Source organism: Dasypus novemcinctus (genome assembly GCF_030445035.2).
Source record: "Dasypus novemcinctus isolate mDasNov1 chromosome 11 unlocalized genomic scaffold, mDasNov1.1.hap2 SUPER_11_unloc_1, whole genome shotgun sequence".
Lineage (NCBI taxonomy): Eukaryota > Metazoa > Chordata > Mammalia > Cingulata > Dasypodidae > Dasypus > Dasypus novemcinctus.
This window is the reverse complement of record NW_026688125.1, coordinates 2,257,925-2,402,103: the sequence shown is the minus strand read 5'-3', so window position 1 is coordinate 2,402,103 and position 144,179 is coordinate 2,257,925. Positions and strand designations below refer to the sequence as shown.

The following is a 144,179-nucleotide window of genomic DNA, read 5'->3' as shown; positions in this document are numbered from 1 at the left end:
AGAGCTGAACAACCCAGCAGGAAAAAGTGTTCAAGTTAAGAAAAGGAACTGTCTGAGATATTTAGGTACCACTATGCATAGAAAATATATTAAAACTGGTGAACAATCAAGCATGTTAAATAATAATTGAATATCTTTGTCATCTGAAATATACACAAAAATGAAATTTAATTCTTCTGTTGCCAATGGTGTGGTAGAATAAACTCTTTTTACACTGTCTCTTGGTACATTCCTGAAGAAAACAGTAGAGATATTTTTGAAAAGTATCATGCCATCATGCAACATTGTTCATATGAAAGTTTGTTGAAGTGCTATATGTAATTGTAAAAAAAGAAAAATTGTCATGTCCTACATTATAATATTTGTTTGACAAATCATTATATAGCATATTTTATAATAGAATACTTTCCAAGTATTAATAATACACATACATAAACATAGATGGATAGTTAGATAGTTGCAGATAGATGATAGGTGGTAGGTAGATACATTTTGCAATGGGCAAAGGTACACAGTATATTGTTTAATGGAGAAAATAGATTATAAAATAGTATGCATAGTTAGATACTATTTATTTATTTTTAAAGACTTATTTATTTTTATTTATTTATTTCCCCTCCCCCCCCAGTTGTCTTCTCTCTGTGTCCATTCACTGTGTGCTCTTCTGTGACCACTTCTATCCTTATTAGCGGCACTGGGAATCTGTGTTTCTTTTTGTTGTGTCATCTTGCTGTGTCAGCTCTCTGTGTGTGGTGCCATTCTTGGGCAGGCTGCACTTTCTTTAGCGCTGGGCAGCTCTCCTTACCAGGTGCACTCCATGCGCGTGGGCTCCCCTATGCCAGGGACACCCCTGTGTGACAGGGCACTCCTTGTGCACATCATTACTGCGCATGGGCCAGCTCCACGCGGGTCAAGGAGGCCTGGGGTTTGAACCATGCACCTCCCATGTGGTAGGCGGTTGCCCTATCCATTGGGCCAAGTCTGCTTCATGTTAGATACTATTTATACACTATTTTATACATGTATGTGTAATTACATTTAATGATGTCACCCCATGGAACCTGACATTTTATTGCAAAAGTTTTAAAATATTTTTTAATGTAAAATGAGTTCTTGGGCAAGCACATATGTGCAAGTTTAGTGACAATATTGATAATTTAGATTTTTAAAAATTGCTTACCTGCCTCTCCCTAAAATAAACATCAAATTAAAAAAATAAATTTTAAACCAGAGAAAAAAAATTTTAAAAAATAAGCAGAAACGCTTTTTTCTTAAGTCCTGTAAGGCCCATGACAATCATAGTTCATATCTGTAATTCACAATCTTTTCTTTTTTTTTCCTTCAGCTCCCACAATTTCCATTTTATCCTGATCTCTAAGGGAGGAGTACTTAAAGTTCCACCCAAGCAATATATCCATAGGCTCTCATTTCTGTAGTTTAGGACTTTGATTTTATCCTATTTAAAATATCCTAAGACCTCAAACCGAGAACTTAACTTAAAAAGTGAATCTGAGCGGCTTCACGAGTGTCCCCCGCGCCTCTGCGCCCGCGGGGCTGCCGTCTGGCCGCGCGCCGCTCCCGCCGCCGAGCCGCGGGGTGGGGGGCGAGGAGCTCCAGCAGCCCCCGCTGCCCCGGCCAGGGGCGGCGCCTCCGCCTGCGGCCTCGGGAGGGCGGCGGCAGGGCCGGGGCGGGCGGCGGGAAGAGCGCCTCCGCGGGGCCTGTGCGCCTGCCCGCCTCTGGGCGTGTCTGTCCCCGCGTGTATCTGTGACATCGCTGTGCGTCCTTCCCAGTCCCCCTCTGTGTCTGCCTCTGGGTTTGTGTCCGTCTGTGTTGATGTCCCTTGAGCCTGTGTCCCCTCTCGCCGCACCCCCCGGCACCGAGCGCCCGCCTCTAGGTCTTTTCTGTGCCCCTGAGTCGCCGTCTCTGGTTTTGGCCCCTGGAGCTGTGCCACATGCTTGCGTCCTGGCGGCGTTCCGTGTCTCCCTCCCTCTGTCTGGCTGTCTGTATTCTGTCCGGTCTTTCTTTCTTCTCCATGGCCTTCCTCTCCGTGGCCCGTTAGTCCCCGTCTTTCCCCTGGAAGCCGGCCCCAGGGCCTCAGGCCGTCGCAGGGAGTGTGGGCGCGGGGTGTGGGGAGACCCGGGCCGTCACTGCAGGCCCAGCCTTCGGGCTAGGGGGACCTTCCTGCCTGGGTCTTCCTGCACCTCCCCGCTCCACCCCAAGTCCTTCCACACCCGCGGGGAACCCGTTCAGTGGAGGCCCCTGAATCCACCTGCAGGGAAGAGGGAGGGGGGCTACTGCCTCTCCAGGGGCACCCCAGTTGGAGCGCTTTGGGCTGGGCGGGGTGGGGTGCCTGGAATTGTCTGAAGGGGCTTGGCTGAAGGTGTGGGTGGGGCCTCCCACCGCTGGGCGTGAGGTACTCCCTCACTGATGGGTCTTCCCAGATGGCAGCAGGCAAGAGCCCCCTCCTCTGCGGTATCAGGTTGTCATTTTCTCCTGCAAAGACCCCTCCCTTCTCCATGCGGTAATGACTTCAGTGGTCTCAGCAGTCAGCCCCTCCAGTAAGAGCTGGGGATTTAGGAGGGGAGCAACTGCCTTGCTGAGTGCAGAATGCCACCCTTCGCAATTCCACCAGTACCCCTTCCTATTTGGGGAAACTGAGTCCCAAAAAGTCAATGCACACAGCTCCCTCCCCAGGTCACAGGGCAGCCAGGGATTGGCAGCCCCAGGATTTCCAGGCCCTTGAACGGGGCCATTCCCTGGAGGCCTGAGTGAGGGGAGGAAATAAATTTGAATTCTTTTTGTAGGAGGCAGGATTAGCATAGGGCACTTCTGAGTGAGCAGCTCCCTGCCCCGCCTTCCCTGGAATGGAGCTTTCCTGAAGGGTGGGGATGGGCAGGCTTTCCACGTGTGGAGGGAAGAGGGCATTCTTCGGCTTCTTTTCTGAAAAGGTGTCAGGACACTTTGGGCAGCAATTGGAGGCTCCTCAGTAACACATTCAGCACACATTCATGGCAAATGCCAGCCCGGCATGCCTACCTGACACCTGGCTCCCAATGTCTGGAATGGGAGGGTCAGCATCTCCAGGCAGCCACCCCCTCTCCTCTGTCCCTCCTCCTGCCCTCTGACAGACCCTGCCCCCATGGCCAGAAGGCCTTCCCAGAAGAACAATGCTAATGGTGTAGGTGTTTACTGAGCAGTTACTATGTGCCGGGTACCTCAGTGTGCTGCTTCAGCTTAATCCTAGTAAGACCTTGCGAGGTGGGAAAATTATTTCCATTTCACTGAACAGGAAGGAGCCTGAGGTTCAGAGAAATAAGTGATTTACCCAGGGACAGCCAGTGGGGAAGTGGCAGAATAGGGATTGACCTCCACTTGCTCTGACCCAGAGCTTGCCCCTGAGTGTCCCAGCAAGGCCTGGCTGCTTCCGGGGAGGAGAGCCATCCACAGGAGGCTGAGATCAGAACTCCATGACCACACTCTTCCTCATTGTCTCCTCCCCTGGCCTCCAGCCCTCCCCTGGCAAACAAGACACCTCCACCCTACCCTGTACCTGCAAAGCCATCCCCTACTCACTTGTCCCCCAACACCCACAAGTCCTCCTTCAGGTCCCAGCTCAAGTGCTGCCTCCCTGGGCAGCTTCCTCTGACTCCTCCAGGCAGACTTCCCTACTCCGTGGCCTGTGCTCCTTGCTCCCCTTGTGCTCTCTCTGTTCTTATGGCGATTGTGGTGTCATCACAGTCAGTGAGGCTGTCTCCATCTCCCCATGAGGGACTGTGCAAGCTGAGTCCTCTCACTGTCTCACCTGAGAAGGTACACATCAGGTGCCCAGTCAGCATTGGATAAAAACATGAACTTATGGCTCTGAAAGGCCTTGGAGGCCAAGGATATTGGAATCCTAAATTCTCAGAAGGACTTGAAATTTGATGTTCAGAGAGGGCCCAGCTTAGAGCCTGAGTAGATTAGAGCCAGAAGTGTGGCAGAGCAGCCAGGACAGGCCACCAGCCCTGGGTACTTGTACCTCCAGGAGTGTTTTGTGGCAGCTGTGACCCCTGAGGCTTGAACACCTGTGGGTTAATGAGGTAATTTAACTCTCTCAGATGGTTGGTGGTGCCCTGTAGTTAAGCTTAGGTGTTTCAGAACCGTGCCCTCTCCTCGCAGGCAGTTCTAGAACTGTGGAGGGAGCCTCTGGTAGAGGAGCTTGGCTTTGGGCAGGCTCTTGTCACCTAAGTCAGCGTCTGTCAGTGGGATGGGACAGATGCTGGACTCTCCGGATGAGGGAAGAAAGGGACCTCACAGGCCCTCTGAGTAGCATCTGCTGCAGCCTCTGCTGTGGAAGCCTGTTATGAGTGCTTGCTGTTTGCCAGGTGTAGGCTCATCATCTGCCTTGTTAGGGCGTGAGTGGTGGGCACAGTTGAGCCTTGGACTGCTGGGGCTGTGGGACTGTGCCCACCCCAGGTGGGATTTGGGTGTTTTGCCCACAGGAAATGACTGGGATTCCAGGTGACCTATGAACCAAACCAAGCTTCTGTGGGTTCCAGAGTCCAGTGCCCAGCTGCTCTGGGGTGGAGACCTCTGGGGCAAAGGTGGACTGAGCTGTCTTGTGGGCCCTGGACATTTGTCCAAGTGTGTGTGTGTGTGGGGGGGGCTGGCCCCCTTCACAGAGACAGCACACATCTGGCAATGGGTCTGGCTGTTTGGCCGTGACCTGGCCCAGGATCAGGTGTGCTTGTCCTCTGGGCCTGCCTCCATGCATGTTGTCAAGAGCCACCCAGGCCTGGCTCCCTGACTGTTAGGAGGCCCGGAGAAGTTCCATCCTGTGGGGAAAAAGGAGTGTTTAAATCCCCTTGTTCCTTTTGTCCTTGAAATAAGCCCTGTGGTAGGTGTTGTTCTGCTCTTCTTTTGGGCCTCAATGAACCAAGAGAACTGGAGGTTCCAGGTAACTTGCCCCTGTTGCACACCTGGTAAGCAGCAGATGTTTTAGAACAAGCCTCACCTGCTTCCACAGCCTGCATTGCAGGTCACACACACACACGATTACAAGACAGGGGGCCTCGTGGAGTTGTGAGCGCTTGGGAGGGTGGGTGCTGAGAAGGATGCGACTGGAGCTGGGGGGGTGTGCTATGGGGGCGTGAACTCTGAGCAGGGCCATGAGGCTGGGCAGGATTGGCTGGAGGTGGAGGAGGCAGAGCTGTGGCCCCTAGACCCCTGTGCTTCCCTGGCCAGGCACCGGCAACTTGGCAGGGCTTGGGGCTGTTGAGGGGCCTGCCTTGGAGAGGGATTGACTGGCAGCCCCTGTACACACAACAGATCACCTAATTTCACCTTCCTGGAGGTAGGTTCTGTTGCTGCCCCATTTCACAGGGGAGGAAATGGAGCTTCAGAGAGGAGGGTGACTTGGCCAGAGACACAGCCAGGAGGTGGCAGGGCTGGGATTCCAGCTGAGGGCAGTCAGATGCAAATAGCCATCCCAGAGGGCGTCCTGGAATGGGCCAGAAGGAGTGGAGGGGAACTGTCCTCCTGTGAGCCTGTCCTCTGTCTGAACAGGGGTGCCTCTGGCCCAGCCCTTCACTGTTGGCCCAGTGCAGCTGGAGAAGAAGCAAGGTGGGCTAGAGGTGGTCATGGGGGGCTGTGCTGGCTGCTAGAAAGAGAAAGAGGGCCCTGGCTGAGCACTGCACCCTTCAGTGCCTCTGTGTCCTCATCTGTGAAATGGAGACAACAGGCTTCATGGGGTCATGGAAAGTGGTAGAAGGAGACAGTGGACAGCTTCATAGGGCTACTGCAGTGCCTGAGTGGGCATTGGGGGCTCAGCCTGGATTCCAGCCTGGGTGGGCTCTGCCCCCACAGTGCCACTGTTGACTTATTGTCACAAAGGGCTGGAAGAGCCTGGATCAGTGCCCAGCAGGTGGAATTATGGTTATATCCCTGTCAGGACATTGAGACTGCTATGCCATCTGGGGGATGGTTTCCCAGGTCTCCCTGGGGCTTCCTGGGGCCTTGCACACCAACCCCCTCTCAGACATCAGTGCTGGTCCTGGCCTAGTGCTGTGGGGAGGAAGTATGACCCTTTGAGCAGTGCAGTGGCTCTTTCGGTTCCTAGCCCTGTGTTTATGACCTGTGAGCTCTGGCCTCCTTCTGTTTGGGGTGCCTGGAGCAGGTGAGCCCATTTGGGCTGTGGGTGTGGCTCTCTCCTTTCACAGGACCCTGAGGAATCTGGGTTTCTGACTTTAAGACCAAGGGTCATCAGTTCGTTTGCACCTCCCCCTGCTCCCTGACCCTCAGCCTGCAGCAGAGGGGGTGGCAGACACTTGCCCTCCTTGTTTTTATTTGCCCCCTTCCCTGAGCTGGGTAGGGCTTGTGAATCTGAGCCAAGCAACAAGGCTGCTGAAGAGAAAAAAGAGCCACAAAATGGCCAAACATTTTTTTCAATTAAAAATTGTCACATGCAGATTAGAGAAAATGAGAAAATAAAAGAAGGAAGTGGATGTGAGTTAAGCAGTTCAGCACTTGCCTACCAGATGGGAGGCCTGGGGTTTCATTCTGGGTGCCTCCTTTAAAAAAAACAGACACAGAGAGTGGACAGTGAAGACAGTGAGTGCAAACAACAAGGGAGGGGAGAAATAGGTAAATAAAAATAAATCTTAAAAGAAAATACAAGGGATAGGAAGAAAATTTTTTTAAAAAGTGAATCTGAACTGGTGGTGCTCTTAGAGAAAATGGTATTGCAGTTATATTTTAAAATAATTCCTATAGATCAAGCTATGACTAAATTGAGCTCACAATATGAAATTAAGAAATGAATGGGCAAATAACTCTAGTAAGAATTAAGAGAAAAAACAAATAACAGGCTTAGATCCCTAAGAACCTCTCAGAATACAGCTAGCCAAGAGAGGCCATGAAAAAAAAAACCCACATTCTTTAAGGTGATTAGATGTATAAAATAAGGAATGGAAAATGTGAGGAAATATATGGTAATATCAAATTAGTCCAAATCAAAATCTAATGGAAATAGTCATAGAAGTTAAAAACTTTATGGATTAAATAGTAGACACCACTGAAGAGAGAATTCATGAAATGGAAGCTATATCTGAATGCAGCACAAAGAGGTAAAAGGAGAGAAAAAACGAAGGAGAGTTTGAGAGAGGAGGAGAAGAAAATGATCATGACTGATCCTAATGCATAGATTTTAACTAAAATGTATGAATAAATAGCTTTTTTCCATTGATGTGAGTGTGACATTTTGGAGCTGTTTCTGGATCTCAAAAAGGATCATTTTCTTGGAGCTCATCCATTACTGTGGGTTTGGGGCACTGTGGTCAGATTGCTCCAATGAGGTGTGTCCCAGGGTGGGTCCTGACCCTCTAACTGGAGTCCTTTATAAATGAGGGACTGACAGAGGAGACATGCAGGGAAAAGCAGCAGAAACAGAGAGACCCCAAGAGGCTGGAATCAGTGGAGCTTAGAGGCATGGAAAGAGACCCCTGAGAGGTTGAGAGAGATGAGGCCCAGAGGAGGGGGGAGAGACAAACCACATGCCTGAGCACCCACAGTGGAGCTCAGGGAAAAGTGAACTTGGAGGAAAAGGCAGATACCTCAGCAGAGACTGGCCATCATTGTGCCATGTCACATGGCAGGAGTCCAGGATCACCAGCAGCCAACCCTGAGTAAGATAGCATCTCTGAAGATGCCTTGATTGGGACATTTTCAAAGCCTTGGAACTGTAAGCTTTTAACCTAATGCATTCCCATTATATAAGCTACATTTTTCTGGTATTTTGTTCCTAGCAGCTTTTAGAAAATTAAAACAAGGTGGTTTCAAATGTTTTCTTATTTCCAACAATGCTGTGGTGATTAATGATGCATATTTCCTTGTACATATCTCTACATATTCCAACAAGGAGTGGGATTACTGAGTTGTGGGAAATGTGTTTGTCCAACTTATTTGCTATAGCCAAATGATTTTCAAATGAGATCAATTTATACTCCCATCAGCAGTGGCAGATAATTCCCATTCCTCCCCTTTTAAATTATCACCAATCAGATGTTTGTGAAAAAGCATCTCATTATTGCTTTAATTTGCATTTCACTAATTAGGTTATGTTGAGCACCTTTTCAAACAGCTAAAAGAAGTTCAGTTTTCCTGTTCTATGAATTGCTATTGCATATATTTCTATTGGTTGTTTTCATTTTCTTACTGATTTGAGTGTGATCTTCATATATTCTGCATACAAATGAGTATTAAATGTTTCAATGAGAATATAAATCACAGGACCATAGTTTGCCTTTTAATTTTGGTGTCTTTTGGGGACAGGTTTTACTTTAGTAAACTTTCTACTGTCATTATGATTTGCTCTTTTTGTTTTTTTTGTCTGAGATTTATTTCTCTACTCTGATGTTATAAAGGTAGTATTGGGGTTCTCTAGAAAAAGAGAACTGCTGAGAGTTGCTATTCTAAGTTAGCAACCCCTGCTGTGGGCTGCTATTCTAAGTTAGCAACCCACGAGGACCGGGCAGGCTTCCACGGCTCGGCGGTGAGCCCCTAGGCCAGCGCGTAGGCCTAGGTTCTCCAGGCGTGGGGGACGCGCGGTAAAAACCACGGAGACAGCCTATGAGAATGAGCTAGTCCAATTTATTGTGGAAATACACTGGATTATATAAGGTCGGGTCAAGGGAGGGGTAGGGATTGGGGCGGGTAAACTACAGGGCGGTAGTGGATAGGCGGAACTGTGCAGGCAGCTATGAGGTAGGCGGTGAAGGATAGCAACGGCTGGAAAAGGGAGATAACAAAGGCTAGGAGGAGGGGTGAAGGGAGGCAGCAACAATTGCTCCTTTTGTTTTATATATAAAAAAAAGGGGTGTGAGAGAGTAGAGGGATGGTCTGTGGAGGGTGAGAGAGAAAAGGGGTAGAATTGATTGGCGATGGGCAAATGACATATCATTTGGCCAGAATGTATGCATAGCCCTTAGGGATGGTGCGTGCTGGTGCTAGACGAAATATCTAACATGATGTTGCGCACGCTTTTTTGGGGTGGATAGCGCTGTGGCTGGCTTAACCGCGAAGGACTCTTAGACGTATAGCAATAAAGGGGGGCGGAGGGGGCACCCAAGCCCTTTACGCCGAGGGAAACCCGTGCCGGCGGCTAAAGTCAGAGAGCTTCACAGCAAACAGCTTCACAGGCGGGAAGTACGGTGGGAAAGGGGGTGAGGACGTGGTCGAGATTGAGGAGTGGAATTAGAGGTAGCAAGACGTTGGTAATGGATTTGCACGAAAGAGCTGAATACTGCATGGGATACAGTCTTGGCTTGATCTTTGGCAATGCTGAGCACTCTCTTGATGCCCCAGGGGCCTACAGTGAGAATCAAAATGACGACAATGAGCGGGCCTAGAAATGGAAGGAGGTAGGGGAGGAGGGCATGAAAAAGATTAGAAGAATAGTTTGCGTTTTCTCGTTCTTTGCGGCGCTTTTCTAGTCCCTCTTCGACCTTTTTCAGATTGTCTTCGACTAGGCCGGTGGAGTTGGCGTATATGCAGCATTCTTCTCCAAGAGCGGCGCAAAGACCTCCTTCTTTGAGAAGGAGGAGGTCGAGGCCACGACGGTTTTGCAGGACTACTTCGGAGAGAGAGTTAAGAGAGTTTTTTAGATATTTGACAGCTTCGCGAAGATAGGTTATGTCTTCATCTACGGCCTGTCTGAGAGAGGAGAGGGCAGAAGACTGTGTGGTGAGGGCAGTGATGCCGGTGCCTGCCCCTGCAAGACCCAGAAGGGAAGCAACAGTTAGGGCTGCTGTGATTGGTTCTCTTTTTAGTAGGTGGAGAGAGGTTTGTTTGCGCAGCAAACGGCGGAAAAAGTCAGTGTCAGAGTGGTAGAGGACTCGAGGGGCGAGAAAGATAAGCACACAAGTTTCATTATTAGCATCGAGGGTGGCGACATTGAGGCAGGGGGTTAGTCCAGTGGAGGTACAAAGCCATTGAGAGGTGTTATGAGGAATTAAGAATCTGGTAGTAGTGTCGGGAGAGGAGTAATTAGAGCAAACACTAAGGGAGGGGTGAGGACCCCGACGAGAGTGAACACAGTGTCCTGTGGAGGAAACAGACTGAAAGTTTAGGGGGACAGAAGAGGCGTTCCAGTTGCATCCGGCGGGATTATGTTCGGAGGATTTGCTGAAGGAGAGGTTGGTGGCGACAGGTTCATAGAGAGGAAGGGAGGGGGAGAGGCAGAGCCAACAGCTTCGAGTGAGGTTGGGGTAAGATGTGTTTAGGGAGGTGTATGAGGCATTGATTAGTTTGAAGAGGGGACTGGAGTACTGAGTAGGGGGCAAGTGAGGCTTAGGAGCATGGGAGCTGAGGGAGGCAGTGGTAAGGGGGGTACCAGGTGAGGGAGTGGATGAGGTGGAGCGGAGCGGAGGTAGAGAAGGAGGAGGAGGCAGTGCCTTAGGAAGGTTGAGAACTCGATTTGGGCCTATAGCAGAGGGACGTGTTGCAGTGGTTGCATGGCGCTTTTGTATGGTGAAGAGGCTGCCGTGGTGGTAGCCGTGTGCATATAGGCGAGCTCCCCATGTGCGGCCAGTCAACCACTGGTCATCATTGGGATTTTTGATCGAAAACGTGATGCTGGCGGCCAGGTTGGTTCGCAGGGGGGTGGTGCTTAAGAGAGAGAGATGAGAGTCTCGATTAGGAGGATTTCGCCAGCCGTAGGCTATAGTTTCACAGCCCCAGGAGGGGCAGAAGAAATTTGTTGGGTCTTGGCAGCCAATGGTGGAAGCTGGGCAGATATAGAAACCAGTGGCGGATAAGACTATAGTCTCTTCGCGAGTGGGGCCACGTTTTTCGCAGTTGACAAAGGAGTGCCAGTTTGCTTTTTGATACTTGGGCTGGAAGCCGGCGAGCTGACAAAAGGGCAGGGTAAAGGAGGGGGCACCTGCAGTTACGTTGAAGGAGATGAGTTTGTCAAACTGAGTGAGAGTCCAGTTGAAAGGTCGGTGATTCTGATTGGCAGCGGCCGAGAGGGCGAAGAAGGCCAGGGTGCAGGGAATAGCAAGTGGATTATAAAGGGGGAGGCTGGGGGAAAGACATAACCAGCAGGAGCTTTGGGCAGAAGAGGCTAGAGACAACATGAGAATGAGGAGATGAATGAGGTGGGGGAGGGTGGGGGGGCAGGAGGCAGGGGTATGAACAGAGCGGGCTTGTCGGAGGAGTTGGAGAACTTGGCGTTCGATGGGGTCATCTTCAAGAGAAAGACGGCTTAGGCGGCGGGCAAAGAAGCGTTGTCGACGTCGTTCGTGGCGAGAGAGAGCTGGTGTGGTCCCCATGGGCGACGGTGTTGGAGTAGCAGGCTCAGATGAATGTACTTGGGGGCGCATAGTAGTCATGGGAGGAGGACCACAAGGGAGGTGAAGATGCCAATTAGAAGCAGCCAGGCGACAGCGAGGAGAAGGCGTTGGCGAAGGTTCCAATCTGTCGGGGCTGTGGCTGCGAGACAGACAGCTGAAAAGATTGTTAGAAAGGTGAAAATAACAAGGAAGAAGTAGAGTAGGAGTGGGTGCGAGGGGAGTGCGAGGAGCATTAGCGCCGGGAGGTTTCTTGATGAGCTATAAGGCACGTTTGGCGGAGGTTAGACGCTCGTCAGCGACGGGTTGTTGGGACGTTAGGAGCGCTTCTTGTAGAGTGTGCAGAGTTGAGGTCTTTGGGAAATCTGCAATGACAAAAGAAGAAAAAGAGAGCCCTCACAGGGGGGAGCAATCAGCAAAGAGCACTTGCTTAGGTATAGGCACTTTAGGGAGAGGCTGGCTGGTGCTGAATTTGAGCGAATGGGGCGACATCTGGGCCTCCGCTGTCAATGTTGTCTCTCATGGAGGGTATAGGGTGCTTATCATTAGGGGGAACTTTAGGGTCAGTGGCAGGCCTAATATAGCGTCCAGGGACCCAGAGTGGTTGTGGCTCTGAGTCTGGGAAGATACAAGCAAAACCTCTCCCCTGTGCTAGCAAGGGAGCCGGGTCCTGCCAAAGATTTGTGGCAGGGTCTTTCCAGTGAACAAGAGGGACTTGCGAGGGTTGCCACATGGGTCCCCAATGTTTGTGGGTTGGGGAAAGTCCCTTGTCATCGAAGGTCAGGAGATTGTGATGAATAAGGCAGGCAGTGATGACGTCAGCAGGGGCTTTGTGGGGGGAGGAAGCCCTTTCTTTTTGAATGAGTAGCTTGAGCTGTTGGTGAGTGCGCTCAACAATTCCTTGCCCCTGTGGGTTATAGGGGATGCCGAAATGGTGTGTGATGCGGTACATTTGTACGAAGCTGGCAAAGGTGGCACTGCGATAGGCTGGTCCATTGTCGGTTTTGAGATCCCAGGGAATTCCCATGAATAGAATGGCTTGTCGGAGTGCTTTGATGCAATGTTTAGTGCTCTCTCCTGTGAGGGGCATGGCGTAGCACAGGTGCGAGAAAGTATCAACTGCAACATGAAGATACTTAAGGCGTCCAAAGGCGCTAACGTGTGTGACGTCAAGTTGCCAGCGGGAGTTAGGCCGTAGGCCGCGGGGATTAGCTCCGCGAGGCTGCAAGGGTCCAAGAGGCAGCAAAGGTGCACATGTTTGGCAGGAACGCACAAGATGTTTACATGTTTCAATGGGGAGGTCTGGGAAGAGCTTTTGAATGGATCGCGCTGAGAAGTGGAACTGAGAGTGTAGGAGCTTAGCTTGGTTGACAAAGTCTCCCAGTCTTGTTTTGTCAGTGAGGTTTTCTTGAATGGCAACTGGGCATACATGGCGGCCGGATGCTAAAGCGTCAGCGAGGGCATTTCCTTGAGCTAGCGGTCCTGGCAGGCCAGAGTGACTTCTGATATGAGCAATGAACCAGGGTTGTTGCCTTTCTTCAAGCAGTCACTGTACAAAAGCGAGTGCTTGGTCAATAGTTAAGTCACTGGGTAGGAAAGTAGCAAGCGGGAGGCTGCGACACACTTGTAAAGTGTACAAGCTGTCTGTGAAGATGTTAAGAGGCTGGTCTGGGTAGAGATTGAGGACTGCGGCGACAGCTAAAAGTTCACCTGTTTGGACAGAAAAGTCATTAGCAAACACTAACTGTCGTGGCTTAGGTTCTCTTGGCGTATATATGACAGCAGTGAATGCCTTTTTTGAAGCATCGGTGAAAGCAGTGATGGCAAAAGGAATTGGCTTTCTTGCGGGCAGCGGATGGAATGGGTTGGAAAATGCTAATTGAGAAACCCCTTGTAGTAGTGGATGATGCGGATAGTGATTGTCAAAGGAGCCACGAAAGAATTCTATTAGGCTTTGCATTTGGGCATTATTCATGATGAGAGAGGTAACTTCTTTTGCATCAAAAGGCCAAACAATGGTATGTGGTGGGACGCCGTACGTCTGTATGGAGAGAAGTACTAAGTCTGTGGCTAATGTGATCCAAGCCCTTGTGAAAGGGCAGATTTTTGGGAGTTTACTTTTTGACGTGTGCAGAAAAAGAAGAGGACCATCTTGCCATAGGAGACCCGTTGGGGTGACTGGTGTTGGCAAAACTAAGGCAAGGATTGGGAGATCGGGAGAGAATCGCTCTAGGTGGCATTGCTGGAGTGCAGCATTTACTTGTTGGATGGCTTCTTTGGCAGCTGGGGTGATGGTGATGGGACGAGCAACTGCAGCGGATGGGCTGCACTTGGTTTGCAGGAGCTCGAAGAGAGGCTGCATTTGCGCTGTTGTGATAGGGAGCGCTGATTGAAGCCAATTGATTTGTCCGCAAAGCCGTTGGAGCTCAGTCAGCATCATGTGATCAGAAACATGGATTTGCGGGCTGGTGGGCCGAATATATTGATGAAAATGAAAGCCTAAGAACTGGAAAGGTGGCTGGGGGTTGACTTTGTCAGGTTGCACTATTAATCCAAGACTTGAGAGGTTCGTCGTAACTGCAGAGAGTAGATCATTGAGAAGTGTGTTAGAACTTGCTGCTAAAAGAAGGTCATCCATATAGTGGATGATGTATGTGTGCTCTGGATGGAACTTAGAGCGTAGCGGCTCAATGGCATGATTGACATAGAGCTGACATATAGTTGGACTGTTCCGCATGCCTTGTGGTAGTACTCGCCATTGGAATCGAAGCGCTGCGCCCTGATTGTTGGTGCGTGGGACTGTAAACGCAAATCGTGGACAGTCTTGCGGGTGAAGAGGGATAGAGAAAAAGCAGTCTTTGATATCGATGGTGGCTGCATGAAAATGCTGAGGGACTGCAGTGGGATGCGGGCAACCAGGCTGAGGTGATCCCATTGGCTTAATATGTTTGTTAATTTCTCGAAGGTCATGAAGGAGGCGGAACTTGCTCGTGTTCTTTTTATTGATGACGAAGACTGGCGAATTGTAGGGACTGGTAGACGGCTCAATATGCCCTGCTTGTAGCTGTTCTTCGATGAGGGCAGAGAGAGCTTGCAGTTTATGAGTTGGCAAGGGCCACTGCTTGACCCAGATGGGCTCCTCTGTGTCCCATTCCAGAGGGATAGGGTCAGGTCTTGAGATGGGAGCAGTGGCCCCTATAAGGAGGGGGGCGGCGCAGCTATGAAGGCTTCTGTGGTGATTCGAGCTTTTAGCTGGCTGAGTACATCTCTTCCCCACAGGATGGTTTGGACTGAAGAAAGGACGAGTGGACGGATCTGGCCTTCGTGACCTTCTCGGTCGCTCCAATGCAGAGGCTGGGAGGTTTTCCAGGAGGTAGCAGCTCCCGTGGCGCCGATGACTTGAGGGCCGGTTTCGAGGGGCCAATGATTGAAGGCAGCGATTTCAAAGGGAATACAAGAGATTTCAGCACCAGAGTCTAAGAGCCCTTCAAGCCATTGTCCGTTTATTTTAAGCTCTAAGGAAGGTTTCTGGTGACGTTTGATAGGCATTGTCCACATTAAGGTTTTGGAGCTCTCTGGAGGGCCTCTTGGGGGAGGGGCTGAGGCCTGCCCCGCTGGAAGTTTAAAGGCTGGGAGATACGTTGCGATGAGCGGCAATCGCGGGCCCAGTGATACCCCTTGCCACAGCGCGGGCATGGTGTGGGGGGGCCTCTTGGTCTGTGCAGTGCTACGGCAGGGCGGGGAGCTGCCTGTTGAGGGCACTCGTGGACGAAATGACCGGGCTGACCGCATCGAAAACAGGCAGAAGTGGAGGCAGATGACACAGCCATGGCGGAAGCGAAGGCAGCAGTAAGTGCTTTAGTCTGTGGGTCAATATCTCGACAAGCCAATACCCATTCATGTATTGGCTTATCACGGATAGGAAGAATAATGGCCCAGAAGGGTGCAAGGCACCCATCGAGAATGAGTTCTTTTGCTAACACAAACTGAGCATCTTCGTTAGTAATTTTCTGCTGGCATGCTTCTAAAACACGTGCGACAAATGCTGGAAAGGTTTCTTGCGAGTCTTGAAGCATTTGCCTAAATTTGGTGGACTGCTTGGTAGAAACTAAAGAGAACGATCGCTGGACAAGAGCTTTTACTCGGTGCCAAAACCCTGGATCTATGTTTATATAAGAACGAGGGTCAGCATAGTTGTTAATTCCTGTGTAGGCGTCAGCTGGATCTTGGATACCCGCCTGGACATTTTCTACCACTTGCTTATCAACAGCTACTTGATAGTAAGCACGCCATTCAAGGAACTGGCCTGGCGGAAGGATGGAATGGGCTAGAGAAATCCAGTCATAAGGAAGAGCAAGTTGAACCCCTAACTCTTCTATTAATTGTTGGACATATGGGCTACCTATGCCGTCTTCTTTAACAGCTTTGCGAAGAGTTTTAACTTCTTTGGCTGTGAAGGGAAGCCAAGTCTGAGGGCGTTGCTGCGTGGGCAGCGGGTTGAGCGGGTATAGCTGGGGGGCGGGAGAATGTGCTTCGCTAGAGGCAGGTGGGGAGCTGCTGCCATACGGTGGTGGCGAGGGATGAACGGTAGCGGGAAACAGATGAGAGAATGATGGCTTAGCAGCGTCAAGGTGGCAACAAACTGGCGGCGGGATATTTTTGGGCGCTGGACAAGATGGTGGAGCGGCGACGTCACTTCTAGGCGCCTGCCAAGATGGCGGTGTAGTTACATCATTTTTGGGCGCCGGCCAAGATGGCGGCGAAGTCACGTCATTTCTGGGGGCCGGCCAAGATGGCGGCGAAGTCACGTCATTTCCGGGGGCCGGCCAAGATGGTGGCGAAGTCACGTCATTTCCAGGGGCAGGGCCGGAAGATGACGAGACAGGGAGGGGTGGGTAAAGGTGAGAGGAAGCGCCTTTGTTCCCACCGGCGGGCTCGGACATAGGTGAAGAAGAAGCCGGAAGTGCGCCATTTTGGGCAGAGGTGGAAGAAGAAGGAGAAAGTACGCTATTTTGAGGAGCTACTGAAGCGGCTTCTGCGGGCCGTGGGGAGTGCGGGCGGGGAGGTTCACGCTCGAGAGCAGCGGCGAGCTGGTCAGACAGAGAATTTGGGTCGCCAGGATCATCGGGCTCATAGTCATTGGGTTGCTTAACCGATTTGTCTCGGGTGGCTTCTGACGGTGCACCGAGGAGACAGGCGCGTATGGCTACTAGCGCAGGCAGCAGGCCATGCGGAAAAGACCGCTTTTCATGCTCTATGGCGGAGGTGACTCGATCTATGAGTCGAGAGTATGTGTCTGGGCTCCAGAGCTGGCAGGTGGTGAGCCACGGATTAAAAGGGAGTAGCAGGTCCCAATATTTTTGGAGCTGTTTTAGGGAAACGCGGACTCCATTGGTATCAAGCAGGGTGGCTAAAAGCCGAACCTGAGGGGTATGGTGTGAGGAGAGAGAGGTGCCCATAGTGGGAGAAGAAAAGACGGCGATGGGGTCCCTACCTGGAGAGCTGAAATGGTCGCCAGTAGACAGCAGCAGCAGCAGCAGAGAGGGGCCGGAGGGCGGTGGAAGGAAAGGATCCCGGGCGAGTCCCCTGCTGAGAGTTGCTATTCTAAGTTAGCAACCCCTGCTGTGGGCTGCTATTCTAAGTTAGCAACCCACGAGGACCGGGGGCGGGCTTCCACGGCTCAGCGGTGAGCCCCTAGGCCAGCGCGTAGGCCTAGGTTCTCCAGGCGTGAGGGACGCGCGGTAAAAACCACGGAGACAGCCTATGAGAATGAGCTAGTCCAATTTATTGCGGAAATACACTGGATTATATAAGGTCGGGTCAAGGGAGGGGTAGGGATTGGGGCGGGTAAACTACGGGGCGGTAGTGGATAGGCGGAACTGTGCAGGCAGCTATGAGGTAGGCGGTGAAGGATAGCAACGGCTGGAAAAGGGAGATAACAAAGGCTAGGAGGAGGGGTGAAGGGAGGCAGCAACAGAGAACCAATATGATATGTATGCATATATAAATATTAAAGGAATTGGCTCACGTGATCAGGGATTAACAAGTCCAAATTCCATAGGACAGGCCACAAGCTAGAAATTCCAGTGAAGTTGAAATTGTATTCTGAAGGAGAAATAGGCTGACTGATGCAGACATAGACAAACTTTTGATTGCTGAAATCCTAAGTTCTGCCTTACTAATCAGAAAACTGATTAGATGAGGAAAACTCTATCATTTCTATGGGCAATCTTTTTTGTTGTTTGTAGATGCAAACACCCATATGTGCAATCAAATGATATAGATACTAACCCATCTATGAGATACCGTCACAGTAACAATCAGATCAGTGCTTCCTTGACCAAAAAACTGTACACCATAAACTAGCCAAGGTGACACATGCAATTAGCCATCAGAAAAAGGTCTTATCCAAATTCACTGTTCTATTTGGAGTAGTACTCAAGAATAGAGAGGGGGCAGAAGTAGGGAGAGAGAGAAAAAAAAGATATAGAGATACAGAAATACATATAAAGCTATCTTCAAATTCAAAATATATAAATTTGCATGTAAATATACAAATTTAAAATACTCATTTACATATATACTTTTTTACTAGAGAAGTTGTAGGTTTACAGAAAACTCGTGTATAAAATACAGTGTTTCCATATACTACCCTATTATTAAAACCTTGTATTGGCATTGTACATTTGTTTCAATTGATAAAATCATATTTTTATAACTGTACTATTAACTATAGTCCATGGTTTACCTTATGGTTCACTGTTAATACATAAACTGACAAAATTTGTTGTGACATAAAGTTAACTAATCTCTATACATTTATTTAAGTTTATTTATTTATTGGTTAACTGAGACTTTAAAAAATTTGTGTATTCTGTTTTCTGTGTATGGATTGCACTGGAGGCAAAAATGGAAATAGGTAGAATTGTTACCAGGCAATTGTTCCATTAAAAAATTATGGTAGTTTAAACTATGTTGATAATGATGGGATCGGGCAAATTGGCAGTTCGGGGATGTATTAAAGAACTTGAGCTAACAGAATTTATCAGATTCTCAAATTAGGGTTTTGCAAATAGAGACTGTGACACCTAAGTTCTTGGTTTTGCTTGCTCTTACTCCTTTTAGCATTTTGGTGATTTCCCCCAAGTGGGTCAGAATGGGTGAATTTAACATCATTATTTAGGGTGCTCTGGTAATGGCTATTGCAGAGAACATTGTGGAGTCTTCAACTTTCTCCCTACCACCAGGATCTATGAAGCTGAATTATTAATGAGACTGAGATGAGGAGATAGCAAAGCAAGAGCAAAGGCTTAGTAGGGTCTCCAAAGAATAAAATATGGCATGGAATAGAAATGTGCAAGCAACTGCAATAAAAATCAGTTTTCCTTTTTTCCGAATATATATTTCTCAGCCTTTTTCTCTCTCTCTCTTTTTTAATGTTACATTAAAAAAATATGAGGTCCCCATATACCCCTCACCCCCTCACCCTACTCCTCCCACATCAACTTCCTTCATCATTGTGGGACATTCATTGCTTTTGGTGAATACATTTTGGAGCACTGCTGCACCACATGGATAATGATTTACATTATAGTTTACACTCTCCCCCAGTCCACCCAGTGGGCCATGGCAGGACATACGATGTCCAGCATCTGTCCCTGCAGTACCATCCAGGACAACTCCAAGTCCTGAGAATGCCCCCACATCATATCTCTTCTTCCCTCTCCCTCCCCTCAGCAGCTACCATGGCCACTTTCTCCACATCAGTGCTACATTTTCTTCCACTGCTAATCACAATAGTTCCATAGTAGAATATCAGTAAATGCACTCTAATCCATACTCTATTCCTCCATCCTGTGGATCCTGGGATGATTATGATAGTTAGGTCCATAATTAAGTGATAGTCAATTGAACATAAGTGGAATGATGAGTGAAGTTTCCAAGTGTATCTCATAGAAGATTCCCAAGATTTCACTTAATATTCAGATCTATTTCTGGGTGACATGTTTATTGCATATGCAGAACTTTGGTCAACCTGAGGACTGAATTTATGCATGAATTGAAGTCTGTCCCCACTCTTGCTGATCTGGAAACAAACTACACTGTTATTTGAATAAGACATAAACTTTTACTACATTTAATTCATTATAACTTTGGGTCAATTTGTTGCTGCAGCCTAGTTCACCAAAACTAAGAGAAACGTGAATTGGAAGTGGCCTGTGCCATAATATAAACCACAAATATATGACATTTTGAAATCATATTAATAGAGCTTTAGCCATTTTAACTGATTTTCTAGTTTTCATATCTCTTTTCCCCTTTTATTAATTTTATTTTACTTTGAATCATCCTGCTTATCTTTAGAAACATATTAAATACTTTTTCAGCTCTCATTATTTAAATTTTAGTAACTATTTTTCCTCTAAGATTGTTTCTCTTTTATAGAATCTTGGTCTTGTTTTATGAATGCAGTATCATTTGTTCTCCCTCTAAGGATATTAAATTTTTATTTTAGGTGGACTGTCTTCTGCACATGAATTGTCTCTTTCCTGTGAGTTCCTTTTTAAATACCTGTGTATTCGATTTTGCAGTCTATCTCCTATATTATAGAATTTCCTCAAATACTTGCTTGTCCACCGTGACAGTTTTATACTATTTATGAATTCCCAAAAGAGATATATGTTATGTTTGTAAACTGGTCTGTTTCTCTGGGAGTGACAATCCTTTTTATTAAATTCAGAGGTTTCACATTCACTTTATGAAATCAAAATTAGCACTTTGATTCAACCATGCCATTAGGGTGTGAAGGTTTGAGTCCCTGCCCCTTTGATGGCTATATAAATGGATGCTCAATCAAGAACAAAGAAGTAGAACACAGAGGAAGAGAGACAGGTCCATAGATATGGCAGAGGCCCTGGGAGGAGAGATGAATCCAATAGCTTGAAGCAGAATAGAATACAGCATCTAAGAAAGTCTGAGAGACAAGCCATATGCCAGCCCTTAGCTGAGATCAGAAGAAGTTGAGACCATGGAGCCTTAAGAAGAAGAAAGAAGACTGAGCCCTTGCAGACATCACCCACCATCTTTCTTCAGCATGTGGCAAATGACTTTGAGTGAGAAAGTACCACTTATGGTACCTTATGTTGGACTCTTTAGGGCCTTGTGACTGTAAGCTTCTACCCCAAATAAATACCCTGTATGAAAGAATAAATTTCTGGTACTTTGCATGGCACCCCTTTGGCAAATACAGAATTTGATACCAGGAGTGTGGTGGTGCTTTTGCAATTACCAAAATGCTGGAAAGGTTTTATAAATGGAGAAGGGGTATTTTTTTTTTTTTTTGAGGAATTGTGAGATGCTTGATGCAAAAAGCCTAGATTTCTTTGAAGAGACTTTTGGTAGGAATATGGATGCTAAAGAGACTTTTTATGAGGCCTTAGAAGTTAATGATGAAACTATTATTGGAAACTGGATGAAAGGTGATCCATGTTTTAAAGCCAAAGAGAACTTAACAAGATTAACTCCTGATAGTATATTGAAGACAGAATTTGAAATCTACACACTTGGACATTTAGAGAAGGATATTTCCAAATTAAATGTGGAAAATACAGCCTGGCTTATCCATGCAGCTTATAACAAAATGTTAGAGGAAAGAGATAAGATGATAGCTGACTTGGACACAAAGAAAATAGGAACTGATTCTAGAAATTTCAAGCCTATGGCAATCAAGCCCCCAGAAGATAGTTCCCTATTTGAAGAATTAACTAAACATGGAACTTTTAAGTCAGGATTGAAAATGCAGCTATCTAGGAAAGACTTGTGGAAAATTTTATTGTCTGATGGCTTGGTCCCCTGCTTCCAGCATGCTAAACCAACAAGCTTATTGAGAAAGCTGTATGAAGAAAAACACTGTCAGCCTGGACTAAAAGGGACATGGAGGGGAAAGATGAAAGGGAAAACAGTTTTAAGAGGAAAACCATGGAAGCTGAGGTCTGGAATTAAGACATCTCCTTGGGCCAAGAGAGGAAACCCACCTATGTGTACCGAAAGAGTGAGTTTTCCCCAGCAGCTGAAGAAGGTCGATGTTCCATCCTGTTTAGGGAGAGTTTTGCTGCCCCAGGCTACAGAGAGGGTGGAGAACATTCTGCAGTTCAACACTCCATAGGTCTGAGAAGTGTGGGCATGTCTCCCATAGATGAGGGAAGGTGAGGTTGCCAGCCTATTTCTCTGAAAGAGTTGGGCATGTTCTTCAGAGTTTAGGGAGACCGTTGCCACCCCCTCACTGTACTAAGGGGTTGAGAATACTCAAGAGATTGGGTAAAGTGTGGCCATCACCCTAACATTCTTGGATGGTGCGTTCTGGAGCCATCACCCAGATGCTCGATGAGTGTGGAACCAGGAAAATGGCCATTTGGCAAGCCTGTGGAAAGGATGGGATCCACGAGATCCCAGGGAAAAGAAAAAACATATTATTGTCCTGAATGATATTGCAATGACAGATACACACTTCTTGCCAAAACCTACAAAATTGTGTGGGACAGAGTGAAAACTACAATGTAAACTATAATCCATGCTTAGTGGTAATGCTCCAAAATGTGTCAATCAATTGAAGGATGTTGTTAATGTGGAAAAATGTGGGGGATATAGGGAGCAGGGTATATGGAAATCCCCCCTTGCTTTTTATATAACATTTATGTAATGTTTTTTAAAAATAAGAAATATATTAAAAAATACACACACACACACACAGAATGACTCTCAGACTTTGAAATATAATGAAGTATACCCTACAGGGTTTTGGAACTGTAGAGTACCAGTGATACATGTTTCCCTCCCAAATCCTCTGTATGGTAATGAAAATGTTTATCTTTTGCCTGTTCCTTTGTATATTGGAATCAGATAAATTGTTTTGTAAATTTCAGAGGCCAACAGCCAGGTAGAACTTTGCCCCAAGACAAACTGTATTTCTAGAAACTGATTATGATGTGATTTTGTACTTAGCATTATTACTGTTTTAAGGTTTTGGGTTTATTTTTAATATGGTGAAGTCTTTTTGAAATTCAGAGGGTGGAATGTGGCAGTTTGATATTATTTATGCATTCCAAAAAGAGATTCTGTTTGTTAACTGGTCTGTTTCCCTGGGTGTGAGTCCTTCAGAAGTTTCACTTTTGCTTTATTAAATCAAGATTAAAGTTTTGATTCAACCATGTCATTAGGGTGTGCAGGGCTGAGTCCCCACCCTCCTGGTGGGCTATATAGATGGATGCTCAACCAAGAACAGAGAAGTAGAGACAGAGAAGATGAAGAGGAAGAGAGACAGCAAATACATATGGAGGAAGCCCTGGGAAGAGACAAGCCTGATAATTTGCAGCTGAGGAAAGCAGAGCAGTGGAGAAACCCTGAGAGACAACCTTATGCCAGCCTACAGCTGAGGGACCACAGACTCTTAAAAGGAAAAAGGAAGGCTCAACCCCCATGGACATCACCTGCCATCTTGCTTCAACATGTGGCAAATAACTTTGGGTAAGAAAGTACCTTTTATTGTACCTTGATTTGGACTCTTTAAGGCATTGACTGTGAGCTTCTACCCCAAATAAATATCCTTTATAAAAGCCAACAGATTTCTGGTACTTTGCACCAGTACCCTTTTGAGTGACAAATATATCCATTCGTATTTAACAATGCTGAAAAATTTTGAAGGTCATTCTTATCAAAAGGTGGATTGTTATAGAACACTCATTTTTGGGAACCATTTTCCTATAGATGTTTCTCCAGAAGAGAATCCTCCAGTATCCACTGAAGGGTGGCTTTTTGGCAATTAGTCTCCTGGGTGTAGTATGAAGGAGAGGGAATAAGGACCTCTAACTTCATTAAGTAGACTCTTAATTAATGTCCCTGTGCCTAGCATTTGTTAAATCTTTGCATTCCCCTGTTACAAGTATTCTCAGGTCTTGAAATTTTCTCATTCAAATTCTCCATTTCTTTATTCCACAAATCCTTATTGGGACTTATGATGTGTTAAGTTTAAATAGAAACATAAATCCCTTACCATGTGGAGTTCATTTTCATTCTAGCAGGTAAAGGCATTAAATAAGCAACAAATATCATCATGTATGCTATAGTATTTTTCATTATGGTATTATATAAATTCATTAAATAACCATTACATAGTATGACTGTATTATCAAGGTTATGAAAAACAGGAATTAATTAAGAATTAGGAGAATAGGATGTTGGGAAGGTGTTGTCATTTTAAATGGGATTTCCAGGGAGGTACTCATTAAGAAGGGATTGTGGCAGTTTGAGATTATTTTATGTATGCTAAAAAGAGAAAGATTGTTTGTAAACTAATATATTCCTCTGGGTGTGATACCCTTTAACTGCATTAAATAATTATTAAATTATTTTGTAAGATTGCTTTAGAGCAGGGGTTCTTAACCTTTTTTGTTCCATGGACCTCTTTGCCAGTCAGGTGAAAACCACAGACCCCTTATGAAGTCCACACTATAAGGTGTATTATTTAATAAATATATCACACATATATTTTAATAAATATATCATAAATATACCAACCCATCCCCACAAGAATAATGTTTTTTAAATTTAAATTCAAGCTCATTGACCCCTTGTAAATAACACCTGCTTTAGGGCTTTTTTTTTTTTAAAGATTTATTTATTTAATTTCCCCCCCTCCCCTGGTTGTCTGTTCTTGGTGTCTATTTGCTGCGTCTTGTTTCTTTGTCCACTTCTGTTGTCGTCAGGGGCACGGGAAGTGTGGGCGGCACCATTCCTGGGCAGGCTGCTCCCTCTTTTCACGCTGGGGGCTCTCCTCACGGGCGCACTCTTTGCGCGTGGGGCTCCCCCACGCGGGGGACACCCCTGCGTGGCAGGGCACTCCTTGCACGCATCAGCACTGCGCATGGCCAGCTCCACATGGGTCAAGGAGGCCCGGGGTTTGAACCGTGGACCTCCCATATGGTAGACAGACACCCTAACCACTGGGCCAAAGTCCATTTCCCACTTTAGGGCTTTTGATTGGACTACATCAGTAGGTGTGACTCATCTGAGTCCTCACCCCTTTGCTAGTCTGATATAAATAGACATTTGTTAAGACACAGAAAGAGAGAGCTCTCATTTCTTTTCCTGCCATGTGACAGAAAGGAGAAGGTAACACAGCTGAGGCCCTGGGGAGAGAAGAGACATTTGCCTGAGAGCTTACAGCTGAATTTGTGAAGAGAGCAGAGCAGCTGGGCCTGAGATCCAGGTAGAGATCACTCACCACCTTGCTTCAAAAGCTGACTTTATTGGGAAAGTCAACAGATTTCTGTTACTTTGCATCTGTATCCCTTTGCCAAACCAAGACAGACATGATAGAGAAACACTTGAAGGATGTGAAGGAATTCATCCTGCAAATATATGAGAACAAATATTCCAATCATACAGGACTGAGGAGGGAACATGGAAAAGATATAAAACATTGTGGAGGGATCCCAATTAGCAAGTGAGAGCTTAGGATGAGATGAGGTGAAGAGGAAAAGTGAAGTCAGTTTGGGTAGAAACCTACTGGCCAATTTTTCTGTTGTTAGAGTTGTGGGATTATAGATAATGATGCATAAAATACAGAATATCCATTTACCATGTCACTATCAACACCCTGCACTGGTGTGGTACATTTGCCACAATTGGTGAAAGCACATATAAAAAATTGTACTATTAGCTATAGTCTGTGATTTAACTTAGGGTTCACTGTGTAGTATAGATTCATGAATTTAAAAAATACATATTCTATTGCCATATATACAAGCTAACATTTCCCCTTTTAACCACAATCAGATATATATTTAAGAGCTCTTAATTACATTCATCGTGTTGTCCTACCACCATCACCATCCATTGCCAAAACATTTCCACTGCTCCAAACTCTGTACAGTTTAAGTCTTAACTTCCCATTTAAGACTTTAATATACCCAAAATACCTACTGGCTTTTTAAAGGATTTTGGATTTTATTCTGAATGAGATGGAAAGCCAATGGAGAGTTTTGAAGTTATTGTATGACTTATCTTAAAAATGTCTTTGACTGCTGCATTGTGAATGAAATACATGGACTGATGTTGGAAGCAGGGGAACAGACTGAATCTCATGCAGGAATCCAGTAGAGATGATGGTGGTCAGGAAAAGCACCATACCATGGAGATGGTAAGAGACTTAAACTTGCTTCATATAATACCACAATGTCTCTTGAAAATTTCCATCAAGTTCTTTTTTATATAATGGCATTTTACTACCCTGAAACATATTAAATATATATGATAATTTGACATTAGAATTTTAGGCAAAGATACATTCATTATTTGCATGGCATAATAGCTGCTTCTTAGAAAATATGATATATGATGTAAAACACATAGAAACTGCTCTCTACATTTGAATGAACCCAAAATACTTTATGCACAAGTGAGAGGGTAAGGCAGCATCTAAATGACTCAGTCTGTGGTTTTCCTGGGATATTTCTCCATATTTTGAAGAGTTATATTGGAAACCCCAAGGAGGTTGAAAACTTGGTAAAGGAAATAGGGCAAAAAAAAAAAAAAAGGAAAAAGGAATGGATAAAATAAAAACTCTAAGTGTACAATTCAGAAGTATTAAATTCATAATGTTATGCTACCATCAATACCAACCATTGCCTAAATTTTTCCTCACATCAAGTACAAACTCTATACCCATTAAGCAATACCTCTCCATTCTCCCCAATACAGGCTCTGATAATCTCTAATCAACTTTCTGCCTGTATGTATTAGTTTATTCATGTAGTTGGAATCATAGAATATCTGTCCTTTGTATCTAGTTATTTCAGCATAATAGTTTCATTCATCCATGTTGTGGCATGCATCAGAGTTTCATTCTTTTTTTTTTTACTGAATATTATTCCATTATTATTATTCCATTAAATATGTTTATATATATATATACACACACACTATGTTCCATTTATCCTTTTATCTTTTGATGAACACTTAAGTTGTTTCCACCTTTGGGCTATTTTAAATAATACTGACATGAACATTCATGTTTAAGAATATATTAGGTATTCTGTTTTCATTTCTTTTAAGTATATACCTAGAAGAATGGCTGTTGATCATAGGTAATTCTACATTGAAATTTTTAAGAAATTACCAAAATGTTTTCCACTGAGCTTGCACCTTTTTACCCTTCCAGAGTCATATTATTCTTAACCATTTTTTTCTTTTGTAAACATAAAAATGCATAGAACACAATGGTCAATTTAAACATTAAGGCAAACACCCATATAATTGAAAATATAGCCAATAACTCAAATCCATCCCAATGGTCAATACTTTACTTTTCCCAGGAATTACCACACAACTGACATTATAGGAATTTGAATCCTTGTTTTTAATTTTTAACCACCTTTTATTTTTTTAAAGATTTATTTATTTATTTATTTCTCTCCCCTTCCCCTCACACCTTGGTTGTATGTTCTCTGTGTCTATTTGCTTCATCTTCTTTGTCTGCTTCTGTTGTTGTCAGCATCATGGGAATCTGTGTTTCTTTTTGTTGTGTCATCTTGTTGTATCAGCTCTCCGTGTGTGCGGCACCATTCTTGGGCAGGCTGCACTTTCTTTCACTCTGGGTGGCTCTCCTTATGGGGTGCACTCCTTGCACGTGGTGGCATGGCATTCCTTGCATGCATCAGCACTGCACATGGGCCAGCTCCACACGTAACCACCTTTTAAAGCACCTGTACAATATTGCAAAGTTTTTCCTGTTTTTGAACTTTCTATAAGATGTGCCTTATATATTTATTTGTGCCTTGCATTTTGCTCTTTTGTTCTATTACCATATATACAACCTAAAATTTTGACTTTTAACCATATTCAAATATATAACTCAGTGATGTTAATTGTGTTCACAATGTTGTGCTAAAATCATCACCATCCATTACCAAAACCTATCCACCATCCCAAAAAGAACCTCTGTACATTTTAATCATTGACTCCCTATTTCCTACCTCCACTCTATTAACCTACATTCTAAATTCTGATTCTATGAGTTTGCTTACTTTACTTATTTCAATGAGATCATACTATATTTGCCCTTTTGTGTTTGGATTATTTCACTCAATATAATGTCTTCAAGGTACAACCTGTTATTGCCTGTATCAGAATTTCACTCCCATTTGTTGCTGAATAATATTCAATTTTCTGTATCTACCACATATTGTTTATCCATTCATCAATTAATGTACACTTGGATTCCTGCCATCATTTGGCATCATGCCACTAAGAACATGGATGTGCAGATATCTGCTTTCAATTGTTTTGGCTATACACCCATGAGTGCGATTGCCAGACCAAATGTTAATTCTATGTTTTCCACAGTGGCACCATTTTACATTCCTACCAACAATGAATGAGTATTCCTATTTCTCCACATCCTCTCTAAGACTTGTAATTTTCAGTTTTTGAAATAGTAACCATTCTAGTGGGTGTGAAATGGTATCTCATTGTGTTTTTTATTTGCATTTCCCTAATGGCTAAGCATCTTTAATGGCTTGAATGTCTTTTCGTGTGCTTTCTGGTCACTTGTATGTTGTTTTTGGAGAAATGTCTATTCAAGTCTTTTACCCATTTTTGAAATGGTGTGGTGGTTTGGAGCTATATGTACCCCAGAAACACATGTTCTTAAACTTATTCCTTGTAAATACCAAGAAATTGCTCTCTTTACTCACTGGTTACTGACACCCATCCCCCACTCTCACATTAGGCAGCAGTGGGATCCAGTCACTGCCATAGATTGCTGGTGCCAGACAGAGACATGTAAAACCTGGTTCCCAAGATTGAAGGGAGTACAGCACAGGCCCAAAGCTTCCCACTGCTTCTTGATTAACTACTTTCTGTCTCTGGGGGCATGGCCTTAAGGGCAATTACTGTTCCATGCCTCCCCATCCTCAGCAAAAGTGACAGAGGAGACTTAAAGAAAGAATGCTTCCTCAGACCTGTGGAAGATAGTTGGACTACATTTTGTAGAAAGGTACCAAGTCAAGAAAGTATAACTTTGTGGAGCTATGAAAGAAGTTCCTGACATACTTACTGGCCTCTATCTGATCCTCTACCCTGAAAGCTACCCTGGCTGGTGCTGGTTTTGTGGTTCCTGGCCTTGATCCAGCAGGAAAAGACTTTCTTGGGAAACTCTATCCAGCTTTTCCCTCCTCCCAGAATTTGTCCTACAGGCAAAAGCAGCTTGAGACAACTAAAGCAGTGTAAAAAACAATTGAGGCAGACAGCCTGTGGCAAGGAATTGTCTGCTTTAAGTCCTACAGTGGGACACCTGGAGAAGGAAGGTCTGCCTCTGTGTAAGTCCAGAGGGGCATTCAAATGCTTGCAAACAGAGGAACTCATAAGAGAAAAAACAATTCTAGAAACAGCAATGAAGACCATACTTCTCTGGACATACCAGACAAATTCTTTAAAAAAAAAGTTATTCAATATGTTCAAGGAGATGAAGGAAAATACAGAGAAAAAGCTAAAGGATAAAAATATTTATAAAGAACCAAACAGAACTACTGGAGTTGAAGACCACAATAATTAAAATGAAAACTTCCCAGGAGGGTCTCAAAGCATATTGGAAGTGGAAGAAGAAAGAATTCATGAATTTGAAGACAAGAAAATTAATGAGCAAGGCTGATGAGTAGAGAGAAAGATGAATTATAAAAAGGGAAAATAGCATAGGAGTCCTGTGAAATATCAAGTGTACCAATATACACATTATGAAATTCCCAGGAATAGAAGAAAGACACAAAGAGGCAGAATGAATATTTAAAGATATAATGACAGAAAACTTCCCAAACTTGGCAAAAGACATGAATATGCATATCTAAGAAGCCAAGGGAAAAGCAAGCAATATAAACCTGAAGAGAAAAGTGTACTTTCACATTCTATTCAAACTACCGAGTACAACAGAGAGTGCTCAGAAGGCTGCAAGAGAAAAATAACACATTATGAAAAAGGGAGATTCAATTATTTTAAGTGCTGATTTTATTGTAGAATTTGAGAGAGGTTCAATTATTTGCATATAGAGAGACCAGGACTCAGGAATGATTTTGAGAAGGAAAAATGGTTTATTGACAGCCGGCCAGACTGGGGAGCTTTCTGTTTGAATCCCAAGCCCCAAACAAGATTTTTTAATCCCTTTTATACAGAGAGGAAAGGCCAAATGGTCCCTTTGTTTCAGTTCTCAATAGGCTTCAATTAGCATATATATCTTCCACATCTTAGGTAAGCTTTTAGCATGGACTTCAGACATTCTAGGTAAGCTTTTAGCATATTTAGTTGGCATTTCCCCTAAATACTTAAAGTTTATAGACCTTGCATTGTTAAACTGTTTCCTGGGAATGGAGTCCTTGCCATTGTTACCAAGGGCAAGACTGCAGCCTCTTACCATCACACTCACAAGTCAGAGAGTTTAGGTTATCTCTGAAGAGACAAAGAGCCTCCCACCCATAGCCCACACCATTTCCCCCCTTTGCCAAAGTTTAACTTGCTAAGCTTTGGCATAATTATAGTTGGAGCTATGAGGTGGATGGCTGTTTGTTGTTTTGATTGATTATTTATCAATCTTTAGTGTAGCATACAGGAGTGTTTTTAAAAGTTTAGAAGTTTTCATTCTGGACAGCAGAATCCTGGGGCGGGGGCCTCCTGCAGTCATCCTGCGGCCACTGGCACTCATGTGGATTTCCAGTCAGGTTCCAGATCCATCTATTAATTTTATTTTACCCTTGAAGAGTTTACACCTTTAATTTAAAAGGGGTGCTGAAGGGAGATGATCTCTTTTCTGTAACTGCTTCCTGCTGGCCATGGGCTGTAGTCATTTCCTAATAAGGTGTAAAACTCTTAATTTATTTTAACTGGAGGAAGATGGATCTGGCATTCTGTACGAAATTGGGTGAAGTTTTCATATGGTTAATAAGATGTTCACTCTGAAAGAAACAAACTTAATTAAAAATTTGGAATACCCATTTTTAAAAGAGGACATTGGATTACAGAGGTAGACAAGGTTAGGTGCCTATAAAGATGGCACTCCTTAAAAGCTGGTGGGAACAGCATATATATTCTTTTTTAAGTTATTCATCTTCAGAGAGGAATTGCAACAGACACTTAGCTTTGTCTGAAGACACATTCCAAGCTGTTCAATGATTGGCACTCATTCGCTCTGTCAGATGCTCCTGGTCAACTGGCACTCCTTGGGCAACTGGCTTCACTCAGGATTAGAACACTAAGTTGGAAATTCTCTTAGTTTTCACCTGTGGGAGTGATCAGAACTACAGAATAAAGGTTTTTTTACACCTTGGTTTTAATTGTACAATTTCTAGCAATTTTGACTTGTTCAATAGGTGACTCACCATCAGCAAGCAAGCCGCATTTTTGCTACACAGCAGAGTACAGTAGAATATAGAAGTTGACTGAGACTGGCTGAGACTGCCACCTTATTTTATAGACATGTTTATTAACTGTTTAGAAAATGATTTTACCAGGAATTTAACATGTCTAATATACTTCTGCACTTGATCCAAAATAGAAAAGATAATGTTATAATTATTAGGCATATATTTAGTACAGGATAAAAGTACAGCACTTAATATTAACTAATGTATTACTTAATGCATAAGGATTCAGAGTTGCAATTATTAGTTTTGAGTTTCAGGTTTGTAATACTTTACATGTTATCTCTCCATGAGAGCATGCCATAATGCCATTTGTGTTTAAGTTTCACTTACAGTATCCTGGTATCATGGCTCCACTTAGCATGTTCTTCATTGCAGTGAGCAAGTCACAGTATCCTTGATCTTAGAGAGATTTTCCAGTATTCTACTAGCCTGGTGCATAGTGCTCTCTGGCACTATGGAACACGGCCAGTCTGGAGGCGATATCCATTGTACACTTGGCTGTACTGAGTCATTATTGGCTGCTGCAGGAGCTTGAAACTGCAACGTAGTTTCCATTGACTTCAGGAGCAGAACCAGAGGCTGATATAGCAAATATTTTTAATTGAGGGGTCAGTGACCAGCCTCACCAATAACTCACATGGAGAGGCCACCTGTAATGTATTCAAGGCCTGGTTTGAATGCACAAGAGTTTGACAATGTTAAAGTTTATTCCTTGTTTTTATATATATTTTAAACAACTTAATGCAACACATATATCAAATGACTGTTTACTTACACAATTTTACTATGAAGATAACAGTAGGTACTTTACTTTAGTAATAAAGGAAAAATATTATTTTTCATTGTTAAAATGAAAACAGAAGATTTCCAATAGAATCAAGATAACTTTTTATTACCATTTACTTAAATATGTACTTTGTGGTGGCCTTCAGACAGGTTTTATTATCATTAAGTTATTTCTGCTACCAATACCAATCTAAGTTTTAGTTAACAATGACCTCTAGAAGTAGAACTATTTAAACATTTTCAGTTTGGCAGATGTTTTACAAACTCCTTATAATTGACTATAACCACATTGACTAGACACATCATGTTTAAATAAACTTATTAAATTACAATTACCAAAGAAATTTACTCTATTTATTTAAGAGAGCATATCTACAATCTTTTTCCTTTAGCCTAATTTCACCAATGTGAACTTACAATTTTCATTACTCTAAAGATTTCGTACATAATGTTAATTTAGTTTATAAATTAACTATGGGAGATTACACTCACGTTAAATAAAATTGAAACCATTATAGTTTATGCAAGGAATGTTCTCTTTTTCCCTTACAGGAAGCTAAAAACTTTTCTTTGTTTAATTATGAAAATGAATAATTTAAAAGCATACTGACTACCAGGTTTTAAAACACATTACACAATTATTTAATTTGTTTAATCATAACCCAGGAAAGATCTCTCCATAGTTTTTATGGACTTTTCTTTACTTACTGAAATTTGTTAATAGAGCCACTAATTACCTTTATTTTGTTGCAAAGAAATCTTCTGGAAGTAAATAAGGCTCACCAGATTGTGGAGAAGAAAAGAATTTATTCTCAATCTTGCAAGAAGGGGTACAGAGCCAGATATGGCTGGTGCCCCGAACAAAGAAAAATGACACAATTTATACCCCTAAGCCTAGCATACAAGCTCTTCCTCTGCTTTTCCATAGATTGGATACTCCAGAAGTTACAGCTTATCTGAGATCTAACTTTCCAGCACAAAAGTTTGTGATTTAACTGCTTCCTCTATGACAATCATTTTAGTTTTTACCTGTTCCCCTTTGTTAAATAAGGAATAGAATTTAGTGCTGAAATGGCACCGACCTAGCTCCTTCTTGGGCATCCTTCCACTGCCCATAGGACTGGCCTAAGATGGTCTCCTCCACTGCTGTCCAACCCGGGAGTGGGAGACTGAGGCAGCAGGCCACCAGGTTACAAAAATCAACATTTTTTTAATGTGAAAACTAACCTAATCCTTGTTTGTTTGTTTTTTTAATCTAGACCAATTTCCAGGATGTTAGGACTTGAACCTACAAACAGCCCTTTTTATTAAAATCAAGCCTCCACTCCTTTAGTGGATATAAGACTAGTACCAGATTCTAACATGCAGTTAGACAAACCCAAAACACCAGGGCTTTTTCCTGGTTTTTCTCCAGGACATTAGGACTCGAACCTATAAACAACCCTTCCTATTAAAATCAAGACTCCACTCCTTTAGTGGATATAAGACCAGTACCAGATTCTAACATGCAGTTAGACAAACCCAAAACACCAGGACTTTTCCCCAGTTTTTCTCCTTTTCCCAAGCCTAGAGAGAATGGCTTCCCCCCAACTTTCTGGGGCTACTAGGGTTCTCTCGGGAGGTGATCATCCTCCCCTTCCTAGCAATTAAAGCTAGGGCTTTCCAGACTGTGCTCACCTGGGGAGTCTTACCTTCTTCCATGTTCGGAGTTCTTTTTCATTCCCAGAATCTTTCTCTTCAGACCTTCCATTGCCCTCAATTTTTGTCGGGAAGATTCTGGTGGAACCCACATCTTTTCTGGATTAAATTTAATCCAGGGGCACCCAGATTTGGGGTTCACCTGAGTCCTCCCAGCTTCCTCAGGGATTTGGAAGGGGCAGCAAAATGCTACCATCTCTGGCCTTCGTTTGTTATCCCTTCGTGGTTGCCAAAAATGTTGTAGAATTTGAGAGAGTTTCAATTATTTGCGTATAGAGAGACCAGGACTCAGGAATGATTTTGAGAAGGAAAAATGGTTTATTGATGGCTGGCTGGACTTGGGAGCTTTCTGTTTGAATCCCAAGCCCCAAACAAGATTTTTGAATCCCTTTTATACAGAGAGGAAAGGCCAAATGGTCCCTTTGTTTCAGTTCTCAATAGGCTTCAATTAGCATATATATCTTCCACATCTTAGGTAAGCTTTTAGCATGGACTTCAGACATTCTAGGTAAGCTTTTAGCATATTTAGTTGGCATTTCCCCTAAATACTTAAAGTTTATAGACCTTGCATTGTTAAACTGTTTCCTGGGACTGGAGTCCTTGCCATTGTTACCAAGGGCAGGACTGCAGCCTCTTACCATCACACCCACAAGTCAGAGAGCTTAGGTTATCTCTGAAGAGACACAGAGCCTCCCACCCATAGCCCACATGAATTTCTCATAAGAAACAAGGAGGCAAGAAGGCAGTGGGGTGAAATAATTAAAATATTGAGAGGAAATAACTGCCAACAAAGAATTTTATATCTGGAAAAACATTCTTTTAAAAATGAGGGAAAGATTATGACATTCTCAGATTAACAAAAGTTGAGGAACTTTATCAACACTAGAACTGCTAAAGGTTATTATACAGTTTGAAAGGAAAGGAAACTAGAGAGCAATTCAAAGTGGCATAAAGCATTAAAGTCATCAGATAAAGCAAACCATAAGAATAATTATAAATAAGAGTATTATTGTATTGTATTTTTAAGTATGTAACTCCTCTTTTCATATACTAAAGGTGTTAAAATGCAAATGCAAAGAAAGTAATGATTTATCTATGGATTTTATTTTAAAAACAATATAAGTTGTAACAAGTACAAAAAAGGTAGGGGAATGGAGGGGTATAGGAACACTCTATCTGTAAGCTATAAAAGTCAAATTGGTATCAAATCAAATATGACTGCTACATATTTACAGTGGATTTTAGCCCTTGGTAACCATAGGAAAACATGAAAAATAAACTGAGAAAGAAATGAGAAGGTACTTAATATGGTATAATACAAAAAATAACCAGCCAAATGACTATGAAATTATAATATATATAAGTGGACATTAATGGAAGAAGTGAGGGACAAAATAGGCATAAGACTTACAAAGACTAAATAGCAAAATGGCAGACATAAGTCCTGAATTATCAATAGTTACTTTAAATGTAAATGGATTAAACTCTCCAATCAATAGGTACAGATTGGCAGAATGGATAAAATATGCTGTTTACCCAATAATTATAATTAAAAGGTGTAAATGGGTTGGAAGTGAAAGGATTGCAAAAACTTACTATACAAGTATAAAACAAAAGAGAGCTGGAGTAGCAATAATAATATGATAAAATAGATTTTAAGTCTAAAACTGTTAGAAGAGACAACTCAGCAGGAATATACATGATAATAAATATATATATACACCTAAGAGGAAGGTACCAAAATATATAGGAGAAATACAGATTTGAAGGGTGAAATGGTTCTACACTAAGAGTTGGAGACTTTAACACACCACTTTCAACAATGGATAGAATATTTTTACAAAGATCAATAAAAAAGTAGAAAACTTGAATGATACTCTAAATGAGCTAGATCTACTGGGCATATATAGAACACTTCACCCAACAGAATATATATTATTCTCAAGTGCACATGGATCATTTTCAAGGATAGACCATGTATTATGTCACAAAAAGTCCCAATGAATCCAAAACACTGAAAGTATAGCATTTACCTTCTCTAATCACAATGAAATGAACTAGAAATCACTGACAGAGATAGAAATGGAAAATTCATATATTTGTGGAAATTAAACAATGTATTATTCAACAGCCAGTGGGTGAAAGAGGAAATCACAAGGGAAATTAAGAAGTAATTTCAGGTAAAAGAAAATGAAAATATGTTGTACCAAGACTTAAGAGATTCAGCAAAGATAGTGCTGAGAGAGAAATTTATAGCTCTAAACAGTAACATTAAAAAAGAAAAAAGAGGGATTGTGGCTGAAAGGGGTAGTCTAGGGATGTAAATGTCAACTGAAATAAAGCTAGAGAATAATCTTGGGACAGAATGACATAGTGAACCTGGAGGTGGGCGGGGATTATGGTTAATAATACAAATGTAATGGAAAACGGACTTTGGCCCAGTGGTTAGGGCGTCCGTCTACCACATGGGAGGCCCGGGTTCAAGCCCCGGGCCTCCTTGACCCGTGTGGAGCTGGCCCATGCGCAGTGCTGATGCGCGCAAGGAGTGCCCTGCCACACAGGGGTGTCCCCCGCATAGGGGAGCCCCACGGGCAAGGAGTGTACCCATAAGGAGAGCCACCAGCGCGAAGGAGGGAGCAGCCTGCCGAGGAATGGCGCCGCCCACACTTCCCGTGCCGCGGACAAAGAAACAAGACGCAGCAAAAAGACACAGAAAACAGACAACTGGGGGAGGGGAGGGGAATTAAATAAATAAAAATAAATCTTTAAAAAAATAATAATAATAATACAAATGCAAGAATGTTCTATGAACTAGAACAAAGGTACATCACTATTATAAGGTAGTAAGAATATAGTGTAAGGTAAAAATACAATTAATATGAATTATGTACTATGGTTAACAGCAATATTGTGATATTCTTGCATCAATGTTAAAGAAAGTGTTATATTAGTGATAAGGGACAATATTGGGGGTATGAGATTTTTTCTTTTAATAAGGAGGAAGTTCAAACATTAACTGGGGTAAACGTTACACAACCCTGTGATGAAAGTGAGAACACCTGAGTATAAATTTTGGATGGGATGTACAAGCATGGGACTGCATAATACAGTGAACCATGTGGTAGAAGATGGATTATGGTTAACAGTACAAATATGAGAATGTTCTCTCATGAACTATAACAAATGTACAATACTAATACATACTGTTAATAACAGTGTATATATGGAAAAATATACCAAAGGTACAATATGTACCATAGTTAGTGTTAATAGTCTAATCATGTCCTGTCAAAATCTGTAACAAATATTCCATAACAGTGTAAGTTGTCAGTAGATGGGTGACGTATGTGAATTTTGCACATTATGCATGATTGTTTTGTAAGCTCACAACTTCTCTAATAAAAATTTTTAAAGATGAGAAAAAAGAATGATTTCTGAATAGAGAACTATCCTCAAAACTGGAAGAACTGGTAAAAGAAGGGCAAATTAAACCCAAAAGGAGCAAAAGGAAGGAAATAACAAAGCTTGAAATGGAGATGAATTAAATGGAGAATCAAAAAACAATATATGGGAAGTGGACTTTGACCCAGTGGTTAGGGCGTCCGTCTACCACATGGGAGGTCTGCGGTTCAAGCCCCGGGCCTCCTTGACCTGTGTGGAGCTGGCCCATGCGCAGTGCTGATGCGCACAAGGAGTGCCGTGCCACATAGGGGTGTCCCCCGTGTAGGGGAGCCCCACGCACAAGGAGTGCACCCATGGGGAGAGCCGCCCAGCGCGAGGGAGGGAGCAGCCTGCCGAGGAATGGCACCGCCCACACTTCCCATGCCGCTGACGACAACAGAAGTGGACAAAGAAACAAGACGCAGCAAAGGGACACAGAAAACAGACAACCGGAGGAGGGGAGGGGAATTAAATAAATAAAAATAAATCTTAAAAAAACAAAAAACAAAAAACAATATACATCATGAAACAAAAAATCAATAAATTTGACAAACCTTTAGCTAAACACAAAGAAAAATGAGATAGGCAAAACTAACTAAAATCAGAAATGAAAAGAGGAACATTATTACTGTTCCTTTTTATTATCCCACCAAATAAAAAGGACTTTAAGAGGATAATATGAAAAACTGTACAACAGCAAATTAGATAAGCTAGATGAAATGGAAAAATTTCCAGCAACACACAAAGTACCAGATTGACTCAAGAAGATATAGATGTCAAATAATAACTAGTAAAGACAGTCATCAAAACCTTCCCAACAATGAAACCATATTACTTCATTGGGAATTTTATCAAATATTCCAAGAAATATTAAGACCAATCTTAATTTTTTCCAAAAATTGGAAGAGCAGTCTAATGGTCTGTAGTTGTATGTACCTCAGAAAAGTAGGTTCTTCATGTTAATCCATTCCTGTGGATGTGGATCTAGTTTAAGTAGAAACTTGGTGAGAAGAATCTTAAGATGTGACTCACCTCATCTAGGGTGGGTCCTAATCCTCTTACTGGAGTCCTTGAGAAGAGAATGAAATTCAGATAGAGAGAAGCAAGAAGCTGGAAACAAGGACACCTGAGAGAAAAGGGAGATATCAGCAGACACATCTTCCTTCAGCCCTTGCCTGGTTGCTGCAGTGTTCTGCTGAACTCTGGAGTTTTGAAATAGTTGATTCAGACAGTTCCTCACTATTTAATAGTTAGTTGTTCTGGTTAAGGGATTGATTCCTGGAGCATTCTACTCCACCATCTTCCCACAATTCTCCTGTGTGCATGTATCATTGTGTAAACATGCCCAGATTTCTCTAGGGAAGTTGTTGGCATAATTGTTGGCTATATTGAATGCAGATATTCAATTTTGTTACAAAATGTCAAAATGACTCCTGAACAGTCTATTATGTTGTCCTAATGTCAGTGTATAATAGTATTTGTTGCTTCACATTATTTTTGCACATCTTGTTGTCAGCTTTTTAAATTTTGGTAAATCTCACATGTAGGTATGCAATTGTATCACCTTTTGGTTTTAATTTAGATTTCCCTCTGAGCACCTTTCTTTTACTAAATTATTTCTGTTTTGAAGTATTTGTTCAATTATCTTGTCTAATTTTCCTATAGGATTGTATGTTTGTACTGATTTATGAAGGTATTAATATATGCTTGACATAAGTCTTTGTCATTTATATCTGTTGTAAAGTCTTCTCTAATCAGTCAGTGTCTCTTTAACTTTCTTTATATTGTCTTTCATTAACTGGATCTTATTAATTTTTCTGCCATAAACTTCTCAGTCTTATTCATGGTTGTTATTAATTTCTGTGTCTTGTTAAGAATAAACAACATATAATACAAATAATACTTTGTAATATCTTTATGTTCTTTCCTTCAGCTTTTTGCATGTAATTGACCTTGCATTTTATTGTGTAATATTGACACAGGTGTACAATTCAATTATATATACATACCTAATTATCCCTGTATTAAGTATTAAAAATTTTTTCCTTCCTCCATTGATCTGCAGTGCCAATCTGGTCATACATAACTCATGGATGGATGTTCCTGTTTCAGGGCTCTTCCTTCTTTCCATTGGCTTATTTTCCTATTTGTGCCCTGATATCACACACGTTGAGTTGTAATTATAGGATGTTTCTGTATTATTGTACAACTGGTTCCTTCACTTTTTTCTTCTTTTTCTGAAGGGTTTTTATGTTTTCCATCCCATTTCCATTTAAAATTTAGACTTGTTGAGGTCTACTTTTATTTATTTTTGTTATTACCTTGTATCCATAACTCATTTCCAAAAAGAAAATCTTTCTCCTATTCTTTTAATTCTCTTAGGTTAAAAACTTTATATTCCATAATGGTGACATTGGGAGTTGGAGGAGATCATTCCATACACTCATTATGCCTTATTTATCTGCAGTTATAATTTATTTATCCATTTTAGCTATATATATATAATGATAATTAAATATCCATGTCATTACCACCCAACTTAAGACAGAGTATCACCAATAGCTTTTGAGCCTCCTAAGTGCAAAAAGATCTCTTTCTTTCTTCAGAAATGAAGTATAAATTTTCTGTTAAAATAAGCAAAACCTACAATATTTCCATTTTACTTCAAGTTGATGAGCTTGTTGAATAGGATGATGTCAAATAACATTCTAAGACTTTCATACTCTGACTATATACTTGTGACTTTCTGAATACTCACATACCCTCTTTAAGCTCCAGCCCTGTAAAACTACCTGAAAACATATGTTTTTCCCTTCCTTGTATTTTTGTCCACTATAATTCTTTTCCATGAAATGTTTCTTTTCTATCTTTCCTCATAGTACTGGCTAATTTTTACTTTTCTCTCAAAACCCTCAAAATATTATTCTCTTCTTCAGAAGATTCTTTTGCTCTTAAATAATGCCTGCTTTTTTTTCTTACATGGTACTTCATTGGCTACAAACCTTTTCTCTCTTTTGCCAGTGTGTGATCTACCTAAAGACAAGTTCACCATCACATCTCCATTTAGTGATCAGAAAAAGATAAGCACTCAAGAAATGACCACGTGGGTCTAAGCCCCCTCTCGATATAGAGGTGAAATAACATTACCGTCCCAGGGGCCACAGGATGGAGGAATAAAATATGGATTAGAGTGGACAAATGGGTGACTAGTAATAGAAGTCACTAGTCACCATTGTGACTAGTAATAGAAGAAACTGTAGCATTGATTTGGAGAAAGTGACCACGGTAGTTGATGAGGGCAGGGAGAGGGAAGAACAGATGTGATGTGGGAGCATTTTTGGGACTTGGAGTTGTCCTAAATAATGCAGGGACAGATATTGGACATTATATATCCTGCCATAACCCACTGAATGTACTGGGGAGTGTTTAAAGTACAGTGTAATCTATAATCCATGCGGTGCAGCAGTGCTCCAAAATGTATTCACCAAATGCTATGAACATGCCACAATGATGAAAGAGATTGTTGATGTAGGAGGAGTGTGGGGGTGTGGGCTATGTGGGAACCTTTTATATTTTTTAATGTAACATTTTTTGTGATCTATGTATTTTCAAATGAATACAATTTAAAAAAAGAAATGACTGGAATGGCATTTTGCATATAATGGCTAATACATTTTAATCACTCATTATTTGATTTAATTCAGCATGTAATTTTGGTTGTTGAGGCATAAAATGGTTAGGAGACATGACTCAGATTTTATGGGCTCTTATTACAAAGTACCATATTTACATAAATAGTTATGTCATATTATTAGTTTTATATAAGTGCATAATAAAGTGTTTCAAATGTGAAGTAAATGTTGGTTGATTTAATAGTAATATGGATGGAGGGATTCAAATAATTCCTTCAGTTAACAATATTTATTGAGCAACTGTTATGTCAGGCACTCTGCTCAGCACTAGAAATAAGATCATCCAAATATTCTCATTTCCTGCCAGCACAAAATTCAGAGTGGAAGCCAGACTTTAAAAATTGGTATGTAATTTTTTCAACTGTTTTTACATGTTAGTAAGTAAAATAAGTAGCATCAATAAAAATGGATTTGTTTCCTCCTGGCAGTTTGTGCAAGGCTTCTGAGAAATGAAGTACAGAGACAAGACACACTGTGAGAAGAATATTCCATTGTGAGTAGAGTAGGCTATAGTGTCTCATTATGGAGGAGAAACTGAAATGTGAGGAACATAAATAGAATACTAAGCAAGACTGGAGTAACTACAACCAAAAAAAATAGGCAAAGGGAAATTATTACAACTGAGCATTGCAGTCTGTAGGAGGAAGTTTTCTAAAAATAACAAGAAACCATTACTGGGACTTAAATGAAGATCGCAAATGGAAAGACATGTAGATGGATACATAGATGGATGGATGGTGGATGGATGGATAGGCTGATAGATGAATAAAGGACTGTGCACATGTGTTCAATTAAGTCTTGAGAGCATTTTTGGAATATTGAAATTTCATAGTCTAAAAAATAATGTATCAGGTGATGAAATATATGACTTTAGGGATTACAATACATTGGTCTCCTAGGATACTCTTCTTTGGCCATCTTGTATTAAATAAGAATTTCCTAGTGGAGCCTGATATCCCAAGGGAACAACCCATGAGCTGTCAATAGAGAATGCAAGCATCCATGCTTCAGGGAAACTGACAGCTTCATAATAGAACATGTTTATTCTTAGAGTTCAGGGGAAGCAGAACATCTTTACCTACTACCAAGTTACACTTCTCTAAATGTGGCTTGTTAAAAATATAGCATTTTTTATTGCCACCATTTTCTAGAAATTTGGAGTATTCCAAAATCTGGAATCTGGAAGGATAATACATTTCCAAGGAACCTTGTGGTTGAATTAACATATTAGCTTAAGGGAAATTCCAATGATTTTAGAATTGGATATTACGAGAGAGCTCACTTTATTGCTATCTAGTTGTGATCATAATTATGTTACTTTAGAGACATGTTTCTAAGGTGACAATAGTAGCTTTATTTCTGAGCCCTGTTTTTGCTTTATTAATAATGTACTATCTGTTGACTTTAAAAATGATTTTAATTTTTCCATAGAGCATGTCCAGAAAGCATTTTATTTTTAATTTTCATTTTCCAGGGAAGAAAGCATGAGTTCAAGGATCTGCAATGAGCTGGTGGCCAATCATTTTGGATCAGTGTCACCACTGATTACATTTTTGTTCAATTTTCTTCTCTATGCTCTTATTCCACTTTAGGAGAAAGCAAGAACTACTCAACACAAAAAAAGGTACATGATTGCAGAGATCACTTTATATGACTGTTATAGTAATGATGTTGTATTCCCTTACCAGAGCAAAGTTCAGTTATGGATTTCCAGTAGGAAGCTCAGGTAACCAATTACATATAAGTCCTTAGATTTTTATGTATGATTTTATAACTTCCTCTACTAGTTTATCCTATAAGTAGCATTTAAGTACTTCAAAAAATCAATCTATAACCATACACATTGATTGGAGTAGATTTACTTAGACCTATAGATTTTAGGGTTCCTCATGTTGAAGGTTAGAAAGAGTTTTGGACTATCATACCCCTCCCCATTGTCCTGTGTAAGCATTTGTGAATCAGAAAATAATACCTGAGATTAAACTTTATATTTTGGCCTCATTCATGCCATGTTTTTCTCAACTGTTTGAGTAAGCTAATGTAAAGTGACCAAGCTTATCATATCCACTTCTTCCACAATTGCATATCTTAACTCCTTGTCCCTTTCCTGATGCCATTGGTTGCCCTTAATATTTACCAGAAGACCACCTCCCACTGGTTCTGTCTACATAATATATTTGTATTCAACATCCCTTCCTCTCTTTATCCAAAATCAGGACATTCATTACACATTTGTGAAATAGGAATTGTTAAAGCACCAAGTTGAACACTGTTTTCTATCTACAATTCTGTAGTGTTAAGGACTCCTAAAGATATTGGAAGATCAAGTGTTTAATGCGAAATATTTAAGTATTCTCCAAGGTATCAGCATAGGTTGGGAAGCCTAAAACTAAAACACAAAATATAGCAATTTATCATTAAACAGAATTTAGGGAAAAACAGAGAACTTTGGGCTGTGAGCTCCTGTGATCAAATTCTGTTTCTCCCCTAGAGTCCCCTTGGGTGGGTTACTGCACTAAAAAGTCCCTTAGAGGTCAAGATCTCAGAACAGAGCTTGGCACCTGGTGAGCCCAATGTCTCTTATTATCATCATGGCCACCAGGAACTCAAAGCCATCTTCTGGACTCACAGTTCATGGGTCCTGTTAAATTATCATATTTTGCAGTAAATGTGTTTCCAACTCCTCATGACAAGATAAGTTAGATGCATCAAGAAACTGGTATTAACACCCTCACTTGACATATGGAGAAACTCATTTCTGAGGAAAGGAATAATTTTCCAAGGTGAGTGAGTCAGTGATCACACTGAGCACAGTATCCAGATTTATCACCCCACTCTTGAACCTCTATAAGTAGCCATTATTCCAAACCTGGCAGTCCCTCAGGAAAAATCCAGCCTAGAAAGGCAGGGCACACTTCTCTTTTCCAAAATAGGTCAGAGTAGACAGAAGTTTTCTGAGCCCAACATCCAGACCAGACAGTGAATTCTGTTGTGCAGAGAGAAGCAGCTTGCAAGCTCAACAATGTGATAGGTACTCTTGGATTTATTTCCAGAATGACTGGACCAGAATTGAACATTTTAAAAAATATATATATTTTTAGAGAAGTTGTGAGTTTACAAAAATTCATGCATCATGTGCAGAATTCCCATACATTTCCCATCCACCAGCACCTGGCATTGTTTTGGAATATTTGTTACAGATTATTTTAAAAATCATCAAAATATGACTAGTAATATGGTCTATTGCTTACATTTGGTATAGCTTCCCATTGATCTGGGGGTTCTTTCAGAGGATTATGTTGGTGGACAGTCCCCTGCAGATACAGAGTAGGATTTCACCCCACCACCAAGTGACTCAGTGCTTAGTGGTTGCTTTTCCAAGCATATTCAATGATGCCCAGTTTGAAGGACTCCCACTGGCTGCCTGCAAGAAGAAAAATGCACCAGGCCCCTTGAGATACAGTGTAATGAAACATTGGTTACCCAGCTATTGTAACTGGCAACCTCAACATTATTCATATCCATTCTTAAATGACCTGATGGGCTTTATGAAAGTTTTCTCTGAAATTAAGGAGTTATGCTCATTTTCAAACCCATGTTAATTAATCTTTAAATCTCTGCTAAATGCATCATGACTCTCTTACCCAAAACTGCTCTCTAATGATCCTGATTAAATGCTTGTTACATTTCTATTGCTTGCCTTACCTTTATTGGTTTTTCTTCACTTTATTCCCTTTTCTTCACATGTCTAGGTACTTATCTGCACATGGTTACTATGAAGAGAGGATTCACAGAGATGGCCTGAAACCATTTCACATCCATCAACCTGCAGTGCCATAATTAGGCAAGGATGGGAGAACATATGGCTAACCCTTAAACAACTTCTACTTTTTTGGGGGCTTGCTTGTTTCTTCCTAGCCAACAAAGTTCTTGATTGCAATGTATTTTTAATTTTATATTCCTGATATGTAGTGTAGGACCTCAAACACAATATTCATTAAATAAATAAGGATGGATATATGAACTGATTTCATGTCCAAAGACAAATAATTAAGTAATATTATTTCTCTAAGAGGTATAATGTGCTCTTAAAAAGTTTTTTATAAAAGGGTATGGGGAAAGGCAGGAAGAGATGAGAGGTGGAGGCGTCTTCGGGACATGGAGCTGCCCTGGATGGTGCTTCAGAGGTAATCACCGGACATTGTAAATCCTCACAGGGCCCACTTGATGGAATAGAGGAGAGTATGGGCCATGATGTGAACCAATGTATATGAGGTGCAGAGGTGCCCAAAGATGTACTTACCAAATCCAATGGATGTGTCATGATGATGGGAACGAGTGTTGTTGGGGGGGGGGAGAGGGGGGGTGGGGGGGTGGGGTTGAATCGGACCTCACATATATATTTTTAATGTAATATTATTACAAAGTCAATAAAAAATAAAAAAATTAAAAAAAAAAAGTTGTTTATAAATGAATGGAGCCGAATGTGAAAATTAAGTAGAGTATAAAATATAATCTCAAAAATTAATAAGCTCTTCATGTATTCATTCATATATATAAATATATCCATTTAAAAAAATTTATTGAAGGATATCCATTCATATATAAACATACATATATAAACAATAAGAGTATAGTAATAATTGTGAACTTACAAAACAAACATGTACAACATTATACAGGGCTCTCATACTTCATACTACCCTAAATACCTCACATTGTTGTGAAATATTTTTAACTAATGATTAAAGCACATCCTCAAAATATTACTACTAGCCAAAGTATTTTACATTTGGTGTATCTTTCCCCCAACACACCCCATTATTATTTTATATCATTTACACGTGACCATACATAAACAATTAACATATAGTAAAGGTTTGAACTTACAAAGCAAACATACATAACATCATACAGTGGTCCCATCTACCAACTGACCACCACCACCTTGCTTTGTTGTGAGACATTTGTTACAAATTATTTTTTTAAAGATTTATTTATTTACTTATTTATCCCCTCCCCCCCCCAGTTGTCTGTTCTCTGTGTCTATTTGCTGTGTCATCTTTGTCCGCTTCTGTTATTGTCAGTGGCACAGGAATCTGTGTTTCTTTTTGTTGCATCATCTTGCTGTGTCAGCTCTCCGTGTGTGTGGTGCCATTCCTGGGCAGGCTGCACTTTCTTTCATGCTGGGCGGCTCTCCTTACGGGGTGCACTCCTTGCGCGTGGGGCTCCCCTACGGGGGGGACACTCCTCCGTGGCACAGCACTCCTCGTGCGCATCAGCACTGTGCATGGGCCAGCTCCACACAGGTCAAGGAGGCCCGGGGTTTGAACTGCGGACCTTCCATGTGGTAGACGGATGCCCTAACCACTGGGCCAAGTCCGCCGCCCTGTTACAAATTATTAAAGAATATTGTCAAAATCTTATTACTAATTATATTCCTTATCTTACATTTGGTATATTTTCCCCTAACCCATCCTATTAATTTTTTTTAAATACATTTTTTATGACAGAGGTAAATTTACAAAACAATCATGCACATGTGTAGTATTCCCATTTACAACACCCCTCTATCAACACACCACACTGTGGTGGAACATTTTCTACGGATGAGATAATATCATCAGATTATTACCAGGACCATAGTGTACATTTGGCACACTTTTTCCATACTCCCCCATTATCAACACAGTACATCTTTGGCATAGATGTATGAATATTACATTATTACTGTTAAGCACATTACATAGGTCATTCCATTTGTATTTTTCCCATGTTTCTCCACATTTCCACCCCCACAAATAGTGATGTACATCTCTTTAGCTCACAAAGAACAGTCTTGAATCTGTCCCATCAACTACAATTCTCACCCACCTCTGGGTTTACTGTATTATTCACTCCCTAAATTATTCTCTAGCTTTCTTTAGTTGGCATTTACATTCCTAGATTGCCCTTTTCAGCCACATTCCTATTTATAAATCAGCTGTTACTCACTAAAATGTGTTACCATCAACTTTATACATGTCCACACTTTTACACTAGTTAATTAAAACCTCCACATACATTAAATATCAGTAGTCCATCTCAGTCCTCCTCTTATTTCCTTTAAGAATCCACCACCTACCACCAGGTCTTAAAGATATTTTCCCATATTTTCTTCTAGAAGCTTTATTGTTCTTGTTTTTATATTTAGGTTTAATCCATTTTGAGCTAATGTTTATATAAGATGTGCAATAGGGGTTCTCTTTCCTTCTTTTGGCTATGGATATCCCATTCTCCCAGCACTATTTGTTGACTGGACTGTTCTGCTCAAGTTGGGTGGGTTTGATAGGCTAGTTAAAAATCATTTGACCCTAGATGTGAACGTCTCTTTCTGAACCATCAATTCTCTTCCTTTGGTCTATGTGTCTGTCTTTATGCCAGTACCATCTGTTTTTACCACTGTAGCTAGGTAATTTGATTTAAAGCCCAGAAGTGAGAGTCCCCCAACTTTGTTTTTCCTTTTTAAGATGTCTCTGGCTATTCAGGACCCCTCAACCTTCCAAATAAATTTGATAATTATGTTTTCCATTTATTTAAAAAGTAGTGGTGGAATTTTTGTCAGGATTCCATTGAATCTGTGTATCAATTTGAGTGAAACACCTTTTTAAAATTTTTACTTTTATTTAAGAATTGACATCTTAATGATATTAAGTCTTCCAATCTGTGACATTGGAATGTTCTTCTAATTAATTTGTTTTTTTTTAACCAATGAGTTGCTTTACATCATTGGTTAAGTTTATTCCTAAATATTTGGGTTTTATCTGTCATATATTATTTTCATCACTCTCTTGACACTTTTAATTACATTTACTGATATAATCTTCATGTCTAGACTCTCTTCCAAGTCTCCCTCTCCTGACTTTTCTTTTCAGGTTATAGCACACCCTCTAGTATTTCCTGCAAAGCAGGTCTCTTGTTTACAAACTCTTTCAGTTTCTGTTTATTTGTGAATATTCTAAACTAGTCCTCATTTTTGAAAAACAATAATGCTGGATATTAGATTCTTGGCTGGAAGTTTTTCTCTGCTGTATCTTAAATATATCAGACCAGTGTCTTCTTACCTCCATGGTTTCTGTTGAGAAATCAGCATTTAAACTTATTGAGTGTCCCTTATGTTATGCATTACTTTTCTCTTGCTGCTCTCAGAATTCCCTTTGTCTTTGGTATTTGAAATTCTGATTAGCATGTGTCTCAGAGTTGGTCTATTCAGATTTATTCAGATAGGAGTACATTGTGTTTCTTGGACATGGCTACCTATGTCCTTCAATAGGGTTGGGTAATTTTTTACCATATTTCTTCAAATATCCTTCTGTCCCTTTTCCCTTCTTTTCTCCTTCTGGGACACCCATGACATGTATGTTTTCATGTCTCTTACTGTTGTTCGGTTTCCTGAGAATTTGTTCTATTTTTTCCTTTCTTTTCTTCAGCCGTTCTTTTGTATGTTCACTTTCAGAGGCCATTTCTTTAAGCTCAACAATCCTTTATTCTGCCTCATCAAATCTGCTATTATATGATTCCAATGTATTTTTAATTTCATTTACTACCCTTTTCATTCCCATAAGATCTGCTATTTTTCTATGTAAGCGTTCAAATTCTTCTTTGTGCTCATTCAATATCTTCTTAATATCCTTAATCTCTCTAGCCATCCCATTGAATTTATTAAGAAGATTTGTTTGAACATCTATGATTAGTTGTCTGAACTACTTTATGTCATCTGGAAGCTTATCTTGATCCTTTAACTGAGCCATATTTTCCTGTTTTTTTGGTGTGGATTGTAATTTTTTGTTGGTGTCTTGGCATGTGGCTTAATAGATGCATTTATTCTGGGTGCAGTTTCTCTCTTTAGTTTAGGGCTTCTTGCCCTTTCTCCCTTGCTGGTTGTGTAGTAGGTGCCAAGAATATAGTTGATGCTGTTAAGCTGTAGAAGCTCATGCTTCTCTCATTGCCCCAGGGACCAATGAAGCTTCTCCCAACTTTCTCCTTTGCCAGGGGTAGTGACAGAGCCACAGCCAAGTGTAGTAATCCAAGTCATGCAGGCCTAGACTATAGTTGCCTGAGAGACTGATGAAGCTTCATGTCTCTTTCTCCCCTGCCTGAGATGTGGATGGGGCTACAGGTGTGGGCAGCAATCTATGCTGTGTGGGTCTAAACTGACCACATTTGCCCAGGTAGACTTCCAACTCTGTCCAGCCAAATATACCTGCAGTTAACAGGAGAGGCTGGCACAGGTCTCCCCTGCTTCCTCCCTGCTGGAGGTGGGGCTGGGGCTTAGGATACAACTGCAATCTGATCTGGATAGAAAGAAGGCTTCCCTTGCCAGCACTAAGATTTTCAGTGCACCCTGCTTCCCCTTATGGCAGGGGAAGAGTCTGGCCTCTTTCTGACTTGGACATGTTCAAATTTTATCTGTTCTTAGGGTTATAATTTAGCCTGCCAAATTTACTAATCAGTAGCTGAAGTTGGTGCCCAACTATCTCTTCCTCCCCTGTTTTTTTGGGAAGTGGAGCCTCCAATTCTAACCACAGATTAGCTCCTAAGGTGGCTTGAAATGCCAGTGGAGGATTGTCACCGGCTTCCAGGACATGGAGTACTTTACTCATGAATCTTCTCTGCAGGTGGGTAGTCTCCTCCTTCCATTCTTTCAAGGATACTGGAGGATGTTCTTCTGGTCTCCTGGAGCTCCCAAACAGGAGCTTCAGATAGCTCTGGGTGATTACTAACTGCCCTGTTGCATGAGCTGACTCTAGGCTCCTTACTCTCCTGTCATCTTGCTGGTTGTCTATCCATTTATTTTTTTTAACATCATTTCTGGATTAAAGTGGTTTCTGTTTTAAATTTTACTACATTGTTTAGACACACATCTTTAAAAAGAAAATTCAAACAAAGCCACATCCCTCTTATGAAGACTTTCCTTTTACTTGATGAATAATATACAAATAAGGTTTACTGACCTTTAAGGTCTTTGAAAAATTGACTCAAACTTACCTTTAATTACCATATCCTGCTATTTGATTTAGTCAATATATACAGCAATGTCCCCACAAATTTATTTTTTTAAATCTTGTTTATTAGAGTATTTGTGAGTTTACAGAACAACCATGCAAAAAATACAGGGTTCCTATACACCACTCTGCCACCAATGCCTTGTATTGGTGTGGAATGTTTTTTACAAGTGATAACACGATATTTTTACAATTTTACCATTAACTAGAGTCCATTGTTTAACATAGTAGTCACTGTGTAGTGTAGTTCCATGGACTTTTTAAAAATTTTTCTGTTACCAGCTATACAGTCTAGCATTTCCCCTTTTAATCACATTCAGAAATGTATTTCAGTGGTGTTAATTGCATTCACAATGTTGTGCTACCATCAACACCATTCATTACCAAAACCTTTCCATCATTCCAAATAGGAACCCTTAAACTTTGTATATTCTAGCTTTATAATCACAATGACCTTTTGTTTTGTCTCAAGGTAGTTGGAAAACCTATAGCCAGTAGACTGTGTTCACACACACTAATATTTTCTAGTGTGGCATTTTTCTTCATCTATTTCCAAGGCTTGATTTCCCAGCACAAAATCTTTTTTTTTTTTTTTACCTATTAAGTTACTTCATTCATTGCAGAGAGGGTAGACCTACATTTCCTTTTTTAACTTTATTCCATTAAACATGGATTTAGAACTTTCAGCATCTTAAAGGTTTAATAAATATAATATTAATTTATTTAATTGATACTCCATAAATGTAGGGAGATTACATTTAAGCTAAATAAAATTGAAACCATTATATTTTATTCCAGAAATGTTCTTTTTGCTTCTTTTATAGGAGGTTTAATGGATTTTTCTTGAATAAAATTCTAAACCTGTGAATAATCATAAAAGCATACTGAATGCTAGGTTTTGTAATATATTACAATTGCTTAATTTTTAAAAATTACAATTTAGGAAAGATCATTCCATACATTTCAAGGAATTTTCCTTTACTTATTGATATTTGATAATAGGGATATAACCACTCATATTTTAGGCAGCACTAAATCTTTTTCCTTTTTTGCTTGGGCCCTTTTTATTTTCTTTCTTTATTTTTTTAATGTTACATTAAAAAAATATGAGGTTCTCATATACCCCCAACCCCGTCACCCAACTCCTCCCCCAATAACAAAAACCTCCTCCAACATCATGAGACATTCACTGCACTTCGTAGATACATCTCTGAGTACTGCTGCACCTCATGGCCAATGGTCCACACCATAGCACACACTCTCCCACAGTCCACTCTGTGGGCTATGGGAGGACATACAATGTCTGGTAAATGTCCCCGCAGCACCACTCAGGACAACTCCAAGTCCCAAAAATGTCCCCACATCACATCTCTTCTTCACACTCCCTACCGCCAGCAGCCACCATAGCCACTTTCTCCACACCAATGCCACATTTTTTTGATTACTAACCACAATAGTTCATGAATAGATTATCAGTAAGTCCACTCTAATCCATACTCTAATCCTCCATCCTGTGGACCTGGAATAGTTGTGTCCACTCCATATCTATATCAAGAGAGGGCTTAGATTCCACATGGATGTTGCTTGCAATTCTCCTGCTTTCAGGTGAAGGCACTCTTGGCTCCATGGTGTGGTGGTTGACCTTCTTTACCTCCATATTAGCTGAGGGGGGATAAGTCCAATAAATCAGAGTGTAGGAGTTGCAAGTCTATTGAGGCTCAGGGCCTGGCTATCACATGGTCAGTCCAAAGATTCAAGTCCCCTGGGTATACATTAAACCCCAGCACCAACTACAGATCCAGTAAAAGTAACAGGAGAGGTTTGTGAACAAAGATCATATCTGAATCCAGCTCCATCATACAGAAACACAAACTGCAAAGTAGGGCCAACTGACATGGGACTGAACTCCATCTGCCATGACCATAGAAACTGTGGGTCTCTGGCCCTCAGAAGAACCAATATCTGAGGTTGTATCTACTTTATCTGTCTTTAGGACTCTGCTGAGGTGTGCATAAGGGTGACCCCTCTGATAACCTCCTGGCTCTTTTTGGAGACTCATAGCCATATAAACTCATTTGTCCTTTCCATTTCCCCCTTTTATTCAGGTCAAAAAGCATTTTTAACTCCGGGTATTATATGTAGACTGAGATGTTCTGCTGGTCTGAGTTGACCCTTTTATTCAAGGTCATTTTCTAGTTACATCATCAGCTGGTACTTGGTAGTAATCCCTCAACACCAGAGAGGCTCATTCCCGGGAGTCATGCTGGGGGGAATGCAACGCATTTACATGCTGAGTTTGGCGTTGAGACTGGCCACATTTGAGCAACACGGAGGCTCTCAGGAGGTAACTCTTAGGCACCCTGCAGCTCTAGGCCTTGTTCTTATTTCAGGTGCACAGGTTCACAAGCATAGTCATTAGTCAAGGTCTCATTGTTGGATCTTCCTTTTTTGGTCTTTGCCATTGCATTTGGGGGGTTGTTGCTGTTCCTTTAGGGAATGTGATAGAGCTCCCCTGGCTAGGAACTCAGCACTCCCTCAGTTGTTTTTAATTGTAACCACTATGAAAATATCCATTTTTATGTACCCTGGATATATACCCAGAGAACTCCCTGCCAGCCATGTGTCCCCTGTTAATAACACCCCACACCAGTATTCCTCCCCTGCCATTGTTGAACCTCTCTGTGCTCCAAAACTTCTTCAAAAATGAAGCCTAATATATTGCCAGGTTCCATTAATAGTAAAATGGAATATAGTGATGAGTTTAAAGGTTAGATATAGAATACATATTAATTTTTAGAAAAATTAAGGTAAAAATAAATTGGGGTATCAAAAAATTAAAAGATGTAAAAGCTTTGTTTTTAATATTTTGCCTTCCATCACTGCAATAAATGTGCAAATTGGCAAGGTAACTTCTTCCATCTTTTCCTCAGTGTCTATATCCTTTGACCTTTTTTCCCTAATTGTTAAGCTTGTCTTCACAAAAGTTTTAGATCACAGTAATTCATTGAGGTCATTTAGTATTTGTCCTTCAATGCCTGGGTTGCTTTGCTCAAAATAAGGTTCTCAAGATTCAACCATGTTATCCCATGTGTTTTAGTGTATTTGTTCTTAAAGTCGAGTAGTATTCCATTGTATGTATATACCACATTTTATTTATCCATTCATCTGTTGATGGACATTTGGGTGATTCCAACTTTTGGCAATAGTGAATAATGCTGCTATGAACATTGGTGTGCATATATCAGTTTGTGTCCTTGTTTTCCATTCGACTGGGTATATACCCAGCAGTGGAATTGCTGGATCATGTGGCAGATCTATAGCTCGTTTTTGGAGAAACTGCCAAACTGTCCTCCAGAAGGGCTGGATTCTTCTGCATTCCCACCAGCAGTGGATGAGTGTTCCCATTCCTCCACATCCTCTCCAGCATTTGTAGTCTTCTGTTTTTTTCATAGCTGGCAATCTTGTGGGAGTAAGATGGTATCTCATTGTAGTTTTGATTTGCATTTCCCTAATAGCTGGAGATCTGGAGCATTTTTTCGTGTGCTTTTTGGTCATTTGTATTTCTTCCTTGGAGAAGTGTCTGTTTAAATATTTTCCCCATTTTTAAAATGGGTTGTTTGTCTTTTTATTTTTGAGATATAGGAGTTCTTTATATATGCAGGTTATAAGTCTCCTATCAGATATATGGTTATGAAATATTTTCTCCCATTGTGTTGGCTCTCTTTTCACTTTCTTGACAAGCTCCTTTGAGGTACAGAAGGCTTTAATTTTGAGGAAGTCCCTTTTATCTATTTGTTCTTTTGCTGCTTGTGCTTTTGGTGTGAAGTTCATGAAGTGATTTCCTATTACAAGGTCCTGTGGCTGCTTCCCTACACTGCTTTACAAAGTCTTTATGGTCTTGATGCTTATATTTAGGTCTTTGATCCATCTTGAGTTGATTTTTTTATAAGGTGTGAGTTGGTAATCCTCTTAAATTCTTTTACATATGGATATCCAGTTCTCCAGGCACCAATTGTTGAATAGGCCATTCTCTCCCAGTTGAGAGGATTTGGTGGCTTTATCAAATATTATATGACTATATATATGAGGATCTCTATCAGAACTCTTAATTTGGTTCCATTGGTCTTTGTGTCTCTCCTTGCGCCAATACCATGCTGTTTTCACTATTGTAGCTTTGTAGTATGTTTTGAAGTCAGGTACTGTTATTTCTCCTATTTCATTTTTCTTTTTCAATATGTCTTTGGCTATTCAGGGCCTCTTTCCTTTCCAAATAAATTTCATAGTTAGTCTCTCTAGTTCCTTAAAGAATGATGTGTTGATTTTTATTGGGATTGCATTGAATTTGTACATCAGTTTTGTTAAGATAGACATCTAATATTTAGTCTTCCTATCCATGAACAGGGAATATTCTTCCATTTCTTTAGGTCTTCTTTGATTTCCTTGAACAGTGTTGTGTAGTTCTCTGTGTATAAGTCTTTTACCTCTTTAGTTAAATTTATTCCTGGGTATTTAATTTATTTATTTACTATTGTGAATGGTATTTGGTTCTTGATTTCATCAAAAGATTGCTCATTATTGGTGTACAGAAATGCTACTGATTTTTGTACATTTATCTGGTAACCTGTGACTTTACTGAACTTATTTATGAGTTAGAAGCTTTCTTGTAGACTTCTCAGGGTTTTCTATGTATAGGATCATGTCATCTGCAAATAATGAAATTTTGACTTCTTCCTTCCCAATTTGAATGCCTTTTATGTCTGGTTCTTGCCTCAGTGCTCGACCAAGTACTTCTAAGACAATGTTAAATAAGAGAGGTGACAGTGGGCATCCTTGTCTTGTTCCTGATCTTACAGGGAAAGATTTTAGGATGTCACCATTGTAAACAATGTTGGCTGTGGGTTTTTCATATATACTCTTTATCATGTTCAGAAAATTTCCTTGTATTCCAAACATTTGCAGTGTTTTTATCAAGAAGTTTGCTGTATTTTGTCAAATGCTTTTTCTGCATGAGTAGATATAATCATGTGACTTTTTCCTCCAATCTGTTTATATGGTGTAGTACATTGATTGATTTTCTTATGTTGAACCATCCTTGCATAACCAGAATGAATCCCATTGGTCATGGTGTATAATTCATTTAATGTGTTGCTGGATATGGTTAGCAAGTATTCTGTTGAGCATTTTGGTGTCATTAGAGAAATTGGTCTGTAATTTCCCTTTCTTGTGATGCCTTTGTTTGACTTGTTACCAGGGTAATGTTGGCATCATAGAATGAGTTAGGCAATATTTCTTCTCTTTCAATTTTTTGGAAGAGTTTCAGCAAGAGTGGCATTAGTTCTTTCCAGAATGTTTTGTAGAATTCACCAGTGAAGCCGTCTGGCCCAGGGCTCTTCTTAGTTGGGAGGTTTTTAATGACTGATTCTATCTCTTTCTTTGTGATGGTTTGTTGAGATCATCAATTTCTTCTTTCATCAATACAGGCTGCTTATGTGTTTCTAGGAATTTGTCCATTTCCTCTGAATTGTCATTTTTGTTGGAATGTAGTTTTTCAAAGTATCCTCTCATGATCATCTTTGTTTCTGTGGGATCTTATTTTGTGTATTTTCATCTTCTCTCTTTTTTTGTTAGTCTAGCTAAGGTTTTGTCAATTTTATTAATCTTCTCAAAGAACCAGCTCTTGGTTTTGTTTATCTTTTCAAGTGCTTCCTTATTTTCTATTTCGTTTAGTTCTGCTCTTATCTTTGTTCTTTCTTTCTTTCTTCTTACTGTGGGGTTGCTTTTTTATTTCCTTTTTTACTAATTTCTCCAAATGTGCAGTTAGTTCTTCAATTTTTGCTCTTTCTTCTTTTTTGATGTATGAATTTGTTGCTATACATTTCCCTCTCAGTACTGCTTTTGCTGCATCCCATTAGTTTTGGTAGGTTGTGTTATCATTTTCATTAGTTTCAAGGTAGTTATTAATTTCTTTTGAAATTTCCTCCTTCACCAACTGTTTTTCTAAGAGTGTGCTGTTTAATGTCCATATCTTGGTGTGAAATCTGGGTCTGGTCCTCGTAGATTTCCAGCTTCACTCCCCTGTGATCAGAGAAATTATTTTTTATGATTTTGATCTTTCTGAATTCCTTGAGCCTTTCTTTGTGGCCTAGCATATGGTCTATCTTGGACAATAATCCACGTGCACTTGAGAAAAATGTATACCCTGCTGTATTCAGGTGTAATGATCTGTATATGTCTATTAAGTCCTGCTCCTCTAATATGCTGTTCAGAGTTTTTGTTTATTGATTCTCTTTTGGGATGTTCTGTCCAAAGTTGATAGTGGTGTATTAAAGTCCACCAGTATAATTATAGAGGCATCTATTATTTCACTTAGCTTTTCCAATGTTTGCCTCATGTATTTGGAGGCTCCCTTGTTAGGAGCATAAATATATATGATTGTTCATCCTTCTTGAAAGATTATCCCCTTCACTAATATGTAGTGTCCATCTTTGTCTCTCACAATTGTTTTGCATTTAAAGTCTATTTTGTCTGATATTAATATAGCTACTCCTGACTTTTTTTGGTTATTGTTTGCTTGTAAGATTGTTTTCCAGCCATTCACTTTCAACCTCCTTGAATCCCGGGGTCTATCTAAGATGTGTTTCTTGTAGACAGCATATAGATGGGTCATATTTCCTTATCCAATCTTCCAGTCTGAATCTTTTTACAGGTGAATTTAATCCACTGACATTCAGTGTTATTACTTTCAAAGAATTATTTATGTTAGCCATATTTTCTTTGGACTTGTGTTTGTCTAAAATTTTTTTCTTCTCTTTTTGTCTTTTTTGTTGCTTGTACACTCTCCTCCAACTCTGCCTCTCCTGTTTTTTTCTTTGTTCCTGCAGAACTCCCTTTAGTATTTCTTGAAGGGCAGGGTTCTTGTTGGCATACTCTTTTAATTTCGGTTTATCTGTGAATATTTTGAACTCTCCATCATTTTTGAATGCTAGTTTAGCTGGGTAGAGTATTCTTGGTTGGAAATTTTTTTGTTTTATTATCTTGACTATATCATACCACTGCCTTCTTACCTCCATGGTTTCAGATGAGAAATCAGCACTTAATCTTATGGAGCCTCCCTTGTATGTGATGGTTTTCTTTTCTCTTGCTGCTTTTAGAATTTTCTCTGTCTTGAGCATTGGATAATTTGACAAGTATATGTCTTGGGGTGGGTCTGCTGGGATTTATGGTGTTTGGGGTGCATTGTACCTCCTGGACGTGTACATCCATCTCCCTCAGTAGATTTGGGAAGTTTTCAGTCATTATTTCCTCCAACACCCCTTCTGTCCTCTTTCCCTTCTCTTCTCCTTCTGGGATGTCTATAATACGTATGTTTGTGCATTTTGCATTGTCATTCAGGTCCCTAATTCCCAGCTGCGGTTTTTTCTACCTTTTTATTGATCAGTTCTACTCTCTGATTTCAGATGTACTGTCTTCCACATCACTAATTCTGTCCTCTGCCTCTTCTAATCTGGTGCTCTTTGCTGAGAGGCTAGTTTTGATTTCTTGAACTGTGGTGTTCATCACCATCATATCTGTTATCTTTTTGTGTGACTGCTATTTCTTCTGTATTCTCTCCAAGTGTTTTCTTCATATTGTTAATCTCTTCCTTTACTTCATTAAGTTGGTCTCTAATATATATGTTTTGAGAGCTCCTCTTCCTGGTTTTTAGTTTGTTCATTGGATTCAGCCACGTTTTCCTGATTATTGGTTTGGTTTGTAGTTTTTTGTTGCTGCCTGGTCATCATTTTATCTTGACAGGTTTAATCAGTTCCTTAGCTTCTTTGTCTAGTCTTGGGGATTAATTAGTTGTTGTTCATGTGTAAGTGTCTTCTCTTCATCACTTTGTTCTTCTTACTCTATTTTCTTGTTGCTGGCTATGTTCACTTTGAAGGAAAATTTAGGGCCAGGGAAAGCAAAATGAGTAAGAAAAGAAAATGTATAAAGTAGTGTTGGTAATAAATGTTAACAGAGAAACAATGTGAGATCTAGGAGAATGGATATTAGACTCATGTAAGTTGTGTAGAGTCATAGCAGTAAGTAGAGTACCTATAATGAGACAGTCAACTGAATATGGGGAGGAATATAGTATGAATTAAAAGGCCAGTATTTTCATGAGAGAGGGAAAGAGAAAAGAAAGACAATAATATCAAGAGTGGATAAAAGAAAACAGAACAAAGATATGAGAAATTAAAAAATCAGACAATTTGGGGGCCAAAGAAAGGGAGGTGGAATGCAAGAGAAACAGTAGATGATGGAGGATAGAAAGATGTAGAGGAAAGGGAGAGTGTAGGTGGCCAAAATTAATACACACAGAAAAGAGGAAATGGAGGATGAGGAAACACAGCAAATGTGAAGTGCTCCCTGCAGCACCTATTAAATAAAGAAAATAAAATAAAAAAGAAGAAAAAGAGAGAAAAAAAGAGAAAAAAGGGGGGAACATAAAAGGGGACAAAACAAGCAAGATAAACAGAAAAAAAACTAAATAAATGAAAAAGAACCTTGTGGGATAAAATAGGAGATAAGACCAGGAGACAATGCAACAGTAGCAACCATGATAAAAAAAAAAAAAGAATCAAAGTTTCAAGCTAGGAATCCTCTTTGCAGTTAAATAAAATGCTTAGGGATCTTACATTCCCTCTTTCTCCCATCCTCACTTCTGTCTCTCCCAGGTCAGCTGGAAAGCTGCCTGAGAGGTCCGGTAGGAGATTTAAGTGGGTTCTTGTTGAACCAACTCAACACAGAAGACAGTGACTCTTTATTTCCAGCATGAGAGCACTTACACCTCACCAGCAACCCCAAATATGGGATAGCATGTCCTACAGTCTCTTCCCCTTAGGTGTGCTAGGGGAGGTCTAATTGATTTTCTGATCCACCTCCTCCCAGACCAAGTTTCCTATCCTAGGACATTTAGGTAAATTGGGCTTTCTCAGCAGATTCACCTCTGCTTTCTTCCCAGACTCTCCCCAAGTCAGCTGGTACACTCCTCAAAGCTCAAAGAAAAAAAAAAAAAACGTGGAGTGCTAGGGTAATCAAGGACCTCAGACGGGCCTCAGGGTGCTGGATTTGGGGATGGGAAATCCAGGATATTGCAGACTCAAGGTATGTGAGTCTGTGGAGTGTGGGCTACCAGGTTTTAGGGTATACAGACCTGGGAACCATGCATCCAGTAAACATGGGGTTTGGGAATGCTGTAGCACAACAAAGATTTCAGGGATCCCTGTGGCTGGGCTGCCAGCCTTAGGGGGAGGGGTCGCACCCACAACTTCTGAGCTTTGTGTCAGAAACCCAAAATTCCACCTCTCACAAGAATCTGTCACTGTCTCACCAAATTGACATCCAGTCACCTCCTGCCCTGCAAGCCCCTGAAACAGCCTGCTCAGGGTCTGGGAACACCTCAGCACAACAAAGTTTTCAGGGATTACCACATCTGGGCTGCCAGCCCTAGGGGGAAGAGTCCCACCCACAACTTCTGACCTCTATGTCAGAGACCCAAAATTCTACCTCTTGCAAGAATCTCTTCTGTCACTGTCTCACCAAATCAATGTCCAGACACATCCTGCCCTGCAAGCCCCCAAAACAGCCTGGTCCAGCAGAACTCTGATCGTACTCACCTGCTTCTTTGCAGGAGAGATTAAGAGATGCACTCACTCAGACACCATCTTGCCCCTAGCACTAAATCTTTATTGTCATTGATTTGTCATAAAATCCCTGAGGTTAATACATAATATGACTTCATCTTTCAGAAGTGAAAGGTCAAAGTAAGAGTAATTCAGGGGACCAATGAGAGTGCCTCCTCTGGATTTATTCTGATAGGTTTTTCAGACAAGTCTCAGTTAGAGCTGGTTCTCTTTGGAATAATCTTGTTCCTTTACCTCATGACCTTTCTAGGCAACACTGCCTATCATCTTGGTGTCCATCTTGGACTCTAAACTCCACACTCCTATGTATTTTTTTCCTCTCCCATTTCTCCTTCCTGGACCTCTGCTTCCTCAGCAGTATCATTCCCCAGCTTCTAGTCAACCTCAAGTGTTCAGATAAGTCCATCACATATGTAGACTGCATGATTCAACTCTATGTCTCCCTTGTAATGGGCTACACTGAGTGTATCCACTTGGTTGTGATGACCTATGATCACTATGTTGCTGTTTGCCATCCTTTACATTATATTTTTTCATGCATCTTTGGCTCCGCCATGTCTTGGCCTCTATGGAATGGCTCAGTGGGGTGGCCACTACATTGATTCAGTCCACACTCTCCCTTCAGCTGCCCTTCTGTGGTCACTGCCAGGTGGATCATTTCTTCTGTGAGGTCCCTGTACTCATCAGGTTGGCATGTGTGGACACCACCTTCAACCAGGCTGAGCTCTTTGTGGCTAGTGTATTATTCCTGGTGGTGCCTTTGTCACTCATCCTAATCTCCTATGGGTACATTGCTCAAGCAATTTTGAAGATCAAGTCAGCCATTGGAAGACATAAAGCATTTGGGACCTGCTCTTCCCACCTGATGGTAGTCATCTTCTATGGAACCATCATTTTTATGTATTTGCAGTCAGCCAAAAGTAGATCCAAGGACCAAGGAAAGTTTGCTTCCCTCTTCTACATCGTGGTGATCCCCATGCTTAACTCACTCATCTATACCCTGAGGAACAAGAAGTAAAGGCAGCACTGAAAAAAAAATTTTGGAAACTCTATGACTGAGTGGGACATGATTATCAAGAAACACTTAGGAGAGACTTACTAAGGGTGAATCACTTAATGAAGGGTGACTAAATAACTAATTTTGTTATGTTCATGACCCTGTCAATGGGATTCAGTAGAAGAGAATAAATTAGAGCTTGAATTTCAGAATCTGAACAATCTGAGTTTGAGTGCCCATTTCACCACAGAAGAGCTGTGGGACTTGGCCAATTTGCACAACTACCATTACATTATTTCTAAACTGGGCTGTATACTAGGACCTGAAATGCAATAGACCCAATTAAAACAGATCACTGTTCTAAGGATTTTATTGTTTTTAAAGTTAGTTTTTATAATATTTATTCTCTTTAATAGCCACAGTCATATTTTTAGATGGCTATAAACTACTGAATTATTATAAAGTTTTTACAATTTTTCTTTTACAAAAATTAAAATACTTTGACCAGTTGCTCAGAACAGAAAGAGAAAACACTAAACTTCAGTGATATTCTTTTATCAACTCTAAGTATGGGTTCCTAAGCCCCTTAAGTCCCATTTGTAGGCTCTCTGAATTCACCTCTAGTGCTGCACCCCACACCCAGTCCTGTATTATAAGTTTCTGATTTTTTGTATTTCTTCCCTTACTAGTTTTTTTAAAAATCCCCCCTTGTGGCTTTTTGCTTGCCATCTGCTCTCTGTGTCTATTCTCTGTGCATTCTTTTGTGTCTGTATTTTTTTACTTTTTATTTATCTCCCCGCCCTTGTGGCTTGCTTGCTGTCTGCTCGCTGTGTCCATTTGCTGCATGCTCTTCTGCCTTTTTTTTTTTTTTGCTTGTCTCCCTTTTTTGTTGTTGTTGCATCACCTTGCTGAGGTGATTGTCCATGGTGCTTGTGGGCTCTCCACAGCATGTGGGTGAGCCTGTCTTCACAATGAGGCTCTGGGATGTGAACCCAGGGCCTCCCATATTGTAGATGGGAGTCCAACTGATTAAGTCTTTTTTTTTTTTTTGATTAAGTCTTAACCACTTCCCCCCTCACTAGGTTTTTGAGAACAGCAAGTACATTATGATATAATCACAATTTAAAATAAAACCTTTGCATATGACTTTACAATGCCTCCCAGCTTTCTCTTTAAGCTCAAATGTCTAATCTTCAAAACCTCATATTAAATTATGTATTTCTCTCTAACAGCCTGTTTTATTCCATTAAAAATTTATTGAAGAATGTTATACTTACACGAACAATCAGAAACAGTAAGTATATAGTAAAAGTTGTGAACTTAGAAAACAAACATGCATAACATCATACAGTTCCCATACATCACCCACAACCAATACCTTGCATTTTTGTGAAACACTTGTAACAAATTATGAAAGAGCATCATAGTATATTACTATTAATATATTACTACTAATTATAGCATATATCTTACATTTGGTGTATTTTTCCCCAAACTCACCATATTATTATATTAAAGTTTACAATCAATGACATTTGATATAATCACAGAGTTGTGCATTTATCATTTTAATCAATATTAGAGCATTTTCCTTTTCAAGACTTGAAAAAAGAAAAAAATTAACAAAAAACAAACCACTATAATGCTCATATGTTAGTGCTATAAATTATAAATCCTAAAATGTTCTTTGACATTTTTCATTCATTTCTAAACATTTAAAAACACATTTTTACCAATTCTGCAAAGATTAAATTTCAGCTTTTCATTCTGTAACTAGGTTCTATTTTCTGGTGACATATTCTTGCTATTATTAACTCCATGATTTTTCTCATTTTATTTATTAATAGTTCATAATAGTGAAATCATGCAATATTTGTCCTTTTGTGCCTGGCTTGCTTCATTCAACATAAAGTTCTATAGGCTCATCCATGTTGTCATATGCTCCACGACTTCATTATTTCTTACTGCTGAATAAAATTCCATGTGATGGAATCCTGGGTTGATTCCATCTTTTGGCAATTGTGAATAATGTCACTATGAACATAGGTGTGTGGATGTCTGTCCATATCACTGCTCTAAGTTCTTCTGGGTTATATACCTAGTAGTGGTCTTGCAGATTCACATGGTAGATCTATATCTAACTTTCTTACGAACCACTAAACAGACTCACAGTGGGGATTCTACATTCCCACCAACAGTGAATAAGCATTCCTGCCCCTCCACATCCTCTCCAACACCTTCAGTTTTCTGTTTTGTTAATAATGGCCATTCTAGTAGGTGTGAAATTAAATCTCACTGTAGATTTGATTTGCATTTCCCTAATAGCCAGTGATGTTGAACATTTTTTTTCATGTGTTTCTTCACCACTTGTAATTCTTTTTTAAGAAAAATACCTATTCAAGTTTTTTGGCCAATTTTTAATCAGGTCATTTGAATTTTTATTGTTGAGTTGCAGGATCTCTTTATATATAATGAATATTAGACCCTTGTCAGATGTATGATTACCAAATATTTTCTTCCATTGTGTAGGCTGCCTTTTTACCATCTTCACACAGTCCTTTTTGCTGGAGAAGTGTTTAATTTTTAGGAGGTTCTATTTATCTATGTTCTCCTTAGTTGCTTAAGCTTTGGGTATAAGGTTTTGGAGACTGCCACCTACTGCAAGGGCTTGTACATATTTCTCTACATTATCTTCTAGGAGTTTTATAGTCTTGGCTTTTATATTTAGGTCTTTGATCAATTTCGAGTTGATTCTTGTATAGGGGGTGATATAGGGCTCATGTTTCATTCTTTTTGTATGGATATCGAGTTGTCCCAGCACCATTTGTTGAAGAGACTGTTCTGGCCCAGAAAAGTGGATTTGGTAGGCTTATCAAAAACCATTTGACCTTAAAGGTGAGGGTCTATTTCTGAACTCTCATTTTCATTCTATTGATCAATGTATCTATCTTTATGCCAATACTCTGCTGTTTTTTTTTAAGATTTATTTTATTTATTTCTCTCCCCTTCCTCCCCCCCCCCCGTTGTCTGTTCTCTGTGTCCATTTGCTGCATGTTCTTATTTGTCTGCTTCTGTTGTTGTCAGCAGCACAGGAATCTGTGTTTCTTTTTGTTGTGTCATCTTGCTGTGTCAGCCCTCTGTGTGTGTGGTGCCATTCCTGGGCAGGCTGAACTTTCTTTTGCACTGGGTGGCTCTCCTTACAGGGTGCACTCCTTGCACGTGGGGCTCCCCTACACAGGGGCCACCCCTGTGTGGCAGGGCACTCTTTGCGTGCATCAGCACTGCACATGGGCCAGCTCCACACCAGTCAAGGAGGCCCGGGATTTGAACCTCAGACCTCCCATGTGGTAGATGGATGTCGTAACCACTGGGCCAAGTCAGCTTCCTTTACCCTGCTGTTTTGACCACTGTAGCTATATACTACTCTTCAGTATTGGGAGGCATGCATCTTATTTTGTTTTTCTTTTTTAGGATGTTTTTTATTATTAAGGAACACTTTCCCTTACAAATAAACTTGGTAATTGACTTTTTTTATATCTGTTAATTAGGCTGTTAGAATTTTGATTGGTATAGTGTTGAATATATAAATGGGTTTGAGTAAAATTGACATCTTCATGATGTTTGGTCTTCCAATGCATGAACACAAAATGTCCTTCCATTTGTTTAGGTCTTCTTTGATTATTTTTAGCAGTGTTTTGTAGTTTTTGGAATAAAGGTCCTTTACATTCTTGATTAAATTAATTTCTACATATTTGAATTTTTTGTTGCTATTATAAATAGAATTTTTTCTTTATTTCCTCCTCGATTTGCTCATTACTAGTACTTAGAAACACCACCTTTTTTTGGCATAGTGATTTAGTTTCCTGCCACTTTGCTGAACTCATTTATTAGCTTAAAAGCTTTGTTGTAGATATGTCAGAATTTTCTAAATATAAGATCATGTCATCTGTAATAGAGTTTTATAAGTATTTTTTTATTTTTTAAAAGATACTTAGATTACACAAAATGTTACACACAAAAATATAAGGGACTCCCAAAATTTCCCCATCCCCACAGTATCCACTCTTCTCCACATTAACAAATTCTTTCTTTGGAGTGGAACATTCATTGCAATTGATGAGCACATCTGAAGAACTGACAAAACATGGATTATAGTTAACACTGTACTTTACACTCTTTCCCACTCAACTCTGTAGGTTATGACAGGATATATAATGGCCTGTATCTTTCATAGCAATGTTACTCAGGACAATTCTAAGTCCTGAAAATGCACCTCTTTTTCCCTCTCCCAACCTTCAGCACCTCCAGTGTCTCCACGTCAATGAAATAATTTCTTCCATTACTAGAATCACAATAAGCCTATAGTAGAATACCAGCAAGTCCACTCTAGTCCTTTCTTTATTCACCAATCCCGAGGATTCTGGAATGGTGATACAACTCCACATCTAATTGAGAAGGGACCTTGATCCCATATGGCTGATGGATGGGACTCTTGCTTGCAGTTGAAGACACTCTCAGTTACTTGCTATGGTGGCTGTCCATGCTCACCTCTTTGTCAGTTGTCCAGGGTGAGTCCAATGAACTAGAAAGTAGGTATTGCATCTCCACTGAGGCTCAGGGCCCAGCCGGCACATGGAAAGCCCAGAGATTCAAATCTCTTGGATGTACGCCTACCAATGTCAGCACCAACTATAGGTACAAATAGAAGGGACAGAGGAGGCATGTGTAGAGAAGTCACATCTAAGTCCAACTCTGTCACACTAGGTTGCACAAACTCCAAAGTAGGGCCCATTGGAGAGACACCAAACTCTGAAATCTACCTGCCATGACTCTAGGACCTGGGTGTCTCCAGAGCCCTCAGGAGCCCCACTATTTGGGGTAGAATATACTTTGGTAGTCTATGAGATTCGGCTGAGGCATACATGAGCATTACCTCTGGGATGACCTCCCAACTAATTTTGAAGACTCTTAGCCATATAAACTCATTTGTCTTTTCATTTCCCCCCTTTTATTCAAGGTCTTTTTCAAGTTGCATCACCAGCCAGTGCTTGGTAATAAACTCTCAGTGGCAGAGAAGCTTATGCCTGGGAGTCACATATGGTAATATATTTATGTGCTGAGTTTGGCTTACAGAGAGGCCACATCTGAGTGACATGGAGGATCTCAGGGGGTAACTCTTAGGCACCCTACAACACTAGGCTAAGTTTCAATTTCAAGAGCAAAGGCTTATAAGCATAGTCATCAATATCAGGGGTCCATCAATGGACTATCCTTCTCTAGTCATTGCCTCCATACTTGGGGAATGTTGATATTCCATTAGAGAATGTGGCAGAGCTTCCCAGGATGGGAATTCAATATTCTTTCAGTTATTGCATGAATCTCCACTCACTGTGACAATGCCCCATGAACATTCCAGCACATGTATATACCTCACATGTATGTCCAGGTGAACTTCCTTCCATGTATCCCACATCATTGACACCCCACACCAATGATGCACCTCCACCACAGTTGTAACCCTTCTGTGATACAAAACTTCTTCAAAATGAAGCCAATAATATCACCAAATGTAATTAATAGGAAAATGAAATAATAATAATGGGTTTAAACACAAGAAATAAAATATATAAACAGAAAAACAAAAACTAAAATAAAGTTTAAAAATTGGGGTATTCAAATAAAAAATATTTTTTAAAAATGAATACTTTTTTTGACATTTTGCCTTTCATCACTGTAATATCTGTTGTCCTGTATGTACAGTGGAATTTTCTTTCATTTCTTCCTCAATGTCTTACTTTTTTCATTTTCTCTTCAAATAACTTTTAGGTCACAGTAAAGTCACAAACAGAATATAGAGGATTCCCATATACCCCAAATCCTCCCCCTTTCCCCCCTTCCCTATTAATAGCCTTTTTACATATGGATGGTACATTTGTTACAACTGATGTAGAAATATTGAAACATAGCTACTAACCATGGTCAATGGTTTACATTATGGTTTACACTTTAGACCACACATTTTTATAATTTTTTTATGAAATTTAACATGGCCTATATCCATCATTGCAAGATAATGCAGAACACTTCCATTGTCCCCTAAATATCCCCCTTCCATATATTCTATTCTTCCCTCCCTCTCCCCATGGGGTCCACTGCAACCACCAGACTTCACTCCTTGAAGGACAAGATTCATAGATACTTGCAACAATGCCGAGGGCTTGACACACTAGTCTGTCTTTCCCTATAAGAAACTGTGTGTGCTCTCAAGAGGCACCCTCCCCTTATTTTGAGAACTTATTGGGCCTCCCCAGGATGGGAGTCTATTTCCCACTCATTATGTGGTTCTTTCCCCAATGATACAACACACTAGGATGAAATGATCATTTGCCCTTTCTCTAGAAGACTGTCCCAGGTGCACCCTGTCCCAAATGACCCCCATTCAACACCCTAAACTAGTAACCCTTTTCATATTGCCAAAAGAGCTTTCTCAACATTGTAATTTCAGCCACATACCTACCAATCCCCAGTGTTTACCTCCTCCCTCCCTCAACAATCCCTTCAGTTCAATGGAGCATCCAACAATCCTCCCCACCCTGTCAAGCTTGCACTGCCCAACCCAATAGTAGTAACCCTGTACCCCTGCCATATTCCTTCACTGCACAACTACTCATTTCCACCTTTTCATAGATTTCACATATATGGGCATTAGCTAACAAACTTCTCCCTATTTCATGTAACCTTATTTTTCAGACCCTTGCTCTCTGTCATCTTGATTTGCTAAATTCATATCAGAGAGGTCATGTAATATTTGTCCTTCAAGACTTGACTTGCTTCATGCAATGTAATGTCCTCAAGATTCATCAGTTTTCCCATGCGTTAGTACTGTATTCTTTCTTATGGCTGAGTAATATCCCATTGTATGTATATACCACATTTTATTTATCCATTCATCTCTTGATGGGCATTTGAGCTGATTCCAACTTTTGGTAACAGTGAATAATGCTGCTGTGAACATTGGTGTGCATATAACTGTTTCTGTCCTTACCACCAATTCTTTTGGTTATATATCCAGAAGTGGAGTTGCTAGGTCATATAGAAGATCTATAGTTTCTTTGAGGAATTGCCAAAGTATCTTTCACAATGGCTGGGCCATTCTACATTCCCACCAGCAATTGATGAAGTTTCCCATTCCTCCACATTCTCTATATCATTTGTAGTCCTCTGTTTTTTAATGGCCACCAGTTCAAATTATGTAAGATGGTATCTCATTGTAGTTTTGATTTGCATTCCCTAATAGCTAGTGATGTTGAGTATCTTTTCATGTGCTTTTTAGCCATTTGTATTTCTTCTTTTGAGAAGGGTCTGTTCAAATCACTTGCCCATTTTTAAAATGAGTTATATCTTTATTTTTGAGATACAGGATTTCTTTATATGTGCTCCATATTTGGCCCCTATATGGTTACCAAATACTTTTTCCCTTCGTGTGGGCTGTCTTTTCACTTTCTTGGCATACCCCTTTGTGATGCAAAAGGTTTTAATTTTGAGGAGATCCCATTTATCTATTTTTTCTTTTACTGCTCATGCTTTGGGTGTAAAGTTTATGAAGCCATTTCCTATTACAAAATCCTGTAGATGCTTCCTAATATTATCTTCCAAGGTCTTTATGGTCTTGGCTCTTGTATTTAGATCTTTATTCCATCTTGCATTGATTTTGTATAAGGTGTGGCATGGTGGTCCTCTGTCATTCTTTGGTTATGGATATTGAGTTCCCTGCCTTCAGTTTTATTGAGTATATACCAAGAAGTGGGATTGCTGGTTTTATGGTAATTCTATTTTTAACTTTCTGTGGCATTTCCAAGCTGGTTTCCAAAGAGTCTGTGCCATTTTACAATGCTGCTAGCAATATATTAGGATTTGTATTTCTTTGTATCTTCACCAACATTTACTATTTTTTGTTTTGTTAGTGATAGCCATCTAGTGGATGTTAATTGGGATCTCACTGTGGTTCGGATCTGCATTTCTCTGATAACCAATGATTTTGAGTATCTTTTCAGGCTTTTTCTCCTTTGGAGAAAAAGGTATATCTCCTTTGGAGAAATTCTACTTAAATCACTAGTGAAGACTTATTGTCCTTGACTTCACTGCATTGGGAGTTTTTTTTTTCCTTAAGCAATTTTATTAAGATATATTCACATATCATATAATCCAACTAAAGTATTCATTAAATGTCTTTTCTAAAAATGAATGCATTGTGCATTCATCTCTGCACTCAATTTTAGGGCATTTTCATTACTCCAAAAAGAAAAGTCTCTTACCCATTAGCAGTCAGCAATCCCTCTGTCCTTCCCCTGCCATTCATAACCACTAATCTAATTCCATCTCTATAAATTTATTTTTATTTACATTTCATATAAATGAAGCCTAACAATATGTAGTACTTTGTGTTTGGTTATTTCAGTCAATTTTTTTTCCATTGATAGAAAAATATTAATATTTTACTATTCTCTACAGTCCATTGATTGCTTTAGGTGTATTTTCACCCAAATACCACCCTATTTTTTAATATCATGTGATATTAACATACATTTGTTCTGATTCAGGGAAGAATATGCTTAAATTTGTACTGTTTTTTTAATATACTTTAAAAAATTTTTTAAAGAAACGTAGATTACATAAATATTACATAAAAAATTTAGGGGACTCCCATATGTCCCAATCCCTAGCCCTCATTTCCCACATCAATAATATCCTTAATTAATGTGGTACAATTGCCACAATTGATGAACACATCTTGGAACATGCCACTAAGTGTTGATTATAATTTACATTATACTTTACACTCCCACATTTTTGTAAGTTATTACAAGATATATGATGGCCTATACCTGTCACTGCAATGTCATTCATGACAATTCCCACGTCCCAAAAATATCCCTAAATTATACCTATTTTTCCTTCTCCCTCCCCTCAGAACCTCCAGTGGCCACTGCCTCCACGTCAATGATAAGAGTTCTTCCATTGCTAGGATCACAATAAGTCTATAATAGAATAACAGTAAGCCTCCTCTTGTCCATTGTTCATTCCCCAATTCTGAGGATTCTGGGATGGTGAGGACCACTCTGTCTCTAGTTGAAAAGAGGCTTAGATCCCATGGGGTCAATGGATGGGACTATCTTGGGTGCAGTTGCAGACTCTCTGTTCCTTGAGATGGCTGTTGTCAATTATCATCTGGTTAGTTATCCTGGGTGAGCCAATGAACTGGAGAGTAGCTTTTGCAAATCTGTTGAGATTCAGGGCCCACCTGGTACATGGACAACCCAGAGATTTGAGTCTTTAGCACTAACTACAGGTTCAAATGGAAGAGGCAAAACAGCCATGTTAGGAAAACCACCACTGAGCCCAACTCTGTCATATAGAGCATAAATTTGAAGTAGGGCCTGCTGGTAGGGTGCCAAAATCCTGAGCTGTCTGCCCTGCCTATAGTGTCCATTTGTCAAGGAAGAGAAAAGGCAACCTACTCAATGAGAAAATATTTGATAACCATATATCTGATAGGGGCCTAATATCTAGAATTTTAAAAGAAACCCTACATCTCAAAAATAAAAGAAACATACAACCCATTTTTTAAATATGGGCAAGAGATTTGAATAGACACTTCTCTAAAGAAGAAATACAAATGTCTGAAAAGTGCATGAAAACATACTGAATATCACTAGCTATTAGAGAAATACAAATCAAAACTACAAGAGATATCATCTTACACACATTAGACTGGCAACTATTTAAAAAACAGGACTACAAGATTTGGAGAGGATGTGGAGGAATAGAAACCTTTATCCATTGCTGGTGGAAATATAGAATTGTGCAGCCATTGTGCACAGTTTGATGGTTCATGTGCTATAGAAGCTAACTATAGAGGTGCCATATGATCCAGTAATCCTTCTGCTGGGAATATACATAGAAGAATTGGAAGCAGGTCCGCAAGCAGATATATGCACACCAATTTTCATATCGGCATTATTCGCTATTGCCAAAAGTTGGAAACAATCCAAATGTCCATCAAGAGATGAATGGGGGGGGGCAAGATTGCATCTGAGTGATAATCTCTCCTGCAAAGAAGAGGCTGAGTAGAGTTGGAGTCCTGCTGGACTAGGCTATCTCAGGTGCTTGCAGGGCAGGAGGTGTCTGGACATCAACTTAGTGGGATGGTGACAGAGGAGATTCTTGCAAGAGGTAGAATTTTGGGTCTCTTTCATGGAGGTTGGGGTTGTGGGTGGGACCCTTCCCCCTGGGTCTGGTGGCCCGGCACTGGGGATTCCTGAAGGCTTTGCTATGCTGGGGAGTTTCCAAGCCCTGAGTGGGCTGTTTCAGGGGCTTGCTGTGTGAGAGGGGTCTGGAAGTTGATTTGGTGAGACAGTGATGGAGGAGATTCTTGTGAGAGGTGGAATTTTGCGTTTCTGACATGGAGGTCAGAGGTTCTGGGTGGAGCCCCTCCCCCTAGGGCTGGTGGCCAGGCCTTGGTGATCCCTGGAATCTTTGTCATGTGGGGTGTTCCCAAACCCTGAGTGGGCAGTTTCAGGGGCTTGCAGGGCAGGAAGTGTCAGGATGTCGATCTGGTGAGACAGTGACAGAGGAGATTCTTGTGAGAGGTGGAATTTTGAGTTTCTGACATGAAGGTCAGAGGTTGTGGGTAGGACCCCTCCCCCTAGGGCTGGCACCCAGCTGTGGGGATCCCTGAAGGCTGTGTTATGCTGTGGTGCTCCTAGGCATGCTGTTAACTGGATACAGGGCTCCCAGGTCTGTGTCCCCTAAACCCTGGTGGACCACACTTCAGAGACTCACACACCTTGGGTCTGCAATATCACAGACTTCCCATTCCTGAATATACCAAACCCTGAGGTCTATCTGAGGTCCTTGATTAACCTAGCCCTTGGAGTTTGTTTTTTTTTTCTCTCTCTCTCCCTGAACTTGGAGGAGTATACCAGCTGTCTTGGGGAGAGTCTAGGAAGAAAGGACAGGTGAATCTGCTGAGAAAGCCCAATTTACCTAAACATCCAGGGATAGGAAACTTGGTCTGGGAGAAGGTGGAGGCAGAAAATCAATTAGACCTCTCCTAGCACATCTAATGATGAGGAACTGTAGGAGATGCTATCCAAGCTTCCAGTAGCGTATTTGGGGTTGCTGGTAAGGTGTAGGTGATCTCACATTGGAAATAAAGAGCTATAGTCTTCTGTGTTGAGTTGGTTCAAAAAGAACCTACTTGAATCTCCTACTAGACCTCTCAGGCAGCTTTCCTGCTGCCCTGGAAGAGAGAAGTGAGGAAAGGAGAAAGGGGGAAGGTCAGATCCCTAAGGGTATTATTTAACTGCAAAGAGATTCCTAGCTTAAAACGTTGCTTCTTTTTTTTTTTTTTGTCTTGGTTGCTAATATTGCATTGTCTCCTGGTCTTTTCTCCCATTTTATCCCCCAAGGTCCTTTTTCATTTATTTAGTTTTTTTTCTTTTTCTTTTTCTTGCTTGTTTCCCTCCCTTTTCTTTGCCCATCCCCTTTCTCTCTTCTCTTTTCCTTCTTATTTTATTTTATTTAGATAATAGGTGCTGCAGGGAGCACTTAACATTTGGCTGTGTTTCCTCATCCTCCATTTTCACTTTTCTGTATGTATTGATTTTGGCCACCTACACTATCCCCTTTCCCCCACATCTTTCTATCCTCCATCATCTACTGTTTCTCTTACATTCCACCTTCCTTTCTTTGGCCCGTTAATTGTCTGACATTTAATGTCTAATACCTTTGTTCTGTTTTCTGTCTTTTATCCACTATTAATATTATTGTCTTTCTTTTCTCTTTCCCTCTCTCATTAAAACACTGGCTTTTTATTTCATACTATATTCCTCCCCATATTCAGTTGACTGTCTCATTATAGGTACTTTACTTACAGCTATAACTCTACACAACTTACATGGGTCTAATATCCATTCTCCCAGATCTCACATTGTTGCTCTGATAACATTTATTACCTATACTACTTTATACATTTTCTTTTCTTACTCATTTTTGTTCCCTGGCCCTAATATTTTCGTTCAAAGTGAACTTAGCAAGCAACAAAAAAACAGAGTAAGAAGAACAAAGTGACAAAGAGAATACATAACACTTATATATGAACAACAACTAATTGATCCGGAAGACTAGACAAAGAAGCTAAGGAACTGATTAATCCCGTCAAGATAACATAATGACCAGACAGTAACAAAAAACTACAAACCAAACCAATAATCAGGAAAACATGGCTGAATCCAATGAACAAACTAAAAACCAGGAAGGGGAGCAGAACATTGGACAAGTAATTAAAGATCTCAAAACATATATTAGAGACCAACTCAATGAAGCAAAGGAAGAGATTAACAAGATGAAGAAAACACTGGGAGAGGAAATTGCAGACATATGCAAAAAGATAACATATGATGGTGATGAACACCACAGTTCAAGAAATCAAAAATACACTCTCAGCAAATAGCAGCAGATTAGAAGAGGCAGAGCAGAGAATTAGTGACATGGAAGACAGTACATCTGAAATCAAACAGAGAGTAAAACTGATCGATAAAAAGATAGAATAAATCCAGTTAGGACTTAGGGATGTGAATGACAATGCAAAATGCACAAACATATATATTATATGCATCCCAGAAGGAGAAGAGAAGGAAAAGGGGAAAGAAAGGGTGTTGGAGGAAATAATGGCTGAAAACTTCCCAAATCTACTGAGAGAGAGGGATGTACACGTCCAGGAAGCACAATGCACCCCAAACATCATAAATCCCAACAGGCCCACCCCAAGACATATACTTGTCAAATTATCCAATGCTCAAGACAAAGAGAAAATTCTAAAAGCAGCAAGAGAAAAGAGAACCATCACATACAAGGGAGGCTCCATAAGATTAAGTGCTGCTTTCTCATCTGAAACCATGGAGGCAAGAAGGCAGTGGTATGATATAGTCAAGATAATAAAACAAAAACTAATTTCCAAACAAGAATACTCCACCCAGCTAAGCTAGCATTCAAAAATGATGGAGAGTTAAAAATATTCACAGATAAACCAAAATTAAAAGAGTATGCCAATGAGAACCCTGCCCTTCAAGAAATACTAAAGGGAGTTCTGCAGGAACAAAGAAAAAAACAGGAGAGGCAGAGTTGGAGGAGAGTGTACAAGCAACAAAAAAGACAAAAAGAGAAGAAAAAAACAAACAAAACATGACAAACACAAGTCCAAACAAAATATGGCTAACATAAATAATTCCTTGAAGGTAATAACACTGAATGTCACTGGATTAGACTCACCTGTCAAAGGATTCAGACTGGGAGATTGGATAAGGAAATATGACCCATCTATATGCTGTCTACAGGAAACACATCTTCTACCCAGGGATTCATGGAGGTTGAAAGTGAATGGCTGGAAAACAATCTTACAAGCAAACAATAACCAAAAAAGGCAAGTGTAGCTACATTAATATCAGACAAAATAGACTTTGAATGTGAAACAATTGTGAGAGACAAAGAAGGACACTATATATTAGTGAAAGGGATAATCTTTCAAGAAGGAAGAACAATCATAAATATTTATGCTCCTAACAAGGGCACCTCCAAATACATGAGGCAAACACTAGAAAAACTAAGTGAAAGAATAGATGCCTCTACAATTATACTGGGGGACTTTAATACACCACTATCAGCTTTGGACAGAACATCTCAAAAGAGAATCAATAAACAAAACTCTGAACAGCATATTAGAGGAGCTGGACTTAATAGACTTATACAGATCATTATACCCGAATACAGCAGTATATATATTTTTCTCAAGTGCACATGGATCATTCTCCAAGATAGATCACATGTGAGGCCACAAAGAAAGTCTCAATGAATTCAGAAAGAACAAAATCATACAAAACAATATCTGACCAGGAGGGAAGGAGGGCCCAACAGTGGGCTCCTGATACTAGTGGCTATGCTTTTGAGCCTATACACCTGCAATAAGAACGGGGCCTGGAGTAGCACTGTGCCTGGGAGTTTCCTCCTGACAGCCTTCATGTTACTCAAATGTGGCCACTCTCACAGCCAAACTCAGCATGTAGATGCAGTGCATTCCCCCCAGTGAGGGACATGACACCTGGGGATGAGCCTCCCTGGCACTGAGGGATCACTACCACATACCAGCTGAAGATGCAACTAGAAAATGACCTTGAATTAAAGGTTCAATACGGATCAGCAGAATATCCCTGTCTACATATAATAACATGACTTCAAAATGCTGTTTGACCTAGCGTAAGGGGGAAATGGAAAGGAGAAATGAGATTATAAGGCTATGAGTCTCTAAAAAAGAGCCTGGAAGCTGTCAGAAAGAATGCCCTTATGCACAACTGAGCAGAGTCTAAGAGACGGATAAAGTAGATACAACCCCAGGTATTGGTTCTTTTGAGAGATAAAGAGACCCACGGGTTCTATGGTCATGGCGGATGGGGGTCAATGCCATGGCAGATGGCCCTTCTTTGGAGCTGGTGTTTCTGCATGATGGAATTGGACTCAGAGGGGATCTCTTCTCACAAGACTTGCATGCTACTTTGTTGGAATTGTAGTTGGTGCTGGGGTTTAAGATATATTTAGGGGACTTGAATCTCTGGACTGATAATATGACACCCAGGCCCAGAGCCTCAACAGACTTCAGCTCCTATACTTTGATTTATTGGACTTACCCCACTCAGCTAACATCGAGTTGAAGAAGGTCAACCACCACACCATGGAGCCTAGAGTGTCTACAACTGAAAGCAGGAGGAGTGCATCCAGTATCCATGTGGAATCTAAGCCCCCACTTGACATAGATGTGCAATGGACACAACCAATCCAATGTCCACAGAGAAAATGTGGAATGAGTGTGGGAAGGGTAGCCATGGTGGCTGCTGGGTTTGGGGAATGGGAGGAAGAGATGAGATGTGGAGGCGTTTTCGGGACATGGAGTTGTCCTGGGTGGTGCTTCATGGACAATTACGGGACATTGTAGATCCCCCCAGGGCCCACTGGATGGAATGTGGGAGAGTGTGGGCTATGATGTGGACCATTGATTTATGGGGTGCAGTGATGTTCAGAGATGTACTTACCGGGTGCAATGGATGTGTCATGATGATGGGAGAGAGTGTTGCTGTGGGGGGAGTGGGGGGTGGGGGCGGTGGGGTTGATTGGGACCTCATATTTTTTTAATGTAATTTTTAAAAATAAATAAATAATTTTAATAAAAAATAGGATTACAAAAAAAACAAAACAAAACAATATCTGTGACTACAGTGAAGTGAAGCTGGAAATCTGCAAGGGCCAGTGGCCCAGATTTCACACCAAGATATGGAAATTAAACACCACACTCTTTGAAAAACAGTGGGTCAAAGAGGAAATCTCAAAAGAAATTAATAACTACCTTGAAACTAATGAAAATGATAACACAACCTACCAAAAGTAATGGGATGCAGCAAAAGCAGTACTGAGAGGGAAATTTATAGCCATAAATTCATACGTCAAAAAAGAAGAGCAAAAATGGAAGAACTAACTGCACATTTGGAGAAATTAGTAAAAAAAACCAACAAAGTAACCCAACAGGAAGAAGAAAGAAAGGAACAAAGACAAAAGGAGAACTAAATGAAATAGAAAATAAGAAAGCACTTGAAAATATAAACAAAATGAAGAGCTGGTTCTTTGAGAAGATCAATAAAATTGACAAAACCTTAGCTAGACTAACAAAGAAAAAAAGAGAGAAGATGCAAATACACAAAATAAGAAAGGAGAAAGGAGATATCACAACTGACCCCACAGAAATAAAGACTATCATGAGAGGATACTTTGAAAAACTATATTCCAACAAAAATGACAATTCAGAGGAAATGGACAATTCCTAGAAACACATAAGCAGCTTATATTGATGAAAGAAGAAATTGATGATCTCAACAAACCAATCACAAGTAAAGAGATAGAATCAGTCATTAAAAACCTCTCAACTAAGAAGAGCCCTGGGCCAGACAGCATCACTGGTGAATTCTACAAAACATTCCGGAAAGAACTAATACCAATCCTGCTGAAACTCTTCCAAAAAATCAAACCAGAAGGAACATTACCTAACTCCTTCTATGATGCCAACATTACCCTAGTACCAAACTCAAACAAAGACATCACAAGAAAGGAAAATTACAGACCAATTTCTCTAATGAACCTAGAAGCAAAAATCCTCAAGAAAATACATGCCAACTGTATTCAACAACACATTAAATGAATTATACAGCATGACCAAGTGGGATTCATTCCAGGTATGTAAGGATGGTTCAACATAAGAAAATCAATCGATGTAATACACCACATAAACAGATTGAAGGAAAAAAATCACATGATTATATCTATAGATGCAGAAAAAGCATTTGACAAAATACAGCACACTTTCTTGATGAAAACATTGCAAAAGATGGGAATACAAGAAAATTTTCTGAACATGATAAAGAGTATATATGAAAAACCCACAGCCAACATCATTTACAATGGTGAAATCCTAAAATCCTTCCCTCTCAGATGAGGAACAAGACAAGGATGCCCACTATCACCTCTTCTATTTAACATTGTCTAAGAAGTACTTGCTTGAGCACTGAGGCAAGAACCAGATATAAAAGGCATTCAAATTGGAAAGGAAGAAGTGAAAATATAATTATTTGCAGATGACATGATCCTATACATTGAAAACCCTGAGAGGGCTACAACAAAGTTTCTAGAACTCATAAATGAGTTTAGCAAAGTCACAGTTATAAGATCAATGTGCAAAAATCAGTAGCATTTCTGTACACCAATAATGAGCAAGCTCAGGAGGAAATCAAGAAATAAATACCATTTACAATAATAAATTAAAAAATCAAATACCTAGGAATAAATTTAAAGATGTAAAAAACTTATACACAGAGAACTACACAAGACTATACAAGGAAATCAAAGAAGACCTAAATAAATGGAAGAACATTCCCTGTTCATGGATAGGAACACTAAATATTATCAAGATGTCTATCCTACCAAAACTAATCTACACATTCAATGCAATCCCAATAAAAATCAACACAGCATTCTTTAAAGAACTAGAATAACTAGCTATGAAATTTATTTGGAAAGAAAAGAGGCCCCAAATAGCCAAAGACATATTGAAAAAGAAAAACGAAATTGGAGGAATCACACTACCTGACTTCAAAACATACTACAAAGCTACAGTAGTGAAAACAGCATGATATTGGCACAAGGAGAGACACACAGACCAATGGAACCGAATTGAGATTCTGATAGAGATCCTCAAATATATAGTCATATAATATTCGATAAAACCACCAAACCCTCTCAACTGGGACAGAATGGCCTATTCAACAAATGGTGCCTGGAGAACTGGATATCCATATGTAAAGAATGAAAGAGGATTACCATCTCACACCTTATACAAAAATCAACTCAAGATGGATCAAAGACCTAAATATAAGAGCCAAGACCATAAAGACTTTGGAAAGCAGTGTAGGGAAGCATATACAAGACCCTGTAATAGGAAGTGGCTTCATGAACTTTACACCAAAAGCACGAGCAGCAAAAGAACAAATAGATAAATGTGACTTCCTCAATTTAAAGCCTTCTGTACTTCAAATGATTTTGTCAAGAAAGTGAAAAGAGAGCCTACACAATGGGAGAAAATATTTCATAACCATATATCTGATAGGAGACTTATATAACCTGCATATATAAAGAACTCCTATATCTTGAAAAGAAAAAGACAATGAACCCATTTTAAAATTGGGGAAAAGATTTAAACAGATACTTCTCCAAAGAAGAAATACAATGGCTAAAAAGCACATGAAAAAATGCCCCAAATCTCTAGCTATCAGGGAAATGCAAATCAAAACTACAATGAGATACCATCTTACTCCCATAAGATTGCCAGCTGTGAAAAAAACAGAAGACTACAAATGCTGGAGAGGATGTGGAGGAATGGGAACACTCATCCACTGCTGGTGGGATTGTCAAAGAATCCAGCCATTGTGGAGGACATTTTGGCAGTTTCTCTAAAAACTAGCCATAGATTTTCCATATGACCCAGCAAGTCCACTGCTGGGTATATACCCAGTAGAACCGAAAACAAGGAAACAAACTGATATATGCACATCAATGTTCATAGCAGCAGTGTTCACTATTGCCAAAAGTTGGAATCAACCCAAATGCCCATCAACAGATGAATGGATAAATAAAATGTGGTATACACATACAATTGAGTACTACTCAGCTATAAGAATGAGTACACTACAAACACACGTGATAACATGGATGAATCTTGAGAAACTCATGTTGAGTGAAGCAACCCAGGCATTGAAGGGCAAATACTACATGACCTCAATGATATGAAATAAGTAAACCAAGCTGCCTCAGAGAGCTAGAGACTGGACGATAGACTTAAAAGAAATTGGGGTGTAGAGGAAGGATGTAACAAGACACCTACATGGGTGAAATCTATGATAAGCTGGAGGTAAGTATTTGTACAAGGAAGGGATAAAATTGGGGCATAGGTTTACCATTGTGTGGGGCTTTGCAGGCTTGAGGGGGGCTAGCAATGGGAAGATGGGTAATATTACCCAAGAAATTGGGGAGAGGGTAGGGCAACATACAAACATAGGAGATTGCTAGGTATTTGGTTGAGAGTATAATGCTGAGAAAACTTTTTTAAAAATATAATAAGGATCATTACCTATTTAAGATGCTTAAAGGAGATAATCAGATGCAGGACAGGCTCCTAGGGAATATGTGAATGCTCATTTTGCCATAGTGGGTTATATCATTGGATAGAGATCCATATGATGAGAGTGAAAGTATACCCACATACTGGGGAGGACTGATGCCCTTAAATAGAGGGAATTGTATCTCTCAAGAGAAATAGTGGCTCCCAGTGCATTAGGGAAGTTGATCATATCAAGCCCTCAACACTGTTGCAAGTATCTCTGAACATGACCCTTCAAGCAATGAAGATTGACTGTCACTGTGGGCCCTAAGGCGAGGGGGAAAGAGGTATTGAATAGATGGAACCAATGTAACTGTGTGGGCAATAGAAGTGTTCCACAAGAGTACACAAGGATGTATATAAGACATAAAATTAAACCAAAAATATATAGGGGCTGATAGGCTAAAATGTAAATCATAATGTAAAACATAAGATAACTAAAAATTTAGAAAATTGTATCATCGAAAATATAAACCACAAGGAAAACACAAATGTTACCTTGTTTGAAAGCTATTGTCTCAATATCTGTACAACAGTTTCAGTAAATATAGTAGGAATATGTAAAAAGATTATTGCTGTGGAAGGGAAAAGGTTTTATGTTGGATATGTGGGAGTACTGTATATTGTATATATCAATTACTGTGATCTAAAACTTTTGTGAAGATAAGGTTAATTAGAAAAAAGAAAAGAAAAAGAAAGGACATAGCGAGGAAAAGACGGAAGCATTTGCCTTGACAATTTGCATACAGGGTCACACTTATTGCAGTGATGGAAGGCAAAACATCAAAAACAAAGTTTTTGCATTTTTAAATTTTTTGATACCCCAATTAATTTTTACCTTAATTTTTCTAAAAATTAATATGTATTCTATATCTAACCTTTAAACTCATCACTATATTCCATTTTACTATTAATGGAACCTGGCAATATATTGGGCTTCACTTTCCAAGAAGTTTTGGATCACAGAGAGGTTCAACAATGGCAGGGGAGGAATACTGGTGTGGGATGTTATTGACAGGAAACACATGGTTGGCAGGGATTTCTACAGGGCATATACCCAGGGTGCATAAAAATGTTTGGATATTTTCATAGTGGATATAAATTAAAAACAACTGAGGGAGTGCTGAGTTCCTAGCCATGGGAGCTCTAGCACAGTCCCTAAAGAAACAGCAACAATCCCCCAAGTGCAACGGCAAAGACCAAAAGAGAATGAAGGTCCAACAAGGAGACCTTGATACTATTGACTATGCTTGTGAGCCTGTGCACCTGAAATAAGAACAAAGCCTAGAGCTGCAGGGTGCCTAAGAGTTACCTCCTGAGAGCCTCCATATTGCTCAAATGTGGCCAGTCTCAAAGCCAAACTCAGCTTATAAATGTGTTGCCTTCCTCCCAGCATGGGACATGACTTCCAGGGATGAGCCTCCCTGGCACCAAGGGATTACTACCAAGTACCAGCTGATGATGTAACTAGAAAATGACCTTGAATAAAAGGGTCAACTCAGACCAGCAGAATATCTCAGTCTACATATAATACTAGGAGTTAAAAATACATTTTGACCTGAATCAAGGGGGAAATGGAAAGGACAAATGAGTTTATATGGCTATGAGTCTCCAAAAAGAGCCAGGAGGTTATCAGAGGGGTTGCCCTTATGCACACCTGAGCAGAGTCCCAGAGACAGATAAAGTAGATACAACCCTGGGTATTGGTTCTTCTGATGGCTACAGAGACCCACAGGTTCTATGGTCATGGCAGATGGAGTTTAGTGCCATGTCAGTTGGCCCTGCTTTGGAGTTTGTGTTTCTGTGTGATGGAGCTGGACTCAGATGTGATCTTTGTCCAAAGCCTCTCCTTTTACTTTTACCAGAACTGTAGTTAGTGCTGGGGTTTAATATATACCCAGAGGACCTGAATCTCTGGACTATGTGATAGCCAGGCCCTAAGCCTTAACAGACTTACCCCTCTCAGCTAACATGGAGTTGAAGAAGGTCAACCACCACACCAGGGAGCCAAGAGTGCCTACAACTGAAAGCAGGAGGATTGCAGCCTGCATCCATGTGGAATCTAAGCCCCCACTTAATATAGATGTGGAGTGGACACAACATTCCAAGGTCCACAGGATGGAGGAATAGAGTATGGATTAGAGTGGACTTACTGATATTCTATTCATGAACTATTGTGATTAGTAATCAAAGAAAATGTGGCATTGGTGTGGAGAAAATGGCCATGGTGGCTGCTGGGGATAGGGAATGGGAGGAAGAGATGTGATGTGGGGGCATTTTCAGGGGTTGGAGTTGTCCTGGTTGTGCTGAGGGGACAGTTATCAGACATTGTATGTCTTCCCATGGCCCACTGGGTGGAATGTGGGAGAGTGTGGGCTATGATGTGGACCACTGACCATGAGGTGCAGCGGTGCTCAGAGATGTATTCACCAAATGCAATGAATGTCTCATGATGATGGAGGAGATTGTTGTTATGGGGGGAGAAGTGTGGTGAGGGGGTGGGAGGTATATGGGGACCTCATATTTTTTTAATGTAATATTAAAAAAATAAATTGAAAAAAAAATAAAATTGTAATAACCATGTAAAAAATGATAAAATTTCTCATTAAAAAAAAAGAGATGAATGGATAAGTTGTGGTATAGACATACAATGGAATATTACTCAGCTAATAATCATTTTCTCAATTATATAGAGATTTAATTCATATAGATACGAGCCAGACCATTCACCTGTTCACACCAGTACACTTTGACAAAGGCCTACCCCAATGAAACCAACAAACCAACCAAAGAATTTTTCCTTCATGCCCTTTTACAGTCAATACCTGCCCACCCCCAGTATTTCTCACACCTGCTGGGAAGAGACCAAACTTGGTCCTCTTCTTTTACAGGACATCATTTTTTCAGTTATAATGAGCTTTGTAACTTCAATCCATTGTGCCTACTGATAAAGTTTTCTGCTTCCATTGCAAACTCCTCCCTCTTGTATCTATTTCATTTAATAACATGTAATTTAAAAATGATCAAAATATGTTTTCAGCAGTACAGTAGATGCATTATCATAGTACATTGAGAAAACTAGCACTGAGAGTTTAACTGAATCAAAGATGTTCACACAAAAAGGGTACTTGGGATTGAAATCAGGAGCTGACCAATTTCAAATTTCATGCTTGCTACTTATTTTTTTCTCTAATACTCATTTTCCTCACCTTTGAATGGCAATAATTACATGTGTTTATGAGGACATACCTGTGAATTTTCTAATGGGTCCAGGCAATCAGTGAGTAGTTGATAATGCTTTTATTATCTTAATAGGAGTCAGAGAAAATTGAGAATGTTTATTGTCACATACACATACATTCTATCCCTCTCTCTTTCTCCCTCTCTCTCTGTCTCATACCCACCCACAGACACACATGTGCACAAGCACAGAAACACACACAGCTGCTTTCTGAAAGATCATGGCAAGTAATGCAACTCCCGCTTTTCCTGTTTGGGCCGTTGGAATGTGTCCTGGTGCTTAGAAAGACCAGGAACAAAGAGGAATCCCAGAGAAACAGAGCCATGGCCTAGTTGCATGGTGGCTGCAAGAGTCTGCTGGGGATCATGTGACCTCTGTGGGGACCAAGTGACCCTTGCACTCAAGTCCGTGTCTTCTTATCTTCAGCAGCATCTCCATGAGCAAGTCCTAAACATGAGACCTTCAGGTCTCTGGGCAAAGGGCCAAATGATCCCCCTCAGATGTCATCTTCCTGAGAATTGTAGTTCACAGAAGCATATATTTTCTGAAAAACAATTCATTTATTGTAGACGTGCAACTGGAATGAAATGTTTGTAGTGTCCTTCCTACTCTGTTGCCTACCCCAAAACCATAACCAAATCTCCTAGAAGGCTGCAAGTGGTTTTTGTCTGAATTACAGTTTTTCTAAATAGAGACCTAACAGGAATTAGGCATATAAGCTCCTATAGGATGTGTAGATGGAAGGCAATCATCAAGTAATCTTGGAAATTTCCATCTGTGCCCTGGATATAGACAACCCCCTGCAGGTGAGGAATGAAGCTCAGTAGGCATTGTAGGGTCAGGAGAAGGGTCAGCCTCACAGAATTAAGGAACACACCAGAATGTGGAAATGAAATTTGAGACATGCCTGAGACCTAGAGGAAACCGTGCAGGCTGTGAAGGATCACTCCTATAATGGATCTACTGCTACTTGATTCCTTAAGTGAGACTGATAGCTAGAATATACACTTCATAAAAATTTCTTCACTTAAGCAGCTCTGGGTCTTCCCAGACATAACTGAACTAGTTTTCAATCAGTCTAATTTTAGAAGCTTACACTTTGCATCTGGTTCCCTGAAGAATATTAACCAAACCTTCTCAGTTTTGCTTACTGGAATAAAAACCTCAAAGCAAAACCAAACAGAATGGTGTCAGGAGTATCTTGTGACCCAGGAAATCTGTAACTTACCTCAGAGGATAAAAACCTTGATATCCTTGAGTGCTCACTGAGAAAGGAGTCATGGAGACTGGCATGTAAGCACCTGCACAACACTTTCTAAACTCTGACTTATTTGGTGCTGAAATCAAGGACAAGGTGAATGTGCTTGAGAGAACACAGGCCTGAGAAATTGCATGTATCCTCCTCACAAGGCCCCTGGAATATCTAGTCCTCACTATGTTTGTTTTTTTTACTTGTTTTACTTCTCCCTTAGCCCTCTCCTTTGCCTATAAAAACCCTGGCTCCCATTCTCACTTTGAACAGGTTTTGGGAAGATCCCCCAGTTCCTTGCTTGTGCACTCACATAAATCACCTCCTCACAGAGACCTGTATCTCCTTGTGGCACAGGACTGGGGGTGGAGGGGCCTTCTGTTGGAAATGCCCCTGCACAGGGTAACAAGATCCCAGAGATTCTGTTTGGTGGTGCTAAGTTCACAGCGGTTTTCTTTCTGTTGCTCACAGCTGCAAGTCTCCTGACCACAGTTCTCAGCCCACTTTCATGTCATGATTTTTCACTTAGCTGTGTTCCAAGTGGTGTCCCAACTTGGGTTACCATGTTTGAGCATGAAAGTTGATGTTTTATGAAATATAAAAATAAATTACCTTGGCAACAAGCTTCTTGGTATTTCTCAGGTACTTGTGCTAAAATCATCAGATCATGACACAGAAAGGAAATTGGGAAGGGGAAGGTTAGAATAACAAGCTAGGAGAGGCAGGGCAAGATGGTGTCTGAGTGAGTGCACCTTACAGTCTCTCCTGCAAAGAGGTGGCCAAGTGGGGATGGGGTCTTGCCAGAGTGGGCTGTCTTGGGGGCTTGCAGGGTGGAGGGTGTGTGGATGTTGATTTGGAGAGACAGTGACAGAGGTGCCATTTGCTAAAGGTAGAATTGCGGGTTACAAGTACAGAGGTTGGAAGCTGTGGGCTGGTGGGACCCTTCCCTCTGGGGCTGGCAGCTGCAGTATGCCCTGAGAACTGTCGGTTGTGCAGCAGTATTCCTGGGCCCCATGGTCCCTGGATGTGTGGTGCCCAGGTCAGTGTCCCCTGAGGCCCCATAGCCCGTGTTCCACGGACCTTCATACCCTGGGTTTGCAGTGTCCCAGATTTTCCTTTCCCTAGTCCAGCACTCCTGGAGGTCTGGGGTTGCCCTAGCCCTCCAGTTTTGGACTGATTCTGTGGGTGGGAGGGATTTGGTGGGGGGTGCAGCAGGGGGGCCTGGCTAATATGGGTTCAATATTCTGGTGATTCCCCCCACTTCTGTTCTTTTTATTTTTCCACTTGGAGGAGCATACCGGCTAGCTTGGGGAGAGCCTGGGAAGAAAGGAGTGGCGAATCTGCTGAGAAAGCCTATTCACCTAAATACCCTGGGATAGGAAACTTGGTCTGGGAGAAGGTGGACTCAGAAAATCAACTAGCCCTCTTGTAGCACACCTTAAGGAGAGGGACTGAAGGAGGTGCATTCCAAGCTTCCAATAGCATACTTGGGGTTCCTGGTGAGGTGTGGGTGCTCTCTCTCTGGAAATTAAGTCATTGTTTTCTGTGTGGAGCTGGTTCAACAAGAACCCTCTCGAATCTCCTACCAGACCTCTCAGGTAGCTTTCCTGCTGCCCTGGAAGAGAAGTGAGAAGGGAGAAAGGCCAAATGTCAGATTCCTAAGCATTTTATTTAACTGAAAAGAGGATTCCCTTGCTCGAAGCTTTGTCTGATATTTTCATGGTTTCGGTTTTTTCCTTCCTCTTTATCCCCTGAAGGCCCTTTTTTCTGTTTTTCTTTTTCTCTCTTTTTCTTCTTGTTGCTTGCTTCCCCCTCCCTTTTGTCCCTTTTTTCCTTTTCTTTCTTTCTCTTCTTTTTTATTCTTTTTATATTAGGTGCTGCAGGGAGCACTTCACATTTGCTGTATTACTTCATCCTCAACTTTCTCTTTTCTGTGTGTATTGATTTTGGCCACCTACACTATCCCCTTTCCTCTACATCTTTCTATCCTCCATCATTTATTGTTTCCCTTACATTACACCTCTCTTTGTTTGCCCCCTTATTTTTCTGACTTTTTATTTCTAATACCTTTGTTCTGTTTTCTGTCTTATATTCACTCTTTATATTATTGTCCTTTCTTTTCTCTTTCCATCTCTCCTGAACACAGTGGCCTTTTAATTCACACTATATTCCTCCCCATATTCAGTTTCTGTCTCATTATACATTCTCTGCTTTACTTACTGTTATAACTCTACAGAGCTTACATGAATCTAATATCCATTCTCTTAGATCTCACATGTTTCTTCTGTTAATACTTACTATAGTAGTATATCAATACTACTATTATTCATTTTCTTTTCTTACTCCTTTTGCTTTCTCTGGCCCTAATGTTTTCCTTCAAGTGAACTTAGACAACAACAAGGAAATAGAATAAGAAGAACAAAGTGACAAAGAGAAGACTTAACACACAAAAAAACAACTAATTAAACCCCTCCACAAAGAAGCTAAGCAACTGATTAAACCTGTCAAGATAAAATGATGACCAGACAGCAACAAAAAACTACAAACCAAACCAATAATCAGGAAAACATGCACCAAACCAATGAACACAGTAAAAAGTAGGAAGAGGAGCAGAACATAGAACAAGTAATTAAAGCTCTTGAAACATATTTTAGGGACCAATTCAATGAAGAGAAGGAAGAGATTAAGAATATGAAAAGAACACTTTGAGAGAATACAGAAGAAATTGATATACACAAAAAGATAATGGATATGATGGTGATGAACAGCACAATTCAAGAAATCAAAAATACACTCTCAGCAAATAACAGAAGACTCAAAGAGGCAGAGGAGAGAATTAGTGATATGGAAGACAGTACATCTGAAATCAAAGAGATAGTAGAACTGATGGATAAAAAGATAGAAAAAATCCAGCAGGGACTGAGGAAATTGAATGATGAGGCAAAACACACAAACATACACATTATAGGTATCCTAGAAGGAGGAGAAGGGAAAGGGGACAGAAGGGGTGATGGAGGAAATAAAGGCTGAAAACTTCCCAAACCTATTGAGGGAAATGGATGTACATTATTCAGGAAGAACAACACACCCCAAACAGCATACATCTCAACAGGCTTACCCCAAGACATACACTTGTCAAATTATCCAATAATCAAGACAAAGTGAAAACACTAAAAGTAGCAAGAGAAAAGAGAGCCATCACATGCAAAGGAGGCTCCATAACATTAAGCACTGATTTCTCATCTGAAACCATGGAGGCAAGAAGGCAGTGGTATGACATAGTCAAGGTCCTAAAAGAAAAAAATTTCCAACCAAGAATACTCTACCCAACAAAGTTAGCATTCAAAAATGATGGTGAGTTCAAAATATTTACAGATAAACAGAAACTAAGAGAGTATGCCAACAAGAATCCTGCCCTTCAAGAAATACTAAAGGGAGTTCTGCAGGAAGAAAGAAAAAACCAAGAAAGACAGAGTTGGAGCAGAGTGTAAGAGCAACAAAAAAGACAAACACAGATAAAATCAAACAAAATATGACAAACACAAATCCAAAGAAAATATGGCTAACATAAGAAATTCCTTGAAAATATTAACACTGAATGTCAATCAATTAAACTCACCTGTCAAGAGACTCAGACTGGAAGATTGGATAAGGAACTATGAACCATCTATATGCTCTCTACAAGAAGCGCATCTCAGACTAAGGGATTCAAGGAGGTTGAAAGTGAATGGTTGAAAAACAATCTTACAAACAAACAATGGCCAAAAAAGGGCAGGAGTAGCTATATTAATATCAGACAAAATAGACTTTAAATGCAAAACAATAGTGAGAGACAAAGATGGACACAACATATTAGTGAAAGGGATAATCTTTCAAGAAGAAAGAACAATCATAAACATTTATGCTCCTAACAAGGGAGACTTGAAATATGTGAGGAAACACTGGACAAACTAAGTGAAGGAATAGATGCTTCTACAATTATAGTGGGGGACTTTAATACACCACTATCAACTTTGGACAGAACATCTCAAAAGAGAATCAATAAAGAAGCAAAGACTTTTGAACAATATATTAGAGGAGCTGGACCTAACAGACATATATGGAACATTATACTCAAATATAGTAGGATATACATTCTGCTCAAGTGCACATGGATCATTCTCCAAGATAGACCACATGCTAGGCCACAGAAAAAGTCTCAATGAATTCAGAAAGATTGACATCATACAAAATAATTCTCTGACCACAGTGGAATGAAGCTGGAAATCTGCTAGGGCCAGGGACCTAGATTTGGCACCAAGAATGGAAATTAAACAACACACCCTTATAAAAACAGTGGGTCAAGGAGGAAATCCCAAAAGAAATTAATAACTACCTTGAAACTATTGAAAATGATAACACAACATACCCGAGCTTATGGGATGCAAAAAAAGCAGTACTGAGAGGGAAATTTATGGCCATAAATTCATACATCAAAAAAGAAGAGCTAAAATTGAAGAACTAACTGCACACTTGGAGGAATTAGTTAAAAAAACCAACAAACTAATTCCAAAGGAAGAAGAAAGAAAGACATAACAAAGATAAGAGCAGAACTAAATGAAATAGAAAATAAGAAAGCACTTGAAAAAATAAAACCAAGAGCTGGTTCTTTGAGAATATCAATAAAATTGACAAACCCTTAGCTAGACTAACAAAGAAAAAAGGAGAGAAGATGCAATACACAAAATAAGAAAGGAGAAAGGAGATATCACCACTGACCCCACAGAAATAAAGACTATCATGAGAGGATACTTTGAAAACTATATTCCAACAAGAAGGACAATTTAGAGGAAATGGACAAATTCCTAGAAACAATAAGCAGTCTACATTGACAAAAGAGGAAATTGATGATCTCACCAAACCAAACACAAGTAAAGAGATAGAATCAGTCATTAAAACCTCCCAACTAAGAAGAGCCCTGGGCCAGACAGCTTCACAGGTGATTCCACCAAACATTCCAGAAAGAACTAACACCAATCTTTCTTAAATCTTCCAAAAAATTGAAATAGAAGGAACATTGCCTAATTCATTCTATTATGCCAAGATTACTCTGGTACCAAAGCCAAACAAAGACACCACAATAAAGGAAAATTACACACCAATCTCTGAAATGAACATAGACGTGAAAATCCTCAACAAAATACTTGCTAATCGTATTCAACAACACATGACCAAGTGGGATTCATTCCTGGTATGCAAGGATGGTTCAACATAAGAAACTCAATTAATGTAATATATCATATAAAAGATTGAAGGGGGGTGACAGACTTGACCCAGTGTTTAGGGCATCCATCTACCACATGGGAGGTCCGTGGTTCAAACCCTGGGCCTCCTTGATTTGTGTGGAGCTGGACCATGTGCAGTGTTGATGCACACAAGGAGTGCCATGCCATGCAGGGATGTCCCCCACATAGGGGAGCCCCATGCACAAGGAGTGTACCCCATAAGGAGAGCTGCCCAGCATGAAAGAAAGCGCAGGCTGCCCAGGAATGGTGCCGCACACATGAAGAATTGACACAACAAGATGGCACACCAAAAAGAAACACAGATTCCCATGTTGCTGACAACAACAGAAGTGGACAAAGAAGATGCAGCAAATAGACACAGAGAACAGACAACCAGTGTGGTGGGGGGAGGGGAGAGAAATAAATAAATAAATCTTAAAAAAAAAAAACCACAGCTAACATCATTTACAATGGTGAAATCCTAAAATCTTTCCCTCTAAGATCAGGAACAAGACAAGGATGCCCATTATCACCCATTCTGTGTAACATAGTCTTAGAAGTACTTGTTCAAGCACTGAGGCAATCACCAGACATAAAACGCATCCAAATTGGAAAGAAAGAAGTCAAAATTTCACTATTTGCAGATAATGTGATCCTATACATAGAAAACCCCGAGGAGTCTACAAGAAAGCTTCTAGAACTTATAAATGAGTTCAGTAAAGCCACAGGTTACAAGATCAATGCGCAAAAAAATCAGTAGCATTTCTATACACCAATAATGATCAATCTGAGGAGGAAATCAGGAATCAAATACCATTTCCAATAGTAAATAAAATCAAATACCTAGGAATAAATTTAACTAGAGATGTAAAAGAAATCTATGATAAGCTGGAGGTAAGTATTTATACAGGGAAGGGATAAAATGGGGGCTTAGGATGGGACTTTGTGGGCTTGAGGGGGGCTAGGGATGGGAGGATGGGGCAGATGGCCCAAGAAATTGGGGGGAACATTTGAACATAGGAGATTGTCAGGTATATGGTTAAAATTATAATGCAGAAAAACTCTTTAGAAAATATAATATGGAAGGTTACCTGTTTAAGATGCTTAAGGGGGGGCATCTGACACAGGGCAGGCTTCTAGGGAGTGTGTGAGTGTTCATTTTGTCATAGTGCGTTGTTATATCATTGGGTGGAGACCCATACAATGAGAGTGAAGGTATACACACATCCTGGGCAGGACTGATGTTCTGAAACAAAGGGAATTGTATCTTTCAAGAGAAATGGTGGCTCCCAATGGGTTCGGGTAGTCAAGTGTGTCAAGTCCTCAACATTGTTGCAAGTATCTCTGAATATGGTCTTCAAGTAATGAAGATTGTTGTGGTGGGCCCTGATGGGAGGGGAAAGAGGGGTTGAATAGATGGAATCAGTGTAACTGTGCAGCAATAAAAGTGTTCCACAAGACATTCAATTATGGATATAGAACATGTTAAATTACACAAAAAATGTATAAATGTCTATAGGCTAAAAATGCAAACCATAATGTAAAACATAAAATAACTAAAAATTTAGAAAATTGTATAGTCAAAAATACAAAGTATAATGTAAACTCAAATGGAACCATGTTTGAAAGCTATTGTTGCAATATTTGTACATCAGCTGCAGCAAATATAATATGAACACATAAAAGGATCATTGCTGGGGAAGGCACAAAATGATGTTGGATATGTGGGAGTACCATATACTGTACATGTGAATTACTGTGATCTAAAACTTATGTGAAGACAAACTTAATAATTAGGGAAAAAAAAGAAAGGATGTAGACACTGAGGAAGAAATGGAAGAAATTGCCTTGCCACTGTACATACAGGACAATACCTATAGCAGTGATGAAAGGCAAAATGTCAAAAACAAAACTTTTTCATTTTTTCATTTTTTGATACCCCAATTTTTCTTTTTTTTATTTTTTAATGTTACATAAAAAAATATGAGGTCCCCATATACCCTCCACCCCCCCTCCCCACTCCGCCCACATCAGCAACTTCTTTCATCATTGTGGCACATTCATTACATTTGGTGAATACATTTTGGAGCACTGCTGCACCACAGGGATAGTGGTTACATTGTAGTTTACACTCTCACCCAGTCCACCCAGTGGGCCATGGGAGGACATATGATGTCCAGGAACTGTCCCTGGACATCCTGAAAATGCCCCCACATCATATCTCTTCTTCCCTCTCCCTACCTCAGCAGCTACCATGGCCACTTTCTCCACATTAATGCTACCTTTTCTTCCATTACTAATCACAATAGTTCCAGAATAGAATATCAGTAAGTCCACTCTAATCCATACTCTATTCCTCCATCCTGTGGACCCTGGGATGGTTATGTCCACTCCACCTCTATATTGAGATGGGGCTTAGATTCCACATGGATGATGGATGCAATTCTCCTGCATGCAGTTGTAGGCACTCTTGGCTTCCTGGTGTGGTGGTTGAGCATCTTTTCACATGCATTTTGGCCATTAGTATTACCTCTTTGGAAAATTTTCTAGTCTTTTGGCTTTTTAAAAATTGGGTTGCTTGCCATTTTGTCAAGTTGTGTGATCTCTTTATATAATGTGGAAATAAACCCTTGTCAAATATGTGGATTCTGAAGATATTTTCTCATTGAGTTGGCTACCTTTTCACCGTCTTAGTAAAATTTTTTAAGCACAAAAGTGTTCAATTTTGAGAAAGTCCTATTTACCTAATTTTTCTTTATTGCCTGTGCTTTGGGTGTAATCTCCATGGAACCACCATGTACCACAAGGTACTAAAGATGCTGACCTAATTTTTTTGTTCTAGGAGTTTTATTGTCCTTGCATTTATATTTAGTTGTTTGATCCATTTTGAGTTCATTTTTTAATAAGGTGTGGGATAGGGGGCACTTTCTTTAGGCTAAGAATATCCAGTTTTCCCAGTACCATTTGTTGAAGAGGCTGTACTGACCTGGCCGAGTAGCTTTGACAGCTCTGTGAAAAATCACTTAACCATAGATTTGAAGATCTTGTTTTGAGCACTTGGTTTGATTCCATTTGGCAATCTGTCTGTCTTTATTCAAGTACCAAGCTGTTATTACCTCTGTACCAAGATAGTATCTTTTAAAGCCTGGAAGTGAGAATCTTCCATCTTTATTCTTTTTAAAGATATTTTTGGCTATTTTGGCCCTTATCCTTTTAGACATTTTTAAAAATTGGCTTTTCCAATTCCACAAAAATGACTGTTGGAATTTTTATTGGGATTGTGTTAAAACTGTAGTTCAGTTTGCATAGAATTGACATCTTAATGATATTTAGTCTTCCCAGTTATGCATCCAGAATATTCCTCCATTTATTTATATCATCATTCTTTCTTTTAGCTATGTTTTATACTTTCCTGAATATAGGTAATTTATGGTCTTGTTTTAATTTATTCCTAAGTATTTGATTATTTTAGAAACTATGGTAAATGAAATTTTTTCTGACTTCCCCCCTCAGATTTATCATTAATAATGTATATAAACACTATTGATTTTTGTAAATTAGCCTTGTATCAAGCCACTTTGGTGAAATTGTCTATTAGTTCTAGGAGTGTAGTTGTAGATTTTTTGGAATGTACTAGTTATAGGATTATATCATCAGTGAATAGTGATTTTACATCTTCCATTCCTATTTGGGTACCTTTTTTTTCCCTTGCCTAATGGCTCTATCCAGAACTTGTAGCACAATATTGAATAACAGTGGACAGAGTGGACACCCTTCTCTTATTCCTCATCTTAGCAGAAAAGCTTTCAATTTTTCATATATGTATTTTATTGTATTAAGAATGTTTCCTGCTATTCCTATGTTTTGGAAGGATTTTATCAGGAAATGATGTTGTATTTTGTCAAATGCCCTCTTTTGCACGTACTGAGATGATCATGTGTTGTCCCAAGGCAAATATTTTCTCCATTTTGTTCTCCCAGGACAATGTGTAAATACGTGATACAACAAGGTACTGTTTTTACTTAACTTTGTGTGTTCTGTTTATATTATAGATAATCCTATTGAGAACTGAGACTGTGGCTTGGCTTTGAATATGAAATACAATCAAAATCCAGCAAAAAGTAGATAGGAAACAATTTCAATTTAATTTAATAATACAAAGTCAATCTGGGTTCTTTCATTTTTCACCATTCTTGTCTGTTTTATTATTATTATTATTATTATTATTAAAAAAATTAAAATACTTTAATAATGATTGAAGTGATGGAGACTGCCCATCTGCAGAGAAGATTCATAAATAAAGCACCCTATGCCCTAGAGGCCAGTGCCCATCCTCCAGTGGAGGAAAAAACCACTTCGGGATTATTCTGCAGTTGGAAACGGAAGCTCCACTTCCCAAAAATGGGCAGGAAGATACAACTGGGCACCAGCTTCAGCTACTGATTAGTAAATTTGGCAGACTAAAGTATAGTCCTTAGAATGGCTAAAATTTAAACATATCCAAGTCAGAAGAGATTGGTATCCACCATTTTAACTCCACCCCATGCACGAGGGAGGCAAATGGACTAAAAAGCCCAGTGCTGGTAGGGACCAGCTTCTTTCCATCCAGATTGGATTGCAGCTCTAGCCCAAGACCCAGTCCCACTTCCAGAGAAAGTTGGGGGGACCGTTGCCAGACTCTCTGGAAAAATACAGTACACACCATGGATGCCAGTAATCATACTACACTGGTGGTGCAAGCCATCTCAGGAGCTCCTCTGTGACTGGAACTGGAAGCTCTATTTCCCAAAAACAGGGAAGGAAGAGATGGTTGGCCACTGATTTCAGCTACTAATTAGTAAATTTGGCCACCTAAAGTACAATCCTAAGAACAGCTAAAGTTTTAACCTATCCAAGTCAGAAAGAGGCCAGTAGGCTATTTTGACTTTGCCCCCAGCAAAGATGAAGCTGGGCTGACTGAAAATCACCCTGCTGGTAGGGACCAACTTCTTTCACTCAGATCAGCCTGCAGGCCAAGCCAAGGCTTCAGCCCCACCTCTAGCAGGAAAGAAGCAGGTGGGTCCTCACCACCGTCTCCAGGTAACTGCAGGTACATTCAGTGGGGAAACTGAATAGTGGGAACTCTACTGGGGCAAATACAATCATTTTGGACATGTGTGGCATAGATTATTGCCCATACCTGTAGCTCCACTACTCCATAGGCAGGGGAGAAAAGGACTTGAGACATCATCAGTCTCTCTGGGTGACTACGATTAAGGCCTGCAAAACTTGGATTATCACACACAGCTGTGGCTCTGTCCATACACCTGGCAAAGGAGAAAGTTGGGACATGCTTCATCAGTCCCTGGGGAAATGAGGGCAACTTGAGCCTCACAGCTTAAAGCACCAACTACATCTTTGGTTCCTACTACACAACAAGCAAGGGAGTAAGGACAAGAAGCACTAAACTAAAAAGAAAACTGCACCCAGAATAAATACTTTTAGTAAGCCAGATGCCAAAACACCAACAAAAAACTGCAATCCATGCCAAGAAACAGGAAGCTATGGCCCAGTTGAAGGAACAAGATAAGCCTCCAGATGATATAAAGGACAACATTGAGACAACTAATCAGAGATGTTCCAACAAATCTCCTTAACTAATTCAATGAGATGCCTAAAGAGATTAAGGATATTAAGAAGACACTGCATGAGCACAAAGAAGAATTTGAAAGCATACATAGAAAACTAGCAGATCTTATGGGAATGAAAGGCACAATAAATGAAATTAAAAATACACATGAACCATAAAATAACAGATGAGGAGGCATAAAGATTGGTGAGCTTGAAGAAATGGCCTTTGAAAGCAAACATACAAAAGAACAGATGAAAAAAAAGAATGGGAAAAATTGAACAAGGTCTCAGAGAAATAAATGATAGCAAGAGACATGCAAACATATGTGTCATGGGTAGACCAGAAAGAGAAGAGTAAAAGGGAAGAAGGGATATTTGAAGAAATACTGGTAGAAAATTAATCAACCCTATTGAAGGACATGGATATGCACATCTAAGAAGCACAACACACTCCCATCTGGATAAATCTGAATAGCAACTGAGACACATACTAATCAGAATGTCAAATGTCAAAGACAAAGAAAGAATTCTGAGAGCAGCAAAAGAAAAGCAATGTATAACACATAAGTGATACCCAATAAGATTAAATGCCAATTTCTCATGAGAAACCATGGAGGCAAGAAGACAGAGTTATTATATATTTAAGATACTGCAAGAAAAAAAGTGCCAGAAAAGAACCTTATATCCAGCAAGATTGTCTTTAAAAATTGAGGGTGAGTTTAGAATATTCACAGATTAAAAGAAATGGAGAGAGTTTATAACCAAAAGACTAGCTTTGCAGGAAATATTGAAGGGTGTGTTACAGCCTGAAAAGAAAAAACAGGAAAGAAATGTTTGGAAGAGAGTCTAAAAATGAAGATTATATTAGTAAAAGTAGCTGAAGTAAAAAGAGTGGTGAAAGTAAAATATGACAGATAAAAGCTCAATATTTATGAATATACTTAACCCATGTTGTAAAGCACTTGTATTCAGAAAACCACAACTCATTGTTAAAAGAAATAAATAAGACCAAAATCTTTGGAAGAACATTCCATGCTCAGATTGGAAGACTAAATGTTACTAAGATGCCAATTCTACTCAAAATGATATACAGATTGAATGCATTCCTTATAAAAATTCCACGAGCATTTTAAAAATGAATGGAAATTTATTTGGAAGGGTAAGGAAGGGGTCCTGAATAGCCAGAAACATCTTAAAAAAGAAAAGCAAAGTCAGAGGACTCTCACTTCTGGTCTTTAAACCATATTACCTAGCTACAGTGGTTAAAAACAGCAATGGTACTGTCATAAAAACAGACACATAGACCAACGGAACTGAATTGATTGTGGTAAGGTGAGGTATGAGACCCCTGTATGATCTTATGTATGTTTGCTTTGTAAGTTCACAAAAATTACAATAAACTTATTGTCTATATATTTTATGTATGAGTGATATACTTCAATATATGAAGAAAAATGGGGGAAAAAATCCACAACCACTCACAACCAGCATATCTGCAGGCTTGGTTTCCTGCCATCTTCCAACCTTGGGATCACCCTGATGAATATGACATCCCTCCCCCCTACTGCTCTGTGGGCCTCCAGCTGGCTCCAGTGCCACCTTCTTCCCATCTGACCAGGCCCTTCAGACACCCCAAGTGGCAGCACTGCCTCAGCCAGAAACCCCCAGCCTGCCCACACTAGGGTTCTGCAACCCTACCCCAAAGTGTAAAGACCTCTTTAACCCTAGAGTACCCCCCCCAACCTATTTGGAGTCCCTGGTGGGCAGCCTCATGGAGCCATCAGCTCTGACAATTCTTTCCAGTCTGCAAATCTGGCAGCTCCCACCTCAACCTCTCCTCAAGGCCAGCCACCCCTGGGCAGCACCAGTTAGCTTTGGGGGGTTGATACCCACAAGTTCCACCTTGGACACCCAAGCCAGGCTCCAGCTGGCCTATGGGTCCACCCCTACTGTATTCTCCTCTGGCACAGCCAATGCATCTGATTTTGCATACATCACCAACGTGCCCTGTGCTGTGACCAATTTCAAGGCCAACGTGAGGCAGTGAATCTCAACAATTGGCAGCACCACTCCAGTCGGGGTTTAAGCAGCACATAGGAGCTTTGGGAACCAAGTGGAGGTCACAGATCTGTGCTCCAACATTCAAGCACTCAGGATAAAAGCAGAATGGAGGGGGGTCCCACACTACAAATTGCTATGGAATAAGCTTAAGCCTGAAGCCCTAGGGCCCTGGAGCCAGAGAACCCCTACTGCCATTGTGGGAGCCAGCACCCCTAATAGGAACCTTGTGTTTGGAGGCACTAATGCCCCTACAAGCTACCCAACACCCAGAGACCTGCCATGGCAGAGCCCCTTCCCGTGGAGGGCCCAGCACCTCTCAAACCCATATTGGATTTACATGCACATTCATCCCTTTATTCCCACCAACCCACCAGGAACAGCCTTGCTTTCAGGGTTCAGTCATCACAAGGCAGGGCTTTGCATGAGACAGAACTGTGGGCCCTCAGCTCATTCAATTCTCTCCAGGTGGGGCTCCACCATCTCAGGGTCTAAGACGCAAAAGCTGGCCTGAGGGAGAGGAACCTCAAAAAGCAGCCTTGGGAAGTGGATATGACTCAAGCAATTGGGCTCCCATCCACCATATAGGAGGTCCAGGGTTTGATGCCCAGGGTCCCCTGGTGAAAGCAAGCTGGCCCATGAGGCAAGCTGGCACATGTGGAGAGCTGGTGCAGCAAGATGACTCAACAAAAAGACACAGAGGAGAGACAATAAGAGACACAGCAGATCAGGGAGCTGAGGTGGCACAAGAGAATAGTCACCTCTCTCACACTCTGGGAGGTCCCAGAATTGGTTTCTGGAGCTGCCTAATGAGAATACAAGCAGACACAGAACACACAGCGAATGGACACAGAAAGCAGACATCGAGGTGGGGAGAGAAAGAAATAAAATAAATTAATAAAAAAAAAAAAAAGAAGTAGTCTTGTCCACTTTCCTTCAGGCTGAATCTGCAATTGACCAATTTAAATGTGTTATACAAACCAACCCCTGTTCTCTTCACTCCTAGAGCCAGTTGGAGTCCCAAAGATAAAAGTTTCCATTTCCTCTGCATTCCCTGCAGTTTTGTTCCTGAAGTTGGGGGTTTGGGCTATCATCTGGTAGGGTCACAGTAGCCAGATTACTTGGGCAGGACAGGAGGTGATGACCTGACCCCTCCAGACGAAGAGCCGGCTGAGCCCACAGCTGCCCATAGGTGCCTCCTGCCCTTCCCATTTTCCTTGTCAGTCTTAGAGATGTCTTATAAATAAAACCTGTTTTTTTTCCTTTTACATAATATATCTCTGCTCTGTAAATCAAGTATAGAGAAGCCATTGACTTGTACAATTGGAGACAGATGAAGCCAGGTTTAACTCTAAAGTTTCTGATGTCCCAGCTAATGGGGTAGGGAAAGCAGCAAAATAAATGAAACCTGAGTATGAAGCCTGACACATAAATATTAAAAATGTGATCTGAGGTGGGGGGAGGAAAATAAAAAAATAAATAAAACCTTTTTTAAAAAATGTGATTTGACTTTAAGGTCTGGGAGTCCAGATATAGTGGATCCAGGGAAAGGATAGATGGGGTGCCCAGGGTAAAAGTGGCCTGGGGAAGGGATTGGTAGACAGGGACCCTGGGGAGAAGAGGCCCTGGGGAAGGAGGGAGACAGGTGGAGGCCCAAGACAGTGGGTCCAGGGAAGGGGACTCTGACTGTGGAACAGGCTATATCATCACTAGTACACCCAATAAAACACATGTGATACATTTAGTGTTTTGAAGCTGATTTTTTTTTTTTGCTTCTAATTAAGGTTTAGACAAATCACAGCTTCATCTAAAGAATGTGGGCCTGGCATCAAGGCCCTAGGACCAGAGTGAACAAGGGAAGAAAACTCACCTCTGCTCTGTAAGCAGTGAAATGCATATGTCTAAGATATGAAATATTCCTGGTCAATTTGTCTTAAAAAAAGCATAGGACTGGACAACCAGCAAGATGGCAGTGGAGTAAGAAGCTCCTAGAGTCAGCTCCTGCTACAGGGCAGTTAGTAAACATGCAGAGCTCTCTGGAGCTAGCTGAAGCACCTGTCTGGGGGCTCCAGGAGGCCAGAAGAGCATCCTGCAACATCCCTGAAAGAATAGGAGGAGGAGACTGCCCATCTACAGAGAAGGCTTGTAAGTAGAGCAAGTCACACCATGGAGGCCAGTGCCCATCCTCCATTGGAGGCACAAGCTGTTCCACAACTGTAATTGAAAGGTCCACTTCCCAAAAATGGGGAGGAAGAGATGGTTGGGCACCAACTTCAGCTACTGATGAGTAAATTTGGTGGGCTAAAGTATAATCCTAAGAACAGCTAAAGTTTGATACTGTCGTCAGAAAAAGGCTGGCAGTCACCATCTTAACTCTGCACCTGGCATGAGGGGAAGTGGGGCAGACTGAAAATCCCAGTCCTGATAGGGACAGGCATCTTCCCATCCAGATCAGATTGCAGCTGTAGCCTAGGCCTCAGCCGCACCTCCAGCAGGGAGGAAGCTGGGGGACCTGTGTTAGTCTTTCCAGGAAATTACCAGCCAAGCTACAGAGGCCAGTGAATATCTTACTATGGCAGCACAAGTCACCCCAAGAGCTATTCTGTGGCTGGAATTGGAAGTTCCATTTTCCCGAAAACAGGGAAGGAAGAGATTGTTAGCCACTGATTTCAACTACTGATTAGTAAATTCAGCTTGTTAAAGTCTAACCCTAAGAACAGCTAAAGTATGAACCTGTCCAAGTCAGAAAGAGGCTGGTAGCCACCATTTTGACTATGCCCCCAGCATGAGGGGAAGCCAGCCTGACTGAAAATCACTGTGACCATAAGGACCAGTTTCTTTCATCCAGATCAGCCTGCAGCCTTATCATAGGCTTCAACCCCACCTCCAGCAGGGAGGACACTGGCAAGCCCTGTACCAGCCTATCCAGGTAATTGCAGGTACCTTTGGCTGACACAGACTGAATAATTAGAAGTCTACTAGGGCAACTGCAGTCATCTTGGACCCACACTGCATAGACTGCTGTCCACACCTGCAGCTCCATCCCTGCCCCAGGCAGGGGAGAAAGGGCTGTGAAGCTTCATCAGTCTCTCTGGGTAACTACAGTCTAGGCCTGCATGACTTGAATTATTCCACACAGCTCTGATTCTGTCCCTACCCCTGGCAATGGAGAAAGTTGGGAGAAACCTCATCAGTCCCTTGGTAAGGAGGGCAGCTTAAGCCTTCACAGCTTATTGCACCAACTATATGCTTGGCTCCTACTGCACAAACAGAAAGGGAGAAAGAGCAGGAAGCCCTAAACTTAAGAGAAAAACTGCACCCAGAATAAATACCCTAGTAAGCCAGATGCCAAGACAACAACAAAAAATTATTATCCACACCAAGAAACAGGAAGATATGGCCCAGTTAAAGGAACAAGATAAGCCTCCAAGAGTTGAGACAACTAGTCATAGAAGTTCAAACCTCCTTTATAAAGTCAATGAGATGGTTAAAGAGATTAAGGATACTGAGAAAACATTGCATGAGCACAAAGAAGAATTTGAAAGAATACATGGAAAAATTGCAGGTTTTATGGGAATGGAAATCAATAAATGAAATTTTAAAAACATTGGAATCATATAATAGCATGTTTGAGGAGGCAGAAGAAAGGACTGGTCTCTGAAAGTGAACATACAAAAGAACAGATGAAGAATGGAAAAAAATTGAACAAGGAATCAAGGAACTAAATGTAGCAAAAGACATGCAAATATACATATCATGGATGTCCAAGAGGAGAAGAGAAGGGAAAAGGGGCAGAAGGAATATTTGAAGAAAAAATGTTTAAAAATTTCCCAACCCTATGAAGGACATAGATATCCATGTCCAAGAAGCACAATGAACTCCCATCAAAAAAAATCTTAATAAACCAACTCTGAGACACATTCTAATCAGAATGTCAGATGCCAAAGACAAAGAGAAAAGCAATGCATAACATAAGGGATATCCAATATGATTACATGCTGATTTCTCACCAGAAGCCATGGAGGTAATAAGACAGTGTTCTGATATATTTAAAATATTACAAGAGAAAAACTTTCAGCCAAGAATCTTATATTCAGCAAGACTGTCTTTCAAAAATGAGGGTGAAGGAAGTGGGCTTGGCTCAGTGGATAGGGCATCCGTCTACCACATGGGAGGTCCGTGGTTCAAACCCTGGGCTTCCTTGACCCAAGTGGAGCTGGCCCATGTGCAATGCTGATGTGTGCAAGGAGTGTCATGCCATGCAGGGGTGTTCCCAGTGTAGGGGAGCCCCACATGCAAGGAGTACACCCCATAAGTAGAGCCACCCAGTGTGAAAGAAAGTTCAGCCTGCCCAGTAATGGCACTGCCCACACAGAGAGTTGATGCAGCAAGATGATGCAACAAAAAGAAACACAGATTCCCATGCCACTGATAACAAAAGAAGCTGACAAAGAAGAACACACAGCAAATAGACAGAGAACAGACAACTAGGGTGGGAGGGAAGGGGAGAGAAATAAAATAAATAAATAAATATTTTAAAAATATTAGGGTAAGAGTAGAATATTCACAGATAAACAGAAACTGAGAGAATTTCTAAGCAAGAGAAAAGATTTTCAGGAAATATTAAAGGGTGTGAGAAGGAAGAAGCAAGATGGTCACTGAGTGAACTTGCCTTGCGATCTCTCCTGGGAAGAGACGGCTGGGCATGGCTGGAGGTTCTCTGAGGCAGGGATTTTTCAGGATTTTTGCAGGGCAGGAAGTGTCTGGACATCGATTTGGTGGAAAGGTAACGGAGAGGATTGGTCTATAAGATATAATTTCGGTTCTATTGCCCAGAGGTGAGACCTGCACATGGGTTCCTCCCTCTTGGGGGTGGGTGGAGCCATGGTGCCATGCAGTGGCTCAGCTTTTTGCTGGCTCTGCGGTGCTGGGGAGTTCGCGAGTCCTGCGTGGGCTGTTGGCGGGTTGATGTGACGGGTTGCCTTTGCGGATTGAATTGGGGAGATAGATGGTGTTTTGTTGTGAAGCGGGGGAAATTTTTGATTGCGGACACAAATAATAGCACTTCCACCTGAGGCCCCACCCCCACAAGGCCAGCTGCCGATCTGCAACTGAATTAGGCTGTAGGCAATAAAGGGAAGTAATTGGGAAGTTGTTTCAGGGTGCAGCGAGGGAGGGGGACACATCTGGAAGCTGATTAGGGAATATTTTGCGAAGCTTGGGAATTCCAGTTTTGGAATCTGTTTTTGGCATCATGGGCCAGGCTTCGGATCTGTACCAGTAAAGTGGCTGTGGTGTAAAGGCGCCCTCAAGTGGCAGTGTTGTGGAAGCACAGGGCGGGAGCTGTCCAAAAGCTGAAGTGATGATATACCCACATTAATGAGCCCTATTAAGTAAGTGAATTGCAGGGTTCAGACATAATATAGAGTTTGCGGATCTGACTTCCCCCATAGGGCTGGTGCCCAGCTGTGGGGATCCCCGAGGGCTATGTTACACTATGGGGCTCCTAGGCTTCCTGTTGACCAGATTGGAGGTTGCCAGGTCTGAATCCCCTAAACTCTGGTGGCCCACACCCCAGAGAATCACACCTCTTGAGTCTTTAATATCTCAGACTTTCCACCCCTGAATGCATCACGCCCTGAGGTCCATCTGAGGTCCTTGAATGCCCTAGGCTTTCAACAATGGCATTTTTTCTTTATCATTTCATTTTGTTTTGTTTTTATTTTCATTTTGTCTTATTTTTTACTTTTTTTAATGTACTGATTGCTAACATCGCATTATCCCCTAGTCTTTTCTAACAGCGTATCCCCCAAAGTCTTTTTTTATTCAGTTATTTAGGGTTTTTTTTTTTTTGTGGTTGTTGTTGTGTAGTTGGTGTTTTAATTGTGGTTCATGTATATCTGTTTTTTTCCTTTCCCCTACCTGTTCCCCACCCTTTTCCCACCCCCTTTTCCTTTCTTCCTTTCTTCTCTTCCCCCCCCTTTATTTATTTATTTTATTTTTCTGTTTTCTCTCTCCCTCATGTCCCTCATCTTCTACTTATTTTATTTTAACTCAATTATACAATAGGTGCAGCAGGAAACACCTCACATTTGCTGGGGTTTTCTCATCCTCCACTGCCTCATTTCTGTGTGAACTGATTTAGGCTACCTACACTATCCTCTTTCCCCTACATCTTGATATCCACCATCATCTACTGTCTCTCCTATATTCCACCTCCCACCTCCCTTTCTTTGATCCATGAAGTGTCTAAGTCTTAATTTCTAATACCTTTGTTTTGTTTTCTGTCTGTTATCCACTCTTGAAACTATTACCTTTCTTTTCTTTTTCCCTCTCTCATGAAAACAATAGCTTTTTAGCTCATACCATATTCCTCCCATATTCAATCATCTACCTCATAATAGGTACTCTACCTACTGCTATAACTCTACACAATTTACATGAATCTAACCTCCACCCTCCCAGATCTCATATTCTTGCTTTGTTAACATATATCACCAATACTACTTTACACTTTTCCCTTGCTTACACAATTGCCTTTCCCTGGCACTAATACTTTCCTTTAAAGTGAACTTAACCAACAACAAGAAATTAGAATAAGAAGAACAAAGTGACAAAGAGAAGATATAACACTTATGCAAAAACAACAGCTAATTAATCTCCAAGAGTAGACAAAGAAGCTAAGGAACTGATTAAATCTGTCAAGATTAAATAATGACCAGAAAGCAACAAAAATCTACAAATCAAACCAGTAATCAGGAAAACATGGCTGAATCCAATCAACAAACCAAAAATCAGGAAGGGGAGCAGAACTTTGCACAAGCAATGAAAGATCTCAGAACATTTATCACCGACAAATTTGATGAAATAATGAAAGAGGTTAACAACATGAAGACATCACGTGGTGGGGAAATTGCAGACATACGCAAAAAGATAACAGATATGATGGGAATGAACAGCACAGTTCAAGAAATCAAAAATACACTTGCAGCAAATATCAGCAGACTAGAAGAGGCAGAGCAGAGAATTAGTGATGTGGAAGACAGTACATCAGAAATCAAACAGATAGTAGAAGGGGTCGATAAAAAGATGGACAAAATCCAGCTAGGACTTAGGGACCTGAATGACAATGCAAAATGCTCAAACATATGTATTATAGGCATTCCAGAAGGAGAAGAGAAGGGAAAGGGGTCAGAAGGAGTGTTGCAGGAAATAATGGCTGAAAACTTCCCAAATCTACTGAAAGAGACAGATGTACATATCCAAGAAGCACAGTGCACTCCACTGGTCATAAACCCCAACAGGCCCACCCCAAGACATATACTTGTAAAATTATCCAATGCTCAAGACAAAGAGAAAATCCTAAAAGTAGCAAGAGAAAAGAAAACCATCACATACAAGGGAAGCTCCATTAGATTAAGTGCTGATTTCTCATCTGAAACCATGGCGGCAAGAAGGCAGTGGTATGATATAGTCAAGGTACTAAAGGAAAAAAATTTCCAACCATGAATACTCAATCCAGCTAAACTAGCATTCAAACATGATGGAGAGTTCAAAATATTCTCAGACAAACAGAAACTGAAAGAGTATACCAACAAGAAACCTCCCCTTCAAGAAATTCTACAGGCAGTTCTGCAGGAAGAAAGGAAAAAACAGGACAGGCAGAGTTGGAGGAGAGTATAAGAGCAACAGTGACAACAAAAAAAGACAAAAAGAGAAGGGAAAAAAATACAAACAAAATATGACAAACACAAATCCAATCAAAATATGGCTAACACAAATAATTCCTTGAAAGTAATTAACACTGAATGTCAATGGATTAAACTCTCCTATCAAAACATTCAGACTGGGACATTGGATAAGGAAATATGACCCATCCGTATGCTGTCTACAAGAGACACATCTTAGACCCAGAGACGCATGGAGATTGAAAGTGAAAGGCTGGAAAACAATCATACAAGCTAACAATAACCAAAAAAAGGCAGGAGTAGCTATATTAATATCAGACAAAATAGACTTTAAATGTGAAACAATTGTGAGAGACAAAGAAGGATACTACATTTTAGTGAAAGGGAAAATCTGTCAAGAAGATCGAACAATCATAAATATTTATGCTCCTAACAAGGGCGCCTCTAAATACGTGAGGCAAACAATGGAAAAACTAAGTGAAAGAATAGATGCATCTACAATTATAGTGGGGGATTTTAATACACCACTATCAACTCTGGACAGAACATCTCAAAAGAGAATCACTAAAGAAACAAAACATTTGAACAGTATATTAGAGGAGCTGGATCTAATTGACATATATAGATCATTACACCCAAACACAGCAGGATATACATTTTTCTCAAGCGCACATGGATCATTCTCCAAGATAGACCATATGCTAGGCCACAAAGAAAGGCTGAATGAATTCAGAAATATTAAAATCATACAAAACAATATCTCTGACCACAGTGGATTCAAGCTGGAAATTTGCAAGGGACAGAAGCCCAGGTTTCACACCACGATTTGGAAATTAAACAGCACACTCTTAGAAAAACAGTGGGTCAAAGAGGAAATCTCAAAAGAAATCAATGACTACCTTGAATCAAATGATAATGATAACACAACATGCCAAAATTTATGGGATGCAGCAAAAGCAGTACTGAGAGGGAAATTTATAGCCATAAATTCATATATCAAAAAAGAAGAAAGAGGGAAAATTGAAGAACTAAATGCACATTTGAAGGAATTAGAAAAACAACAACAAAGTAACCCAACAGGAAGAAGAAGGCAGGAAATAACAAAGATAAGAGCAGAACTAAATGAAATAGAAAATAAGAAAGCACTTGAAAAGATAAACAAGACCAAGAGCTGGTTTTTTGAGAAGGTCAACAAAATTGACAAATCTTTAGCGAGACTAACAAAGAAAAAAAGAGAGAAGATGCAAATACACAAAATAAGAAATGAGAAAGGCGATATCACCACTGACCCCACAGAAATAAAGACTATCATAAGAGGATACTTTGAAAAACTATATTCCAACAAAAATGACAATTTAGAGGAAATGGACAAATTCCTAGAAACACATAAGCAGCCGATATTGACAAAAGAAGAAATTGATGATCTTAACAAACCAATCACAAGCAAAGAGATAGAATCACTTATTAAAAATATCCCAACTAAGAAGAGCCCAGGGCCAGATGGCTTCACAGGTGAATTTTATAAAACATTCCGGAAAGAACTAACACCAATCCTGCTGAAACTATTCCAAAAAATTGAAACAGAAAGAACATTGCCGAACTCCTTCTAGGATGCCAACATTACCCTAGTACCAAAGCCAAACAAAGACACCACAAGAAAGGAAAATTACAGACCAATTTCTCTAATGAACCTAGATGCAAAAATACTTAACAAAATACTTGCTAATCGTATTCAACAAAACATTAAACGAATTATACACCACAACCAAGTGGGATTCATCCCAGGTATGCAAGGATGGTTCAACATAAGAAAATCAATCAACGTAATACACCATATAAACAGATTGCAGGAAAAAAATCACACAATTATATCTATAGATGCAGAAAAAGCATTTGACAAAATACAGCACCCTTTCTTGATAAAAACACTCCAAAAGATTGGAATACAAGGAAATTTTTTGAACATGATAAAGAGTATATACGAAAAACCTAAAGCCAACATTGTTTACAATGGAGAAATCCTAGAATCCTTCCCTCTAAACTCAGGAACAAGACAAGGATGCCCATTGTCTCCGTTCCTATTTATCATTGTCTTAGAAGTACTTGCTCAAGCACTGAGGCAAGAACCAGATATAAAAGGCATTCAAATTGGAAAGGAAGAAGTCAAAATTTCATTATTTGCAGATGACATGATCCTATACATAGAAAACCCTGAGAGATCTACAACAAAGCTTCTAGAACTCATAAATGAGTTTAGTAAAGTCACAGGTTATAAGATCAATGTGCAAAAATCAGTAGCATTTCTGTACACCAATAATGAGCAAGATCAGGAGGAAATCAAGAAACAAATACCATTCATGATAGTAAATTTAAAAATCAAATACTTAGGAATAAATTTAACTAAAGAGGTAAAAAACTTATACACCGAGAACTATACAAGACTGTTCAAGGAAATCAAAGAAGATCTAAATAAAGGGAAGAATATTCCTTGTTCATGGATAGGAAGACTAAATATTATTAAGATGTCTATCCTACCAAAACTGATCTACACATTCAATGCAATCCCAATAAAAATCAACACAGCCTTCTTTAAGGAACTAGAAAAACTTACTAAGAAATTTATTTGGAAAGGAAAGAAGCCCCGAATAGCCAAAGACATACTGAAAAAGAAAAACGAAATTGGAGGAATCACACTACCTGACTTCAAAACATACTACAAAGCTACGCTGGTGAAAACAGCATGGTATCAGCATAAGGAGAGACACACAGACCAATGGAATCGAATTGAAAGCTCTGATATAGAACCTCACATATATAGCCACATAATATTCGATAAAGCCACCAAACCCTCTCAACTGGGAGAGAGTGGCCTATTCAACAAATGGTGTCTGGAGAACTGGATAGCCATATGTAGAAGAATGAAAGAGGATTACCATCTCACACCTTATACAAAGATCAACTCAAGATGGATCAAAGACCTAAATATAAGAGCCAAGACCATAAAAACCTTAGAAAGCAGTGTAGGGAAACATCTACAGGACCTTGTAATAGGAAATGGATTCATGAATATCACACCAAAAGCACGAGCAGCAAAAGAACTAATAGATAAATGGGACTTCCTCAAAGTTAAAGCCTTCTGCACCTCAAAGGAGTTTGTCAAGAAAGTAAAAAGGGAGCCCACACAGTGGGAGAAAATATTTGGCAACCATATATCTGATAAGAAACTTATAACTTGCATAAAGAAAGAACTCCTATATCTTGAAAATAAAAAGATAAACAACCCATTTAAAAAATGGGAAAAAGATTTAAACAGATGCTTCTCCAAAGAAGAAATACAAATGGCTAAAAAGCACATGAAAAAATGCTCCAAATCTCTAGCTATCAGGGAAATGCAAATCAAAACTACAATGAGATACCATCTTACACCCATAAGATTGGCAGCTATGAAAAAAACAGAAGAATAAAAATGCTGGAGAGGATGTGAAGAAAGGGGAACACTCATCCACTGCTGGTGGGAATGCAGAAGGATCCAACCATTCTGGAGGACAGTTTGGCGGTTTCTCAAAAAACTAGTCATAGATTTGCCATATGACCCAGCAATACCACTGCTGGGTGTATACCCAGCAGAACTGAAAACAAGGACACAAACTGATATATGTACACCAATGTTCATAGCAGCATTGTTCACTATTGCCAAAAGTTGGAATCAACCCAAATGTCCATCAACAGATGAGTGGATCAATAAAATGTGGTATATACACACAATGGAATACTACTCAGCTGTAAGAACAAATACACTACAAACAGATGTGATAACATGGATGAATCTTGAGAACCTTATGTTGAGTGAAGCAACCCAGGCACTGAAGGACAAATACTACCTGACCTCAATGATATGAAATAAGGAAGCTGCCTCAGAGAGCTAGAGACTGAACGATAGGCTTACAGGAAATCGGGGGGTGGAGGAAGGATGTGAGCCAACGTCTGCAGGGGTGGAATTTATGACGAGCTGGTGGTAAGTATGAACACAAAGAAGAGATAAAATGGAGGCAAGGGGTTGCCTTTGGGAGGGGCTTTGCGGGTTTGAGGGTAGCTGGGGATGGGCGGATGGGTAATATTGCCCAAAAGTGGGGGGAGGGAGGGGTAGCATATGAACATAGGAAAGTGTCACGTGTTGGTGGAGAGTAAAATGCTGAGAAAATCGTATCAAAATATAATTAAGAGGGTTACCTGTTTAGAATGCTCGGAGGGGATGGTCCGATGCAGGACGGGCTCCTGGGGAATGTCTGAATGCTCATTTTGCCAGAGTGGGTGGCACCATTGGGTAGAGACCCAAGTAGTGAGAGTGGGGGTGGACCCACATCCTGGGGAGGACTAATGCCATCAAATAGAGGGAACTGTATCTCTCGAGAGAAATGGTGGCTCCCAGGGCATTGGGGCAGTTGAGCAAGTTAGGCCCTGAACAATATTCCAACTATCTCTGGACGTGGTTCCTCGGGAAACGGAGGTTGGTTGTCACTGTGGGCTCCAAGGTGGATGGGAAAATGGATGTTAAATGTGTGGAACCAAGGTAAATGGGGGGTAAGAGAGGAGTTTCGCGAGAGTACACAAGGATGGATATAAAACATGTAATATTACACCATAACATATAGGAGACGACAGACTGATAATGTAAACCATAATGTAAAACATAGGATAACTAAAAAATTAGAAAACTGTGTATCCTAAAGTAAGCACCACAATGTAAGCACAGATGTCTCCTTGTTTGAAAGCTATTGTCTCAGACTCTGTACATCACTTTAAGTAAATATGATGTGAATAGGGTGTAAGAGTATTGCTGTGGAAGGGAAAAAGTTTTGTGGTGGATGTGTGGGAGTGCTGTATATTATATATATGAATTGCTGTGGTCTAGGGCTCTTGTTAAGAGAAGTTCAATAATTAGGGGAAAAAGAAAAAGAAAAAGATAGGATGTAGAATTTTTTCCAAGTCAACACGTATTCTATATCTAACCTTTAAACCCATCGCTATATGCCATTTTGCTAGTAAGGAATCCTGGCATTATATTGGGCTTCAATTTTCAGGAAGTTCTGGATCACAGAGTGGTTCAACAATGGCAACAGAGGAATACTGGTATAGCATACTATTGACAGGTGATATATGGTTGAAAGGAAGCTATACAGGACATATGTCCAGGGTGCATGGTAATGTTTGGATATACTCATAGTGGCAACAATTAAAAACTACAGCTGGGGGGGTACTGGTTCCTGGCCGGTGGTGCTCTGTCGTGGTCCCTAGGGGAGCAGCGACAGTCTCCCAGGTGCAGCGGCAAGGACCGGGAAGGAATGAGACTCCAACAGTGAGCCCCTGATGCTAATGACTATGCTTGTGAGCTGATATGCCTGAAATAAGAACAAGGCCTAGAGCAGCATTGTGCTGGGAATTTCCTCCTGACAGCCTTCATGTTACTCAAATGTGGCCAGTCTCGAAGCCAAACTTAGCATGTAAATGCAATGCCTTCCCCCCAGTGTGGGACATGACACCCGGGGATGAGCCTCCCTGGCACCGAGGGATCACTATCAACTACCAACTGATGATGCAACTGGAAAATGACCTTGAGTGGAAGGTTCAATGCGGATCAGCAGAATATCCCTGTCTACATAAAATAACATGACTTTAAAATGCTGTTTGACCTAATGTAAGGGGGAAATGGAAAGGAGAAATGAGTTTATTTGGCTACGAGTCTCTAAAAAAGAGTCTGGAGGCTGTCAGAAGGATTGCCCTTATGCACAACTGAGCAGAGTCTAAGAGACAGATAAAGTAGATACAACCCCCAGGTACTGGTTCCTTTGAGGGCTAAAGAGGCCCATGGGTGCTATGGTCATGGCAGATGGGGTTAACTGCCATGTCAGATGGCCCTTCTTTGGAGCTGGTGTTTATGTGTGATGAATCTGGACTCAGATGAGATCTCTCTTCATAAGACTTTCATGCTACTGTGCTGGAGTTGTAGTTGGTGTTGGGGTTTAAGATATATTTAGGGGATCTGAATCTCTGGACTGACAATGTGATAGCCAGGCCCTGAGCCTCCACAGACTCCAGCACCTACAATCTGATTTATTGGACTCACCTCACTCAGCTAAGATGGAGTTGAAGAAGGACAACCACCACACCATGGAGCCTAGAGTGCCTACAACTGAAAGCAGGAGGATTGCATCCAGTATCCATGTGGAATCTGAGCCTCCTCTTGACATAGAGGTGCAATGGACACAACCAATCCAATGTCCACAGAGAAAAGGTGGCATTGGAGTGGGAAAAGTGGACAGGTGGCTAATGGGTATGGGGAATGGCAGGAAGAGACGAGATGTGGAGGCGTCTTAGGGACTTGGAGCTGCCCTGGATGGTGCTTTAGGGGCAATCACCGGACATTGTAAATCCTCACAGGGCCCACTGGATGGAATGGGGGAGAGTATGGGCCATGATGTGGACCATTGACCATGAGGTGCAGAGGTGCCCAGAGATGTACTTACCAAATGCAATGGCTGTGTCATGATGATGGGAATGAGTGTTGCTGGGGGGGAGTGGTGGGGTGGGGGTGGTGGGGTTGAAGGGGTCCTCATATATATTTTTAATGTAATATTTTTACAAAATCAATTAAAAAAAAGAGCATTGTCAAAATATTACCATTAAACAAAGTATTCCCCCCCCCCAAAAAAAGGGGTGTGCCAGAGCCTGAAAAGACAAGACAGGAGAGAGAGGCCTGGAAGAGAGTCTAGAAATGAACATATCAATAAAAGTAACTAAAGTGTCAAAAGAATGGTGAAAATAAAATATGACAGATAAAACTCAAATAGTCAAGAATAAATTTATCCAAAGATGTAAAGCACTTGTATTCAGAAAACTGCAACTCAATATTTTAAAAACATAAAAAAAGGCCTAAATAACTCAAAGAACATTCCATGCCCACACATTGGAAGACTAAATATCATTAAGATCTCAATTATACTCAAATTGATATACAGAGTCAATGCAATCCTGATAAAAATTCCACCAGCATTTTTTAAATTGAAATTATGAATATCAAACTTATTTGCCAGGTTAAGGGGTCTTGAATAGCCAGAAACATCTTAAAAAGGAAAAGCAAATTCTCTTCTCCAGACTTTAAATCATATTTCCTAGCTATAGAAGTTTTAAAAAAAAAGCATGGTACTGGCATAAAGACAGACACATAGACAAATGGAATCAATCTGATGGTTCAGAAACAGATCCTCACATGTATGGTCAAATGATTTTTGACTAGCCTGTCAAACCCACACAGCTCAGGCAGAATAATCCATTCAACAAATGGTGCTGAAAGAACTGGATATCCATAGCCAAAAGAAGGAAAGGGGACCACTATTTCACACCTTATCCAAAAATTATCTCAAAATGGATCAAAAACCTAAAAATAAAAGAACCACAAAGCTTCTAGAAGAAATTGTGGGAAAGTATTTTCAAGACTTGGTGGTAAGTGGTAGATTCTTAAAAGACATAAGAGGAGGAATGAGATGTGGACTACTGATGGTTAATATATGTAGAAGTTTTAATTAGCTTTGCTATAAAAGTGTGAAAAAGTATAGAGTGGATGGTAATACATAGTGAGTAAAAGCTAGTTTATAAATGGGGATGTGGTTGAAAATGTTAGTCAAGGTATGAAGTGCCAATTGACAGAATGCTAGAGAATAATCTAGGAACTAAATAGCACAGTAAACCAAGAGGTGAATGAGAATTGTGTTTGATGGTACAGATGCAAGAGTGTCCTTTGTTAGCTAAAGCAAATGAACATCACTACTGCAAGGTGGTGGGAACGTGGAGAAGCATGGGAAAAATACAACTAGAAGGACCTTTGGACTGTGGTTAGCAGCAATAATATAGTATTCTTGCATCTATGCCAAAGACGTACTGTGTTGATAATGGGGCAGTGTGGAGTATGTGGGCCAAATGTACACTATGGACATGGTAACAATCAGATGATATTCTTATCTGTAACAAATGTTCAGATAGAGGGGTGTAGTTTGGGAATTCTGCACATGTGGATGATTATAAGTTTACAACTTCTTCCAAAAAAATATACTTTAAAAATTAATGAGGGTGGGTTGGGGGAAAAATACACCAAATGTAAGATAAGGACTTTAAGATTTTGACAATAATTTTTCGTAATTTGTAACAAACGTCTCATGAAAATTCAAGGGTGTTGATGGAGGGTTGATGTATGTGACCCCTGTATGATGTTATACATTTGCTTTGTAAGCCCACAATTTTTACCATACTTATTGTTTATGTATGATCATATATAATGATATAAAGATAATAATAAGGTGGGTTGGGGGAAAATGCTTTGGTTAGTTGTAATAGTTTGACAATGTCCTTTAATCATTAGTTAAAAATGTTTAAAAACATTTCAAGATATTGGTGGTAGGATGAGGTATGAGAGTTCTGTGTGATGCTATATGTTTGTTTTTTAAACTCCCAACTATTATTATATACTTATTGTTTATGTATGCTTATGTATGAGAGATATACTTCAATAAATTTTTTTAAAGATTTATTTATTTCTCCCCTCCCCCCGTTGTCTTTTCTCTGTGTCTATTTACTGCGTGTTCTTTGCCTGCTTCTGTTGTTGTCAGTGGCATGGGAATCTGTATTTCTTTTTCTTGCATCATCTTGTTGTGTCAGCTCTCCATATATGTGGCACCATTCCTGGGCAGGCTTCACTTTCTTTCGTGCTGGGCGGCTCTCCTTATGGGGTGCACACCTTGCGCATGGGGCTCCCCTATGCAGGGACACCCTGCGTGGCATGGCACTCCTTGCATGCATCAGCACTGCACATGGGCCAGCTCCTCACGGGTCAAGGAGTTCCAGGGTTTGAATCGCAGACCTCCCGTGTGGTAGATGGATGCACTAACCACTGGGCCAAGTCTGCTTCCCTTTTTTTTTTTTTAAATTTTAAAAAGCATGGGACCCACTGAGTTGTTCAGTCTCCTTTCTGCAGAATAGGGAAGGAAGGAGACTATTTGGGGAGTCAGGCAAGCTAAAATTAGATTTATAAAATAAAGTCTAAAAATTAGGTATGGCTTTTTTTATCACCATTTTACAGATGAGGGATAGGTACAAAGATCTCAAAGTACTTTCCCTGAAGTGACTCACCAAGTACATGCCAGGATCTAAGTACAGGGAAGTCTGACTTTAGGCTAACCCACTGTGGATATGACTCCACAAGAGTCACAATTCCACCCAAGTTGGGCTGCCCTCAAAGCCCATGGTGAGCCTCAACTACATCCAAGGGCTGCAAATATGATGGTCTGAAACCACCTCCCCAGCCAGGAGACTCATTGTAGAGACAGTGGAAAGAGCCACCATCTCCACTCTTTATACTCTATTAAACAGTGAGTGATGACTGTGTATGTAACCCTGTACTAGGCACAGGGCAGGGAGAGATGAATGTAAGCCTTATGGGAGAGATTTACAATCCAGTGAGCAAGAAATAAAGAATTAGCAAATACAACTTGAGGGATCAGTGTTAGGATAACAGAGCAGGTACAAAAGATGCTGGGAGTGGATGAGGTTCAAGCAGTTGAGCATCTGCTTCCCACACAGGATGCCCCAGTTTTGGTTCCTGGTGCCTTCTAAAAACAAGCAAACAAATGAATAAACCAACTCAAGGGAGCCTATGTGGCTCAGTGGTTCAGTGCCAGCTTCCCACATATGAGGTCCCAGGTTCAATGCCCAGTCCTGGTACCTAAAAAAAAAAAAGTTACCTAAGTCAGAGAACACAAGACTAGAGCTGGGAATCAAGGAGGAGGAGGAAACAGCCAACTGATGAGGGGCTATTTCCACATCAAGGAAATAGCCAGTGAAAAGTGGAGAAGGAAGACAACTTGAGTCACTGGGTAACCTCCAAGGGAGGAGGGCATGGCAAAGAAACTCATTTAAAATGGGCAAAGTATTTAAATAGACATTTCTACAAAGAACATATACAAATGGCAAATAAGCATATGAAAAGCTGCTCAAGTCCATTAGCCATTAGGGAAAGGCACATCAAAAGCATGATGAGTTATTACTTCACACCCATACAAAAGGCTATTATTTTTAAAATTGGAAAATAGCAAGTGCTGGTGAGGATGCATATAATTAGGAAAACTTGTACACTGTTAGTAGGAATATAAAATAATGCATTGGCTGTGGAAAACAGCTTGACAGTGACTCAAAAAGTTACACTTAGAATTACCATATGACCTGGCAATCCCACTTCTGGATATGTATCCAAAAGAACTGAAAGCAGAGATTTAGACAGGTATTTGCATGCCAATGTTCAGAGCACAACAGAGAAAAAGTAGAAGCCAAATAACTATCAACAGAAGAATGGATAAGCAAAATGTGGTAAATATATATGATGGGATATTATTCAGCTCTAAGAAAGAAGTTCTGATGCATGAGACAACATGGATGAACCATGATGACATTACATTCAGTAAAATATACCTGGCACAAAAGGACAAATATTGTATGATCTCACTGATATGAAAGAATTATAATAAGCAAAATCATAGAGTTAGAATGTAGAATATAAGTTACCAAAAGATAGAATGGGGTAGAGAATGGAGAGCTGATGCTTAAATTGTGTAGAATTTCTATTTAGGTTGATTATAAGTGTTTGGGAATGGATAGTGGTGATGGCAGAAACTTACTGTGAATTATGTTTGTGAATGTGGTTGAGAGAAGAAGTTTAAGGTCATATACATTACTAGAAGGAAAATTAGAAGCCAAAACATGGGATTGTTTAATTAAGTGAATACTGTTGTGGATGATGGACTGAGGTTAATAGTACATATATAAAATTGTTCTTTCATGAATTATATCAAATGTCTGACATTATTATATGTTGTTAATAATAGGAAGGTAGATAAAAAAACACCTACCTAATGTAAACTATGGATTATAGTTATCACTAATATCTTATATTCCTTCATCAATCCTCACAAAGGTAATACACTAATGCAAAGAGTCAACAATAGAGGGAAACATAAGAACACTGTATTTTTTACATGAATTTTCTGTAAACATACAACTTCCCTAATTTAAAAAAACTGCAATAATTTAAGAAAGCATCATGCTAAGTGAAAGAAACTACACACAAAGTACTACATAGTCTATGATTTCATTAACATAAAATGTAAAGATAAATAAGTGTATAAAGATGGAATGAGATTAGTGGTTATGTAGGACTGGGGATTGATAGAGGTATTGAGAGGTGATTTCTAAGGGACATAGGGCTTTTCTTCTAGGAGTGATGAAAATGTTCTAAACTTGATTGTGGTGATGAATGCACAACTCTGTGATTATACTAAAGTACACTTTGGATAGATTATATGGTATGTGACTGTATCTCAAAACTGCTTTTAAAACTTGGGGCACACATTGTGGAGGTTCTTGTAGTCCAGTGTAATACCCTTTCATTTTACTGTAAGCTGGGAATGCATGGGGGTTTCAGTAAAGAGAAACAAGAGACAAGACCTGCCTTAGGTTTCAACAGGATCATTCTGGCTGCTAGGTAAGAATGGACCACAGTGGCAAGGAGGTCAAAGGCAGACCAGTTAGGGAGCTACCACAGTAGTCCAGGCAAGTGATACGGTGGATGAGACAGAGCAGTAGCAGTTAGGGAAATGGGTGGTCAGGTTTTGCACATATTTGAAGTAGTTGGTGCTGGAATGATGTGGGGTAAGAAAGTGACACAACTTCAACTCCAAAAGAGAGAGGAAGGAACAAACAGGAGGAACACAACTATGGATTAAAGGAGACTACTATTATTCTAATAATGTAAGAACTTGTAACACTGATATAAAGACAGTGGACACAAGAGGTTCTGAGGGGAGGGAAAGGGAAGAATAGGTATAACATGCAGTATTTTTGAAACACTGGAATAATTTTGCATGATACTACAATAACAGATACAAGTCCCTATACATTTTCTCAAAACTTATAAAAATGTGCTGTGCAAAGTGTGAAACATAATGTAAACTATAGACCATGCTTAGCAGCAATGCTTCAATGTTTTTGTCATGTGAAACAAATGGACCACATTAATGAATGATGATGTTCTTGGGGAAAAGTGTTAGGGGGAGGGAGTAGGGTATATGGGTATCCCTGATATTTTTTATGGAACATCTATGTCATTTAAAGCTCCTTTAAAAATAAGGGAAACAAAACTTTTAAAAATTGTGACACTGAAGCAGAAGAACCAATGGAGTTGTCATGCTAGGCAAGAGAAAGACTGGAGTATCATCAAAACTATTTGATATTTGAAAACATGGAAAGAGATTCCAAAGGAAGAGTGCTTTGAATGAGATCTATAAAAAATAAAAATGATACATTGGTCTTCACCAAATTTTAAAACTGCAGATCTGAAAAAAAAAAAAACAACTATAAAGGTAAACTACAGATGGGGAATAATATTTGCAAACTTAACTATGACAAATAAAGAACAGATACCTAGAATATCTGGAGCTAATAATGGAACAGGTATCTAGAATATTAGCAGTGGATGTGGTTCAAGGAGTTGAGTGCCTGCTTCCCACATGGGAAGTTCTGGGTTCAGTTGCAGGTACTTGCTAAAAGAAAAAGAAAAAACAAGCAAAGAAATGAAAAAAAAAATTCAGGGGAGCCAATGTGACTTAGTGGTAGAGCACTGGCTTCCCACTTACAAGGTCCTGGGTTCAACCCCTGACCCTGACATCAAAAACAAACAAACAAAAACAAAAAAAACCCACAGATATATAGAATAAATTAAAAGAATTTCCAATATTGTCAAAATTCAACCATGAAAAAACAATTCTATTAGAAAATGGGCAATATATATGAACAAACATTTCACCATAGTAGATAAATAGATGGGAAATAACTTCAGGAAGAGATGCTGTATATAATTAGCCATTAGGGAAATGCAAACTACACCATTATGATATATAACTACACATGATTAAAACAACTAAAATGCTGTTGGTGACAACACCAAATGCTGGTGAGGATGCAGAGAAATTGAATCTCTCATACACTGCATAAGAGAATGTAAAATGGTATAGTCACTCTGAAAACTAGTTAGCAGTTTCTTATAAAACTAAATATATATTTATCATACAGCCCAGCAAGTGTACTCCTGTACATTGACCACATAGAAATGAAAATGTATTCCCAAACTAAAGCATTTGTTTGTTGTTTGAAAAGATTTAATCAAACTGATAAGCCTCTAGCTAGGCTAACCAAACATAAAATAGAGAAGATAAAAATTACTAATACCAGGAATAGAAGAGGGGTCATCACTACTGGTTCCACAGACATTAAATGGATAATCAGATAAGACTATGAACATCAATGTGTCCAATAATTTGATAACTTAGATGTAATCACTCAAAAGTTCTTGAGAGGTGCAAGCTATCAAAACTCACACAAAAACAAATATAAAATCAGAATAGCCCTATAGCCATTAAAAATTTGAATCAATAATAACATTTCAAAATGAAAGGACCTGGTTCAGATAGTTCACTGGCAAATTCTACCAAACATTTAAGGAAAAATAAAACCAATTCTCCACAGCCTCTTTCAGAAAACAAAGCATAGGGAACATTTCCTAACACGCTCAAGGAGGCCAACATTATCCTAATGGCAAAACAAGGAAAAGATATTACTAATAAAAATCAAGTGTTGAGGGAAGCGGACTTGGCCCAGGGGGTAGGACATCTGCCTACCACATGAGAGGTCTGTGGTCCAAACCCTGGGCCTCCTGACCCGTGTGGAGCTGGCCCACATCCAGTGCTGATGTGCACAAGGAGTGCCCTGCCATGCAGGGGTGTCCCCTGCATAGGGGAGCCCCATGCACAAAGAGTGCACCCCGTAATGAGAGTCACCCAGCATGAAAGAAAGGGCCACCTGCCCAGGAATGGCACCACATACATGGAAAGCTGACACACCAAGATGATGCAACAAAAAGAAACACAGATTCCTGTGCCACTGACAAAGACAGAAGCAGACAAATAAAAAAGCACACAGCAAATGGACACAATGAACAGACAACTGGGGTGGGGGGGAGGGGAAATAAATAAATAAATAAAAATCTTTTTAAAAAATCGCATGTTGAAAAACCTACATAATGAAAGGTAAGTCTCCCTCTCATCCAGCCCCTGTTCCTTTAGTTCTTCCCCTGCCCAGACACCCACTTAACAATTTCACACATCTCCTTGCTGGATAGGCTGTCCAGGCAGAAGTATATATGCCTGTATCTGATTGTACAGCCTATTTTTTGCATTTTTTTACTTGAATTAAGTTATTCAGTCATTAAGCCAATGTTTCTTAAAGAAATGTCCAAAATAGACCTACCAGCATGACCATGTAACAAAGTCACATTAGGAAACTCTTAGTGAGAGGGAGTGACATGAAAAGGCAGAACAGACATAAACCAGGACTGCCCTAGACAAGTGGGAGCACACAGTCATCTTGGAGCTCATCCACCTGTTTAACAGCTCTATGGTAATCCAGTTCATGGACTTACTTTAGTTGACATATCAGTGATCTGGAGTCCCAAGGGTCCACGAAGACAAATGTACCACCTCCAACTCCAGCAGCAGAAGGTCCAGTATTAAAGGATAAGAAACTCAGCACAGGGTCTGAACCCTCCCTAGTGCACAGGACTAACACCTCCCACAAACACTCCAGGATGCAGAGCTCCAGGCAGCCTAGCACCTGAGGAGCCACGGACATCACCAAAGGCCTGGTGGAAGGAGCCTGGAGCTGAGTATCATGGGAGAGAGGGGCAGGACAGCTTCTAGCACTGCCCACATGCAGGCCCCACCCAGACCTCAGTACCCAGCCAGGCCTCAGACTGGGATGGTCCTGGCGACTTCTTGGTTCAGGTACCCAGGGCTCAGCTATTGGGTCATTGGAACCAATCCTCAACTTCTGAGGTTTTTTCCAAATCTTTAACATTCTCCATTTAATTTTTAGGTGCATTCAACTTTTCACCTTTGCTTTCTACTTAAGCATTATCTTGTCAACCTATTTTTTAGAGATTCCATTTCAAGTTTGAATTATGTTCCCATTTTTCTTATTTTTTAATTTCTTCTCATTCATTTTTTTGTTTTTTAAAATTTATCAGGTCTTATATAATTTTCTTTTTTGTCTTTATTTTTTTAATGTTACATTTAAAAAATATGAGGTCCCCATATACCCCCACTCCCTCACCTCACTCCTCCCACCATAACAAAAACCTCCTCCATCATCATGAGACATTCATTGCATTTGGTGAATACATCTCTGAGCACCACTGCAATCATGGTCAATGGTCCACATCATAACCCACACTCTCCCACAGTCCACCCAGTGGGCCATGGGAGGACATGCAATGTCCAGTAACTGTCCCTGCAGCACCACCCAGGACAATTCCAAGTCCCAAAAATGCCCCCATATCACAACTCTTCCTCCCACTCCCTACCCCCAGCAGCCATCATGGCCACTTTCTCAATACCAAGGCCACATTTTCTTCTATTACTAATCACAATAGTTCATGCATAGAATATCAGTAAGTCCACTCCAATCTATACTCTATTCCTCCATCCTGTGGACCTTAGAATGGTTGTGTCCACTCCACATCTATATTAAGAGGGGGCTTAGATTCCACATGGATGCTGGATGCAATCCTCCTGCTTTCAGTTGTAGGCACTCTTGGCTCCCTGGTGTGGTGGTTGACCTTCTTCAACTCCATGTTAGTTGAGTGGGGTTAGTCCAATAAACCAGAATGTAGGAGCTGCAAGTCTGTTGAGGCTCAGGGCCTGGCTATCACATGGGCAGTCCAGAGATTCAGGTCCCCTGGGTATACATTAAACCCCAGCAACAACTACAGTTCTGGTAAAAGTTAACAGGAGAGACTTGTGGACCAAGATCACATCTGAGTCCAGCTCCACCACACAGAAACACAAACTCCAAAGTAGGGGCAATTGGCATGGCACTGAACTCCATCTGCCATGACCATAGAACCTGTGGGCCTCTGTAGCCCTCAGAAGAACCAATACCTGAGGTTGTATCTACTTTATCTGTCTCTGGGACTCTGCTGAGGCATGCATAAGGGTGACCCCTCTGATAAACTCCCAGCTCTTTTTGGAGACTCATAGCCATATAAACTCATTTGTCCTTTCCATTTCCCTTTTCTTCAGGTCAAAATGTATTTTTAACTCCTGGTATTATATGTAGAGTGAGATATTCTGCTGGTCTGAGTTGACCCTTTTATTCAAGGTCATTTTCTAGTTACATCATCAGCTGGTACTTGGTAGTAATCCCTCAGCACCAGGGAGGCTCATCCCCAGGAGTCATGTCCCATGCTGGGGGGAAGGCAACACATTTACATGCTGAGTTTGGCTTTGAGACTGACCACATTTGAGCAACATGGAGGCTCTCAGGAGGTAACTCTTATGCACTCTGCAGCTCTAGGCCTTGTCCTTATTTCAGGTGCACAGGCTCACAAGTATAGTCATAGTCTTTTTTGGCCTTTGCCATTGCACTTGAGGGATTGTTGCTATTCCTTTAGGGACTGTGATAGAGCTCCCCTGGCCATTTTCTTAATGCCTTATATATTCTTTTCAGAAACTATATGTCAGTATATGACATAGGTCATGATAAAGAACTTTCATCCATTTGTTGTGGGTTACTCCACACTTACTCCTTTTCTCCCTATATTACTTTGGTACTTGAACGTAACATGAAATTTTTCTGTTGGTATGCATACAATTTTAAAACATTATAGACAAAACTGAGATTCAAAATAGCTTCACTGAAGCAGAGATCTGTTTCTTTTCCTAGACTTTTAATGAAATTTTTAAAATTATGCAACTTTCTTCCTGATATTTCTGGATTCTCTACTTCTACCACTCTTAAAAATGGGTCCTCACTCTCATTACCTCTATTGCACCTTCTGTTGTTCATTTTCTTTCTCTATCTGACTACCAAATATTCCTCTTACATATACTCTATTGAGGAGAAACATTATTACATTGGCAAAATCTTGTCATTCTCTATGAATGTCTATATATTTTCAAAATCAATTACCTATAGTTTATTTCAATAAGTTACATTGGATTTCATTTCTGAATTATCTTATTATTGCATATTTATATGTATTGTATTTCTACAATCACTAGATTTTAGTTTCTTATATATATTTTATAGTGAAATTTCTTTGTTTTTATACTGAGTCATTTGACCTCAGTTTTTAATTTTATATCAATCTATTTTCATACATACTTGGTATTAGCAATGGCAGTCTATATTCAACAAATTTTTAAAAGTATCTATTGCTTCAGATTCACAATCACATAGGTTCAGTGTCATTTATATCTGGACTACAATATTACCACTACATGGCTTTATCTCTATCATCAGGCAAATACACTGACATCCCCCAAAGTAATCTTTATATTTCCCATGGTCCTCAAGGATTCTGCTTAATACTTGCTCTTGCTATGGTTAAAAAAAACACAACAATATTTTATAAATAACCTCTAGAAAGAAAAATTCATTTAATAGGGTTTACTGAATTTTTAAAATTTAAGAACACAAACATTTATGTATATTCTGTCATGATCTTATTATTAAAACTTGAACACAAGTACATTAGTAAGAAACATGTAATTCAAAACCATACAAATATAGGTCTACAATTAGCTCACATTCCAGGATTTCAGAAATGCACTCCCAAGCATCCTATATCCTGGGGGTTTTCTGCTTCTCTCTGAGTGGATGGTCATTTGTGGAACTCATTCCACTCTGTTCTGAGCTGCATCTAAATAACCCACTGCTAAAATAAGCAATAATAAAATACTGAATGTCTTTCCCATGAGGTCAAGAACAAGATACATTAGTTCATTTTCATCACTGCCATTGAACACTGTACTGGAAATTCTAGCCAGGGCATTAGGCAACATAAAGAAATAAAGTCATCAAAATTGGAATGGAAGAAGTAAACTATCTTTATACACAGATGAAAGAATGCTTTCAACAGACAGTCCCAAGGAATCCACAATACAACTGGAAGAAATGGAGATTAAGCAAACTTGCATTCTACAAGACATGCACTCAAAAGTCCGTTTTGTTTATATAGCAGAAAATAATATGAAATGGATTTTTTTAAGAAAATCCATTCATTTAGCCTCTAACAAAATATCTAAGAATGAATTTAATGAAAGGGTGAAGACTTGAATAACTGGCATGCATACATGGAAGAATTTAAGAAGACATATACATATGGCAAGACAACCATTGTTAATGGTTGATGGGACTCATTTGCTCTAATATCAATACTACACACAGGGAACTACAGATTCAATATAATAGTTATAAAAATCCTGGCAGCCTTATTTTTTTCTTACAGAAATGGAAAAACCAATTCTCAAATTTACATGACATCAGTAAGGGGCTTGACTGGTAAAACAATCACCTATTTCTCTTGTGAGATTGGGTAGATTAATTTATGTAACATGAAGACATTTGGCTGACTTAGATATGTAGGATTTGTGGGATCCTATAAGGGATACTGGGGTCACAGAAAAGAGGGATTAATTCTTCCCCTTAATGGAGAGACATCATTTTCCTGTAAGTCTTGAGGGGACTCAGAGGAAAGGATGTGGAATATCTCTGAGAACAGAGCTGTGTCTCTCCTTTGGGGGATTTTTGTTCAGGCTGGGTAAAGCTGTTGGATCTCAGAAGGAAGTGGAGGTCTCTGAAAGAACTAATAATTCACCATGTCCCTTCATCTGTATACCATAGGTCATAGGACCTGCAGTGAGTTAAGCATGAGCAAAGGTATAAACATTCATTCAACAACACTACTGACCAGTAAAATTCATGTGAAAACTACAAGGTCTCACTGCTACATCTCTTGGGAAGGGCATGATCTGGGAGAGGAAGGACTGAAATAGGAAAGGTGCACACACCAAGCTGCTCAGAGAGTTATTCAGGTCTTTCAACAGGGAGCCAAGTGTTGTTGACCACCTCCAGATAAGTTCTCATATCACTGATTGGACTTTTCAAATGCAAAGTTTTTATTTCTGTTGATTTACTACTTTCTATCTCTTTATTAATATTCTCTATTTGGTGAGACATAATTCTCATATTTTCCTTTTACTCATAGAGCATATTAAAACTAGTAATTTATAATCTTTACTTATCAAGTTCAAAATCTGGGCTCCAGAATGAGGAGGATGGCGGTGGAGTAAGGAGCTCCCAGAGTCAGTGCCTGCTACAGGGCAGTTAGTAAACACCCAGAGCTATCTGGAGCTAGGTGAAGCATCCATCTGGGGGCTCAAGGAGGCCAGAAGAGCATCCTGCCACATCCTTGAAGGAATGGAAGGAGGAGACTGCCCATCTGCAGAGAAAACTTGTAAGTAGATCACTCCACACCACGGAGGCCAGTGCCCATCCTCTACTGAAGGTATAAGCCACACCACAAGCTGTTCTATGGCTGGAATTGAAAGCTCCACTTCCAAAAAATGGGGAGGAAGAGATAGTTGGGCACCAACTTCAGCTGCTGATGAGTAAATTCAGTGGGCCAAAGTATAATCCTAAGAACAACTAAAGTTTGGGACTGTCCATGTCAAAAAGAGGCTGGTAGCTGCCATCTTCACTCCACACTTGGCATGAGGGGAAGCAGGGTGGACTGACAATCACAGAGCTGGTGGGGACCAGTTTCCTTCAATCCAGGTCAGATTGCAGCTCTAGCCTAGGCACCAGTGTCGCCTCCAGCAGGGAAGAAGCTGCAGGGACCTGCATCAGCCTCTCCAGGAAATTACAAGCCAAGCCATGAAGGCCAGTGTTTATTCTACTTTGGCAGCATGAGCCACCCCAGGAGCTATTCTGTGGCTGGAATTGGAAGCTCCATTTCCAAAAAACAGGGAAGAAGGAGATGGTTGGTCATGATTTCAGCTACTGATTAGTAAATTCAGCTTACTAAAGTCTAACCCTAAGAACAGGTAAAGTATGAACCTGTCTAAGCTGGAAAGAGTCCAATGGCCACCATTTTGACTCCAAACCCCAGCCTGAGGGGAAGCTGGGCTGACCAAAAGTCATGGTGATGGTAGGAACCAGTTTCTTTCACCCAGATGAGCCTGCAGTCCTAGACTAGGCTTCAGCCCCACCTCTGGTAGGGAAGAGACTGGCCGGCCCTGCACCGTCCTATCCAGGTAACTTCAGGTACATTTGGCTGGCACAGACTGAATAATCAGAAGTCTATCAGGTCAACAGCAGTCATCTTGAACCTGCACTGCATAGATTGCTGCCCACACCTGCAGCTCCATCCTCACCCCAGGCAGGGAAGAAAGGGACGTGAAACTTCATCAGTCTCTCTGGGCAACTAGAGTCTAGGGCTGCATACTTGGGATTATTCTGTCCCAACCCTTGGCAAGAAGAAAGTTGGGAAAACCTTCATTGGTCCCTTAGGCAATGCAGGCAGTTTGAGCCTCCACAGCGTATAGCACCTACTGCACAACGAGGAAGGGAGAAATAGCAGGAAGTCCTAAACTAAAGAGAAAACCTCACCCAAAATAAATACTCTAATAAGCCAGACGCCAAGATACCAACATAAAATCACAATGCACACCAAGACACAAGAAGAAATGGCCCAGTTAAAGGAACAAGATAAGCCTCCAGATGACATAAAGGAGCTGAGACAACTAATTGCAGATGTTCAAACAAATCTCCTTAATAAATTCAATGAGATGGCTAAAGAGATTAAGGATACTAAGAAGACATTGCATGAGCACAAAGAAGAATTTGAAAGCATACATATAATAATAACAGATTTATGTGAATGAAAGGCACAATAAATGAAATTTTAAAAACTTTGGAATCATATAATAGCAGATTTGAGGAGGTGGAAGAAAGGATTTGTGAGCTTGAAGAAATGGCCTCTGAAAGTGAACATACAAAAGAACAGATGAAGAAAAGAATAGAAAAATTGAACAAGGTTTCAGGGAAACTAAATGACAGCAAAAGAAATGCAAACATATGTGTCATGGGTGTCCTAGAAGGAGAAGAGATAGGAAAAGGGGCAGAAAGAATATCTGAAGAAATAATGACAGAAAATTTCCCAATCCTATTGAAGGACATAAACATCCATGTCCAAGAAGCAAAATATACTCCCATCCGAAAAAGTCCATATAGACAAACTTCAAGACACATACTAAAAAGAATGTAAAATGCCAAAGACATAAAGAGAATTCTGAGACTAGCAAGAGAAAAGCAATGCATAACATATAAGGGATATCCAAAAAGATTAAGTGCTGATCTCTTACCAGAAACCATGAAGACAAGACAATGGTGTGATATATCTAAGATACTACAAAAGAAAAACTTCCAGCCAAGAATCTTATATCCAGCAAGATTGTCCTTCAAAAATGAGGGCAAACTTAAGATTTCACCATTGTAAATTATGTTAGCTGTGGGTTTTTCATATATACCCTTTATCATGTTCAGAAATTGTCCTTCTATTCCTATCTTTTGCAGTGTTTTTACCAGGAACGGGTGCTTTAGTTTGTCAAATGCTTTTTCTGTATCTAAAAATATGATCATGTGATTTTTTTGCTTTTCTGGTCATGTGACATATTAATTACATTGACTGATTTTATGTTGAATCATCCTTCCATACCAGGGATGAATTCCACTTGGTCGTGGTGTATAATTCATTTGATGTGTTGTTGAATATGATCAGCAAGTATTTTGTTGAGGATTTAAAAAGATTGGCCTGTAATTTTCCTATCTTGTGGTGTCTTTGTTTGGCTTTTGGGTAATGTTGCCATTATTGAATGAGTTAGGCAATGTTCCTTCTATTTCAATTTTTTGAAAGAGTTTAGGCAAGATTGGTGTTAGTTCTTTCTGGAATGTTTGGTAGAATTCACCTGTGAAGTCATCTGGCCCAGGGCTCTTCTTAGTTGGGAGGTTTTAAATAACTGATTCTCTTTATTTGTGATTGGTTTATTGAGATCAACTTCTTTCATCAATGTAGGCTGCTTATGTGTTTCTAGGAATTTGTCCATTTCCACTAAATTGTCTTTCCATTGGCATAGAGACTTTCAAAGTATACTCTTTGGATAGTTTCTACTTCTGTGGGGTCAGTGGTGATATCCTCTTTCTGAGGTATATAGAGTATATAAATATGTTCAGATATTCATTGGGTATTGTCCTTCAAGGTAGACATGACAACTGAGGGAGTGTTGAGCTCTACTGCATTCCCCAATTTAACAGCAACAATCGCTCAAGTCCTAGGGCAAAGACCAGAGAAGGATGGTAGAATGATGGGCCCTTGATACTGAGAACTATGCTTATAAGCCTGTGTGCTTGAAATTTCAACTAGGCCTAGAGCTGCAAGGTACCTAAATGTTACCTCCTGAGAGCCTCCGTGATGCTTAAATGTGGCCACTATCTAAGCCAAACTCAGTATGCACTACCTTCCCCCCAGTATGGGACATGACTCATGGTGATAAGCCTCCCTGGTGCTGAGGGATTACTACCAATTACTAACTGGTGATGCAACTAGGAAAAGACCTTTAATAAAAGGGTGAAATGGTAAAGACAAATGAATTCATATGGCTAAGAGATTTCAAAATGAGTCAGGAGGTCATCAGAGGGGTCATGCTTATGCATGTCTCAGAAGGATCCCAGAGATAGCAAAGTAGATACAACCCCAGGTAGTGGTGCTCCTGAGGGCTATGGAAACACACAGGTTCTCTGGTCATGGTAGATGGCTCTGGAGTTCAGTGCCTTATCAGTGGGCCATACTTTGGAATTTGTGCTCGTGAGTGTGATGGAGTTGGACTCCATCTCTACACATGCCTCTTCTGTCACTTTTACTGAACATGTGGCTGGCACTGGGGTTGGCGTATGCTCAGGAGAATTGAATCTCTGGACTGTCCATGTGCCAGCTCGTCCCTGAGCATCAGCAGAATTGTAAAACCTACTCTCTGGTTCATTGACCTTAACCAGGTCAGCTAACAGGGAGGTGAGGATGGTCAACTACCACACCAGGGAACTGAGAGAGTAGACAACTACAAGCAGGAGAATTGCATCAATCAACCATATTGGATCTACATCCCCTCTTGATTTAGAGGTGGTGTGGACATCACAATCCCAGGGTCCACAGGATGAGGAATAAAATATGGATTAGAGTGGACTTACTGGTATTCTACTATAGAACTATTGTGACTCTAGCAATGGAAGAAATTGTATCATTGATGTGGAGATAGTGGCCACAGGTGTTGCTGAGGACAGGGAGAAGAAAATAGAGGTGTGAAACGATGGCATTTTCAGGACTAGGATTTGTCCTGAATGATATCTGAGGGAGAGATGCAGGGCCTTATATATCCTACCACAACCCACTGAATGGACTAGGAGAGAGTGTAAACTACAATGTAAACTATAATCCATGCGGTGCAGCAGTGCTCCAAAATGTATTCACCAAATGCAATTAATGTGCCACGCTGATGAAAGAGGTTGTTGATGTGGGAGGAGAGAGTGGCTAAGGAGTGGGGTATATGGAAACATCTTTTTTTTTTAATATAACATTTTGTGTGATCTATGTATCTGAAAAAAGACAAGAAAAACATTTGCTAAAAAAAAATGAGAGTTTAGATTATTCACAGATAACCAGAACCTGAGAGAATTTCTAACCAAGAGATGAGATTTTCAGGAAATTCTAAAGGGTGGGCTAGAGCCTGAAAAAAAAAGACTGGAGAGATGGGCCTAGCAGAGAGTCTAGAAATCAAGATTATATCAGTAAAAGTAACTAAAAGTGTAAAAAGAGTGATGAAAATAAAACATGCCAGAAAACTCAAATACTCAGGAATAAACTTAAACCAATGTTGTAAAGCACTTGTATTCAGAAAGCTACAACTCAATGTTAAAGGAAATCAAGAAATGCCTAAATAACTGGAAGAACATTCCATGCTCATGGATTGGAAGATTAAGTATCTTTAAGATATCAATTCTACTCAAATTGATACACAGATTCAATGCAATTCTGATAAAAATTCCACCAACATTTTTAAAATTGAATACACAGGGACGTGGCTATGGCTCAATCAGTTGGGCTCCCATCTACCATATGGGAGTTCCTGGGTTCATGTCCCAGGGTCTCTTTGTGAAAGGCAGGCTCACCCGCCACCCAGCCCGCAGCACTGTTGAGAGGCAACTCAACAAGGTGATGCAACAAAAAAAGGGAGACAAGTGAAAAAAAAAAAACACAAAAGAGAGCACAGCAAATGGACACAGAGAGCAGACAGCAAGCAAGCTGCAAGAGGGGAGGGGAAATAAATAAATAAGTACACACATAGAAGGAACACAGTGAATGGACACAGAAAGCAGACAGCACATCAAAAAAGCCACAAGGTGGGAGATAAAAATTTTTTTGAAAACATGACTATCTAATATTTGGAAGGGTAAGTGGTCCTCAATAGCCAGAATCATCTTAGAAAGGAAAAAGGAACTTTCCTCTCTAGAGTTTAAATTATATTACTTAGCAATCATGGTAAATACAGCATGGTACTGGCAAAAGACAGTGGAACCAAACTGATGGTTCAGAAACAGGCCCTCACATGTATGGTCAAGTGATTTTTGACTAGCCTGTCAAACCCACACGACTCAGACAGAACAGTCCATTCAACAAATGGTGTTGAAAGAACTGGATATCCAAAGCCAAAAAAAAAGGAAAAAGTACCCCTATTTCACACCTTATCCAAAAATTAACTCAAAATGGATTAAAAAATAAATAAATAAAACAAGAACAATACAACTTCTAGAAGAAATTGTAGGAAAATGGCTTTAAGACCTGGTGTTAGGTGGCAGATTCTTAAAGGAGATAAGAGAAGGACTGAGATGGACTACTGATGTTCAATGTATGTAGTTTTAAAAGCTTTAATGTAAATGTGTGGAAATGCATAGAGTGGATGGAAACACATAGTAACAGCTAGTTTATAAATGGGGATATGGCTGAAAATGGTAGAAGTCTAGGTATGTAAATGCCAATTAACAGAATGCTAGAGAATATTCTGGGAACTGAATAGCACAGTAAACCAAGAGATGCATGAGAATTATGGTTGATGGTATAGATACAAGATTGTCCTTTGTTAGCTAGAGTAAATGTACTTATTGCAGGGTCATGGGAATGTGGAGAAGCATGGGAAAGATACAACTGGAGTGACCTATAGACTGTGGATATCAGTAATAATACAATATTCTTTCATTTATGCCAAAGAATGTACAGTACTGATAATGGGGCAGTATGGAAAATGTGTGCTAAATGTACACTATGGATGTGGTAACAATCAGATGATATTATATTATTTGTAATAAATGTCCCACCACAGTGTGGTGTGTTGATAGAGGGGTATTGTTTGGGAATTCTGCATGTGTGCACAATTGTTTTATAAATTTACAACTTCTGTCATAAAAATATATTTTAAAAATAATAGCATGGATTGGGAAAACATACATGAAATAGAAGATAAGGACTGTAATTAGGAAGATTTTGACAATATTCTTTCATAATTTGTAACAAATATCTCACAACAATGCAAGGTGTTGGTGAAGGATTGATCAATGGACCCCTGTATTATATTATGCACGTTTGCTATGTAAGTTCCCAACTTACGGTTTTGTATGTTCATATATAAATGATATAAAGATAATAATAATAGGGTGGGTTGGGGAAAATACTCCAGTTAGTAATAATACTTTGACAATGCTCTCTAATCATTAGTTAAAAATTCTAACAACAATGCAAGGTATTGGTGGTATGGTGAGGTACAAGAGCCCTGTATGATGTTACATATGTGTTGTACGTTCACAACTATTAATATTTGTTTATTGTTTATGTATGTTTACATGAGTGATATACTTCAATAAATTTTTAAAAATCTGAGCTTAATGGGGGATAGTTTCTATTAACTGTCTTTTACCTTGTGTGTGTAGTATTTTTTCTTCTTTCAGTGCATGTGCAAAAAACTGGATCTTTGAATATTTTAAGGTGGCCAGTCTGGAAATCCCAGTGTGTCAGAGCTGGACTCAGTTGCATTTTCCTTACATGAGGCTTTTCTGTCCCTTATATCTGAACCTATTTTTAGTACCAGAGTTAAGAGGTGTATGTCCAAGAGACTTAAATCTTTGGTCTGTCCATGTACCATTCGGCCCTGACTCTCAACAGATTTGCAACACCTACTCTCCAGTTCATTGGACTCACCCAGGACAACAGGGAGATGATGATGGACAACAAGCATGTCAAGGAACAGAAAGAGTCTTCAAATGGAAGCAAGATAGTCCCATCCGGGAAACGGACTTTGGCCCAGTGGTTAGGGCGTCCGTCTACCATATGGGAGGTCCGCGGTTCAAACCCCGGGCCTCCTTGACCCGTGTGGAGTTGGCCATGCGCAGTGCTGATGCGCGCAAGGAGTGCCGCGCCACGCAAGGGTGTCCCCCGCGTGGGGGAGCCCCACGCGCAAGGAGTGCGCCCGTGAGGAAAGCCGCCCAGCGTGAAAAGAAAGTGCAGCCTGCCCAAGAATGGCGCCGCCCACACTTCCCGTGCCGCTGACGACAACAGAAGCGGACAAAGAAACAAGACCCAGCAAATAGACACCAAGAACAGACAACCAGGGGAGGGGGGGAAATTAAATAAATAAATAAATCTTTAAAAAAAAAAAAAAAGATAGTCCCATCCATCTGCCCCATGGGATCTAAGCCCCCTCTCAGAGGTTAAGTGGGCATCACTATCCTAGAAACCTCCAGTTCAGGGAATGAACAATGGATGAGAGTAGACTTATTGTTATTCTACTACAGACTCATTATGATCCTGGCAATGGAAGAACTTTTATCACTGATGTGGAGGCAGTGGTCACTGGAGGTTCTGAGAGGAAGGAGAGGGAAAAACAGGTCTACTTTGGGGGCATTTTTCAGGATGTGGGAATTGTCCTGAATGGCATTATAATGACAGATATAGGCTATTATATATCTTGTGATAACTTACAAAAATGTGGAGAGAGATGGCGGACATGGCCCAGTGGTTAGGGCATCCATCTACCACATGGGAGGTCCACGGTTCAAACCCTGGGCCTCCTTGACCCATGTGGAGCTGGCCCATGTGCAGTGCTGATGTGTGCAGGGAGTGCCATGCCATGCAGGGTTGTCCCCCATGCAGGGGAGACCCACACACAAGGAGTGCACCCTGCAAGGACAGCCACCCAGTGCCAAAGAAAGTGCAGCCTGCCTAAGAATGGCACCACCCACATGGAGAAATGACACAACAGGATGATGCAGCAAATAGACACAGAGAGTGGACAACTGGGGTGGAGGGGAAGGAGAGAGAAATAAATAAATAAATTAAATAAATAAATAAATAAATAAATAAATAAATAAATAAATAATAAATAAATGTATGTATGTATGTATGTGGAGAGAATGTGAACTATAGTGTAAACAATAATCCAACTTAGTGGTCCAGTGCTCCAAAATGTGTTCATTAATTGTAACAAATGTATCACAGTAATGAAGGATGTTGTTAATGTGGGAAAGTATGGGAGGGTAGGGAGCAGGGCATATGGGAATTCCCTATATTGTTTATGTAACATTCATATAATCTAAGTATCTTTTTTTTAAAAAAAATAAAAACTATACAAAAAATAAAAGAATTATCCCTTGATCAAGGGTGATTTATCCCAGTAACAAAAGAGGGGTTCAACACAATATCATTCAATGTTATAATCCTTACTTCTCATGTAAGGAAATACTGCATGAACATTTCAATGAACAAAGAAAAGTTATTTCCAAAATCCAATATCCTTTTATGTAAAAAAACACTCTGGAAAATAGTTTGAGATATTAACTTCCTCAATGTGATGAAAGATCGTGTACAATAACTCACAGCTAAAATTATAGTCAATGGTGAAATTCTGAAAATCCACAACCCAAGGCCAGGAACAGGTTAAGGTATATCAATTTCATCATTGCTACTCATTATTGTACAGGAAGTTCTGTCCAGAGCAATTAGGCAAGAGAATATAAAAGGCATACAAATTGTAAAGGAAGAAGTAAAGCTATCTCTTTACAAAGATTACATGATCCTTTATATACAAAATCCAAAAGAAAACTTAAAAAAAAAAAAAGGATCTTCTAAATGAATTCAGTAAATTTGCAGAGTATAAAACAAAAATCCAAAAATTAGTTACATTTTGACACTCCAGCAAGAATTATCTGAAATGAAAATGAAAAGATTCTACTCAATTGACATCTAAAAGAAAAAGTCCTAAGTATAAATTTAATGAAATAGGTGCAATACTGTACACTAAACTAGAAAAAAGACTGCTGAACACAATTGAAGACTGAAACCAAAGGCAGGACATCCATTGGTCATGTCTCATAAGTCAAAGTATTGTTAATGTATCATTACTACCCAAAGTGAGCTACAGATTCAATGACATATTTATCAAATTCCTACTTTACTTTTACAGCAATGGAAAACTTAATCCTCAAATTCACATGGAATCTTTAATTGTCTCACATTATAAAAACAACTTTGAAAAAGTATCAAAATACAATAAGCATGCTAACAAGAATATTACCCAAAATTATACTACATAACATGCAGTGAACCAGGTAAATCTGTTCTCTTCTCCAGGGTAATGTCTTACAACAGAACTAGATAAATTTGCTCTCTTTTCAAGGGTAAATACTTATAAACAGAAACAGTCCTTAAGTAACCACAGAAAGGGTAATCAAAATACCTACTATATGTTGCTCAATGAGAAACCAAATCCTTAGAATGAACAGAAAGAAAAGAGTTCTCAGTAGATAAACAGAAGGAATTAAAAGATGTAAATGAATATTTCAGAGCTCAGACTAAATTATCAAATACAAAAAAATTACTGGTGGACTTAATAAAATGCAGGCATCAGAGGAAAATACTGTCATGCTGGAAGCTAGATGAGTAGAAATCATTTAAGCTCAGTATATACACAGAAAGAGGATACAAAATTAACAGTCTAAAAGAACTGTAGGACACTTAAAGTTTTAATATTCATTCCAAAGATGGAAGGAGAGAGAAGGAATTTGATGTGAAATAAATATGTTAAAAGTGACTGAACACCACCCAACTTGCAAATACAGATCCCAAAGATCTCAGAAAATGTCACCTGGAGAAAATCCAGTCAAACAATTGAAGAAATGAAGTCAATCTTGAAAAATCTTGAAAAGAGGCACAGGAAATGAAACATCTTGAAAAGAGGCATAGAGAAATGAACATTATTACATGTAGGAAAATATTATTTTGAAGGACTGTATTTCCCATCAGAAAACATACATGCCATAAGGGAGTTTAACTTTAAAGTGCTGAAAGAAAGGAATTGTTATTTACCAAAAAGAGTTTAGGCTGCAAATGTTGCTTACACTTTGAAGGGAAAATTAAGAAAGGACAGACTGAAAAACAGACTTCTTCACTAGAGTCCTTCCTCTATAAGGATGTGAAAGGAACTGCTTCAGGCTGAATAGAAATGATACAAGAAGGAAGCTTCAGGAATAAAAGATATAGTCCAGAAATGGGTAAAGGAAATAACCTATTTTTAAACTTTAAAATTGTTTCATATATTTTAAAAGGTACAACATTTTTGTAAAAGTTAGACTCTACTCTGGGTGGGAGGACACCCTCCATGTAGAGGGAATGTAGGTGACCACTATAAGAAGTGGGGTTGAAATGATCCAAGTGCTTCAAAGGCTGTCAGTTGAATTGCTATGTTAACTCTAATACATTTGACTAGATTGGTATACATATGTTATTCTCAGAGCAATCAGTTCAGTGCCATGTCAGTTGACCCAACTTTGGAGTTTGTGTTCCTGAGTGTGATGGAGTTGGACTCAGATGTGACCTTTCTACACATGCCTCTTCTGTTACTTTCACCAGATCTGTGGTTGGCGCTAGTGTTGGTGTGTACTCAGGAGACCTGAATTTCTGGACTGTCCATGTGACAGCCAGGTCCTGAGCCTCAGCAGACTCGCAACTCCTACCCTCTGGTTTATTGGACTTAACCCAGCCACCTAACAGGGAGGTGAAGAAGGTTAACCACCACACCAGGGAACCAAGAGTGCCTACAACTGCAAGCAGGAGAATTGCATCCATCATCTATGTGGAATCTAAGCCACCTCTCAATATAGAAGTGGAGTGGACACAACCATCCCAGGGTCTACAGAATGGAGGAATAGAGTATGGACAAGAGTAGACTTGCTGATAATGTACTATGAAACTATTGTGATTAGTAATGGAAGAAATTGTAGCATTGAGGTGGAGAAAGTGGCCATGGTAGCTGCTGAGGGTAGGGAGATAGAAGAGGAGATATGTGGGGGCATTTTCAGGACTTGGAGTTGTCCTGGGTGGTACTGCAGGGACAGATGCTTGACATTGTATGTCCTGCCATGGCCCACTGGGTGGACTAGGGGAGAGTGTAAACTACAATGTAAACCATTATCCATGTGGTGCAGCAGTGCTCCAAAATGTATTCATCAAATGCAATGAATGTCCCATGATGCTGAAAAAGGTTGTTCATGTGGAAGGAGTGGGTGAGGGGGGTGGGGGATATTTGTGGACTGCTTATATTTTTTAATGTAAATTTTAAAAAATAGAGAGAAAAAAACAATTGCAAAAAACTCTAGAAAAATTGTGTGACCTAAATAGTCCTTTATCTAAGAGACACATATAAAGCACCTAAAACATTGGCATACAACTTGTGGAGTGAGCAACAGTATTCATTTCTCTTGGCTGAAAACCTAGGAGTAGGATTGCTGGGTCAGAGGGGAAGTCGGTCTTTTCCAGCCATCCTCCCTACCAAGGTTGACCATACTACAGCAGGATCTGGGTGGCCACTACTTTTCAGCTGTGCATGGGTTGTCAGTCACCCTGGAGAAAATGCAAGATTTCCTGGTGCTGACCCCACAGCTCCTCCTATAGTAGGCTTCCAAGAGTCTAAGACCAATGACCCACCTGACTCTGCCCTGCAAGTTCAGGGGACTCCTGCCTTACATGGATGATGGCAGTGCTGGTGCTGGAGCAGAAGGTTGGGTATATCTACCATTAAGTCCTTTCTCAATCATACCAAACATGATTTTCAAACAACAGAGTCCAGTAATGCAGGAGTGTCCTGGGGGCTGGACCACAGGCTTTGACACACCAACATCCTGCCTGTGTTTGTGCATGTTCTTTCCTCCATTGCACCCCAGGCACAAGTCAATCAGGGTGGACTCTGCCTTTAATAGAGTTTTTCTGGACCATGGTAAGATATTCAGAGACCCACCCTATGTATCTGCTCTTTATGGGCACTTGCCTGGGCAAGCTTTGCCCCTGCCACCAGCTCTGCACAGTCTTAGATGCGCCTCTTCGGCTCTGCAGCACAAAGTTCACATTTATGCTCCAGGTGTCAGTGAGGGCCTCTCCTCCTTCCTGGAAGACCTTGACCTCTAAAGAGAAACCTCTGTTCCAACTGCTCAGAAAGCAGCTCCATCCAGAACTCACAGACCTCTCCCATGACTTCATGTGCCAAACAAAATGCCATTTTCATGAGCCCATACAGCAATACTGGAGGTTTCCCTGGAGGGCAGGAGTCCAGATCCACACCCCTCCCTGCTGCACCAAAGGTCCTCAGAGAACATGAGCTGGATGGCCAGAAGACCATCAACCCAGCCTCACAGGTGGCCAGAGGAAGGTTCTAAGAGAAGATGGTTTAGATTTGTCCACAGGAATAAAAGGAAGTCAAGGAATTGCTCACCCAAATCTGATAGTTATAGACAGAGTGCAGACATTTGACTGCCACACAGGCAAGGGGAGGCTCGGAGGTGGCTGCCATGCCCAGCTAGCTAAATAGACCACTTATGTGGCTCTAGACTTGAATATGGAAGCACATTCCTGAGCATCAATGCACTGGGTGGGGGGGGGGAGGGGTGAAAGAAGACTGAGTCCATACTGACTGCAGTGCCACCAAGCCTTTCAGTTCCTTCCTTCTGTCTACTGTTTAATCCTGTCTTTATTTATATGGTCAACTTCAGGAATTCACATCAATATACCCATTTTAACCTCCATCCACAGATACTGTTGAGATTCTTGCATTTACATATAAGTAGCTGTTTCCTGTATGCACATTAAGCAAATGTGATAAGATACAACACAGGATTGTTTGTTTCACTAGAATCCCATGGCTGTGGTGAGATACATGAATGGAACTGGTCACCTTTGGCCCACACTTTATACACTGGGCCATTGATTTGTTTCTTCTATTCAGCTTTGCACTCACTCTATCTCCCTGCTTCTGTCATCTCTGCTAAAACAGGGCAAAGCCTTGTGAAAACTCATGTAGTGAAGCATATCTCTCCTGTGAGATTGTGATAGACTAAATCATATCACATGGAGTGATCTCTGGTTGAGCTTCAGTTGACCTAGATATGTAAGAATTTGTGGGACTCTCTGATGATGTAGGCGTGTAATTACCCTCCTTAACAAAGGGATGCAATTCTCTCAAATGTCTTATTGGGACACATAGGGAAGGTTGTAGCTCATCTCACAGAACAGGGCTGGTTGTTTTCCTTGGGGGTTTTGGGATTGGGCTGAAAGCAGGATGGGTTCTCAGAAGGTTGTTGAAGCCTCTGAAAGAACAAATAATCCACAGTGTCTGCTTTTCTGTGAACCATAAATCGTTGGATCTTGTATTAGTCAGGGTTCTCTAGGGAAACAATCAGCAAGAGACGTCTGTCAATAGTATGTGATTCTATAAGAGTCTCTCACACAACTATGGTGATGCACAAGTCCAGGTTCCACAGACAGGCTGCAACCAGGGGCTGCAATGAAAGTCCAATGAAGGTTCGTGACAAGTTCTGGGAGATGATGGCTGTTGAAGATGAGCTGGGAAATCCTCTCTCAATGCTGGAATTACTTCCCTTTTTTAAGGGATTCAACTGATTGGGTTAAGTGTCACTCATTGCTGATTGCAATCTCCCTGATTGATGCAATTATAACCAGCTATCTATGATTTACCACTAAAATAAAGTTAATGGTGACTGAAGTCCATAAATACCCTTGTAAGACTTGTTAGTCCAGTGCTTGATTGACCAAACAACTGGGCACAATTACATGGTCTGGTTGACACAATAGCCTAACCATCACAGTCCACCCCTTGTCAACCTGGTAACCATACACATTACCTTAAACCATACTTAGTCTCTAAGCAAAAACAGTAACAGACATGCATATATCTGTATTTCTGCCTAACAATGTTCAACTCTCTTGTGTACAACTGGAAAAATATTAATTCCATATAGAATAGGGTGCAAGTTCTTGAGTAATATTCACTCTCAAACTTGATATCCTCAAATATTATGACATTAAATTGATAAAACTTGTTATATGATAAGGCAAAAGTTTGGGGAAGAAGACAAAGAAATTTGTTTTGTGTACATATAAAATCATCATAATAATGAAACAAGGAAGAAAGATTCATGACCATTCACTTTTCTAACTGGTCACATGACAAAGTTCATATTTATCACTTCTTCCACTACCCATTCCATGTTTCCAAACCATCAGAAAGCATCTCAGCTGGCCATGGTTCTTTGCCTGGTGGGGTGACTGAAACTTTCATTCCTGAAGAATATGGGCCATTGTTAGTCCTGCTTGGATTGGGTTGTTGCAAATTTCCATTGACATTAATCATAGGACATGGCAGTACTAGGAGATGCCCTACAGGATCTCGTGTATTCCAGGCAAACTCTTCTGTACTCCTATTATGTAGATGCAGTAGTATTTCCCCTTGACAGTCAGGATCAATCACCCCAGCCAGTACAGTAATTCCCTTATTTGACTGTTGATTCAGAGGTAAGAGATCTGGTAGCAGTTTTAACTTCCATTTCAATGGAATCATTGTTGTGTTCCCTGGTGACAGCACTCCTTCTTTTGTGACTAAAACCTGTAGGCCAGCAGAGTTTGAGGTTGCAGGGACAGGAAGCAAAAATTTTCCTGGTGGGTCACTAGGGGTAATAGTCAGTGGTGCCACTCCCCCTTCCACCCCTTGATTCCTGGACCTATGGATCCTGGTTATGGGAGAAACAGTGCCATAGAGTGGACACTGATTTAAAGCATACACAGCCTCCTGGAGAACACTGCCTCAGCCCTGCAAGGTATTGCCACCTGGTTGGCACTGTATTTGAGTCTTCAAAAGGCCATTCCACCATTCTATCAATCTAGCTGTTTCAGGGTGATGGGGAACATGGTAAGACCAGTGAATTCCATGGGCATGTGCCCATTCCCACACATCATTTGCTGTTAAATAGGTTCCCTGATCAGAAACAATGCTGTGTAGAATGCCATGGAGGTATATAAGGCATTTGGTTGGTCCACAGATAGTAGTTTTAGAAGAAGCATTGCATGCAGGAAATGCAAACCCATATCTAGAGTATGTGTCTTATTCCAGTTAAAACAAATCACTGCCCCTTCCATGGTGGAGTGGTCCAATGAGGTCATCCTGCAACCAGGTAGAAGGCTGGTCACCTTGAGGAATGGTGCCATTTCAGGGGCTGAGTGTGGGTCTCTGTTGCTGGCAGGTTGCGCAATCAGCAGTGGCTATAGCCAAGTCAACCTTGGTAAGGGGAAGTCTATATTGCTGAGCCCATGCATAACCTCCATCCCTACCTCATGGCCACTTTGTTCATGGGCCCACTGGGCAATGACAGGAGTGGCTGGGGAAAGAGACAGCATTAGTCACAGAGCAGGTCATCTTATTCACTTGATTAAAATCTTCCTCTGCTGAAGTCACCCCCTGGTGAACATTCATGTGGGACACAAATATTTTCATGTCTTTTGCCCACTCAAAAAGGCCTATCCACATACCTCTTCCCCGGACCTCTTTGTCAGCAATTTTCCAATCATGTTCCTTCCAAGTACCTGACCATCCAGCCAAACCATTGGCAACAGCCCATGAATCAGTGAACAAATGCACCTCTGGCCATTTCTTCTTCCAAGCAAAATGAACAACCAGGTGCACTACTCCAAGTTCTTCCCACTGGGAGGATTTTCCCTCACCACTGTCCTTCAGGGATGTCCCAGAAAGGGGCTGCAGTGTCGTAGCTGCCCACTTTTGGGTGCTACCAGCATGTTGTGCAGAACCATCTATAAACCAGGCCCAAGTTTTCTCTTCCTCAATCAACTGATTGTAAGGACTCCCCTAGAGGCCAAAACAGTGGGCTGGGAAAGAAAATGTAACAAGGCAGGAGTGGTGACCATGGGTATTTGGGTTACTTCCTCATGTAACTTACTTCAGGACCAGCTCGAGTCCTATCTCACATGTACCACTTCCACTTTATTATGCAGTGCTACTGTGCACTCCCAACTTTATGGTTTGGTGGGTCAGACAATAGCCAGCTCATGATAAGAAACTCAAGTCTCATGGTAACTTGATGTCCCATGGTTAAGAATTCAGTCTCCACTATAGCCCAGTAGCAGGCCAAAACCTGTTTCTCAAAAGGGGAGTAGTTATCTGCAGAGGATGGCAGGGCTTTGCTCCAAAATCCTAAGAGTCTGCATTGTGATCCTCCTGTAGGGGCCTGCCAAAGGCTCCAGGTAGCATCTTTATTTGCCACTGAAACTTCCAGCACCATTGGATCTGCTGGATCATATATGGACACCTAGAAATTTCACTGAGGTGGAAGGACCTTGTATTTTAATTGGATTTATCTCCCATTCTCTCTTATGCAAATGCCTTACTAATAAGTCTAGAGTCTTTGCTACTTCTTGCTTACTAGGTCCTATCGACATGATATCATCAATATAATGGACCAGTGTGATGTCCTGAGGGAGGGAGAGATGATCGATATCCCTGCAGACAATATTATGACATAGAGCTGTAGAGTTCATAAACTCATGAGACAGGACAGTGAAGGTTAACTGCTGGCCTTGCCAGCTGAAAGCAAACTGTTTCTGGTGGTTCTTACCAATAGCAACTGAGTAAAAACACATTGGCTAAATCAACAGCTGCATACCAGGTACCAGGGAATGTGATTTACACAAGCAATGGTAACACATCTGGAACAGCAGGTGCAATTGAGGTCACCATCTGGTTAAGTTCACTATAATCTACTGCCATCCTCCAAGATCCATCTGTTTTATGCATAGGCCAAATAGGACAGTTGAATGAGGTTGTGGTGGGAATCACCACCCCTGCACCCTTCAAATCTTTGATGGTGGCACTACTTTTTGCAATCCATCCGGGAATCCAGTATTGCTTTTGATTTACTATTTTGCTAGGTAGGGGCAGTTCTAGTGGCTTCCACTTGGCCTTTCCAACCATAATGGCCCTCACTCCACAAGTCAGGGATCCAATGTGGGGATTTATCTAGTCACTTACTGAGTATGTCTATTCCAATTATGCATCCTGCAACTGGGGAAATAACCACAGAATGAGTCCAGGGACCTACTGGACCAACTGTGGGACAGACCTGAGCTCCATTAATCATCCAACTTCCATAAGCCCCTACTCTGACTGGCGGACCATACTGATATTTTGGGTTTCCTGGAATTAATGTCACTTCTGAGCCAGTATCTAATAATTACCAAAATGTCTGATCATTTCCTTTTCCCCAATGCAGTTACTCTGGCAAAAGTAGGTCTCCTTGGGGAAAAGTGGGAGGAAGATTAACAGTATAAATTTTGGGCAGTTTAATGGGATCCTTCCCCCAAGGAGACTTGGCCTTCTCCTCATTCAAGGGGCTCTGGGTCTGTAAACCATCTCAAGTCTGGGAATTGATTAAGGTGCTGTGATACTCTGCATCTGTAATTTGAGTTAGGGTTTTATTCACTCAACCTAGAACACTTCTGTTTATAAAGATTGTGAAGAAAATTAGTAGACTGCTTATTTCACTGCTAGGTCCCCCATTATGTATTATCCAATACCATAAATCTACGCAACTCAGACTATTTTGAGTGCTTTTTTGAATCTGCCTTTCATGGTGGTAGCCATGCCCACCTTGACTTTGAGATTATCTGCTATTTGACTTTTACCAGACTGACATCCAATCATCCCCATAATGTTTAAGGATTCTAATTCCATCAGAGTCCCCCCCACAGTTATATCTGGACTACAGAGAACAACAACCACAGAGCTCTCCAGGGAAGATGGAATAAGTCTTACAAAATTATTCCTTACAGTCCTGATTAAAGGTGTGTCCTCTGGACATTTCTGGGGTGGGTGGGCAGCTCTAAAATGGTAAATCCATTCTAGCATTACAATCTCCCTAAACCTTTGAATTCCTTCTACTGTGTACAAGCATAAATCGGGTATCTCAACCTCAGACATGATAGGCCGTCTTTTGGCCCATGCTTCAATCAGCCACCCAAACAAACTGTTAAAGCCCTTTCTAACCCATCCAGCTATAGCATGGAATCCCGAATTTCTGCTTAGTGGGCTCATATCAATAAATTCAGTCTGATCCAACTTTATATTTCTTCTACCATTATCCCATACCCTTAGTATCCATTTCCATGCATATTCCCATGATTTCTGTCTATATAAGTTGAAAACTCATGCCATTCTTTCTGAGTATACATTACTTCCTCATGGGTCACACTTTGTATTTCACCTTTGGGGTCTTGTTGTGATTTTAGTCTAGTAATAGGTCTCAAATACAAGAGAGGTGGTGGGGGTGGGTAAGGAGAAGGATTAGAAATGCCTTGCAAGCTTCTGACCTCAGGGCATTCTCTTGCATTTTCTTCTGGTGAGACAGGATTAATCTCTTCAGGCAGGGGTTGGAAGGTAGTTTCCTCAGGGCAGACTGGAGGCTAGGCAGTGCATGCTGGAGTTTCGCTGGTACATGTCTCAGTGCTGGGAGGAGGTCCAGACTCCTTGGGGCAGGCCAGAGACTGGGCAGGGCAGGCTTCACTTTGGCTGGTACCCACCTCAGGGCTGGAAGTTGTTTCAGACTCCCTGGAGCAGGCTGGAGGTTGGATGATACAAGGTTGGCAAGGTATGATCTGGACAGGGCAGGCCATGGCAGGCTTATGTGATAAAGTCACAGCAGAATTCAGGGTTTCAATGTCTCCATCAATATCATCATCCCGAGAGGTCCTTGGCAAGATGGTGGCTGCGTGAGCTTGCCTGGCAGTGTCTCTGCAGGGGGCGGCTGGACAGCGTTGAAGGCTCTTTAGGACCGCGCTGTTTCGGGGATTTTTGCTGGTTGGAAGGTGTCTGGACGTCAATTCAGTGGGAAGGTAACAGAGAGGATACGTCTATAATATATAAACGGAGGTCCCAGCTGGGCGCAGGAAGTTCCCTCCTTGGGTGGGCGGAGCCGCGGTAGCGGGCGCTCTTGCAGCTCCGGAGCCACGGCGGCCAGGGTTTTTGGTTTTTTTTCCTTTTTCTGGAGGCTTTGCAGTGCTGAGAAATTCGCGGATACTGGGCTGGCTGGTGGGGGATTGTTGGGACAAGACTCCTTGGCGGATTGATTTGGGGAGACAGACGGTGTTTTCTTGTGAAGCGGGGGACGTTTTAGTCGCCGGACAGGGGGGGAAGCTCTTCCGCCTGGAGCCCCATCCCCACAGGTCTGGCTGCCGATCTGCAACGGAATTGGATTTTGAGCAATAAGGGGACACAATTGGGAGACTGTTGTAGGGTGCAGTGAGGGAGGAGGACACGTCTGGAAGCTGATTGGGGAATATTTTGCGAAGTTTGGGATTTTGGATCTTAGAGTCTGTTTTCCGCGTTTCCAGCTGAAGCCCACCCCACCCGGTGGGGCTTGGGATCTGGGTCATTGAACTGGCCGTGGTGTAGAGGTGCCCTCAAGTGGCCGTTGCGTGGGAGCACAGGGAGCGAGCTGTCCAAAGGCTGATACCCTGAGGAGTAGGTGAATTTCAGGGATTCAATATAGAATTCGCGGATCTGGCTTCCCCCACGGGGCTGGCACCTAGCTACGGGGATCCCTGAGGGCTGTGTTGCACTGCGGGGCTCCTAAGCTTTCCGTGGACCAGATTTGAGGTTCCCAGGTCTGGGTCCCCTGGACTCTGGCGGGCCACACCCCAGACTCACACCTCTTGAGTCTTCAGTGTCTCAGACTTTCCACCCCTGAATCCATCACACTCTGGGGTCTACCTGGGATCCTTGAGTGCTTTGGACCTTAAAGTTTGTGTTTTATCTATATTGGTTCATATTGTTTTGTTTTTATTTTCACTTTATCTTATTTTTTACTCTTTTTGACGCCCTGATTGCTAATATTGCATTATCCCCTAGTCTTTTCTCCTAGTGTGTCCCCCAAAGTCCTTTTTTTTTTATATACAGTTATTTAGGGGTTTTTTTGGTTGTTGTTTTAGATAGTGTTGCAATTGTGACACGTGTATACCTGTATCACTCTTCCCCCTATCTGTTCCCCACCGTTTGCTTATCCTCTTTTTCTTTCTTCCTTTCTTCTTGTCTTTCTTTTTTTCTTTATTATAATTAGTTTTTTTTTTCGGTTTTCTCTTTCCTTCTTGTCCCTCATTTTCCACTTATTTTATTTTAATTCAAGTACACAATAGGTGCTACAGGGAACACCTCACATTTGCTGGGTTTTCCCATCCTCCACTGCCTCATTTCTGTGTGAACTGATTTAGGTTACCTACACTATCCCCCTTCCCCTGCATCTTGATATCCACTATCATCTACTGTCTCTACTATATTCCACCCCCCACCTCCCATTCTTTGATCCACAAAGTGTCTAACTCTTAATTTCTAATACCTTTGTTCTGTTTTCTGTCTGTTATCCACTCTTGAAACTATTACCTTTCTTTTCTTTTTCCCTCTCTCATGAAAACAATAGCTTTGTAGTTCATACCATATTCCTCCCATATTCAGTCATCTACTTCATAAAAGGTACTCTACCTACAGCTATAACTCTGTACAATCTACATGAATCTAACCTCCATCCTCCCAGATCTCATATTCTTGCTTTGTTAACATACATTACTAATACTACTTTACACTTTTCCCTTGCTGACACAATTGCCTTTCCCCAACACTAATACTTTCTTCTAAAGTGAA

At 40.6% G+C, this 144,179-nt stretch overlaps 1 long non-coding RNA gene and 1 pseudogene across 2 annotated transcripts; one reads left to right on the top strand and one right to left on the bottom strand.

The window, feature by feature from the left end:
• The first annotated feature begins 58,556 nt into the window (after positions 1-58,556).
• On the top strand, positions 58,557-60,143 carry LOC131277365 (olfactory receptor 2G2-like; annotated as a pseudogene).
• A 22,496-nt stretch (positions 60,144-82,639) lies between these two features.
• On the bottom strand, positions 82,640-142,452 carry LOC131277360 (uncharacterized). Of its 2 annotated transcripts, XR_009184549.2 has the most exons (4): positions 141,857-142,452; positions 84,861-85,038; positions 83,403-84,074; positions 82,640-82,718 (listed from the first exon to the last, which is right to left on the bottom strand). It is a non-coding gene; the product is annotated as an uncharacterized lncRNA (long non-coding RNA). The 2 variants fall into 2 exon arrangements; XR_009184547.2 differs by lacking the exon at positions 82,640-82,718 and having other exon boundaries at positions 83,088-84,074; positions 141,857-142,294.
• Positions 142,453-144,179: the final 1,727 nt, after the last annotated feature.